Raw genomic sequence first — 111,554 nt, forward strand, 5'->3', positions numbered from 1 at the left:
AGGTCTGATGTGGCATCTCCCAGAAGTGAGCTTAGTCCACAGGGAAAAGGGGATTGTTTGGTGGGGAAGGGGTGGTTGACTTTGTTTCCTCATTCCTCACTTTTCTAACCAGCTTTTGGGACCTGGAGTGTCTAGAGATAGAGGGTGTGGTGTATGGAAAACTGTATTAAAACTGTAAGCTATCACTTGCTTACAGTGCTCAGGGGTTTCCTGGTCCTGGTCACAGGCTAGGGGGCTCTGTCGGGAAGCATGTGATCAGAGGCAGCTTGCAGCAAGCCAGTCCAGAGTAAGATAGCGTAAGTTGTGCCTCTCTGCTTTCAGGAGCAGCCTGCTTTGTCTTGCTCTGGTTTTGGTTGTTGCGTGTTAGGGTTCTGGATTCTAAAAAATAAAGCTGTTACTTTGCAACCTTCCAGCAAGAGGATTTCTGTTGTTATCTGTATGTGTACATGCTGTGAGTGTAACAGAAGGCTGCCCCTTGCCACTCCCTGAACAAACAACAGGGACATTTTACAGGGGGAAAAACATGACGTTTTATTTTTCATCCATGCATGTAAACAGCCTGGCAGGTGGGCACGCCCCAGGGAGGGACTCTGTTGGGAAGCAAACAGCCCCTTTCCCGCAAAACGCTTCCCACTGCGAATATGAGCCAACCGCACAGCGGAGCTGCGGAAATGACTTCCAGGCACAAACCGACCCTCCTGCCCAATTAATAAAATCATTTCCAATCACTAGGGAATTCATCGACGCAACGTTGATTCAAACTGGCCCATCAGCCCCAGGGGGCATAAGAAACAAGCCACATGACCCCACTCCTCGTCTTGGGGCTCTTTTTCCAGGGAATTCAAACACTGACAAATAAATAATTGTCTTCTGCTTTGGCTCTTGCATAATCAAAAAGTTTTGACCTGATTGGAAGGAAGAGTCCTATGCATTCGATTGCACTCCTGCCTCAGTGCCACATGAGGCTCGCACACACACCCCTGACACACACAGGCCCATATGTGCGCACACACACACACACACACCATGCACACACACACATCATGCACACACACATTAGGCCCATGTGGGCATACATGGCAAAGGAAAGGAGTGAGGTTCGGCATTACTTCAGTTCCATTTCCGAGCTGGATTTGTGAGCCCTCCTCCTTGAGGAGCAGAATTTGACTCCCAGGACGATAGTGGCAATGAGGAGGAGGAGTCCGAGGACAAGCAGGACCCACTGGCCCGCGGCAGCTTGCTTGCTATCCAGTGACATTCCCAGGAAACTGACTTTGGCACTGGCACTAGACTGCCCTTGACCTGATTGAGAAGCAAGAGGAAAAGGGGGGGTTGGAGCAATTTGCTGGGCAAGTGCACGGCAAATGGGTGGATCTGTGAAGGCCCCATTCCTCTGCGCAAGTGGAGCCACGTAGCCCCAGGGGATTGTCGGCAGACAAACACCTCGGACTCGCGGGTGGGTCCCTGCCCAGTGAGCATTTGAAAACAGGCCCCCAGCTCATGGGGAAGCGTCTGTTGCTACTGGTTTGCCAGGGCCGGGTGTACCGGCGAAGGAACCTAAGCACCAGGCTGTCTTGCCAGCGAGTGAGCTAAGCGCCTCGTGATGCGTTGCGTGAAGTGCTACTGTGACAGGAAGCTGCCTGCACTCCCCCAGTCCAGCCCTCCCACTTCCCAAACAGAGCAGCCTCATTTCAATCCCTTCCAACCCCACCCATGAATGGACCTGGTCCGCGGGGGTGAAGGTCATGCTGGCGACGACCGACAGCCCTGGAGGCTGAATCCCACAGAGCAGCAGTGCAAGCTCCTACCCCAACCCTTGCAGCCCCTCCTCGCTGCGTGCTGGAGGGAGGAGAGGGAGGAGTCCGGTGTCAGTGACCCCTTCACTCTGTGGTTTCTCCCCAGGGCCTGCCAGCAAGCGGGGCCGGCTGGGAACGACGGTGGCGGTGGGACTCAGCGCGCCAAGCCAGGCCTCCCACATAACGTGCCGCGTTTCCGGCAGGACAGAACTCTCACCCCCTCCGCTGGAGTTGGAAGAGCCTGCGTACGGCGTCCAGTTGTACTCGGGCCAGCCCAGGGTCTCCCCGTTCCTGGTGTTCTCCTGGATCAGCCAGTCTGTCAGCGGCTTGAAGTAGGTCATCAGGGCGTCGGCCGACATGTTGGGCTGCCCCGTGATGAGCTGCATGGCCTCCGGCCAGGGCTTGCTGTAGCCCAGCTTCATGGCATTCCTGCGGATAAGAGCGAGCTCCTCTAGGTGCTCCTGCAGCCGACGCAGGTACCCTAGTGAACAGCCCCGGCCCGCTTCGGTGGTCAGGCACAGGCCGCCTGGGGGGTGGGCACAAGTGGGGCAATTTGCCCCAGGCCCTGGGCCCCACAGGGGTCCCCACGAGAGTTTTTCAGGGCCCCTGGAGCAGGGTCCTTCACTCGCTCCGAGGGGCCTGGAAAACTCTTGCAGGGCCCGGGCCCCTGGAGTTTCTTCCGCTCTGGGCCTTTGGTGGCAATTCAGCGGCGGAGGGTCCTTCCGTTCCGGGACCACCCACCGAAGTGCCCCGAAGACCCATGGCGGGGGTCCTTCCACTCCAGGACCCGCCACCAAAGTACTGGGTCTTCAGCGGCAATTCGGCAGCAGGGGGTCCTTCCATTCCGGGACCCCACACCAAAGTGCCCCAAAAACCTGCAGCAGGGGTCCTTCCACCCCAGGACCCGCCACCAAAGTGCCAGGTCTTCGGCGGCAATTCGGCAGCAGGGGGTCCTTCCATTCCGGGACCCCACACCGAAGTGCCCCAAAAACCCGCAGCAGGGGTCCTTCCACCCCAGGACCCGCCACCGAAGTGCCGGGTCTTTGGCAGCAATTCAGCGGTGGGAAGACCCCAGGCCTCCTGAATCCTATGGGCGGCTCTGGTCAGATGGATGACTGCAGAGGCACAGCCCGGCTAGCTGGCATGGGTACCAAAAGCAGAGAAGCCGCGGTGTCATGCATGAGCCGCCCAAGTACATACTTCAGGGGCTCTGCTGTCCGTGTCCAAGCTAGCGAGAGCAAAGCTAGCGCAGGTGCGCTGGAGGGTGTGGAGAGGGAGGCCGTTTAACCGGCAGGACTGGGCCGTGCTGACACAGGGCACCGTAGCTCAGAGGAAGACCCACTGCTCCGGCGTAGAGCAGTCTCGCTGCAGATCCATGCAGCAGTGAAAGGGTTAAGTCTGGAATCGCTTTTCTTGGGGGGATCTTCCCTAAAACCAGCCTAAATCCTTGCAGAAACCAAGGCGCCACCTAGTGGTGGCTTATAATATTGCACCATATTTCCCTAGTGCCGTGGTCCCCAAACTTTTTCTGTCAGGCCCCCCTCTCACCAGTAATGGAAATCTATCCACCCCCCCGGGAGGCAGGCCAGGGCTGGGAGCAGGGGCTGCAGTTGGAAGCCAGGATGGGAGCCGGGGGCTGAGGTGCAGCCAGGGCCCAAGTCATGGCCAGGGCCAGAAACCGGGGGCCGAGCAGAACTGGGGGCAGAGTGGGGCTCCCTCCATGGGGGCTGGCCCAGGCTCTGCCACACACCCCCTGAACATTCCTCCACCACCCCCCAGCAGGGTGCGCCCCACAGTTTGGGGCCCTCTGCCCTAGCGAAAGACAAGTCCGTTCCCACAAACGCGGCCAACCCCTTTCAAACAGTGGCTGATACTGACTGGCTCAGACACATCCACTGAGATAACCTGGGGAATTCAGCTGCACCTCCCACCTCTACCACCTTGAGCCAGCCATGCCACCTGCAGGGTGGGGTAGAGGCAAATGCAGAGGTACTGGAGACGGGCACAAGAATCCCAAAGCACCTGACAAACAGTCACTACCGCAGCCCTCTGGGAAGCTGGTAGGGCAGCAGATGGGGAACAGGAGGCTTAAGTGACTTTCCTGTTGAGTCAGCTGGAGAGCTGGGAATAGAGTCCAGGAGTCCTGGCCCTCAGTCACTTGCCGTACCTGTTCACGCCCATCACAGAGGCTAATGTCCCCGGGGTTAAAGGAGGGATTTAAAACGGGGGCCCAGGAACCGGAAAAGGCCACCAGGAGAACTCTGAGGGGGCATTCTCACTCCCGACACACAGGCTCTGGAGAACTCCCGAGGTCTCTCCCCACTGCCATACTCACGCCAGCAGGGTTCCGGCTTCCTTGGACTGGTAGATGTCACACTTGTGCAGGGGCCCTGTGTCACCGGCGGCTTTGCAGAGGGCTTGGTGGAACTGGAACTGGATCACAAAACTGACAAAGTACCTGGATTGGGGAATTGGAGCGAGCGTGAGCAGCAGCTCTGGGGCCTCGGCAGGCCACGTCAAGTATTTCCAGGCCAGGTGGAATCTGGACACACATGTGCTTTGTCTGAGAGTCCGTGGAGCAGCAGGCCTCAGAGCCAGCCCTGCGCTATACAGCATGGAGCCAGGGTGACCAACTTTTCCAAATGCAAAACACGGGACACGTGCAGGAGCCCTGCCTCACTCCCTGACCCCGCCCATGCTCCACCTCTTCTCCCAGAGGCTCCATCCCCTGGCCAGGCTGGAGCCTGGGCTGCTGTGGGTAGGGTGATCAGCAAGTGTGAAAAATCAGGACGGGAGTGGGGGGTAATAGGCGCCTGTATAAGAAAAAGCCCCAAATACCAGGACTGTCCCTATAACATTGGGACATCTGGTCACCCTAGCTTGTGGGGAACCCCGGAGCCTTCACAAGCCCTGGGTGTGGGGCAGAAGTACCCGAGGTGGGGGGGTGGGAAGAGGAGGAGCAGGGGGGACCCCATGGCAAGGTGGGACCAAGGCCCACCTCAGCTCCCCCGTCCCACCAGGAAGAGACTGGCACACCTGAGCCTCGGGCAGGCACAGAGCGGTGCCGCAGGGAATCCGGGACAAATGCTGTCCTGGAGTCATTCAGCCTAGAACCGGGGCTTGAAATGTACATTTAGGGACTGTCCTGCCCAGGCAGAGACGGGTGGTCACCCTACACGGGGCCATATTCAAGTGCTTGTTTGGATGTACCGATGTCAATAGTCAGAGGTGCTGCTATATTCCCAACCGACTGAAGGGGGAGCTTAGGACCCAGGACTGTAATGGCTCCAGCTGGGATTGGCCTGGAACATCAGGGTTAGCACCCTTCAGTCTGACAAAAAACACCAAGGGCCCTTTAATCATTCAAAGAGCTCAGGACGGCAGCTTAGCTCCACCATGAATGACAGCACTGTTTGCATCACCCTTGCTTCCCACAGCCCCCACAGCCTTTCCAGGCTCCGACCCAGGCAGTGACCATGTCCGGCCCTGCTCCCAAGGACACCCTTGCACAGCTGCACCCACTCCCTGTACACGTGGCTGACAGACAGATAACCCCCAGGTTGTAGTTCTTGTCATTTCTGGACAGGTCTAGTATCTACTGACCGGACCACCCACGCCCATCCATCGCCCACCCCGTCAGTTCTTCCTCTCATTGCAGCCCTTCCGCCCAGGTCAGATGAGTGGCTACGGGCTGGGCTGGGCTTGTTGCCAAGCAAAGGCGAAAGGAGTCGGTAGGCGAGGGCCGGGGCACAGGTGTGTAACCCCGGCCCAGTCTGCGTACCTGACATAGGGAACGTTGGCCGGGATGTGAAACTTCGCACCAGGATCAAAGTCATCCTCCGACCTGGGCACAGGTGGGCACAACCCCTGGTACTTCAATCTGCAGGGGGCATGAGGAGAAAGCAGTGGTTAGGGACCTCCAGCCAGCACAGCTCCACAGGATGGGAGGGGGATGCCCTGTGAACAGGGGAAGGGGCACACAACCAGAGAGGGACTCGTGAGAGCAGCGATGACCAGAGACCTCGTCAAGATTGGCGAGGGGGGAGACAGTGGGAAGCTGTGGAACTCGACGGGACCTGCAAGAGGTGCATCCTCCATTGAAAAGAGAGGGGTAGCTTCCCCAGATCGGACCTCACGTGGCAGAGAACTGCTCTGAGCCCTGTGCTGCCCGGGGTGGATCCAACGTGTCCCCAGTGTAAGGCAGGAGCCTCCGACTGACCTGAGGTTCCACCACTGCTGGTTATATTCGTCCTCCTGAATGCGCCCATCAAACACCTTCCAGCGCCACTGGTCCATCAGGTACCCGAAGGGCAGGAAGGCGATCTTATCCAGAGCAATGCTCATCAGATAGTTAATGTCACTCTCTGCAAAGGAGGGGGAGCAGACGGGAGGTCAGTGATCTAACTACCCAGCAGATCCATCGCCACCCCCACTGGCCAGCAGCCCATTGACATCATCAGGCTCTAATGGGCCTTGGAAAGTTCTAAGCTGACAGCTGGATGAGCAGCCAATAGCACTCAGCACCAACAGCTGACAACCGGCCCCCAGCCCCCTCCCAGGTGCGCTAACTCCCAGGGAGCCCTGGTGAGCGGCCCTCGGGCCCCAGCCAGCTCACCGTTGTTATCCTCCACTTGATCCAGCAGACTGATGCTGTGCAGGTGCTTGGGCGTGGAGACCGACAGGGCCATGACATCGCCGATGGCCTCGTGGAAGCCGGGGTTGGCCCCGTCACGGAAGGAGATGGGCTGGTCCTTGTACTGCAGGAAGTACTGGACATGCCCCATCTCATGGTGGACGGTGATCAGGTCATCCATGTTCACCACGGTGCACTGCTTAATCCTGAAACACAGGGGAGAAGAGACAAAGAGCACACACAGGTTACTGGGGGTGGGGCAGTGAGAGAGAATGGGAGAAAGCAAGCAAGCAAGTATTATGATGGCACCTATAGAAATACCTGATGTACTCAGACAGACAGACAGACCCAGTCACGCACCCAGACAGACAGACAAACCCAGACACGCACCTAGACAGCGAGCGAGTCTCAGAGCCCTGGTCAGCTGATGCAGGCTCACACTGCCAAGCTGAAAATAGCAGTGTAGACGTTGGGGCTTGGGCTGGAGCCTGGGCTTTGAAACCTGACAAGGCAGGAGGGTCTTGGAGCCTCAACTGCTATTTTCAGCCTCGCAGCGCAAGTCCCTGGATCTGGGCTCCGAGGCTCCCTGCCATGGGCTGTTCTACCTGGACAGATGTACCCACCCACATGCAGTTCCCGGGGCTGGAGCAGGCTCCCTGCAGGGATGCAGGCCTCAGGTGGTGCTGGACTGACCCCCTGGTGCAGAGTGTGGCTCCATGTTGTTATACCCAGCCACTGACAGAGTCCATCTGCCTGCTGCCCTGGGCCAGGGCTCAAAATCCTGCTCCAGCTAGGGGCAGGAACAGCCTGCCCTGCCACTGGGTTTGGCAAACAGACAAGACATCAAAGCTGTGGGCAGGATGTCCCGGGGGCCAAGGAGCAGCCTGGGGCCTGTCGGGCCTGGTGTCTCGGAGGCCAGGGAGCATCCTGGGGCCCATCAGGCAGGGCGTCCCGGGGGCTAGGGAGCAGCCAGGACTGGCTATCGCTCTGCTAAGACCCCTCTGCTCTGTCCCAGTGCCAGCCTGGGCCACTGCCCAGCCCTGTCCCTGGAGGCACCTGAAGTCCTTGCGATTGTAGAAGTCCCAGGCAGAGGCGTGGCACACCACCTCCCGGCCGTCTGGCTTCTCAATCATGGACTTGGTCCAGAACTCCGGCGGCATGGGGATCAGACCCAGGGAGGTAAAGAACTTATCCGACTCTTGAAACATCCTCTCCGGGGTCCAGCCCTGTGCAGCCAGCAGAGAGAGCACATGGGAGCCGGAGGCAGGATCGCTCCAGGACAGATGGGCAGGAAGCCGGGGACGGTAACACAGCAGCACTTCTCACCTCTGAAACTCAGGGCATGAGCCTGCTCCCATTAGGGTCAGGGGCCAAATTCTCTTTGGTTGCAGTGGGAGCAGGAGCAGGGCCTTGGAGTATTTAGCAGAGGAGGGGAAGGAGGATTCCTGCAGAGCCTGGGCCGGCTCTGACACTGTCCCTGACAGAGCGACGACAGACACACACAGACCATGGGGAAGGAGGGACTCAGGGTGGGTCCATACTGGGAACCAGCAGAGCTATGTCGCTCAGATGGGTGAAAATTCACCCACACCCCTCTCCAAGCGATTTAGTTTAGCTGACCGAACCCCAGTGTAGATAGTACTAGGCCGAAGATTCAGGGATTATCTCCTGGGGCGGGGGACTGCAGTGTGGGAAGCGCTCAGTAACAGGAGGCTCTGGGACAGCTCTAAGGAGCGGCTCCAGTTGCACCTAACACAGCACTAAAACAACAAGGAGTCCAGTGGCACCTTAAAGACTAACAGATTTATTTGAGCATAAGCTTTTGTGGTTAAAAAGCCCAGATGATACTTAACACTGAGCCCCTGGCCCATACAGCCCCCCCCACCCCGCCATAAGCAACACAAAATATAAACCTCAGTCTGTTTATTCCTGAGCTTGGCTGGTCCCCGCAGGACCCCTCTGTGCTTGTGCCCTGATTTTGTTGCGCTGCACCTTCTATAGTTATTTTACACCCGTGCAAGGGTGGCGGGTGCTGACATTCTGAGCTGGGAGTGATTTTCACCCACTTAGCACAGCTGGGAATGATGGAACAAGGTGCAAGACAAAGGAGATTCAGCCCCTTTTCAACCCGGGGTGGAGCTAATAGGACCCACCTGGTCTGGTTACCAGGTGGAGCCAGCAGCAGAACTCTGATTTTCTCTGCAAGGTGCTATCTTGATTCTCTCTCGTTTTACAGCAGAATATCCCACTGGTTTCTGAGCTGTGTAAGTGGGAGGAGAATCAGGCCCAGTGGCTGCTGGTTATTCTGAGACCTGGACCATTTCCCGGGGGCAGGGAAGTCAGCATCACCTAGAGAGGAAAAGGAGTTCCCAAGAGCAGTCTCAAAGGGTTTGAGTGCACTGACCTGTGTTTGCATGGCCGGGGTGGCATCCACTTTAGTGGCAGTAGGGTAGGGCATCACCAGGTCAAAAATGTTGGACCACGACTGGGCCCACATATTCCCTAGAGACCCACAAGTGGGTTTGGGCGCAGGAAGGGGAGGAGAAAGGGAGAAAAGAACAAAGGCAAAGTTACTCCCAGCCCCGGAGCCAGAAGGTATGGCACTACCTTAGGCTATTTTCAAAGATGCCAAAGGGCTTTGGAGCTTGGAAAGGGAATCCCAGGGATGGCTCTGAAAGCCTCAGCCCTGGTTTCCAAAGAGGGGAAGGGAGCCAGTCATGCCACTCAGCCTCCCTGCCCCTTCTGTCCTCCTCCCAGACAGAAATCCTCCTCCTATCCTCAAGTTCACCCCTGTTCTCGGGGTAGCACACGACTCCAAGAGTCCCTGTATGGAAAGGTCCTCGCTAAGACCTGGCGAAAGCCAGTGTAATGCCACTGCCATCAGTGAGAGGCAGGAGAGTCCCATGGTTAGAGCACAAGACTAGGATTTAGCAGACCTGGGTTCAATTCTCTGTTTTGCCACAGATCTCCCGGGTGACCTTGGGCAAGTCTTTTAGGCTCAGGTCCTCACAGGTACTCAGGCTCCTACCTTCTCTTGAGTTCTGTGGAAGTTAGGAATTTTCATACCTTTGAGGATCTGAGCCTTAGCCACTCTGGGCCTCAGTTTCCTATCTGTACAATGGGGATAATGCCCTGCCCTTCCCTCACATATAAGCTTGTGAGGTGCTCAGGGAGTGCAGTGACGGGGCCAGGGAGACAGAAATGAAGCTGCCCTGGCTTGGACATCCAGCTTCAGCTTGGGGCCAAGAGCCCAGAGAGGGGGGAAAACATTACCCATTATGCAGAGCAGCGGACTGCAAAGCAGAACTCCTGCCTTGGCAGCCGGCTCGCTGGGACTCAGGGTAGATCAGACAGTTCACACGGTTGGATGCCCAGAGTTTGGTAACCGGGGCCAGACTTTGCAAAGAGCTCTGGGCGATTTCGACATGTGCAGCACCCAATGTGCTGGGCTTTTTGCAAAGCCAGGCATCACCAGAGCTGGGCCTGCAGGGAAGTCCGGTCCCTAACAAGGGGCCCTGCTTTTCAAAGGATGGGGGCCTTTGCGTTCACTTACCCACTACCTTACCCACTAACACCATCACCCCTGATTCGCAGCCCCACGGAAAACTGGTCACTGAAGCCAGGTGGGAGGATGGGGTGTTAGGTCTCCGGGGTGGGGGGCAAAGGAGAAGGTGGCTCATCTCAGCCGTCAATGGCCCCAGGCCATTCCAGCACCCAGACAATAAAGTCCCAAGAGAAATGCAATGGCCCCGGCCGTGCCTGGGGGGCCTTACCGAGAAGGTGAGCTGGGATGGGGCCCTTCAGGTTGATGCGCTCCCCCCCGTATTTCTTGTAGAGGGCGCGGCGAACGTAGGCATGGAGGTTGAGGTACAGGGACTGCAGTTGCTGGTAGAGCTGCTCCAGGTCGGCTTCGAAGGTGGGCGTTTCGTAGAGGGATCTCCAGAAGGCCCCATTGTCCGTGTGACCTGCCCAGATGGAGGAGGAGAGCGGGGATTGTGAACCCTGCCGCTGACCTCCACGGGCTGCACCAGCCCTGGTCTGGGGACGGCCCTGCACCCTCACTCCGGGGCTGGAAGCGTGGGGCGAGGGCGGCTGACTGAGCCATTGCGGTTGGCTTCAGGTGACCTTCCCCTTCTCCCTCATCTAGCTCCCATCACGCTGGGCTCTCAGAGACCCCTCACCCCTTTCCAGGCCACAGCCAGGACCTTGCTCGGGGCTGCTGCTTTTCACTCAACTTCCCTTCAGCCAAGCCCGTGAAACCCTGCGAGGCGTTCGCCTGGGGCTGTAGTGAGATTGTCACAGGAGCCTAAAGAACGTAGAGGCTCGGTGAGAACTGGGCACTGAGGAAAAGGAGGATTGTGCCTGAGTGAGGAGCTCAGGGTTGGGCGCAGGGAGCTGGAGGCCTACGATAAATCTTCTGCAGTGGGGTAGGGATGGGAGCGGAGTGGGGCAAGGATGGGGGTGCATTGGGGACAGGGATAGGAGTGTGGTGGGATGGGAGCACAGTGGGGCAGGGATGGGAGTGGAGTAGGGTAGCGGTGGGAGCACAGTGGGGCAGGGACAGGAGCACAGTGGGGCGGGATAGGGGAGGGGACGGGAGCACAGTGGGGCGGGGATAGGGGAGGGGACGGGAGCACAGTGGAACTGGGACAGAGCACAGTGGAGCGGGGATAGGGGAGGGGACAGAAGCACAGTGGGGCGGGGATGGGAGCACAGTGGGGCGAGTACGGGGGAGGGGACAGGAGCACAGCTGGCAGAAGGTCTCCCAGCAGGCAGGCTGTGTCTTTAGGGAGCAGTGATAGGGGAAGGGACAGGAGCACAGCTGGGAAGGGATAGGGGAGGGGACAGGAGCACAGTGGGGCAGGGACAGGGGGAGGGGACAGGGGCACAACGGGGCAGGGATGGGGGAGGGGACAGGGCACAGCTGGCAGATGGTCTCCCAGCGGGCAGGCTGTGTCTTTAGGGAGCAGGGATAGGGGACAGGACAGGAGCACAGCTGGGCGGGGACAGGGGAGGGGACAGGGGCACAGCTGGGCAGGGACAGGGGGAGGGGACAGGGGCACAGCTGGCAGAGGGTCTCCGGGCGGGCAGGCTGTGTCTTTAGGGAGCGGTGATAGGGGAGGGGACAGGAGCATAGCTGGGGAGGGACAGGAGCACAGCTGGCAGACAGTGGCAGGCTGTGTCTTTAGGGAGCAGGGATAGGGGAGGGGACAGGAGCACAGCTGGGCAGGGACAGGGGAGGGGACAGGAGCACAGCTGGCAGAGGGATAGGGGAGAGGACGGGGCACAGCTGGCAGAGGGTCTGCCAGCAGGCAGGCTGTGTCTTTAGGGAGCGGTGATAGGGGAGGGGACAGGGGCACAGCTGGGCAGGGACGGGGGAGGGACAGGAGCACAGCTGGCAGACAGTCTCCTCATGGGCAGGCTGTGTCTTTAGGGAGTGGGGATAGGGGAGGGGACAGAAGCACAGCTGGCAGAGGGATAGGGGAGGGGACAGGGGCACAGCTGGCAGAAGGTCTGCCAGCAGGCAGACTGTGTCTTTAGGGAGCGGTGATAGGGGAGGGGACAGGGGTACAGCTGGGCAGGGACGGGGGAGGGGACGGGGCACATTGGCAGAGGGTCTCCCGGCGGGTAGGCTGTGTCTTTAGGGAGCGGTGATAGGGGAGGGGACAGGAGCACAGCTGGCAGAGGGATAGGGGAGGGGACAGGAGCACAGCTGGGTGGGGACGGGGGAGGGGACAGGGGCACATTGGCAGAGGGTCTCCCGGCAGGCAGGCCGTGTCTTTAGGGAGCGGTGATAGGGGAGGGGACAGGGGCACAGCTGGGCAGAGACGGGGAGGGGACAGGGGCACAGCTAGCAGAGGGTCTCCCAGCGGGGAGGCTGTGTCTTTAGGGAGCGGTGAGCCCTCTCCCTTTTGGGAAGGCAGCTCCATAGCTCACCATTGAGCCTGGCTGCCTTGTTGCTCAGCTCCACGTATCTCTTGAATTTGCTTTTGATTTCCTTCCCGGAGGCGTCCCGCCAGCCCTTCCAGGAGAAGAGGAGCTCGTCGTAATCCCGCGACTTGGCTAGGATGTCGGTGAGGTCTACGAAGGGAGGAAACAACCATGGACTCCCTGCTGTGCCGTGTAACGTGCCGGGACCTGGGCACCCCTGGAGTTCCCTGCTGAACCCACGTCACGAGCTGCAGCCTCTTCTACCATAGATCAGCCACCCCAGAACGGTTCCCCATCGCCTGGTCCTTCTCCACCTGCCCAGGCTCTCCTCCTAGGGCTCTACTGCAAACATCCCCGTGAGCTCACCTGGTGGGACCGTCTCCCACTCCCTGCTAGCTCACCCCATGGGACCGCTGATCCCTGCCATCGTTCTGACTCTGCTTTTCCCTCTAAGTCACCCTCTCCCAAGCCCTCCTTGTAGGTCAGAGTTTTCTCTATTATCCATGTGAATGTAACCCATCCTCTATATTTCACATGCTCTGTGGTGGAACCTCATTCTGCTGGGGAGATTTGAGCTGCTCCAGAGCAATCAAGTAGGGTTGGCTAACACACTGATACTAGACCAGATTTGATATTAGGCTCTGTTGGGTTCCAGCCCTCATGCTGAGATCAAACAAGATTGGAATTACCCAGGCATTTGGGAACTATCAAACTCTTTCTTCCTAGTTTGCTGCACACACATATGGAGATCCCAGCCTTAATTTCTGGAGCATCTTCAGAGAACTTCAGGTGCTGGGTGGTGGAGGTGGGCACCTACCATTCCCTGGAGACCTTGCTACATCTTACCAGGATCCAATGGATAGCACTTGTCCTGTCCCTTGCAGACCTTGGCTACGCTGTATGTGGTCTCCATGTCCGAGAGGATGTTGTTGTACTGAAAAAGAAATGGTATCCACTTAAATGCCTGCTTATTGCTCTGCGCTTGGAGACAATCATAGAATATCAGGCTTGGAAGGGACCTCAGGAGATCATCTAGTCTAACCCCCTGCTCAAAGCAGGACCACTCCCCAATCCAATAGCATAGCCTGTCTCCAGCCACCCTTCTCTGGCCCTTCCATCCAGAGATCTCAAAGCACTTCACAGACATGAATGAATTCAGCCTCACCATTGCCGGGAAGGTAGGGAACAAACATCTCCATTTCACAGGGTGTGTGTGTATAATGGGGGAAGTGGAGGCACAGAGAGACAAGACGTGTCCAAGCTCAATTTGTGAGCCAGTGGCAGCCCCAGGGGCCCGAATCTCCAACCCACAGGATGCAAATCTCCCTCATTTACTCCGGGGGAGTTCTGTCTATCCTGTAAGGGAGGCTGGAGCCTGGGAATCCTGAGTCCTGCTACGGTGCTCTGGGCACTATCCGATGCTCCTCCCTGCCCTCCCACACACACACACACACCCTCTGTCTCTTTCAACAAGAGAGAGCGAACATGGCAAACCAAGTGGTTTAATGGTGGCAGCCCACGCCTGGCATAACTGTACTAATGGAGCCGTTGAAAAATGAGCCATACATCAGTTGCCTCATGCCCCAGTTCTCCAGACAGGCAGAGTTACAGTGTCAGACTACATCTCCCATGATGCACCAGAATCTCCCTTTTGGGGGATGGCAGGCAGTGCATCATGGGACATTGAGTCCAATTGGGGAACCTAAACAATACACGAGAACGTGGGCGTGTGGAAATCCAATTCCAACGGCACCATGCCTGCATGTCCACATTGACATATGTTGACTTTCAGGCATTCAGGTTTTGGAGAAAAGAAATCAGACGCCACCATGTGGAACTAAAGGAGAATCTCCAGGAGGTGTTAGGAGGAGCAGGGCCTATGACAAGCACTTCTGGGTTTATTGGGGGGGGCGCTATTTTTAGCAATTTTTGAGTTTTATGCAGATGTCCAAAAATCAGGGGAGTTCCAGGCCTTTCTCTTGGTATGTACTGGGATGAATTACGATCTACATGACTCATTCCAGCATCTCTCTTTGTAATGTTCCCTCATGTGCTCTAACATCGTGTTTTTTCAAACAGCACAGTGTGAAAGGGCACTAAAGAACCTTCGGGGCACCCTAGCAGGGTCTACATCAGGGTCTCCAATTTTTTTACACCCAAGATCACTTTTTGAATTTAACAACCACCTAGGATCTACCCCGCCTCTTCCCCGAGGCCCCGCCCCACTCACTCGCCACCCCCTCCACTTGCTCTCCCCCACCCTAACTCACTTTTACCGGGCTGGGGCAGGGGGTTGTGATTCGGGAGGGGCTGCGGGCTCTGGGCTGGGGCCGAGGGGTTCACAGTGTGGGAGGGGGCTCCAGGATGAGCCTGGTGCAGGGGGTTGGGGTGTAGGAGGTGGTACGGGGTGTTGGCTCTTGGAGCGGGGTCAAGGCTGGGGCAGAGGTGCAGGAGGGGGTAGAGGGTGCTGGCTCTGAGAAGGGGGTCAGGGCTGGGGCAAGGGGTTGGGGTGCAGGAGGGTTCTTGGGTGCTGGCTCTGGGAGGGGGCTCAGGACTGGGACTTGGGGTGCAGAAGGGGGTTTGGAGTGCAGGAGGGCGGTTGGGGTGCTGGCTGTGGGAGGGGGGTCAGGGCTTGGGTGCAGGAGGGGGTATGGGGTGCTGGGTCTGAGAGGGGAGTCAGGGCTGGGGTGGGGGAGTTGAGGTGCTGGCTCTGGGAGGGGGCTCAGGCCTGTGACAGGGGCTTGGGGTTCAGGAGAAGGTTTGGGGTGCAGGAGGGGGCTTGGGGTTCTGGCTCTGGGAGGTAGCTCAGGGCTGGGGCTTGGGATACAGGAGGAGGCTCGGGGTGCGGCTTCCCATCAGGGGGCACTTACCGCAGGAGGCTCCTGGGTTGGCAGCACAGCAAAGCTAAGGCAGGTTTCCTGCCTGCCCTGGCCCTTCGCCGCTCCTGGAAGGCTTCGCACGCTGCCCCTCTCTGCTGGCACTGCCCCCTCAGCTCCCATTGGCCACAGTTCCCTGTTCCCGGCCAATGGGAGCTGTGGGGGCAGTGCTTGTAGGCAGGAGCAGCATGCGGAGACCCCTGCTCCGCACCACGGGGGACCACTTCTGGAAGCGGCGTGGGGCCGGGACAGGCAGGGAACTTGCCTTGCAGCAGCCCCGCTATGCCACCGGAGACAGTGATCGACTGGGAGAGTCGCCAGGTTTGACCAGTGGATCGCGATTGACCGGTTGGTGACCATGGGTCTACATGGCCCAATCAACGTACAACACGTTAGTGCACTTTAGAACTCACCCCCGCCTCCCATGGTGTGCATTACCGCTCCGTGTAGACAAGCCCCTCGATACAAGTAACCATTTCCAGTGTTTATGGGAGAAACACCGATTTCATTTGTCGGGTATCGGGAAGGGGTTTAATCAGTGTCCTACCTAGGACACACACACACACTCACACACCTCTTGGTCTGTCCCAATAGCACAGAACACAAAGGGCCTCTTTTAAAATGGGCCTGTCACACTGGAGTATCTGGGAGTCGAGAGAAGCATTTCTCTAGAGGCGAAATGACATGCTCAGTAAAGTCTCTTTATTGTGACTGGGAATAATCGGTGTTTTAATGGGGACGTTGTGCCTCCTGCCCAAGCCTGCTGGGAACCCACCATCCTATCCCAATGTGATGTTGTGGGTATGGCCAGGGCTGCGCTCGGACTGTGCTGCTGGAGGAGGCGGATGGGCAGGGAAGGAGGGCGCATGCAGACACACTTTGGTGTAATCTGGCTGGATCATGAAAAACACAGGAGTTCAGCTCCCATTTTGGGTAGAATTACAGACCTGTTACTTTTATCTAACTGGATCTCCCAGACCTGCTTGTAATTCACCCACCAGCAACCTGCAATTAACCCTCTACTGCATCTCGTCCTTCTCCATTTTCAGGTAGGGTGACTGGACAGCAAGTGTGAAAAATCGGGACACGGGGTGGAGGGTAATAGGCGCCTATAGAACAAAAAGCCCCAAATATCGGGACTGTCCCTATCTGGTCACCCTATTTCCAGGATCAGTGCTAGCCCAGGTACAGCCCTCCAGCCAACGGTAACACAGAGAGTTATGCAAAGCAGCCCACAGCTGCCCACCCCTTTCATAGAAGATTACAGGCCCCAGCATGCAACGCTCCAGCTGCATTTCAAGAGCCAAGCCACACTACATGCTGAGACACAGGCTTTGGTTGGTGAACCCCGTGAGGCAGGGATTGTGCCTCCTCTGCTTGGGAAGCTCCCAGCGTGCTGTCTCAGCCCCGCATGGAAGACATGGGAGGCCACAATCCGCTCCATGTTAAGCAGGGCCTTCTGGGTGCTGTCACAGAACACCCTGCGTCCCCCTCATCTCACCTCCTTCAGCTCCAGCTCAGGCAGGGCGGCTCTCTCAATGTCGCTCAGTTTCTTCAGGATGCGCTTGACGTCCTGGTCCTGGAAGTCAGAATAGTCGAACTGCCGGGCCTGCATGCCGTGCTTCAGGGTGTGGGCTGACATCTCCAGGTTTTTCTCTAGCTGCAGGGCCAAGGGGGGGACAGGAAAGGAATCACTCAGTTGGGGTGATCAGACACAGCCCCAGCTAAGAATACTGGTGCGTGGGATCGGCAGCTAGGGCATGCTCTCCCTGCGGGCTGGCCAGAGACCTAGGTCTAGCAAACGAGGCCCAACTCATTTAGGGATGCTGGGAGAAAGGCACCTCCTAGCATATGAATGCTACTCTCTGGCTACCAATATGTGGATGCCCACCTCCTGGGAGCAGCAGGAGCCACCCTGGTTTTCTGTACTTGTCTGCAGTGGGCTTTGGGTACAACCTGCCTGACTTGGTTGCGTCTGACCAAGTGGGTATTCACCCATGAAAGCTCATGCTCCAATACATCTGTTAGTCTATAAGCTGCCACGGGACTCTTTGTCACTTTTTGCCTGACTTTGCTGTCAGCATCACACTGTGTGGCCCGCAGCCTCGTCTCGTACCATGATCTGCTTGTTGTAGTCCGTGATGTTGGTGTTGTACGCCCAGGACGCCTCGCTGTAGGCGTTCCACACCACTTCAGCCGTGCTGTTGTACTCCGCCAAGAAGGCTTGGGCTTGGGCTTCATCCGCTATTTTATCTAGAAGGGGGAAAAACCCACTGGATAAAGCTGCCAAATGAGCTCTTCTCTTCTGTGAGCAGAACCTCCTTGGAGAATCCATGACTGAGCTCTCGCCAGTGCCACAGGCTCTCCACGCACCTGAGTGGGCTCCAATTCCTGCCCTGGGGCCCCCTTAGAGGGACATGACAGGAGAAGCCAACAGATGAGTGGCAGGTTGACGCTAGTGGAGCATCTGCCTTTGTCCATCTGGACAGGAGTAGCCCAGCTGAGCCCGGCATTCTAGACTGTACCAGTCAGCCAACCAGAATGCAACACAGAATGCTACCTCATGGATTATCTGTTATATCAGGAGAGCAGGAATTACTATAACAAAGGAGACCATTGGTCCATCAAGTTGTGGATCAGGTGTCCAGCCAATGGCACATATTTCAAAGGAAGGTGCAGTGCCCCACGAAGCACATGATTGTGATGCTCTCCAGAGCCCAGCTGGAGAACGGTGCTATTTCTGCTAGCCCATCTCACTGTGCTCTAGCAGAGACATCGCCCACCTTCCATGTCTATTCTGAGCAATGCCATGCTGTGTCCATCTGGGGACACCTCCCAACACCCCTGGACCTTCGGGAACGGATAGCTCAGTGGTTTGAGCATTAGCCTACTAAACCCGGGGTTGTGAGCTCAATCCTTGAGGGGGCCATTTAAGGAACGAGGGTAAAAATCTGGGGATTGGTCCTGCTTTGAGCAGGGGGTTGGACTAGATTAGCAAAGCCCACAGGTAAGTGGGGAACATGAAGACCTGAAAGATGGGTCAGAAACAAGAGGGATCGTGGGCTATAATGGCAGAGAGAAAGGAGGGTCAAGGCAAAACTAGGAGGCAAGATCAAACCGTATCTTAGATGCCTATATACAAATGCGAGAAGTATGGGTAATAAGCAGGAAGAACTGGAAGTGCTAATAAATAAATACAACTATGACATTGTTGGCATCACTGAAACTTGGTGAGATATACGCATGATTGGAATGTTGGGTGTGGATGGGTATAAGTTTGTCAGAGGAGAAAAAGGGAGGAGGGTTATGCTTATAATTTAAAAAGTGTACACTTGGACTGAGGTGGAGAATGGCATCGAGAGACGGAAGTGTTGACAGTCCTGGGTTAGGATAAAGGGGTAAAAACAAGGGTGAGGTGTGCAGGGATCTACTAACAGCCACCTAACCAGTGATGAGGCTTTTTAAAACAACTAACAAAATCTCAAAGCCCAAGATGATTGGTGGGATGGGGACTTCAATTATCCAGACTATATGTTGGGAAAATAAACCGGGGGCACAGCTATCCAATAAGTTCTGGACATGCATTGCAGACAAACTTTTATTTCAAGAAGGTTGAAAAAAGCTGACACGAGGGGGAAGTGTTCGGACTTGATTTAACAAAAGGAGGGAGCTCAGTTGAGAATGTGTGAAGAGTAAGATAGGGAAGCTGGGGTGAAAGTGATATGAAATCAAGAGGTTGCATACTCAAGGAAGGTGTAGAAGGGAGTAAGCAAATAGACACAATGGATTTCAGAAGGCAGAATTTGGATAGCTCAGAGAGCGGATAGTAAGGTCCGTGGGAATCAAGACTGAGGGGAAAAATAAACTGTAGGAGAGTTGGCATTCTGTCAAAAGGACACTATTAAGGCCAAGCAAGCTATTCTGATTGGGGTAGGAAAGATAGAAATTGGCAAGCGACCACCCGCGTTAACCACAGATCTTGCCATGACCTGCAAATTAAAAGGAGTCATTAAGAAAGGATGGAAACTAGGGTCAGAATTACAAGGATGAATTAGGCAAATAACACGGGAATGGCGGAAGGGTCAAGTTAGAAAGGCAAACGGACCAATGACATCGAACTGCTATGGAGGAATAAACGAACAAGAAGATTTTGATTCAATACATTGAGAACAGAGGAAGACCGGGAAGGGTAGGTCGCACTGGCCGGCAGGAGGAGGTGAAAATAACCAAAACTTGGAAATGGCAAGAGATTGCTTAATGGATCGTTCCGTGTTTCATTCATTGGAACGTCTGAGGAATGTACTAACCATACGTGAAGGATATGGGAGGGGGTAGAGTTTAGAAGATAAATAAAAAGGCAAGTTAAAAATCACTTAGAAATGTTAGATCCTGCAAGTCACAGGGCTGATGAAAGAATCCTAGATATACAAGGATAAGAAGAGGGATCTGAGCCTCTGCTATTATCTTTGGGTACGAATGGGGAGGACGGGAGAGTTCGCGATAGACGGAAGAAGGGCAATTAGTGCCATGTCTTTTAAAAGGAAATAAAACGAACGAGGAAACACGACCAGTTAGTTTAACTATCTGTGCAGGAAGATAATGGAGCAAGTATTAAAGAATCATCTGCAACCTTGGGAGTGGTAGGTGAACGGGAATCCAGCATGATTTGTAAGAACAAAGTGTGTTCAAACCGAATCTGATCAGCTGTTCTTTGATAGGATACGAGCGCTGGTGGATAGGAGAGAAGCGTGTGGGATGTGGTATACCTAGACTTTGACGTAAGGCATCTGATCCGGTCTTGCATGATATCCTTATCGCATAAAATAGGCAAAGTCGAATTTAGACTGGGGTACATCGGATGGGCAAATGGTGGAGTAACCGTACTAGAGAGTAGTTATGTGGCGCTCCATCTGCTGGAGTGAATAGAACAAGTGGGGTTCCGCGGGGTGCTGTTGTTGGGACCGTTTCTGTTCAATATCTTTCATCAACGACTTAGATGTTGGCATGAAAGTCGCTCATTAAGTTTGCGGACGATACTGATTGACAAATTGGAGAAAGGTCGGGTAAACCGGATGAAGCAATAACAGACAAAGCAAAGTGCCCTGCCATTGAGGAAGGAACAATCAGTTTCACAACATCACTGGGAAGAATGTCTGAGAAGGAGCTTGAGAGATAAGAGATTAGGGGGTCAGTAGTGGAAGCACAGCAATATGAGTCAACAGGTCGTTGATCTGTTGCAAAAAGCAACGTGGATTCTGGGATCATTAAAGGTGGTGTAAACAAGACACAGAGAAGTATTCTTCCGCTCATCTGCACCTGTAGGCCTCAACTGGAAGTATGGTGTCCAGGTCGGCACCGCATTCCAAGAAAGATGGTGGAGAAATTGGAGAGGGTCCGACAAGAGCACAAGAATGTTAAAGGCCATTGAGAACAGACCTAATGAAGCGAAGGTGAGAGATGAATGGGTTTATTTAGTTGGAAAGAGGAAAGACTGAGGGGGCAGGACAGCAGTTTCAGGGATCTAAAGCCGGGTCATAGGAGGATGGGAAGAAAACTGTTCACCTGAGCCTCAATGAATGAGAAAGAAGCGATGGGCTTAACTGCAGCAGAGGGAGATTCTAGGTTGGCATAGGAAAAAGTCTCCTAACTGTCGGTAGGTTAAACACTGGAATAAATTGCCTAGGGAGGATGTGGAAGTCTCCATCTTGGAGATGTTTAGAGTAGGTTAGATAAATGTCTATCAGGGATGGTCTAGACAGTATTTGGTCCTGCCATGAGGGCAGGGGACTGGACTCGATGACCTCTCGAGGTCCCTTCCAGTCCTAGAGTCTATGAATCTATGAATCTATGAAAAACCTCCTGAGGTCCCTTCCAACCCTATGATTCCATGACCCAGCTCTGGGGCAAAGGGACAGTGCTGAGGCTTTACCAATGCCATCAGGGTAGCCATCAGGGACAGGCGGGCGCCACTCGAAGTCTGGCCAGCCCAGTGTTTCATTCTTTTCGGTGTTCTGTTTCTGAAGCCACTCTGTCACAGGGCTGAAGTACTCCAGTAAGGCCCCAGCGTCCATCTTCTCCGTGCCAGTCAGATTGAAGAGGATCTCTTGCCACGGCTTGGAAGAGCCAGCTTTCAACACCTCACTGTGGAGAACCGGGAAAGCAAATGCCAGCAAGAGACATTGAAATGGACAGCCCCAAGCACAGCATGTGTGGTTTTGCACATCAAGATACGGGTGTGATGCTGGCAGAGCAGGTGCCAGCTCATGCCAAAGTCCCCATGGCTCCACTGAACACTGACACACACATCTGGAATCAGTCTAGCTCACCTGTGTGTTAGTATTATTTAAACAGGTATTAGAATGATAAAAATGTGTCTAAACTTTACTGAATGCTTGTGAGTCGCTGCCTGCATTGCTCTCACTGATAGCATCTGTACCCCATAGTGTAATATTTGAGCCGTTGTATTGTGATCCTCTGTGACTCTCCAGACAGGAGAGAGACATTAATTACTACTAAGTGCTAATCATCAACAGAATGTGTTATGTCCTCCCCAACAGGAAAGGTCCATGGACACCACACAGACTACTGTGGGATGTTAAAGAGCAGGGCCGTCCTTACCCATAGGCAAACTACGCAGGGCACCAAATTGCTCCAAATTTCCTGGTGCCCTATGCAGCTGCGTGCTGCTTCAGTGGTCAGCCCAACCCCCTGGCCAGAAAGCTGTCCCTGCCACTGCTCCACTCCTGCCCCACCTCTTCCCACTCCTGCTCCACCCCAGCCCCACCCCCATTCCACCCCTTCCCCAAAACCCTTGCCCCTGCCCCACCCTGCCTCTTCGCACCCCTGCTCCACCCCAGCCCCACCCCCATTCCACCCCTTCCCCAAAACCCTTGCCCCTGCCCCACCCTGCCTCTTCGCACCCCTGCTCCACCCCAGCCCCACCCCCATTCCACCCCTTCCCCAAAACCCTTGCCCCTGCCCCACCCTGCCTCTTCGCACCCCTGCTCCACCCCAGCCCCACCCCCATTCCACCCCTTCCCCAAAACCCTTGCCCCTGCCCCACCCTGCCTCTTCGCACCCCTGCTCCACCCCAGCCCCACCCCCATTCCACCCCTTCCCCAAAACCCTTGCCCCTGCCCCACCCTGCCTCTTCGCACCCCTGCTCCACCCCAGCCCCACCCCCATTCCACCCCTTCCCCAAAACCCTTGCCCCTGCCCCACCCTGCCTCTTCGCACCCCTGCTCCACCCCAGCCCCACCCCCATTCCACCCCTTCCCCAAAACCCTTGCCCCTGCCCCACCCTGCCTCTTCGCACCCCTGCTCCACCCCAGCCCCACCCCCATTCCACCCCTTCCCCAAAACCCTTGCCCCTGCCCCACCCTGCCTCTTCGCACCCCTGCTCCACCCCAGCCCCACCCCCATTCCACCCCTTCCCCAAAACCCTTGCCCCTGCCCCACCCTGCCTCTTCGCACCCCTGCTCCACCCCAGCCCCACCCCCATTCCACCCCTTCCCCAAAACCCTTGCCCCTGCCCCACCCTGCCTCTTCGCACCCCTGCTCCACCCCAGCCCCACCCCCATTCCACCCCTTCCCCAAAACCCTTGCCCCTGCCCCACCCTGCCTCTTCGCACCCCTGCTCCACCCCAGCCCCACCCCCATTCCACCCCTTCCCCAAAACCCTTGCCCCTGCCCCACCCTGCCTCTTCGCACCCCTGCTCCACCCCAGCCCCACCCCCATTCCACCCCTTCCCCAAAACCCTTGCCCCTGCCCCACCCTGCCTCTTCGCACCCCTGCTCCACCCCAGCCCCACCCCCATTCCACCCCTTCCCCAAAACCCTTGCCCCTGCCCCACCCTGCCTCTTCGCACCCCTGCTCCACCCCAGCCCCACCCCCATTCCACCCCTTCCCCAAAACCCTTGCCCCTGCCCCACCCTGCCTCTTCGCACCCCTGCTCCACCCCAGCCCCACCCCCATTCCACCCCTTCCCCAAAACCCTTGCCCCTGCCCCACCCTGCCTCTTCGCACCCCTGCTCCACCCCAGCCCCACCCCCATTCCACCCCTTCCCCAAAACCCTTGCCCCTGCCCCACCCTGCCTCTTCGCACCCCTGCTCCACCCCAGCCCCACCCCCATTCCACCCCTTCCCCAAAACCCTTGCCCCTGCCCCACCCTGCCTCTTCGCACCCCTGCTCCACCCCAGCCCCACCCCCATTCCACCCCTTCCCCAAAACCCTTGCCCCTGCCCCACCCTGCCTCTTCGCACCCCTGCTCCACCCCAGCCCCACCCCCATTCCACCCCTTCCCCAAAACCCTTGCCCCTGCCCCACCCTGCCTCTTCGCACCCCTGCTCCACCCCAGCCCCACCCCCATTCCACCCCTTCCCCAAAACCCTTGCCCCTGCCCCACCCTGCCTCTTCGCACCCCTGCTCCACCCCAGCCCCACCCCCATTCCACCCCTTCCCCAAAACCCTTGCCCCTGCCCCACCCTGCCTCTTCGCACCCCTGCTCCACCCCAGCCCCACCCCCATTCCACCCCTTCCCCAAAACCCTTGCCCCTGCCCCACCCTGCCTCTTCGCACCCCTGCTCCACCCCAGCCCCACCCCCATTCCACCCCTTCCCCAAAACCCTTGCCCCTGCCCCACCCTGCCTCTTCGCACCCCTGCTCCACCCCAGCCCCACCCCCATTCCACCCCTTCCCCAAAACCCTTGCCCCTGCCCCACCCTGCCTCTTCGCACCCCTGCTCCACCCCAGCCCCACCCCCATTCCACCCCTTCCCCAAAACCCTTGCCCCTGCCCCACCCTGCCTCTTCGCACCCCTGCTCCACCCCAGCCCCACCCCCATTCCACCCCTTCCCCAAAACCCTTGCCCCTGCCCCACCCTGCCTCTTCGCACCCCTGCTCCACCCCAGCCCCACCCCCATTCCACCCCTTCCCCAAAACCCTTGCCCCTGCCCCACCCTGCCTCTTCGCACCCCTGCTCCACCCCAGCCCCACCCCCATTCCACCCCTTCCCCAAAACCCTTGCCCCTGCCCCACCCTGCCTCTTCGCACCCCTGCTCCACCCCAGCCCCACCCCCATTCCACCCCTTCCCCAAAACCCTTGCCCCTGCCCCACCCTGCCTCTTCGCACCCCTGCTCCACCCCAGCCCCACCCCCATTCCACCCCTTCCCCAAAACCCTTGCCCCTGCCCCACCCTGCCTCTTCGCACCCCTGCTCCACCCCAGCCCCACCCCCATTCCACCCCTTCCCCAAAACCCTTGCCCCTGCCCCACCCTGCCTCTTCGCACCCCTGCTCCACCCCAGCCCCACCCCCATTCCACCCCTTCCCCAAAACCCTTGCCCCTGCCCCACCCTGCCTCTTCGCACCCCTGCTCCACCCCAGCCCCACCCCCATTCCACCCCTTCCCCAAAACCCTTGCCCCTGCCCCACCCTGCCTCTTCGCACCCCTGCTCCACCCCAGCCCCACCCCCATTCCACCCCTTCCCCAAAACCCTTGCCCCTGCCCCACCCTGCCTCTTCGCACCCCTGCTCCACCCCAGCCCCACCCCCATTCCACCCCTTCCCCAAAACCCTTGCCCCTGCCCCACCCTGCCTCTTCGCACCCCTGCTCCACCCCAGCCCCACCCCCATTCCACCCCTTCCCCAAAACCCTTGCCCCTGCCCCACCCTGCCTCTTCGCACCCCTGCTCCACCCCAGCCCCACCCCCATTCCACCCCTTCCCCAAAACCCTTGCCCCTGCCCCACCCTGCCTCTTCGCACCCCTGCTCCACCCCAGCCCCACCCCCATTCCACCCCTTCCCCAAAACCCTTGCCCCTGCCCCACCCTGCCTCTTCGCACCCCTGCTCCACCCCAGCCCCACCCCCATTCCACCCCTTCCCCAAAACCCTTGCCCCTGCCCCACCCTGCCTCTTCGCACCCCTGCTCCACCCCAGCCCCACCCCCATTCCACCCCTTCCCCAAAACCCTTGCCCCTGCCCCACCCTGCCTCTTCGCACCCCTGCTCCACCCCAGCCCCACCCCCATTCCACCCCTTCCCCAAAACCCTTGCCCCTGCCCCACCCTGCCTCTTCGCACCCCTGCTCCACCCCAGCCCCACCCCCATTCCACCCCTTCCCCAAAACCCTTGCCCCTGCCCCACCCTGCCTCTTCGCACCCCTGCTCCACCCCAGCCCCACCCCCATTCCACCCCTTCCCCAAAACCCTTGCCCCTGCCCCACCCTGCCTCTTCGCACCCCTGCTCCACCCCAGCCCCACCCCCATTCCACCCCTTCCCCAAAACCCTTGCCCCTGCCCCACCCTGCCTCTTCGCACCCCTGCTCCACCCCAGCCCCACCCCCATTCCACCCCTTCCCCAAAACCCTTGCCCCTGCCCCACCCTGCCTCTTCGCACCCCTGCTCCACCCCAGCCCCACCCCCATTCCACCCCTTCCCCAAAACCCTTGCCCCTGCCCCACCCTGCCTCTTCGCACCCCTGCTCCACCCCAGCCCCAGCCCTTCCCCTGAACTACGTCCTGGGGGACTGCAGCAGGGGTCAGGAGCGTCCCACATTCACTGGCGGCGGGAGGTGGAGCAACCCAGCCCCAGCCCGCTCCGCTCTCCCGGCTCCCAGCTCCGCCACCGGTGAGTGTTGTGGGGAGGTTCCCCCTGTCCCCCAAGTCCCAAGGCTGAGAGCCAGGGGAGCAGAGTGGAGCAGGCTGGGACCGGGGCACTCCACTTCCTGCCGCCCTGTGAGTGCGGGATCAGGCGCACCCTGCAATCACAGGTCAGCAGGAAGTGGAGCGACCCGGCCCCAACCTGCTCCACCGGCTTGTGCTGGGGGGTGGCTCCCCCCCCATCCCCCAAATCTGCTCTTGCCGCACACAGATCTTGGGTGCAGCCCCCCTTCCCTCCCGGAGGCCTGGGAACCTCCCCCCTCCCTCCGCAGGAAAAGCCCTGTTAAAGAGGATAAAAGACTTTGTTCTGCCCTTACATGAAGATGAATCATGTAAGTGGATTCCTCTGATCAGCTGAGTTTGCAGCTCAGAGAACATGGCAGGAAGGGAATAAAAATCCCAAGCAAAAGGAACCTGGTATCTCTATGCTGCTTGGATGCTGAGGGCCCAGGGTGTTCTAGATATAAGGAAGAGATCCCCCGCTGCTTACCCTGGGCTAGCTCTAAAGGACACATACAGCTTGCAGATTACAGAACTTCTATTACCTTTTGAAACTTGATTGTAATTGGTTTGTGTAGCTATATTGATCTGCTTTAACCCTGGAAATAACTCTCTAATTTCCTTTGCCAACGTAATCAATCTTTATATAGTTTATGATAACACTGGCCACAAGTGTTTGCTTTGGTGTGAGAGCTTTGGGGTGACCTGGGGTCAGTGACTGGTCCTTTGAGACTGGGACTAACCTGAATATTGCTGTGATTCTTGTCACAAAAGTACCTTCACCTGGGTGGTGGGGTAGATGGGGGTATCCAAGGGGTCTCCATGCATAGGCTGTTATAGGACCTGAGGAGTTCACACTCCCTAATTGGTTGATGAGCTTTAAGTGTGGAATTCACAGTCAGTTTGGGGTTTGTGACCTGCTTCCTAACAGTCTGCCCCGAGTCACTGCAGCCGGCGTTATGGGCAATCGATTCCCAGGCTTCAGGGGATCAGCTGGCCACCCCGGGCTCAGGGGAGCAGCTCTTCTCACCATGTGCTTAGGTCACTTGGGAAAATGACACCCAGACCCCTAAATCACTTAGGTGTCTTAAAAAGTTTGACAACTGGACTGTTTTTGGGCTTCACTCTGGCCTGGAGTTGCACCAGCTTATACTAGTGCTGGGGGGAGGGATAGCTTGGTGGTTTGAGCATTGGCCTGCTAAACTTGGGGTTATGAGTTCAATCCTTGAGGGGGCCATTTAGGGAACTGGGGCAAAAATATGTCAGGGGATTGGTCCTGCTTTGAGCAAGGGGTTGGACTAGATGATCTCCAGAAGTCTCTTCCAACCCTGATGTTCTATGGATTTGCAGGAAGTATAGCCTTTACACACATCACCCCACCCGTCCCTGTATGGGGAACCTGTCCTTAGCTGGGACTTGAACAGGGATTCAGGCATTTAAAACAGCCACGCCACCACTTGAGCTAAAGGGTAAACTTCAGCTAGCCCTAGTGCAGAGACTGACAGCCTCCTAGACCTCTGGCCTGCAGGGAGCAGGCATCACATATCCCCCTCGTGAACCAATGCACTGATCCCATACAAACGGTCGTACTGGCTGAGACCAACAGTCCTTCTAGCCCAATCTCAGGTCTTCTGACAGTGGCCAATGCCTGATGCTTCAGAGGAAACCAATGAGAGAGAGAGGCTAGTTGGGGAATAAAGACCTCCACCCCCCTGCATTTGTGACCCCTTGTGGTCCTTTCTAACCGCCCGGCTAGGGCTAGGGCTCCAGGCTGAGCAGCTCATCCCCTTCTTTCCCAAATCCCGCCTTGGCTCTCACCCGAGTTTTGCTCCTGCCTCTTTGGACATGTAGATGTCACAGGTGTGCAGAGGGCCAGTGTGATTGGCAGCTTGGCACAGGGCCTTGTGAAACTGGAACTGCAGGATAAAGCTCACAAAGTACCTGTGAAGAAAGATTGTGCCATGAGAACGGCCATGTTGGGTCAGACCAAAGGTCCATCTAGCCCAGTATCCTGTCCTCTGACAGCGGCCAGTGCCAGGTGCCCCAGAGGGAATGAAAAGAACAGGTCATCACCAAGTGATCCATCTCCTGTTGCTCTGGCAAACAGAGACTAGGGACACTGTCCCTGCCCAACCTGGCTAATAGCCATTGATAGACCTACCCTCCATGAATTTATCTAGTTCTTTTTTGAACCCTGTTATAGTCATGCCCTTCTCAACATCCTCTGGCGAGGAGTTCCACAGGTGGACTGTGCTGTGTGAAGAAATACTTCCTTTTGTTTGTTTTAAACCTGCTGCCCATTAATTTCATTTGGTGCCACAGCAGAGTCCTCAGGGCTGAGCAATGGGAACAGGGGCAAGACCAGCTGATCTCTGCTGCAGGGAGGAGGTCCCCCACTCTGGTACCCATCCATCTATACACCCACCCACCGTCCTGCCATTTACATTCTTCACATCTTTGGAATCATTCTACGCCCTGAGCAAGGAAGTACCCAGATGGTGACTGGTGCGATTAGGCTGTTTCAGAGTCCGACCAGGGGTTTTTGTGCTGACAAAGGGGAGGAGATGAGAGAGAGCTGGGGTCAGACAGAAGCACTGGGTACATTTCACTCCCTCTGCCCTGTACTCTGGTCTCCTGATGCTGCAGAGCTGGGCTCCCCGCACTGTGCTGTACCCCAATCCTGACCCACAGCACCCCATCATTGCACAGCTGGGCTCCCCACACTGCATTGTACCCCAATCCTGACCCACAGCACCCCATCATTGCACAGCTGGGCTCCCCACACTGCATTGTACCCCAATCCTGACCCACAGCACCTCCTGTCATTGCAGACCTGGGCTCCCCATGCTGTGCTGTGCTGTACCCCAATCCTGACCCACAGCACCCCCTGTCATTGCAGAGCTGGGCTCCCCACACTGTGCTGTACCCCAATCCTGACCCTCAACATCCCCTGTCATTGCAGAGCTGGGCTCCCCACACTGTGCTGTACCCCAATCCTGACCCACAGCTCCCCATCATTGCAGACCTGGGCTCCCCACACAGCTCTGCCGATGGTGATTCTGTGTTGTGCCATGACAAACGTGAGTATTGGGGCGATAGCATCCCTTTAGGTTACCCAGGCCCTATAGGAGAGTCTTGCTGAGCTGTCACTAATTTTAAGGCTCACTGGGGCTCAGGCACATTATACCAACTTAGCTAGTACACGGCATAGTTCACCCCTCATTACTCCAGTGCAGGGCCCCACACAGCTTTGCCTCCTGGCCTGCAGAACTCCCCGCCGGAGAGACAGATTGGTATAGCCGTGAGCTCTGCGGGTGCCCCTCGCTGCGGATCTGCCTGATCTGGACAGCAAGCTGCAGCCACTTCCTGTGGCTCTTGCGATACAGATAAACGTGTCCCAAAGGACTAGACTGGAGGCTCATCAGATTCAGGATAGTGGATTGGCCCAGCGCCCCCCCACCACGCGAGTGGTCCGAGAAGCAAGTCACATGCAGCTCCAGTACCTGATGTAGGGGGTATTGCCAGGGATGTGATACTTTGCACCAGGGTCGAAGTTGGTTTCATTCCTTGCAATGGGAGGACAGATGCCCTGATATTTAGTTCTGTAAAACAAAGGGGTGAGGGGGACAAAATGAACAGCATTGGCAGGGGCCTGAAAGAATCGGACAGATGAGCCGCCCCTCGGGATATGAGGAGTAAACAGGAAACAAGCAGGAGGAAGAAGGGAAGCTAGTGATGAACAACCTGCATGTGTCTGGGGCTTAATTTCAGATATTTCTATCCATCCACCCACCAAACATACCCATCCATCCTATCCCCCCCTTTTTATATCCCCACCCCCACCCACAATAATCCCTCCGCCGTCCCACCCACCACATACCCATCCATCCATACATTCACATATACAACCGACCACCCACATATCCACCCATCCATCCACATATCCACCCACCCATCTATCCACATATACACCGACACACCCACCCACCCATTTACCCACCCATCCATCTATCCACATATACACCCACACATCCATCCACCCACATACTCATCCATCCATCTTTGTACAAACATACCCATCCATCTATCCACATATACACCCCCCACTCATCCATTCACCCACCCATATACCCACATACCCACCCATCCATCTATCCACATATACATCGACCCACTCACCCATCACTCACCCACATATCCACCCATCCATCCACATACACCCCCCCCAACCCATCCACCCACCCACATACCCACCCATCCATCTATCCACAAACACCCACGCATTCATCCACCCACATACTCATCCATCCATCTTTGTACAAACATACTCATCCATCTATCCACATATACCCACCCATCCACCCACATATCCATGCTTCTATCTTTGCACAAACATACCCATTCCTCTATCCACATATACACCCACTCATCCATCCATTCACCCACCCACCCATCCATCCATTCATCTATCAGAGCACTGGCCTGTTCCCAAAGCTAAGGACATGCTCTCTTGATAGATTTCTGGTATTCCCCATTCCCAGAAATATTACAGGCGTGGCCTTAGTCACAAGGTTCCTCCCCTTCTGATCCCAACCAGGATACACGAGCGCAGAGGTGGCCACAATGGCTGCCCACAGGTATCTGACCTGCCCACTTCAATGAAAGGTTCGGGTCTGACGTTTGGGTCAGTTTCTTCTTTTCTCCAGCCACATTTGTCCCAGCCCATTCTTCAGGGTCAAATGCCAACTACACTGTTTCTATTCATTTCAGCCCACTCTGGGGCTGAGGGTGAAGTAATCCGGGCACCTCACAAGCAATCACCATCTGTTTGCCTGGTGCATCTTTCAAGCCAGAAATAGCACAAAACTATTCATGCTTCACACACGCATGTTCACATACACACATGTGCACACACCCATGGGCACACAGGAGCACACCCACCCACACCTGTGCAGGAAGAAACACACGTGCACACGCATGCTCATCGACCACACACATAGATGCATTCACACCAACATGCCCTTTACCTCAGATACCACCAGTCGTAGTTGTAGCGGCTAGGGGGGGTGCGGCCACTGAAGACATTCCAGCGCCACTGGTCAATGAGGTAACCAAAGGGGAGAAAGGCAATCTTCTCCAAGGCCATTTTCAGAAGGTAGTTGATGTCACTCTCTGCAAGAAACAGAGCCGGAGTGAAGCAGGGAAACGACCTGGGGGGATGCAGACGTTGGCCCAGGCTTCCTGGAAAGAGCCCCCAGATCCCTGCAGGTGGGAGCTGTGCAAAGGCAGCTTTCTTAGATGACCAGAGGAGCAAGAAGGTTAGCAGAGGGGAGCTGACACGGCATCATGACACAGGTGCAGGGCTCAACGTGTCCCTTTCTTTCAGCGATGGCATCGCTAGACGCTCCTCCCTGGCTCTCCTGACTAGAATGGGGGGACATTTTTTTGACAAAACTTTTATTTTTTCCCCACCAAAAAAACCACCCCTGCACCTTCGGCTCCCCCAGAGCATCGTGGCGATTCACGCCAAATTCGCCAAATTGTTTCAGCCGGAAAAAGAGAAAATCGAAAAAAGGTGCTTTTGAAACCAAAAGATGACTTTTGGTTTCAAATTTTACGTCCATTTGATTGGATTCTTTTCCAAAACTCCTTCAAAAGCAAGGTTGTTCAACCCGAAACCATTTGTGTCCCGATGTTTCAGGTCGGCCACTGAGCCATAAAATCGGTTCTCCCACAGCTGGACGCCGGAGCTGGTTCTCAGAGAGCCGCTGTGGCAGCGGAAAGGCAGCTGGTGTTCGTCTCCATGGGGAAGGATTTCCAAGGGCTCAGCATCCACACTCAGGGCCAGGTTTTGGGCTGGATGGGACCACAAGGGGCTCTTTTGTCTCTAACCTGCGCTCAGGATGAGAATCACCTTTTCACTAACAAGGACGAGAAAAGTCCCAGGCCCAGCTCTCCATTGCTCTGCACCTTGGGCCCACCTCTCACTCCCACTAAGGCCCCGCTCTGGCAGTGTAAATGGGCCCAGAGGCGAGCGTATCTGTAATTTGACTCCCCCGTTGTCTGGGTGGCGTAATGGGGAGCAGGCCCCTGGTGCTGTGGCCAGTGCGAAGTGAGTGTGAATTGGTGCGTTCTGACGTGGGAGCATTTCACACCCGCTGAGTACAGCGGGAACCGACTGCGCACGGTGCAGGGCCAAGGGGAACCAGATCCCATGCGCCTATTGCAGGTCTCTTGTGTGTTTCCACAGTGGTTGGTGCTGCTCCCAGTGAAGTCACTGGCATGACTCCCACGGGTTCAATGGGAACAAACTAGAGAGGAAACCACCTGGAAGTCAGCACAGGTCACTGCTGTACAAGCCCCCGGGAGAGATCACTTTTCCCCTCTGGGTGGTGAGTAGGCAGCTTTCCAACCCCACTCTGGTGGCACCAGGACCAGGTGGTACCTCCCCTCCACCCTTCCTATCGCTCTAGTAAATCCAGCCCCTCGAGAGGCAGTAGCGTGGTGGACAGAAGAATCCTTCTGTCAGCCTAGCGGTGTCTACACCAGGGCACAGGTCGGCTTCGCTCTGGCACTCAGGGGCATGAAGTTGGCACGTCCCTGAGCAGGGTAGCTAGACCAACCTGAGTTTCTGGTGTACGCCAGGCCAGAGTCTTGGACTGGTTGGTGCAGAAGCAGCCAAAGCAGAGAGCTGGGGACTTCTGGAGAACTTTCTACTGTTTTGATTGGACTCTCTCAGCCCTGCGATTGGCTGATTGCTCCAACCCTCCCCCTCATCCTCCCTCGGTCTTTTCACTCCACCCCTAGCCTCTGATCCCTGCCCTATCTCCCTCCCCAACTCCTTTCCCTTCCAGTTAGCTGATCCCTTCCTACCTAAACCCGCCCAATAAGTACAGAAATCATGCCAGTTGCTGCCATCCCACAGTCCCCTCTGCTGGTATGTCCTACCCCTTCCCCTCCGGGTCTGCCTGGCCCATTTGGGTTGTTAGCGCTTCCAAGCAGTGGCTCTCTGCTACTCTCTGTTCAGCACCTAGCCTGATAGGACCCCATTCTTGGCTGCTCTCAAGGCACTCTCCAGCTGTGCAGGCCAGGACGGAGGTGCACTGGCAGACCTCCAGGCCGGAATCATAATCATCAGCATGAATATAATCCCAAGAACGTTCCTTCCCCTGCAAAGCCACCGCTAGCTTGCAGCAGCAGTTTGCAAAATGCATTTGGCTCGACTTGGTGCTATCTGGCTCAACATGTGGCCTGGTTAAAGCCCAGCTTCAGGACAGATCCTTTCCAGCCTCGCCTTTCTCCAGCAGGAACTAGTCATTTTCACTCAGACAGCTGGCCCGGGCCTAAGATGGATGTCTTTTCAGAATTCACCGATCATGAAAGCCAGCCCAGAGAGCTGACTTCTCCTTGGAAATAGGCTTGCTTGGCTGCAAGGAGCTTTCCATCCAGATTTCCAGAAACCAGGAACACCTCTGCCAGGAGAGTTCTGTTCTGTTGGCAGGGAGAAAGGTTTGCTTCAAAGCAAACGAGGCACAAAGCCCCGGTTCCCAAGCCAGCCTCCAATTTAGCACCCAGAGGTGTTACTGTGGGAGTCCTTCAGGGGTGCAGACAATGGCATCTTGGTGTCCGGGCACCAGCCCACTCCTGCAATCACACTCCAAAGCTGGAGGCCCCTTTCAAAACCTGGGACCTGACTCTGCACTTGTGCCGGTTGGAGACTCCCAAGGCTCTTCCGGCCGCGGGATGAGTCTTGCTTTGCATCTGGATAAGCGAGACCAGACTCGACCCGTGGTCATTCAAACCTTAAGGACAAATAATCCACAAGTCCTTGTGCTGTTTTTGCTCAGGTAAAATGTCCATTGACATTCATGGGTCTGAACCAGAGAGGTGCTGAGCAACCCAGGGAGCCGGCAGGCTCAGGTCCAGGGACAGTTTTCCCTGAGGAAGAGCTGCCTGGGTCCCAGACTTTGCTCCCCGTGCTGACCCAGCGCACGTAGGGTGGCTGCTAACCTCGCTGTCTCGGCGATCGGCAATTGGATCAGGTACAGCAGACACCAGTAAAGCCCTAGCTGCCCTCCCCCTGAGCGGCAAATCACCCACTCTCATCAGAAGCAGCGAATTGCCAGTGACCTTTACTGAGCCTTCCCGTCATCACACTTGCTCGCGTGCTCCTCCTCCTCCTCGCAAAGACGCTCGCTTCACGGAAAAGCCTGGACCTGCCGGGTTAGCCTTTGGCTGGGTTATTTAAATGAGCTGTTTCTCCTTCCTGCCCCTCACCGAGCAGTACCCAGGGCAGCAGGGTGAGCAAGTGCCCGTGGCTTCAGAACCAGGCGAGCCCCGAATCTCCGCCCAAACAGGTCTTTGGCTGGAGCAGGATTGAGGGAGGGGGGAAGGTTCATTCCTTGGAAGGGGAACTGAATAACTGTCCTGCTGTTGGTCAGGAGGATGCTAGCTGGATTCCTTAGACTCATGCTGCCCTCTCTGCTGCCCACATCTCTGGACATCCGGGCCCAGATCCTCATCTGGTGTAAGCTGGTGTAGCTCCATTGAAGTCAGTGGAGTTAGGCCAATTTACACCAGCTGAGGATCTAGGCCATTACTTTTAGGTGCTGCTGCGGGAGGCAGCATGGGCTAATTGTGCCTTACAAGTCCCTCATGCTAATAACTGCCAGGGTCTTGTCCAAGCTCTGCCATGGACATGCCATATAACCCTGGTCATGTCCCTTAACCTCTCTGTTCCTTAGTTTCTCCCTTTGTCAAACAGCGATAACGATACTCACGCACTTTGGGAAGTGCTCTGAGATCTCTCAATTTAAGAATGCCACACAAGTGCTAGGTGTGAGTGAAAATAAATGCACCAGCCTGGGACGTATGAGCTGCACCAGCGTGGAGAGCAGTCCCCAGGCAAGGCGTGGCGACAGCTAGAAGCACTCAGAAAATCCCCTCAGACCTCACTCTGGAATCAGATGGACTCACTCTCCCGGACCAGCCAAAGTGCAACACAAGAGCTGGAGGGACAGGGCAGCTGGGGGCATGATGACAGCTGGGAGCCCAAACCCCTCCAGCCTAAAGACATGCTTGGGCATGAACGGCAGAGTTAGCAACTTGCATGTCAGAGGCAGAGGAGAGCGTGTGGAAGGTGCCCCGGCTCAGAGCAGCCATAGCCATGGCCCTGCCTCTATAGGGCATTTTTCCTCCCCACAGATCTCAGCTCGTGCTGCAGCCCCCTACCCACCCTGCCCTCTCCCTGCCTCCCGTTCAGAGGAGGTATCTGGTTCCGGTGGCTCGGGGGCACATCCCTGCTGGTACCTGCATCCTGGGTGACTTGGCTGAGGAGCCCGATCTTCTTGAGATGGCCGGGGGTGGAGACCGACAGGCTCATGACATCGCCGATGGCCTCGTGGAAGCCAGGGTTGGCCCCGCTGCGGAAGGTGACTGGCTGGTCCTTGTACTGCAGGTAATATTCGACGTGGCCCATCTCGTGGTGCACCGTGAACAGCTGTTCCATGGTGACGGTCGTGCACTGCTTGATCCTGCAGGGCGAGAGGCAGAGTCCTGGCCACACGCGCCCTTTGAGTCACCTGCTCCCCCCTGCTGGGATACACTCAGCCCCGGGAGGGAGCCTGCTAGCCTCTGGCAGGTGGGAAGCAACATACCAGTTCCCCCTCAGTAACGGATGCTCACAGCAGCACAGAAGGGACCCTAGGGTCCAGGGGAGGGTCAGTGGAAAGCGGGACTCCAGCAGGTGGTGTCGGTGGAGAGGGGAGAACACGGGCTGCTAAGCTGGATGGGAACGTCACCTTCATTCCCAGCTGCAGCTAAGGCAATGGCTACACTACAGCCCCCGAGCATGGACACAGCATACGCCGATGGGAGAGGGAGTTCTGCTGGGATGGGAACACGTTAGCTATGCAGGCAGAAGCCCCCCATAGTTGCATCTCTGCTGGAAGGGGGGGGGTTGCTGGCATGGTTACATGGCTAGAAGATGCGGGAGTGGGGGTGTCACCCTCAGAGGTTTGCTGGCATGGTTATGTGGCTAGGAGGTGAGGGGGGTCACCCTGAGGGTTTGTTGGCATGGTTATGTGGCTAGGAGACGGGGGGGTCACCCTCGGGTTGCCAGAATGGTTATGTGGCTAGGAGATGGGGGGGAGGATCACCCTTGGGTTGCCGGCATGGTTATGTGGCTAGGAGATGGGGGGTGCAGATCCTCCCTTGGGTTGCTGGCATGGTTATGTGGCTAGAAGGTGCGGGAGGGGTCATACTGGGGGTTGCTGGCATGGTTATGTGGCTAGGAGATGGGGGGTGCAGATCCACCCTTGGGTTGCTGGCATGGTTATGTGGCTAGGAGGTGCGGGAGGGGTCATACTGGGGGTTTCTGGCATGGTTATGTGGCTAGGAGATGAGGAGGGTCACCCTTGAGTTGCTGGCATGGTTATGTGGCTAGGAGATGGGGGGGGGGTCACCTTTGGGTTGCTGCCATGGTTATGTGGCTAGGAGATGTGGGGTGGGGGGGATCACCCTCGGGTTGCCGACATCCTTATGTGGCTAGAAGGTCCGGGAGGGCTGTCACTCTCCTGACCGACATAGCTATGGCAGTACGTGTTGACCAGGCCTAACTCCTATCTCAGGAGCTGCTAGGAAGAAAGCAGAAGTGGGGCTGGGCTACTGAGGCAACTGGATGTGTCCCCTGGCAGCTGCCACACTCAGCTCCCTCCCACCCACCAGATTCCTTGTCCCCTTCCCCAGCCCACCCTCCCCAGGCTGTGTGTGGAGTCAAGCAGCTCCCCAGCCTCTCTCTCCAGTCAGGCCTGGCCTCCTGCCCCCACACACCTGAAGTCCCTGCGGTTGTAAAAGTCCCAGGCAGAAGCGTGACACACCACCTCCCGCCCGTCCTCCGGCTTCTCCAGCATGGACTTCTCCCAGAACTCTGGCGGCATCCCCAGCAGGCCCAGCGAGGTGAAGAACTCCTCGGCGACCCGGAACATGTGCGTCGCGTTCCAGTTCTGGGCAAGCAGAGCCGGGGCAAGCCATCATTACACGAGCCAGGAGGCTGCCTGGGGCTGGGACGCCTCAGCAGTGGGAGGGTCACGTCTTTTCCCAAGGGGGCTGGGTTCACAGCCCTGGAGAACAGGGCTCTCTGCTGATCCCCAGGACAGATACAGTGGGGCAGCTCCCCCACTTCAAGAGATGGCTCCTATGGGAAGCGCGGTACCTGCATAAGGCTGCTGAGATACACCAAGGCAGGGCAGCCCGAGAGATGCTGGTAGCTAAGAGGATGCCAGCAGCAGGACACTAAACAAGTCAAGCTCCTCTCCTGCAGCCCGGAGCCTCGCGCAGCCATTTGCATTAGCGCAAACCAGACTGATGGTTCCTCCCACACACCCACTGGTGCAGATGATGACACGATGTGCAGGGCCCTGATAAATCAGGCCCGCTGGGTTGGATCGTTAACCCTCTACCCCCTCCCCGCACCACCATGCTCAGAGGGCACGGCTCAGGCTCTGTCACCACTCAATCAGCTGGCGGGTCCTCCCTTGCTTGTCTCCTGCCCAGCCCACGGAGGGCCTCTTCCCAGCCCTGCTCCCAAGCCAGAGAGTCGGAGATGCAAGCTGTGCCAAGGAATTGCCCATTAACTGTGCTGAGAGCATGTGAGTGGCCCACGGTGATGCAAGCTGGGGACCCTGGAGCTTTCCTTTGGCTGCAGGAGCACCAGCAAGGCTCACTGGGTCCAGCTGCCTGGAGTCTCTCTGTCTGCCCAAGAAGAAATCTCTCACTCACACCCTGCTGCTTATCTTCCCCCCTCTTCCCTTCCTTCTCCATTTCCTCTCAGCCCTTCTCTCGCTTTTTTCTCTTTCTTGGGCCAAATTCTGCCCTGCGTCCAGTCCCCTTGCCTGCAACACAGCTCCTGCACCCAGGAGGAATTGGCCCCATTCTATTCCCGCGCTGCGCACACCAAGTAACATTTCTTCGCCTGGATCTTGCCTCAGAGAATCTGGGAGGGCGGCCAAAGCAGATTTGTCCAAGTTGGCAGCCTTTTTATCAGCCCTTCACCAGAAAATTAGATTCGCCCTGGGGCTCAGACCTGGAGGCTGTTGCCACTGAAAACGGCTCATTGTGGTGAGTTTCCCCTGGGGGCAGTGACCAGAAAAGGGAAGCCCCCCTCTCTTTCTCCCTCTGCTGTTGGCCTTGGGCTGGTGGTGCTACGATCACCCCCATGAGCCCTGCACTGTGGCACTGCATTCTCCATCACTGGGAATTTGAATATCCAAACCTGATGTTTTACTAAAAGATCTGCTCTCGTTCAACCAGGAATCAATGCAGGGAAGTCCTCTGGCCTGTGCTATGCAGGGGGCAAACCTCCTGGGCATCCTCATCTCTTGCAGGGTGATTTACCTGCCTCTACCCACAATCCCCACACTCAAGCCCCATGTCGGACTTCGGGGCAAGAGGCTAAAAAAGGAGAGCGAATGGCCGCCAGGTTCTTACTTGCTGCACCATGGTGCTGGTGACGTCCAGGTTGGGTTTACCCGGGAAGGGGACCATCATATCATAGATGTTGTTCCACTGCTGGGCCCACATGTTGCCTGGAGAGAGAACAGCACAGCTCAGGGGTTTGCTGCAGCAGGCAGCTGTTCCTATGAACCAACGCTGGCTGCCTCCAGACGGGGCAGAGAGCTCCAGGCCCATTGGCACCCTTTCCTCCAGGGAAAGAGCTTGGCCTGGCTGCAGGCAGCTGAACAGAACAGATAGCCGCCTACTGGAGCATCCCTGGAGAAAGGGGGCTTTGGAAAGCAGCAGGGGCTCGTCTGGGAGAAGGCATGTGACAGCTCCTTCACTTTCCTCCCTTGTTTCAGCACCTTTTGGAGCTGCAGAAGGAGAGGTTTCCTTTCCTTGTCTCTAGCTACAATAAGAGGAAGCACGGTCCAATGGTCAGAGCATGGCACAGGGCCTCCCAGGCTCTGTTGCCTGCCCTGCCATTGACTCATTGGCTGATTCCCAGGCAAATTGCTGCCTGGCTCCGTGACTCTGTTTCACACCTTCGGACAACAGGGAGGATGCTGGGAAAAGTGCGGGAAACTCTTCAGATAACAGGCAGTACGGAAAAGCGGGTTGCTGACACCAGCAGGTGAGAGAGGAGATGGGGCAATGACGGCGGGGCAGGATCATATGCCCTCTGCCAGGATCTCTGCAATTGTCTGATGTCCTAATCCTGCCCCAGCCCTTGGGAAGGCGCTGGGGTGCCCTGCCATAACTACTGCATGCAGGGTGGTTCCCGACAGTCTATGCAACCTCATGCACAGAGCTTGGCTCCAAGCACTTCCCATTCCCTCGTGCTCCCCCCCACCCCCACCGCCCAATTGCCTGGCATAAATTCAACTGCAAAGCCGCATAATTAGCGTGCACGGGTGGGTGGAGGAATCTGTTCCAGTGCTAAATATCTGGGAATTCCTGGTCAGACCTGGCGCTGGGGTGTGTTTGGGTTCTTCCCTCTGCTGTTTTCCTCTCTTTGGGGAGATCTGGAACTGCCTTGAGCAGCTGTTCTGGGCTGATAAACTGAGAACAGCTCCAATATGCTCCCAGCTCGAGCAGCTGTGCCGCTCACATGGCCTGATTGTCGGAGGCCACCAGCATGCGTGAGCATCACGCAGTGATGGGCTGATCTGAGACTATGTTACAGCTCTGCAAACTCTGGGTAGGCAGCACTGTTGAAACGCAGCCACCGCTGGAGTTAGGGGGGTCGCCCCAGAGCATGCAGAAGTGGCAGGTGCTGGGAAATCTTTCTGAGAGAAAGTGCCCTGGAGATCTTTAATGCCAAGGCAGAACCTCAGTGTGCAGGATCTCCCACAGCCACCCTGTGTGATGGGGGCCCATCAATGCCACAGGATCCCTTGGGCCTCATTCAGCGTTGTTGTGGAAGCTGAGTGCAGAGCAGCCCCTGCTATGCCCAGTGGCCCCCGAGCTGTGCTGGTGCAGGGAAGAAGCAGAGGAACATGCGCAGGGCGGGTATGGAACCCACTCAGCAGGGTGCTCTGTCCTGCTCTGGGGGTGGCTGGGATACAGGCAGCGCTGGATCTTTTAGCTCAGGCAGGGGAGGCTCTTGCCTTTAGATCCAGAGGCCTTGGGCTCGATCCTGGCTGCCAACAACTCCCCACAGGGTACGATGTACATGTAATATCCAGAGCTGGGCACGTAGGGCTGCAGTTGCTTTCCCCGAATCCCACCTCCCACTGCTACCCAAACACTCCCCAGTTCCCCATCCCTGTTGCTGACCTCATGTCCACCCTCCTCCCAATTCCCTTACCACAACGTCAGCCTGCACTGCCTCCAGCCCAGCCCAGCCCAGCCCAGCCCAGATCTGCATGGGCACACCCCCATCCTCCTCAGGCAGCTACTGCCTTCACACTCTAGTGTGGGAGAGGCGAGCGTCCCTCCCCAGCAGGCTCAGCACCTGCCTTGTGCCCACTTACCCAGTAAATGAGCAGGGATGGGGCCCTGGAGGTTGATGTACGTGGGGCCGTAGCGTTCGTACAGCTTCCTCCTGACAAAGGCGTGGAGGTTCAGGTAAAGGGGCTCCAGCTGGTGGTAGAGTTCCTCCAGATCGTCCTCAAACGTGGATGAGTCATACCAGGAGCGCCAGTAAGCACCAGTATCCTTGAAACCTGGCAACGGAGAGCATGGGGCCAACAGCAATGAACTTCAGCATCCTGCCAAGGGACGGCATTTTGGGGACCGCCCCTCCTTGCCTTTCTGCACAAAATCATCCCTGGGGGAGCAAGGATGCCTGCTGGAGGGATGCATGAAAGGCAGAGGAGGCCCTGTGCCCAGTGGGTAGGGACGCCTGCCCCTCCAGATGAGCTGCCAGTGGGGGTTAGGGGGGAATCCCCAGCTGGTACATCCCTGCTCATTCTCCAGGCTTTACTCATCAGGGGCGTGGCCAGAGGAAAAGGGGTGTGGTCAGATAAAGGGGGCGTGGCCAGAGGAAAAGGGGTGTGGTCAGATGAAGGGGGCATGGCCAGAACTCTGCTAGGCCCAGGCTAGAGCAACCCTGAGGTTCTCTTTGCTGCAGAGCAGAGCTTGGCCAGACCCAGAGATCTCACGCAGTGGGCCAGAGTCTGATCTCACTTACATTTCACTGGGGAAACCCTACTGATGTGTAGCAGAGCAAGAATGCACCAGCAATGAGGAAACTGAGCCCCGGCTACTGCCCCAGTGCACAGGAGCTGCCATGCTGAAATGGGCCCCCGGCCATTGAGGCCGGCATCCTGCATTGCCCAGTGTCAGATGTGGCATGAGATGATGCAGAACGTCCTGGGCTTGACTCTCCCCTCACTTCTACCAGCGGGGTTCCCTGGTTTACAGGCTAGACGCGACTTTGATGCATCGAATGCACTCCTCATGCAATGCCATGCTGTGGACATGGGGCGACGCAGGGAGGAGAGGTGCCTCCTGACCCTAGGAGGAGCGATTGTCCTCCACCAGGTGTTTCTGAATTTGGGGGCTGGTTTGTGAGGCTCCCCCACCCTCTGCTTGGTGACAGAGATGCCTGCAACAGCAGATGTCCTAGGTCCCTCTCACCGTCCATACTGTAGGCCTCGTTGCTCAACGTCACAAACTCCTCATACTTGGACCTCAGGGGATTTCCAGCTGAGCTGTGCCAGCCCTCCCAGGCATAGAGCAGCTTCTTGTAGCTGCGGGAGTTGGCCATGATGTCAGTTATCTCTGAAGCACAAGAGAGACAAAGACGACAGAGAGTCATGCCAGCTTTCGTGGCGCAGGGGGAGTTTCTTTCCACTCACAATAGGTCTCCCCAACTTCCCAGGACTGCGCAGATCCCCAGCTGCATGGACACAGGCTGGGGCAGAGGGAGGGGTGTGAACCCTCGTCAGGTTCTCTACGGCATGTGGATCAAGCAGAGACGGGCCTGAGCTGGGACCCAAACAGTCACAAACATCAGGGTGCCAGACAGTCCTCTGGAAATGGTGGGGTATCTGGAGACCAAACCCCAATGGCCCCTGTGCCTGTAATATGCTGAACAAACACCCCAGATCCAAGCTGCCCCACCTCCCCACCTAGGGCGCTGGACATCTGAAACTGGAGCAGGATCCTGCGGCTGTGGAGGGAGCAGAGGTTGTAAAAGCAGCAAAGAATCCTGTGGCACCTTATAGACTAACAGACGTTTTGGAACATGAGCTTTCGTGAGTGAATACCCACTTCATCAGATGCATCTGATGAAGTGAGTATTCACCCACGAAAGCTCATGCTCCAAAATGTCTGTTAGTCTATAAGGTGCCACAGGATTCTTTGCTGCTTTTACAGATCCAGACTAACACGACTACCTTCTGATACGGAGCAGAGGTTGTGATGCAGGAAGGCTTGTCGGCTCTAACGTCCACCAGGAGCAGCCCAACACCCCCTTTCTCCTCCCCTCGCCCCATCTCCAGTCCAATGGCAGCCTTCCAGTCCCCTCTGAGCAGGAACTGGCACTCCTGGGTTTGGGGCAGGGAGGATTGTCTAGCGTAGGAGCTCCCATGCCATTGGACCCTGTCACCTGCCTGTGGTGAGCGGCCAGTGCCTGAGACTTCAGAGAAAGTGTCTAAGGGCCCATCGCGTACCCAGCTGAACTGGGGAGTCTGATTTCCTTCCCTTCAACTACCAACCTTGGCTTCGAGCTTCCAAATTCCACTGAAGTCAGTGACCAAACTCCCACAGACCAGGAGGATCGGGGCCACTGAGCAAGCAGGAGGCTTTGCGCTGCTTTCTTGCCTCCTTGAGAAGGGACCCAAATCTGGAAGGTGCTGATCGCACTCAGCTCCCATTGGCTCCGGCAGAGGCTGAGGGTGCTCAGCACCTTGCAGGCTCAGGCCCACCCCCTGAGCAAGGAGCTTTGACGTTCAGAAAGCGACGGAATATGGGTCATTGGGCCGAGGGCTCCTACCCAGCTGAGATGGGAAGGCACCATACCTGGCTCCAGAGCCCAGCAGCTGGAGGTCTGGTTTGGAGGACACACCTTGGCCGTGGAATAGATATTGTCCATCTCGCTCAGGATGGTGTTGTACTGGGGGAGGAGGGAAAAGCAGGTGTTAGGGGTCGAAGGACATGGAATCAGGGCTTCCTTCAACACATGGATAATACAGTCAGAGTTCAGGCACAGGGATACCCCGCCTATGTATTGACAACGCCTCTGAGGCACCTTTCACTTTGGTACGTGGTTCTCTGTGCATGTCGTTTTTCCAGGGAGGTTGTGAATCCATGTAGTTTGGTGCATGTGTAGACGGGAGGGCTGCACACCTGCATGCAGAAGTATGTTGTGGTGCAAAAAAATTGTACGTGCATGTAGTTTTGTGGGGGTACTTTTGTGTGTGAGTTTGTGAGGGTGAATGGGAATGCAGGTAGGGGGTGGCTGTGTGTGCAGTTTGCCTGGTGTCGTTTAATGTGTGTGGAAGGAGGAGGATGGGCATGCGTGTGGTTGGGGAGGTGTATGCAAGGACTGATTTGGCAGAAGGGGGGCTGTGCATGCATGAAGGTGGAGTGTGCTTTTCTGTGGGTGTGCGTTGTTAGTGCTTGTTAAAATGGGGAGCCGATCCGACTGGTTAGGAGGAGCCAGGCCATGCATCTCCCAACCTGCCCCAGGCCGAGACAGCTCAGCAGCCCACAATGAGGAGTGGTGATGGGGTGTAACGAACAGTGTCAGTGACCCTGAGTTCCTGAGTCAGCCCTCCTGCCTCCAGCCTTAGTGAGACCATGTCAGGCTTATGTGGGATCCATTGAAAACGAGGGATGCCCATCCCGAGGGCCAGATGAATACTGTAGTGGATAGAGGGTGGACAGATGCTGTGCAAAGGATCCCTTCCCTGCCCCACAATCTACCAACACAACTCAATCCTGACCTAGAGTGACCCTGCTATTCACCACTCTGCCAGTACACCCCCAGCTCAACCTGCAGCCCCAACCGCTATTCCAGTCCTGCTCCACCGCCCCCCACCCACAGCTCTTCGCTAAGGCACCCGAGTCCTCTGCAACAACCTCTCCTCTGCTAGTTTTCACACCCACTCCCCATCTTTACCAGCCTGATCTGCACCACCCTGCCAATCCACCCCTGCCCTCCCCCTGCTCTGCCAAGGCACCTACATCCCAGCGTGGCCACCTCCCCTTATGCCAGGAAAAGCTGCCTCATCAATGGTCTATGACCCTTTCTGATCAGGGAACCATTCTGTAGGTGGGGAGCTTCCTAATATAGCCCAGGTTAGCCAGCTGCCAGTGAACACTGGGCTGTGGACCCACCTACCCCATAGGACTGACTTTGGCAGCACTCAGGTCTGCAGGGAATACAGTTCCTTGGATTGACCAGGAAGCCAGCAAAGTGCTGCTGGAATTGTATTCAGCAAGCAGGGGGGCCGGGTGGATAGGATGCTGAGTTAGGAGAGTTGGTCTCTATTCCTGGTTCTGCCACTGGCTGCCTGAGGTTGTTTCTCTTCCTGTCTATTTAGGTGGTTGGGTCTTAGCAGCAGGGCCTGTCTCTCACTCTGCGGGTGAGCAGCCCCCAGCACAAGGATGGGACCCTGATCCCGGTGGAGGCCTCTAGGCTCTGCTGGTGCTCTTCTCGTGAAGCTATGGGGGCATTCTCGATGCTGCTGGAAGTGTGGCTTGGATGATGAGATGGAGGCCTGAGGCCCTGACCACTCGTGACCACTAAAGATCCCACGGTGGTTTTCAGATAAGTAGAATGGTTAGCCCCATTGTTCCGGCCGAATTCCAGTTTGGGAAATCACATCCTGCTCCTTAAACTTCCCCTTAAGCTTTCAATGGAACGATCATTAGCGCGTCTTGTCCTAAATTGCTGTGTGGCGTCATGTTTTGAACAGCTGCCACATTACCCCCCAGAGGAGGCTGCATTGCAGTGGTGGGTAAAATGATTCTCACTGATACAGCCGTGAAGCCCTTTGGGAGGAAAGGCCTGCTCTGGGAGAATACCCTAACTGAAAGTCCTTTTAAAAGAAGCAGTAGCTCTTCAGATGCCCAGGAGCGCAGCTATTTATAATGTCCTTTCCATCTACGGCTACATTTTGCAGGTGTGAAATACTCTCACCAGTGCAAATGATTTCACTATGCACAGAGCAAGTGTGTAACACTCTCACCAGTCCCAGTGGGTGCAGACTTCGGCTTTGGTAGCACTTTGCACCTGATTAAATGACAACACAAGCTGTTGGGCAGAGGGCGGCCTGGACCTTCGCAATTCCTACCTGACAAGCCCCCTACGCCTTCCCTGTCTGCCTCCTATTCAGCTGCATGGAGCTTTGCTGGCGCCAGTGCAGGGCCAGGCTATGCGCCACGGTGAGGTTTGCTTTGCTGGGAGGAAGGGGTGCTGGTGGCACAGGCTGGCACAGGCAGAATGAGTCTTGTTAAACTTGCACAGGGTTAGGAGGAGGGTTGGCTTAGCAGAGTTCAGGGTCTCTGGAGTCACCCCTTACTTTTAAACCAGACTCCACTTGCCCGCCAGGGAGCCAGGCAAAAGGGTTTCTGCGGAGAGCAGTAACTTGCCCAGTCTCCAGCATTCCCTGGAGCAACCCGCTGCCCACATTCCCAGCACCGCTAACCCCGTAGGCTCTTCAGATCTGTGCAGGGTCTGCACATGGATGGGAGGCAGCCACGGAGCGCCCAGGAGCTGCGGCCAGTCAGTCACGAGGTGGTGCTTTTCCCGCTGACTCATGCCTGACTAATTGCTCCCCCTTCCCCTCAGCATGCTGACTTCTGGAGCGGGTAACAACCATGACCATCCCATGGGGCTTCCCCTGACCACAGGAATGGCCTGGAAAAATTCTAGCCTGGACAGTGATTTCCTGCCAAAGCTGCTGCTGTTTTCATTTCTGCTCTCTCCCCTTTCCTGCCTGTATTTTCTTTAGCACCCTGTCCCGCTCCATTGTTCATTTTATTGACAGTGTGTAAACTGGCCTGGCTGCAACTCCTGCCCTCCCTGTTCCCTTCATCTCTCAATGATGTTTCCTCCCCAGATCAAAATAAAAACGTGCAGTCTTTGCTTCTCTGACCCGTTCATTTGAGGCCACTACCCCAGTGCTTGTCCCCAGCTGCCCTTGAGTGCCCCTTGGCATGGTGTAGCAGATGTGATAGCAGTCTGTGCCTCCAGGACGTCTGCCCTTTGTACCCTCACTGCTCCATCCTGAGGGCCTGATTCCCCATTGCCTCACGGAGTTGTTTACACCAATGCAAAGTGCAATCAGATCAGCATTGCAGCCTTTTACCGCCACGGGCTGAGCGTTCGTGCAAACGCATTGCCCAAGCTGCAGGGCAAATCGGCTCAGGCTGGCGTTTTTGCCAGGCAAGAGCAGTAGCCACTGATGAAACAAAGCGGTGGTTGCAGCCGTTCTGGCGGGGGCTCCCACACGTTGCTGGCTGCACACCTGGCCAGCAAGGTACAGAAAAAGTAATTTCGATTGAAGCCCTGAGGCTTGGAAACATTGATGCCCTGGGAATCAGAAAAGGCGAAAGCCGTGGTAGGCAGCAGGGGCGTCATTTCAGAAAAAATCTTGGGGGTTGAGGGGAGTTGTAGCAGCATCTAGACTAGACCATTAGGTGTGAACGTCTGATACCCTGCAAAGTTAGGGGCAAGGGCCAAAAGGGGTGCGCATGAAAAGTCTGGGAGGGTGGAATTGTCCTCCTTGCCCCATAGCAAATTACAGCCTGTCCGGCGTCCTGACACAGCGACTTTGTAAGAAAGGCAGGATGGTCCTGACAGCCCCTACTCTGCCACAGCCCTGGGTGACCTCAGGCAAGTCACTTAACCTCTCTGGGCCTCAGTTCCCTACCCATACAATGAGAGAAGAGCCCTGCCCTGCCTCCCAGGCGTGTTGGGAGTCTGCACTCACTAACCATTGTGAGTGGCTCAGATGCTGTGGGGATGGGGGGCAGAGAAGTACCTACGTTGACAGCGGGGGCCCCAGCCTTCCTTTGCAGGAGGGCTTGGGAGCGGTTCGCAGGATGGAGTGGCATCTCCATGCCTCTCTGCACCATCGGCTCTCTGGCTCAACAGGCCACCTTGGGCAGGTGCCATGAATGAGGCTGCTGGCTGAGCTGATTTTAGAGCAGGGCCCACACTGACCTCTGTGACAGCCAAGGGTGAGAAGGTGACCGAAAGCCGCCTTTGCCCTCCAGCGCTGTGGACCGGGAGGTAGGGCCTGCACCTCCTGGAGGCGCAGAATTTCAGACTCTAAATCAAGTTGCTAGGAACCATTCCCTGTTCTCCTCCTCAATCCAGAGCCTGGGGCAGGGCCCCTCCACCACTGGGGCTATATGTACCAAAGTGACGAGTGATTTTTTTTGGGGGGTGCCCTATTTGGGAGGCCCTTAAGGGGCCTGACTCTGCCAAGCATCTGCCCTCTGCAAACCAGGCCCCCTTCAGACTGATCTCGGCTTGGGCCCCCGGAATCACTAGGGGCTTTGAGAAACGTAGACCCTGGCATCCAGCCTCTCTCTGGTCTCCCTACAGCATCTCACGCCTCCGCGGGACTGGGGCCCGTCGGTTTATTTCTGGCTCCCTGGTTCTTCTCCTTCCCACGGGAAGCACCTCGGCACCCGCTGGGTTTCAATTCATTCACAGTGTTTACTTCTTCCAAGAGAAACCAAGAGAATCCACTTCCCAGTCACACACTCTCCCCTGTGGTTCCTTAGGCACTCGACACGCTGCCCAACACAGCATCATCTCCTTGCGCTCTCTGCCTTCGCTGGCCCACTTGCGCCTCTCCTGGCCTGAGAGTTGGAGGGTCAGTTCCCATCTGTTTCAACGTCAGCCTCCCTTGGGCCGCTGTGAACACGCTGCCTGCTCCCTCATGCTCCTATGTGATGACCCTGATGGCTTTCCGCTCTTCCCTCCACATCTGCATTGGCCTTATTCTAATTGCATGGGGGTTCCTCGTGGCGTCACACAGTACATGAGCATGCACCAGGGCCATCCAGAGGATTCAGGGGGCCTGGGGTCTTCGGTGGCAGGGGGGTCCTTCCACTTCCGGACCCACTGCCGAAGTGCCCTGAAGACCCGTGGTGGGGGCCCCCCACCGCCGAATTACCACTGAAGTGGGACCTGCCACTGAAGTGCCGGGTCTTCGGTGGTAATTCAGCGGTGAAGGGTCCTTCCACTCCAGAGCAGAAAGACCCCATGCCGGTGAAGACCCGGAGCGGAAGAAGCTCCAGGGGCTCCAGCCCCGTGAGAGTTTTCCGGGGCCCCCAGAGTGAGTGAAGGACCCCATTCTAGGGGCCCCGAAAAACTCTCATGGGGGCCCCTGCCGGGCCAGAGGTCTGGGGAAAATTGCCCTACTTGCCCCCCCCCCACTCCTCCAGGGCAGCACTGGCATGCACTGACTTACCTTTAAGGACAACCATGGTGACTAACTAACAGGGAGTCTGCTCTTATAAGGTCAGGGGCCTGACCGGGCCAGCCAGTCCTATTGATTATCACACCCAGCTGGAACGGGAGCTGCAAGAGGGAAGTTGGCGGACTCCTGGGCCTGGTCCTGGAGCAGAGAGAAAGACCTCTGACCCTGGCAGCCTTTGGTGGCCAGGGGACCAGCTCTGTTCTGGGTCACTTTGCTAGTTCGTTCTTGGAATGAACAAATCATATACTGGGGAAAGGGCCTGCCAGTGACCTGGGCATAGTATTTAATCCTTCCTGGGCTGGGGAAACAGCCCTACTGCTGGTTATAAATCGTGACTCTATATTTACTAAATCCACGTAGGGTCACGGGGTTCTCAGACTTTTGTACTGGGGACGCCTTTCACACAGCAAGCCTCTGAGTGCGACCCTTCCTTATACATTAAAAACACTTTTTTATATATTTAACACCATTATCAATGCTGGAGGCAAAGCGGGGTTTGGGGTGGAGCCTGACAGCTTGCGACTCCCCATGTAATAACCTCACAACCCCCTCAGGGGTCCCGACCCCCAGTTTGAGAACCCCTGACGTAGGCCATGCGCTGAAGCTTATAGCTGGATAAGAGACTAGTCAGAGCGCACAAACTGCCGTGGTATGAACAGTCAGGCACGGAATCGGAGACCTGGCTCTCCTATCTGCCACTGCCCGGCTGATCTGTGCCTATGGGGCCATGCGGGGATGCAGAATCACTGGAGCACAAGTCCAGCATAGCCATGCCTCCTTCCACCACAGCTTTGCCCTGGAACATGCCCGGCACCGGGAGCGCTTGTGCAGGCAGCACAGATCTGGCAGACCTGGATCTGCGCACGGCAGGGCCCCTGCAGCACGGAGTTATTATCGGGGGGGGGAGAGGGGGAGACAGTGGGAAGCAGGCCCAGGATGTCTGGGTTAGTGTTTCCTACCTTTCGCCTGCAGTCGCTGGACTCTGCTACTGCCGCTCCTTCGCACTTTGCCAGGTTTCACCCTGCCTGTTCATGCTGGAGTGAATGGAGATTCGCACCTCCTGAAGGCAGGCAGCCCATCATCCAAGCGGGTGGAGCTGCACCCGCTCACGGCAGGCCTGCAGTGGGGCCAATGGCCTTTGGAGGCAGAAAAGCAGCTGGGAAAGTCCTAGCTGCAGAGCTCCATATTTTAGCTGGAGCTGGTAACTCCCCATCAACGTGGCTCCATTCACAAACCAAAAGATGGATTATCTGATGACCTCTTACGTCTCAAGCGCCTACCCGAGACCCCTGCAAAACCTACCCGAGACCCACTCAAGTGCCTTCCCGAGACCCAGCTGAGCCCTGAAGACTCCACCCCCTCCATGCGTGTGTGCATGCACACACTCACACATCGCCCCGATCATTCTCTTGCTCTCTTCTCCAACCCCTCAGTGACTTGGGGGTACGTCTACATGCAGTTAGACACCCATGGCTGACCCGTACCACTTGACTTGAGCTCGCGGGGCTCAGGCTGCGGGGCTGTTAAACTGCAGTGTAGATTTCAAGCTCTGGGACCCTCTCACCTCACAAGGCCCTAGAGCCCAGGCTCCAGCTCAACCATCTACACTGCAATTAAAAAAAAAACCCATTGCTCAAGCCCAAGTCAGCTGGCACGGGCCAGACACAGCTGTCTAACTGCAGTGTAGACGTGCCCTTAACTTCACTGGGTGTTGCTTTCCCACCCGTTCTCCAAGACCCGAGCACGACGCCTACCTGCTGACGCTTGTCCAGGGGCAGGTTGGAAGGCCCCAGGGTCTGGAGGGAGCCAATGATACTCTTCAGCTGAGTGTCTGTGAAATTCTTCCAGATGGACCCATAGAGTTCCTTCGTCTTCTTCCCCCAGGCTTCTGTGAAGTTCTGCTCCTCCAGGGAGGCCAAGATCTGGAAGGCAGGAGGAAAGACTCTTCTGTGACAGATATTCCCCTTTCCTGGGAGAACCATTTAGCCATCGATCCCGGGGACTGTCTGCCCTGCAGTGCGTGTGACCCGCTCGGTGGGGGGCTTTAGGGAGCGGGAACTAGCCCCAGCGTGGGCCACAGACTGGCAGACCTACGCAACTCCAACCAGCAGGGACAACAAGCCCAGCAAAGAGGGAGGCACAACATGGCTCCCTGCCTCGCTGCCACACGTGCACAACGGAGACAATGAGAACCACCTTTGTAACAGAGGCACGAGCAATGGTACAGCAGCATGGTCTGGTGGATAGGGCACTGGGCTGGGACTCAGGAGATACAGGTTCTGTTCCTGCTACCCACCTGCTGTGTGACCGCCGGTGTGCTACTTCACCTGCCACTGTCTGTTTCCTCTACTGAGTTTTGTCTAGAGAGACAGTCAGCTCTTTGGGGCAGGGACCGGCACTCACAAGGGGTGTGTCTATACTGTAGCTGGGAGGGTGCTTTCCAGCAGGGGTAGACAGATGATCTAGCTCATAGGCACCAGCTCCGTGGGTGCTCCAGGGCTGGAGCACTCACAGGGAAAAATTAGCAGGTGCTCCACACCCACTGGCAGCCAAGCTCCCCCCTCCTCACCTATTTCTCCCTTCCCTGAGCGTGCCACATCCCTGCTCCTTTCCCAGTGCTTCCTGCACCCTCCCTGCCACTTAACAGCTGTTTGGTGGTGCTTAGGACTTTCCAGGAGGGAGGAGGAAGAGTGGGAAAGGGGGTAAAATAGGGGCAGGGCAGGGCTGGGGTGAGAAAAGGCAGGATGGGGCAGGGCCTTTGGGGAAGGGGTGGAATGAGGGCAGAGGCGGGGGGTCGAGCACCCACTGGGCAGAGGGGAAGTCAGCACCTATGCTCTAGCTTGTTAAAAATAGCAGTGTGGCCACAGCAGCTCAGGCTAGCTGCAGGAGTACAGGCATGGCCAACCCCCTGGGTTTGTACAACTAATGCATAAGAACAGCTATGCTGGGTCAGACCAAAGGTCCATCCAGCCCAGTATCCTGTCTAACAACAGTGGCCAATACCAGATGTCCCAGAGCAAGTGAACCTAACAGGTAATGATCCAGTGATCTCTCTCCTGCCATCCATCCCCACCCTCTGACAAACAGAGGCTAGGGACACCATTCCTTACCCATCCTGGCTAATAGCCATTAATGGACTTAACCTCCATGAATTTATCTAGTTCTCTTTTAAACCCTGGTATAGTCCCAGCCTTCACAACCTCCTCCGGCAAGGAGTTCCACAGGTTGACCGTGCGCTGTGTGAAGAAGAACTTGCTTCTATTTGTTTTAAACCTGCTGCCCATTAATTTCATTTGGTGGCCCCTAGTTCTTATATTATAGGAACAAGTAAATAACTTTCCCCTGGTATTAAGATCCAGGGTTTGTTCAGACGATGGGTGTAACCGTTCACGCCCAGCAAGGCCATCGGCCCATCGGGTGGCAGGACTCCTTTCAATCATGATTGCTTTGATCCCCCTCAGCAGCAATTCCCCCAGCTGTTGAAACGACCTCCCTTGTTATCCTGGGTTCCTGCAGCTTGCCCCATTCATTCACCTGCTGCCCTCCACTCGCTTCTGGCAACTGACACCAATGGCTCATTGCCCAGATATGCTGGGCAACCCTAGCTCTGCAGCTGTGCAGATGAAAACCTCGCCAGCCCTGTGGCTCAGCGGCTCACAAGGAAGTCGCTGTGTAAGGACTGCACTTTACAGGCGATCTGGCTAGGAAGGGGGAAATAATCAGAGGTGAGGCACAGGATTGCACTGATCTCTGACATTTCTAAGAGGAGACGCCGGTTTCCAGCTAACGTGGAAATCGCTCCAAGTTCCACTCCCTGCCTGGAGCTTCTCCAGCTGGCTCACAAGCTCCAGAAAGGGTGTCATGTGAGGTCCCACTTTTGAACTGAACAGGAGCAGCAGGTGGACTATAAGTGGCTTGCGGATAAATGTGCATCTTTTGCAGCCCTGCTGGCATCTGCAACAGGCAAGGTTGAATAAACCGCACTGTTTGCAGGGGAAAAACTTGCTCCACTTATAAGTGGGCCATAAATGATTAACAGGAAACTGAGATATTTTCATACACAGTTAGAGAGTCCAACAAGTCAATCATTTGCTGATAACTATCTCTGGCAGCTTCTACGCATGTGCTTAAAATCATCAGGACACGTACAGCTCACGTCTGCAATGTGCTTAAACCTTTTATACATGGAACCTTAGGAGACAGTGGAATCAACCTATTCCTTACATAATCTGTTTGTCCTGCTCTGCTAACCACAAGGACATGCCATGCACCTTCCAGGAGGGATCTTCCAAAGCGCTGAGTCTCAGCCCTATTTCCCTCGACCCTGACAGGAGCCAAGGCTGAGCACTTTGGAAAAATCCCATCTTTGGTTCAAAGATAGCTCAGCATTGCTCACTCTCATGATCCAATCACAAATCTTGCAATATTTGGAATTTTTCTTAAAGAACCAACTCCTGGAGTCACGTGATGATAGAATCTTGGTTTCCATTTAATTTTTTTTTAAAAAAAAAAAAGCAAGTTTCTAGCTCTCGTGGTTGCAGAGAAAAGCTTGAAGACACAAGACAAGTGAACCTGAAAAGCTAAAGACAATACAAGACAAAGAAAAGAAAAAAGAACCCTACATTTTTTAAAACTCTTGCTTTTTAACCCAATCTCATGATTTTTGGAGCCTGACTTTGGAATGGCTGAAATTGCCAATATGGAGACTTTTACTTTAAACTAAGGAAACAAACCAACCAACAAAAAAACAGTCTCCAGTGGAGAGAGTGCAGGGTGTGCATTTCACTTGGGAACAGGCTGCAGCAAATGTCTCTACACACATGGGCAGAATTCTGGGAAGTTTAAAGGCACAGTGCACTGAAAACAAAAAGGAGCAGCATTTCATAGTTACATACCCATCACTCTATCCATTTGTCTATCCAAAGTATTTCTAACATGCCCCTCACTCTTGAGTCTAGGCACCAGCAGCATCTAGATGTATCAGACAAAAATCTATTGCATATAAAGAGATACACTGAATTCAGCTCTACATTCAGCTTAGTGTGTGTGTGTTGTGAGCACACATTCCAGCCAGCCAACTCCTATTTGCATTCAGGAGCCAGCATGGTCTTGTGACTAGCACATGGGCCTGGGAGACCTAGGTTCTAGTCCTGTCTCTACCGCTGACCTGCTAGACGACCTTGGGCAAGTCTCTTTGCCATCTTGTGCCTCAGTTCGCCCACCTGTAAAATGGGAACAATGACACTCACCTCCTCAGTAAGGGCTAACTAAGAGCTAAGTATTAATTATAACATTACTAACAAGCTGCTAAGACGAGCTGATTGGGGAAGTGGCTGCAGCTGGGCCATACCCCATCAAGCCCCAGCTGGCCTGTATAAAAAGGCTGAGAGCCAGGAACCTAGGACTGTCTCTCCAGGTTGGGAGAGAGCAGGGCCTGGCTGTCTACCTGCAGAAAGGGGACTGGGAGTGAAGCAGGGTTGGAGAAGGGCCAGTTGAGCAGGGGTGCTCCAGGCTGGCAACTCCCCAGGCTACAGGGCCTGGTCCCAGGCCCACAGAGGTACTGGGAGGCAGGCAAAGGCAGCAGGTCTGAACCCCCTTGCCTATGATGAGTGGCTTTTACACTGCAGTCTGCCCCAGGGAATGGGGGCTTAGTGATGACTGGCAGTAGCCCAGACTAAGGCAAGGTGGGGATTAGAGGGTTGGGTTTTCCCAGAGGGGGGAGACCCATAGAGACTGGTGGGATATTGCCAGGGGCAGCCCCAGGGTAAAGGGGCACTGGGGTCTGGGAGGGACACAGTCAGCTATAAGCAGGACACCAGCCTGCAGAGGGTGCCTAGGCTGGAAAAGAGCTAATTCCCTGAGATGACCAGCAGGAGGTACTGCAGGGGTGAGTCCTGGTGCATTACACCCCACCTCCTGGCCCCACATGCACACCCAGGTGATCCTGGTCACTAGGAATTTCCAAGAGTCTCTTGCATGGCATCCAAGCAGGTAACACTAATACACGTCTTGCACGGATGAGCAATGACAAGATCTCAATGCAGCTCCAGAGATTTCCTAATAGTTGTTTTTCCAGGGGGAATGAGGGGCAAAAGCAGTATCTGAGAAAACACCGGAGAAGAGATGTCAGTCAGGCAGAGTTCACAGACATGCCATTTAGATATAGATATGTTTAACACTGCTTTATTATAGAAAGAACAGGAGTCCTTGTGGCACCTTAGAGACTAACAAATTTATGTGAGCATAAGCTTTCCTTACACCTCTTGTCAACTGTGTAAGTGACCATCTTGAGAATCACTACAAAAGTCTTTTTTTTCCTGCTGATTACAGGTCATCTTAATTAATTACCCTCTTAGAGCTGGCATGACATTTTCTCTGTATGTGTATATATGCTCTTCTTATATGTTCCATTCTATGCATCCAAAGAAGTGGGCTGTAGCCCACAAAAGCTTATGTTCAAATAAAGGTTAGTCTCTAAGGTGCCACAAGTACTCCTGTTCTTTTTGCAGATACAGACTAACAGGGCTGCTACTCTGAAACTTGTTGTAATAGAGTTGCTAATCCATGCAGAACTACTGACTGACATTCTTGTAAAAAATTGTTGTATGATTTATTTTCTTTATATATACATACACACACACTGTGACAAAGCTCCTCTTCTACCTTGGTGGGTCCTGCACTTATTGGCAGATTTGCTCACCTCAGTGATCTTCCCCACAGTCTGGATCAACTCCTCCTGTGTCTGATCAGGAGTTGGGAGGTTTGGGGGGAACCCAGGCCCACTCTCGGACTCCGGTTCCAGCCCAGGGCCCTGTGGATTGTAACTGTTCTATAGTGCCTCCTGTAACAGCTGCATGACAGCTACAATCTCCCTGGGATTCTTCCCATGGCTCCTCCGTCAAACACCTTCCTCTGGTGTCTGATAACACTTGTACTCCTTAGTCCTCCAGCAGCACAGCCTCTCATCTCAGGCTCCTGTGGCTCTTACTCCTAGCTCCTCACACACACTTCCTCTCCTTAACTGACTGGAACTAAGTTGGAGTCTTTTTAACAGGATGCCGCTGATTAGCCTGCCTTGATTGGCTGCAGGTGTTCTAATCAGCCTGTCTGCCTTAACTGGTTCTAGCAGGTTCCTGATTACTCTAGTGCAGCCCCTGCTCTGGTCACTCAGGGAACAGAAAACTACTCAGCCAGTGACCAGTATATTTGCCCTCCACCAGACTCCTGTACCTCACTGCTCTGGGTCTGTCACAATATATATATATATACACACACACACACACACACACAGGGAGAGAGAGATTTGGTGTCCTGGATCTTGCAAATATACTATATGAAATAAAATGTTTGTCAGGCTAAATCTTATCAGCCTTCTCACTGTCTTCCCTTTAAAGAGCTGATTGTTTAGGTAAATGTCACTGATTTGCTAATTACCAAGAAGAAAGATAGGAGAACATTCTAAAGCTCTCTCTGCCCCAGGCCCAGACAACTATCGGCAATGCCAATGCAACACAAGGTTGCCAATGGACTCAGATTCTCCACTGCCCTGTTGTCATTTACACCTTTGCAAGGTGGGTGTCAAGTGCTTACAAAGGACGGCAGCGTTCCACACTGACCAGACTCTCACCTCGTACTGGTGCAAACGATGACTCCGGGTGCAGAACAACAGGGAATCAGGCCCATGATTCATATATCAAAGCAGAAGGCACCATTGTCTCCCCAGGGTTTTATTTCCATCCTGCCCCATATGGTGAAACACTTCTCTATCAGAAAGTTACTGATGGGGTTTCTCTGGTGTATTAGCTCTCTGCAGTGGGAGAGCCAGGCCCCTGGGTCTAAGCATGGCTTTGTGAGGGGAAGGACATGAAAAATCCAAGCAATATATATCTGTGAAGGTCTCTCAGCTCTAGATTTTCTGTATTTTCCACTGCATGCATCCGATGAAGTGGGCTGTAGCCCACGAAAGCTTATGCTCAAATAAATTTGTTAGTCTCTAAGGTGCGACAAGGACTCCTGTTCTTTTTGCAGATACAGACTAACACGGCTGCTACAGGTTTTAGGCACCCTCACCTGGGATGACTGGCACAACTCACTCCTGGATTTGGACTAGAGGATAGGGCACTAGACTGACACTCCAGAAACTTTGCTTCCATTTCCAGCTCTGCCACTGCCTGCTGGGTGACCTCGGGCAAAGCACTTACCTCCCAGCCTTTGTCTCAGTTAGACTGTAAGCTCTTTGGGGCAGCGGCTGCCTCTTGCTTCTAGCACAGCGCCATGGGGTCCCGGCCTCAGCCAGAGCCTGTAGGTGATACTGTAATAGCAGGGACGAATTGCCCCCATGGCTAATGGGGTCATCTCACACTCAGGCCAGTAGCTTTCACGCCACAGCAGTCTCTCTCAGTCTCATCCTTCCCCACCGCAGATTCTGCCTCCTCCTCCGTGGCCCCGTCACACTCCTCTGCGGTGCACACCTCCCCCATGCACTGCAGGAGGAGGCAGACCTAGGCTCAGATTCATTCACACAGACCTGAGCCAGATTTCCGCCCCACATCCTGCAGTGCTGCCAATGGGTGGGAGCAGCTTTAAACCTCAAGTCACAGCAGCCCACATTTTAGGCTATATTAGGTGTGTCTCCTCCCCCCGACATCCCAGGTCCCTTCCAGTCTCAGGGGCTCCCCGCTCGCAGGGGTAGACCTGAGGACAAAATCAGTCTCCTCTGGACCTTTGAGCATCGGCCGCTGGGGATAGGAAGGGGTTTGCCCAGGACACTCCATGGGCCCTACGTTTCTCTGCTGAAGCTTCGACAAGCTAAAGTTTACCAGACCTGATCCCCGGTTGGTATAAATCAACAGCTCCACTGAAGTTAACGGAGCTCCAGCAATTTATACCGCAAAGGACCCGGCCTGTTCTCTTTATTCCTGTTGAGCTGTAGGCATGTGCCGGTCATGAGGAAACCCGACCGGCTGGTGCAAATGCCGCTTGCTGCGGGCTGGGATAATGGAAGAGACGTGTCATTCTGGTGCTTTCCCACCAGCTAGGCAATTCAGACCCCCTGGAAGGGACACTCAGAGCGCCTCCAGCTCGGGCAGGCTGGAGAGAGCCCCACTCGATTCACCCCTCCCTTCTGCCTGGCTTGGCTGATAAGAAAAGTCACTCGAGGAGGCCTGCCAGACTCAGCCTTGCTTCGCGGCTCTGCTCCCAAAACATGAGCTTTGAGGAGGAGCCCCAGCTATGCTATGAGAAAGCTGTCACCCTTCCCCACCGTGCCGACTGCCAATCCCCCATGCTAACCACTAGCTCACACTCCCTTCCTAAGCCGACTGTGACATTGGTAGCACAGTTCCTGTTTGTTGTCCCTGTTCCTGTTTCCCTTTTAAAATGTCAGAGCCTCCAAAGTCATGTGGTGCCTGTTGTTAAACGTCTATTACAAAACACAAAGTCTCAGCTCGCACTCTGGTGTGGATCGGCAGAGCCCAGACTGCTGAAGCTCTGACCCACGGTGCATGAGATCACACTGAAATCTTGGGCCAGCGTCTCAGCTTTGAGTCTTGTCCCCTTGTGCCATAGACTCCAAAAGGGCCTTGCATTCTAGGGCGCTTGAGCCACCAAGACAGTGCTAGGGACCGTTGCAACTGGAATAGGTTAGAGCAGCCCTGAGGCTGTTCTAATATACGTTGGGGGGGGCATAACAAGTGCTCAGCTTCCCCCAGGAGTGGGGGAGAGATAAAGATAACATAGGGCCACCTTTGACCTCCCAGCTGGTCCAGGCTGGGCATGATTTGGCTGGACCCAAGGTTTCTGATCTCTTTCCTTTTTGTCAGCTTGATTTCACCGCTAACATTGGTGAGCATGACATTTTGCCTGCAGAAGCGGTGATGCCCAGCGGCTAGAGCAGGGGCCTGGAGTTCCCTACTGCTTGCTTTTGCGTAAGTTTCACTTTCCCTTTTCCTGTGCCATTAAAAGGGGTACAAGACTCTCGCTGGGCAGAGGGAGACTTAATCCAGGGGGCGGAGTTGTTTGTGAGCGTGCCATTACAGGTGCCATAGCTGCTCTGGGGATCTTATTGCAAGCACTGAAGTGAGATCATTTCATAGCTGCTGCTCTTCAGCCATCAAGCAGCAGGATGTTGCTGTTGTAATGTCCCCAGCCCTGCCAGACTAGGAGAATGCAAACAGAGTGCAGATGCCTCTGAGTGAAGCACTCTCTGTGATTTCTTGATTGCCCTGGCAGGGCTGTGAATGGCCACGAAACCCCTCCTTCAGGGGCTGTTCTGTTGAATGAGCTGAATCTGGACAATCCCTTCTGAAAAAGAGACATCTGGCCCTCCAGACATGCGTGAGGGGCCATTGTGGAGACTCCTCCATGCTCAGGGAGGAGACATTAACCACACATTGGAGACGGACACTTAGCGCACACATGCACACACATATATTAAATGCACAAATCACACACACATTCTTATAAATGCAGACACTTATGAATACGCATGTCATAGTAGGCATCCTTCAGTCTTGAGAGACCCTGGGTATGCACACTCTTGAGGGGTAAAGAATTTACTCTGTTGGTTTTATGGCAGCCGCGAACCTGGCTGAAGAGACCCATTTGAGAGAGACATTTGCTGCCGCATCTGTCACATTTAAAGGTGATGTTTTGACCCTTTGGGCTCTGCCATCTGCGAGATCCTTTCTCCTCTGCAAAGCTGGGCAGCTTCCTCTCAGAACTCCAGAGACCTTTGTTAAGCTTTTTCCAAAGGCTGCCGTCTTGAGTGTGACCTTCCCGGTTGTCCATGTCCATTTCTTTGAGGTCTTGCTTGCACACATCCTTGAAACGCAATGTTGGGCATCCTTTGGGTCTTTTTCCAGATGCTAGTTCACCACAGAGGATGAACTTTGGGATCCACCCATCATTCCTTTGGCACACATGCTCAAGCCAGCAGAGGCATGTTTGCATGCTGGGTATGCTTCCCCGTTTGAGCACCTCAGTGATGGTGACTCCATCCCTCCAGGAGGGTCCAAAGATTTGACAAAGGCAACGCATATGAAAGCTGTGGAGCCTCTTTTCCTGATGAGAATACAAGGTCCATGTCTTGTGTAACGCCAACAGACCCCGGTCATCAGCAGGCAGGATCAAACCTGGGACCTTTGTGCATGAGCCTCTACCACATGAGCTAAAAGGCAACTGCTTGTTAGCTAAGACTGTGTAGAGCAAACTCATTAATCTCTCTCTAAGTGGTCTCAGTGCCACTAGATGGGGCAGAACACCCCACCTAGCAGGTGGGTGGGTTACACTCACTCCCATGCTAAGGTGTGCTGAGAATACATGCATGATGCACACAGATGTGTGCGCGTTCTGTCTGTTTGTTGTTTTGCCAGACCCTTGTGTTCAGTCTAGAAAGTTTTGTGGCAGCTTTTCCAATGCGGATGTTGAGTTCCATTCCAAGTGAAAGGTTGACTGCGACCCCAGGTATATGAACTTGTTCACCACTTAAATAAAAATAAAATAAATATATGGAGACATACCTATCTCAGAGAGCTGGAAGGGATCCCAGAAGGTCATGGAGTCTAGCCCGCTGCCTTCCCAAGTACTGATTTTGCCCCCTCAAGAACTGAGGTCACAACCCTGGGTTTAGCAGGCCACTGCACAAACCACTGAGCTATCCCTGCTCTTCATGGTCATTGAGCTTGATAGATGATGCTTCCTCAACTCCTTGGCTCATTATGTTTGCCTTTTCTAGGCTTATAGTAAGCCTGAAGTCTTGGCAGACTTTGGAAAAAGTGTCCATTAGGTTTTGAAGATAAGCTTCTGTGTGGGTTGTCACTGCTGTGTCATCAGCAAAGGGGGAGTGTTGGATAAGGGCCTCCTGGGTCTTGGTTTTAGATCTGAATCTTGCATGTGCATATACACACACACTCTCCCCCACCTCCCCCAGTCATAGAATCATAGGACTGGAAGGGACCTCAAGAGGTATCTAGTTCAGTCCCCTGCACTCACGGCAGGACTAAGTATTATCTAGACCAATGTTCCCTCTAATTTTTTACGTCCATGTGCGGAATGAATTTTGTTATGTGCACCAATATGGACATGATGTGTGGCATGGATGGGGCCGAGGGGTTCGGCGTGTGGGAGGGAGCTCAGGGCTGGGGCAGAAGGTTGGGGTGTATGGGGTAAGGGCTCTGGTTGGGGGTGCAGGCTCTGGGGTGGGACTGAGGATGAGGGGTTTGGGGTGCATGCTGCCCTGGGGCTGCAGCTGGGAGAGAGGATTCCCCCAGATGCCTCTCCCTGGTTGTGGCAGCTCCGGGGCTGGGGCTGGGGAAGAGGCACCTCTCTCCTCTCCAGTCCAGGCCCCCCGTGGCTGTGCATCTGCTTGGCCCTTGACAGCCTGCTGCATAGCCACACAGCTTAGAGGGAACTTAAGCCTAACCATCCCTAACAGGTGTTTGTCCAACCTGCTCTTAAAAATCTCCAATGTTGGAGATTCCCATAACCTCCCTAGGCAATTCATTCCAGTGCTTAACCACCCTGACAGTCAGGAAGTTTCTCCTAATGTCCAACCTAAGTTGCAGCAAGGATGGTTTAACCCCATTGCTACTTGTCCTATCCTCAGAGGTTAAATAATTTTTCTCCCTCCACCTTGTAACAACCTTTTATGTATTGAAAACTGTTATCACGTCCCCACTCAGTCTTCTCTTCTCCAGACTAAACAGACCCAGTTTTTTCAATCTTCCTTCATAGATCATGTTTTCTAGACCTATAATCATTTTTGTTGCTCTTCTCTGGACTTTCTCCAATTTGTCCACATCTTTCCTGAAATGTAGCACCCAGAACTGGACTCAAAACTCCAGCTGAGGGCTAATCAGCGCGGAGTAGAGCGGAAGAATGACCTCTTGTGTCTTGGTTACAACACATCTGATAATACAGCCCAGAATGACGTTTGCTTTTTTTGCAACAGTGTTACATTGCTGACTCATATTAAGCTTGTGATCCACTATGAACCCCAGATTCCTTTCTGCACTACTCCTTCCTAGGCAGTGATTTGCCATTTTGTATGTGTGGAGCTGATTATTCCTTCCTAAGTGGGGTACTTTGCATTTGTCCTCATTGAATTTCATCCTATTTACTTCAGACCATTTCTCCAGTTTGTCCAGAGCATTTTGAATTTTATTCCTATCCGCCAAAGCACTTCCAGCCCTCCCAGCTTGGTATCATCCACAAACTTTATAAGTGTACTCTCTATGCCAGTGGGTCTCAAATTTTTTTACTGGTGACCCCTTTCATATTGCAAGCCTGTCTGAGTGCGACCCTCCTAATAAATTAAACACACTTTAAAATATATTTAACACTATTATAAATGCTGGAGGCAAGCAGGGTTTGGGGTGGAGGTTGACAGCTCATGACCCCCTGTGTAATGACCTCACGATCTCCTGAGGGGTCCCGACCCCCAGTTTGAGAACCCCTGCTCTATGCCATTATCTAAACCATTGATGACAATAATGAACAGAACCGGATCCAGAACATCCCTGCAGAACCACAGTCGTTATGCCCTTCCAGCATGACTGTGAACCACTGATAACTACTGTCTAGGAACAGTTTTCCAACCAGTTATGCACCCACCTTATAGAAGCTCTGTCTAGGTTCCATTTCCCTAGTTTGCTTATGAGACAGTCTTGTGAGATATTATCAAAAGTCAAGAGATACCATGTTTACTGCTTCCCCCCCTCCACAAGGCTTGTTACTCTGTCCAAGAATATACAAAGATATGGATAAGTACACGTGTGTATATTCTTGGACAGAGTAACAGAGTAATGTATATATACAGGTCGAACCACTCCCCTGTGGCCAGATCTATACACTATACACACACTTCCACATATACATGCATATTTGCACACACATTTGTATATAGACATTTATGACACACACACACACACTTACAAACACATCTAGTGTTAGCTGCTTCACTGACATGCCTGGTACATCCCAACAGGAGCCAGTGGGGTGATCGAAGGGTTGGCCTCATTGACCTAGACCGAAGTTGGACACATGCAGATATGTCCTGACACACAAACACATTCAGCCAGGTCCTCGGTACGCATGTAGGCACGTGCACACTACACAAAATCACTTATGGGCCAGATCTTCAGCTGCCCAACACAGTCCTGCCCCGATCCTGGCAGCTCTGCGCAAGGGGCTGCCCTCTGGTACAGCGAGGGTCTTGGCACACAGGGGGCACTGGCACAGGAATGAAACTTTAGTTCAGGGCCTGGGTCCGAAGGCAGGTGCCAGGGGCTATATCCGTTCAATCTGTTGTCCCCAGCTCAGGCTAGAGCAGCCTGTGGCTACTGTACCCCATAGCTCCCAGAGTAGTTATGGCAGCCGGGAATCCCCAGGCCAGGGGACCCCATCCACCCTCCCTCCTCTCCCTAGCATGGGCAGGCAGGGGGAGCCGGGATCTCACTGCAGGAAGGAGACGCCCGGAGCTAGGACAGGTCTCCAGAGCGGAGCCACGCGTCCGCCCCAGCATCCCCAGCTGGCAGCCAGGGCACCGACTCGCGGCATCCCAGCGCTGCGGGGACACGGGCAGGGAGCTCCGGGCACCAGCCTCGCCGCCGCCCCCGGAGAAAGGGCTGCACTGGAGCCGCTCTCCAGCATCCCCGCCCATCCCCGCGGCTTCCCGGCCAGCCGCTCGCCCCGTCTAGTTTGCAGGGTCCCGGGCGATGACCGCGTCCGCTCCCCGCAGCTCCCAGCCGGTCCGAGTCAGCTGCTCAACCCTCGCCGTGCCAGCCCCCAGGCAGGAGCGGCACAGAGTCATCCAGAGCCGGGCGGGGGGGGGCTGGTTCTGCTTTTCCCAGTGCCCGATCCCCCTAGGCAGGGCGGGGGGGGGGCGGCACCGACCCTGAGCGGCACCTGCTCCCCCGGGAGGGGCTGGGCCGCCCAGGGGGGCTGCTCTGGGCTGCACCCCGCCTCCCCCGCCAGCCCGCGGCGTGGCCCCAAAGACACCCCCCCGGGGACCCCGCCCGGGGCTCCTACCTGGCGCTGGGAGTTGGGCTCGGTGAGGTTGGTGTTGTAGTCCCAGCTGGCGGACACGCTCCGGAACAGGACCACCTCGGCGGAGCTGTTGTAGCCCTGCGCGAAGAGGGCAGCCCCGGGCTCGCTGGCGTCGGTGTCAGGGGGCAGGAGCCCGGCTTCCAGGGCAGCCGCCCCGCCGAGCCAGAGCAGCAGCAGCAGCAGAGCTGGGGGCATCCTGGCACCCGCGTCTGCTCGGACCCGGAGCGCCTGGCCAGGGAGCCTCCCGCGGCGGCCGGCGGCTTATAAGCTCTGCCCAGACCCTGCCCACCGAGCCGGCCTCTCCCAGCAGATAAGCGGGAACATTTTACTCTCCTTTCGGCGGCTCGGAGCGGGAGCCCGATGAACGAGCCACTCGCGGTGCCAAAGTCCTTCCATGCAGCACAGGGAGGGGAGGGAATTGGGGAGGGGGTCGAGGGGGGGAATGGGGAGGAAGAGAAGGAAGGGGGAAGGGGAGAGAGAGGGAGAAGGGGGAAGGAAGATAGAGGAGGAGGAGAAAGAGAGGAGGAAGGAGGAGAGAGGGGAAAGAAAGCTAGAGAAGGAGGAGGGAGAGAAAAGAGAAGTGGAGACAGGAGAGGAGAGAGGGGGAAGGAAGATAGAGAAGGAGGAGAGAGAGAGAAAAGGGGGGCAGACGGGGACAGGGGAAGGGGGAAGCTGGAGAGAGGAAGGACCAGGTGGGAAGGAAAAGAGCAGAAGGAGGGAGACGGAAAGACGAGGGGGCTCTGGGATCTGGCTGAGTACGGCTCCATGAAAGCAGGATCCCTGCTCCCCTGGGCACTGGGCCCCTTGCTCTCCAACTCCATCGCCAGGGGAATGCCAGGCCCTCCCCCTCTCGGAAGCCAGCTGCCTCCCCATGCAGCCCCCTCTGCCCACCCGGACTCCAGCTTCTCCCCTGCACCATCCGCCAGCTGAGGGTGCACCAAGACCTGGGCTGGGCTGGGCTGTGCTGAGCTGGAGGGACGCGGTTGAACGGCGGGGAGCCATGCCAGCCTGGGCTGAGCTGGCCTAGGTTCATCCTCACTTTGAGGTTTCTTTCCTGTCCCAGCCACTCTCGCTTCCCCTCCCCCAGTCTCCCAGCTGAGCTCAGCAGACCCTCAGGGTGGCTTTCGGGAGTCCCCGGCTGCAGGCTGAGCTCAGAGCCCCTTGGCACTTGGACAGATGCAAACCAGGGTCTGTGGAATTCCACTTCTGGGAGCAACAGGCCCCAGGAAGAGCCTTCACTGAACCCTTGATCCCACCAGGCCAGGGCTGGGCGGACTTGTTCTGTGGATAGGATCCTTGAGGGGGTCACTGACCCCCTTTCCCTTCTCCTAGCGCTGGCTGGATCCCACCGAGATGTGAGGAGAATCCGGGGGAATATGGAGAAGGGTGAGAAGCACTAGTCTATTCTGTATCCGATCAGGCGGCGATCAGGGCTTGCGTGAGTTTCACAAGCCAGGCAAGGCGGGGGTGGTGCTGACAGGGTGGGGCTCACAGGCAGAAGGAGAGGGGCAGTTTCTATCAGTGGCTGGGCCAGTTCCTTTTCCCTGCAGCGCTCGCTTCAGCGTAGACAGATCGCCACGCCGTTCCACTCTGGCAGCTCCTTTGTTCCTGAGCTCCATGAGTTGGCAGCTGGCCGAGGTCACCTTGGCCATGGCTCGCGCTGGGCTATTGACCACCAGTCACATCACATGTCCCGAAGTCGTCACTTTCCGTCCTCCATGGAACCGTGGCTGTAAAGCTTGGGACAACGCGCACATACCTACCCACCCAGGAGCAGGCACATAGCCAGCTCACCCCATCCTGCTGCAGTGGCACGGGACACGGCCAGCACCCATCTACACAGCCACCTCCTTCCGTCCTGAAATGGGAGGTACCTGCACAGGGTGGCTGGCCCCTTTAATAGGAGATAGCCCAGCTTCCTCCCCAACCCCCAGCACAGTTAGCTCACCTCTCAGAGGGGGAAGATGAAGAGGGTCATCATGGCATTCAGGAGGTCAGATGTTAGCCTGATGACTAGCTGGGCCAGAACTCAGTTAGGGAGGACTTCCAGGAAGCAGGTTAGGCAAACTTATGCGAGGCCCCAAAGTAGGGTCTGCAGGGAGATCCCTAGAAGAGGCATGAGTGCTGAGCTGAAAGAGTCCCAGAGCGGACCAGGAGAAGGATTCTCGGGAAAGCAGCCTGGGTAGTACCAGGTTTATAGTGGCGCCAGTAGCACCAGCCCACACTTGGAAGGGGCCCATGACGACTACATGGGGGCCCACGAAAGATCAGTCCGACCCGGAGCCTGGGGGTCAGCACCTCCTAACAGATCTGGAAAGGACTTAAAGGTAGCCTGGAAGCAGCTGAGATCTGAGCTGGGAGGTGGGCGGAAGAGTAGCCCAGGAGGGCAGAAGCAGCTTGGTTGTCTTGGACTTTTGTTGTTGTGCAAGGGGTTGAATTTGTTTAGTGATGAGTCCAAGTGGTCACTCTGCATCAGCAACGCTGTCCCCTGTGGAGAAGCTCGAGGGGGGGGAGGAAACTGAGGCAGAGATGCTTCAGGGTCACCCCATTCCCAGAGGGGGCGCTCAGTGCCTCTGTACAGTGCTGTTCTCGCCCACCTCCCATGGGGTCTCATCACTTTCTATTCATTTTGTTTGTTGGGGTTTCCCCGCCCAGCAGCCCTGGCACTGACGGCAGCTGTTCCTGCCTCCCAGGGAATGCCTCCCTGCGGGGCCTGGGAGGACTCTCCCAGGACAAGAAAGCCAAATAAAACCACATCTGTATCCTTGGCTGCCTGTGAAAGGAGGAAGAATTCAGGCAGCAAGGGGCTTCCTGCTGAGCTGACGTAAAGAAGAGAGGCCACCCCTGTGAGGGCTGGTCAGCAGCACATAGCAGAGGATCTGCTGTGTAAAGAGCCAGTCGGAGCACAGGGCTGGGAGCCAGGAGACATGGGCTTTATTCCTGGCTCTGCCACTTTTTCGCTGAGTGACCCTGGGCAGCCCACTTCCCTGTTCCCTGCCTCAGTTTCTCCATTTGACAAATGGAGGTCATAATGCTGCCCTGCCTTTGTAAAGATCTAGAGAAGAAAAGCTTAAGGACTAAGAATTACTGTTAAGGGCTCCTGCATAGAAAACCTTCTGGACAGAAGGATCTTTGTAAAGAGAATCCTATGTCCCTGGGTCCCCCTGTGAAATAAACCATCGAGTTAGGGAGGACTCCATAACAGAGCATCTAGTTAAAAGACACCTCTCCCCCGCACCCGTAAGAAACATCATCTGATTGGAAGATGTCCTGTGAAAACAACAATCCTTGGACATTTAGATTGTCAGCTCCTTGGGGTGGAGACTCTCTGTGCTGTTTGTACAGGGCCTTGCACAAGGGGGTCCTGCTCCAGGACAGGGGCTGCTAGACACTTCTGCAATACAAGTAAAAGTCAGACTAACTGTGGGTTAAACCTGGCTAATTCTCATCCGCTTTAAGTGCAGGGGATCTGCGCTCTCAGCCGCCTTGCTGAGAGCAGCAAAGCCCCACAACTGCAGGCTGCCTGCCTTCAAAGGGCTGTGTCCGGATGTTCTTGCTGAAATTCTATGTGGCTCTTGTGCAGGCAGTAGCCTGCAGGCTGCAGAGATCCCAAAACCCAACCCATGGGGCCTGATCTGCAAACAGCCAAGCACCTGCAGCTCCCACTAATTTTCATTGGAAGTTCAACTTGTGCTCGCCATAGGGGGTGTAGCCATGGGGAGGGGGTGGGGTGGAGCCCCGCTGCTCCAATAGGCGCTCAAGCAGCACACTCCCCAGGGTGCAGGAGGAGAAGAGACAAGATGCACCATGAGGCAGCTTGCTCTCCTCCCTCACTGGGATGCTGACCCAGTCTTGGGGTGCCCCTGAGCACAGCAGTTGTGCCCTCCTAGCACCCCAAGGAGCTCAAACCAGCTCAGAGGAGCCAGGGCCTTGGCCATCAGCACTGACTAGACATGTAAGGGCAGCAGGAGGTGCCCTCCTTAGGGATGGCACAGCAGACTTGCCTGGGTTCTCAAGGAGGGGCGTGTGCCTCCTGAAGTCCAATCCCTTCTGCCACCTGTAACATGGGCTTGCGCCCACCAGGCACAACTGAGCCCTGAGCAGGCAAGCTGTGAAAAACCCCACCCTTTAGCAACATGAGGATGGTCTAAATCTTGTAACCAAATTAGACAGGAGACCCCGGCCCCGAACACAACCCCGAGTCCTTCCCCTGGAGGACAGCTGTCATAAATCCATTCTCTTCCCTTCGATGTACTGGTATAGTGCCTGGTGTTCCTGCACCACTGAGCACCCTCAGTGCCCACTGGCATCGGCTGGAGATGTGGGGTGATTGACTCCTTGGAAGATGAGCCCCACAGCCCCTTTGATCCAAAGGGAAATGTTTCCCAGCCCCAGGCTGAGATTCAGGGCTGCACCTCCAGGAAGCCCAGGACAGAACATACAGTCTGGCTGGAAGGAGGAGTAGGGCAAAGGTGGCTGAGGGAGGGGCTCAAAGATGAAGCCTCCGAATTCAGATCTGCTATAGGGGCAGAATAGCACCTGCTGTAAATTAGAGCAGCCCCAAGGGTGCTCTAATTTACTGCAGCCTCCCAAGTGCCGCCTCTGGGTTTCTCTGCATTCCAGAATATTTGAAGCCGCATACACTAAGGAGACAACCGTTCCCACTCTGACACAAGCCCACTTGACCCTGACATCCCCCCAAATGGCCCTTGGCCCACCCTTGCTATGTAGGGGCACAACTGGTGGCTGTGTGTTGTGCTTACTGAATGATTTTTTCCTAGCCCCCTGCCACACAGCTCCAGCTCCTGTTCCCTGCCAAGCAGCATACAGGGGCCAGGGCTGGAGACAGAATCAGTCCATAACACAATAGGGGCCCCCTCCTGCCTCCCAGCAACACTTGTCCAGTCCTACAGACTGCAGTAAGGGGCTGCATGGAGAACAGGAGGTAGTTGCAAATGAGTGAATTTTGACCATTAGCAAGTTAGCAACAACTCATCACAGGATCCTTTGCTTCCTGCGGAGAACTGGCTCCGCGCTGGGATCCCTGTCATTCCTGGCAGACTAGTAAATGCACGGACACTGGGACACGTCAGACATGTGGAATCTGACTCCGTTCCTTAGGTCTGAGATCTCTGCTAATGAGGTGGGAGAGAGGGTCAGTTCTGGGGGCAGATTAGCAGATTATTGCCCTGTGCAGAGAATTCACAATGATAAAGGAAAAACCACACTGAGTCAACTGTTTGAACGTGCGGCAGTGCAGCTCTAGCGATCTTAGAGGGCTCCTATTGGCAGGATATCCAAGTGCCTCACAAACTTGAAAACATTTATCCCCTGTAAAGAAGGGCAGCGCAGTTATTCCCGTTTGACAGAGGAAGACTGATGTAGAGAGAGATTAAATGACCTGCCTGAGGTCACACAAGCAATTAGCAATAGCAGGAACGGATCCCAGGTCTCCCAAGCTCTGTGCTCAGGCCCTAACTTTTAGCTGATCATCTGTCAACTGGGCTAACAGAATGATCAGTTCTAGCTTGCTCTCCCAAGATGGCTATTAAAGGGTTAACCTGACCTGGACTTGCTATTTCCTCTTGATTAAATCGCTTTGCCTGAGGAGGGCTCCCAGTTCCTCCTGTGGCTCACACTCAGGCAGGCTGTGCCTAGTGTTATGTGGGAATCCACAGAGCTCTTAAAAGACCTTCAATGGCAGACTGAGCTCTCGGTGTGGGTAAGTAACGCTAGGAAGGAATGATGGGAGCCGCCCCCAGGATAGTGGCTTTCCGTGGCTGATGGGGCACTAAGCAGAGGGGAGGGCTGGGGTTTGCAGAGGGAGTTAGGTGCCCACCGCCTGCAGATTTTCACTGCAAGTTGGAAGCCTTAATCAATCAAATCTGACCAGTTGCCTCAATCTCGGGTAGTCTAGTGGGCAGCTTCCAGAGCCGCCAAGACCTCCTCTGTGATGCAGCATGCCAGCTGTGACAAGCCTCCTGCTGCTTGCTCCCACATGACAGAAGTCACCTCCTGCATAGCATAGGCCAGAGAACATCACCCACTGCTTCCTGCACCAAGCCCGTAACTTCTCGTTAAGCTCTTGGACCTAAAGACTACAAGTGATGGAGAATCCGCCATGCCCCTTTGTAGCATCACACCCCTAGAGTTAGGCCTTCAGCTTGCACAGGGACTTGTGCTTACTTTGTCAATCAGCAGGGGGTTATTGTTTATCTGTGGGGCTGCCCATCTTGGCAAAAACCGAGGACTTGGCTTGGGAAAGCGTGTGCCGATGTAGTTAGAATCGGAGAGAGGGACCTTGGCTAAGACTGGACACTGAACCACGCTGGGCCTCTGTGAAATGGGGACTGTCTTTCCCCTGCCTCATGGGGATTATTGTGAATGACACAGGGTAACATTTGTAAAGTGCCTTGAACTCCTCGAATAACCGGTGCTAAGGACATTTAGTGCAGCTCCCGCAGCAGTTTCTGGATGGCATTAGTACTTAGTTATGCTCGACATTGCTGTTGCTCCTGGGGAAGGAACCAGGCAGATCCCTGGGGCAGCTCTGAAGTCCTGCTCTGCATCACACAGCTGGTCCATTCAGTTAAATTGGGGCCAGGGGGGATCTTCCCTGCAAGGCTGTCACATCTGATCAGCTTCTCCTCACTGCCTGTGGCTCCCTTCAGACCTGTGGGTGATGCTCATAGGCTGGCTGGCAGAGATGACATAGTCATGCAAAGTGCTCCCATATTTTGGAGGGGCTGAAGGTGTTGTCTCAGCCCCAGGATGGTGCTAGAGGAGATGGCAGCAGAAAGCAGAGCCAGCAATTCAGTAGGGGGTGCTCTTCCTTCAGAGTCAGTAGAAAACCCGTGTCGATGCTGTGTTTCCAGAGATGCCACCTTTGGCATGAGACTCACAACTGAAGTCTAGACCATTTGTGGGCAATAAAGTTCCTGTGAAGCTGTTCCTGAGAATGGAGTTGTTAACTGTGGTGTCCTAGCCAAATTCTATCCCAGGCAGTTATACTCTGCCTCCCTGAACTCCCCCTGCAGTTTCACGTGGGGGGGTGGGGGGAATATTCTATGCTGCCATTCCTAAATTGTTGTGAAGGGTTGCTGTGCGCTGTTAAAAAGTGGCCAGGTTCTATCCCAGAGGCAGCTGCATTGCAGCAGTGGTTGCAGCCATATATTTGGAGAACAAGAGGCCTGAAATATGCTCAAGAAATGTATGATTTTCATTAGGATCTTAAGGAAGGATGTGAAACCCTTTCCTCCGGAGCCACAGGTGTGACTGTGGTGCCAGTGGAGGCAGAAGGCAGAAAGGGAAGGGAGCTTCATGAGTCACTTCTGGGTTTAGGGAGTTTGTAGATTTGCTATTAGGAATCAAGCTTTGAGACCCTGCCATGCCCAGCAGATTGCAACACTGAGAGCAGGCTCCGAAATCCCAGCTGGGATACTGTAAACAGTTGGGAAAGCGGAAGCTCTCAGAGAATTCTCTTCCCAAGCGGGTTCAATGGTGGGAGACGCAGGAGACGCCTTTGGAAGCTGTAATTAATGAGGTAGGATTTGGGAGAGCTTTGGAGTGTTACGGAAGAAGAATTCACTTAGGAAACCTTGGGGCCTTGAAAGCCGGCTTGAGAAGGGCCAGCTGATTGATGAGCTTCACAAATCATTGTTTCCATCCATGTCATGCTGTGAAAAGATGGAAGGACAGACCTGAATTCAGCTTCTGTTCCCAGCTATACTGGGATAAACACGGAGTAATTCCCTGGACCCCAGTGATGATATTCCAGATGAGCGCGGTCTGAATGCATCCATGGAGGGTTAAATTTCTTGTGAGCTGAGAGCCCAGTATAGCCCCTGGCAAAATCGATGGGAGTTAGACACCTACACCCATGTGAGGATCTGGGCCCAAAGCCCTCTCTCATTCAATACAACAATAGCTTTCCCACAATGCATTGCCAATGAATTGACAGAGCCACTTCCAGGGGTGAAAAGACAATCTGAGCGACAGTGGTCTCTCTTCTAGCAAGGGGTCAGTCAGCATGGAGATTTCGGGGGTGGGGACCACTTTCCTTTCCACAGCTCCAGCTGGGATCAGAAAGAGACACACCAAAACGCCATGAAAAAATGTTGGGTTCCCACCCTAGTCAGAAAAAAGGAACAGGTGAAATCTCTGGAGGAAGCTAGTTCTCATGAGGGTTCCAGCACAATTAAAAGAGGAGGATAGGTCCATCAGTGACTATTAGCCAGGATGGGCAGGGATGCAAAACCATGCTCTGAAGCTTTCCTAGCCCCCTGTTTGCCAGAAGCTGGGAATGGGCTACAGGGGATGGATCACATGATGATTCCCTGTTCTGTTCATTCCCTCTGGGGCACCTGGCATTGGCCACTGTTGGAAGATAGGATACTGGTCTAGATGGACCTTTGGTCTGACCCAGTCTGACCATTCTTGTGTTCTTAATACAGCAGAGATACGTTTGGAGAAACTTACAAGGATGCAGATATTTATCCAACCCCCTGAACAGTCTGAGATTTGCCTGTCGCTGGTCTTACTGCTCAGACTGATACTGAAGGTCTCTGGGCTTATTTTTATTAATTATTGCTCTCTTGAAATGTCGATTTCTGCAGCATGGAAAAGCAAAGCCAGGTAGGGAGTGTGACACATGTCAAATTATAATGAATCCACATGGGGCAGACAACAGACTAGATACAAATCATTTACACAGCTGGGATACTAGGGCTTGAAGTGCTGTCTGTAGAGTTCTAAGCAGCAGGAGCACGGGAGCTGAAGGGAGCTGCACCTTAGCAGCACTGGTAATGGATCTTCTGTGCTCTGTTGCCAGCTGGGAAATCAGGAATTACTTATTCATTCATGCAAAGCCAGGAGATAATAATAGGTTGGCTGGTTATTATGCCCATGCTGAATGGATCCCAAGGAGAGAAGAAGAGTGAGGCTCTGTTCTGGAATGCCACTGCTCCCAAGCTGACCTGGTTGCCAGTTTAGTTTGGATGTATTCCTGGAGATTTCATCACATGACATAATCTTTAATTAAGTATTAATCTTTAATTCCTGGAGACTCCAGGACAATCCTGGAGAGTTGGCAACCCAGCTGCCTCTCCCCTTCCATCTGAGGGCTGGTCTTCACTAGGGGAGGGGATTGATCTAAGATACGCAACTTCAGCTATGTGAATAACATAGCTGAAGTCAAAGTATCTTAGATTGATTTACCTACCGTCCTCACAGCGCGGGATCAATGTTCGCGGCTCCCCGTCGATTCCGCTATCGCCGTTTGCCTTGGTGGAGTTCCGGAGTCGACAGGAGCGCGTTTGGGGATCAATATATCGTGTCTAGATGAGATGCGATATATCAATCCCCGAGAAATCGATTGCTACCCGCCGATACGGCCAGTAGTGAAGACGTAGCCTGAGATTCTCAAAGTGCTTTGCAGACACTAATGACTTACTCCTCAACAGAAGACGAACCTGGCTTGTGACTGGCCGAAAACAGTCACATGACTGGGTGGGATGTATCTGATGTTCAGCAATTCCAAGACCCGGGAAAATGTCATGCAAGACAGCATGTGTGAAGGGCTGGATTCTGACTGGTGTTGTCTGAGCTCTACCTGACAGCAAAGGATGGTCCAGTGGTTAGGACATGAGGCAGGGGCTTAGGAGAGCCTAGTTCAGTTCCTTCTTCTGTTATAAGCTTCCTGTAGTGAGTCCCTTAAGGTGCATCTACACTGCACTGTAAGTCCAGGCCTGTGGACCCGGTGCTTGTGGGCTCAGTGTTTCTAAGCCTGTGCTTAAGCTTCCACACTGCATTGTAAACCTGGGTTGACAACTGCCGGACCCGAGTTCCACAGCTGCGCGAACGCGCCTGTAACTGCACCATGCAGACCTTCTGACTCAAGTCTGCAGATGGATCTGCATCCACACTGCAAAATGACCTGGGGTGGACACAAGCCACGGCCAGACTCAAACTCTGACCCACCCCACTAGCAGGGTCCTAGGAGCTGGGCACTTGCTAACCTGAGTCAGACTGATTTGTGCATGGCTGAAAGGGGGCCTTGGGATCACCCCTGAGTCAGAGCCTGAGCTTCTTGTACCAGTGTAGACAGATGCTCCGGGCATAGCTACACAGCAGCTGGAAGATTAAGCCCCAGTGTGAGTAGACATATCGACGCTAGCTCACCTTGCTCTGATACCTAAAAACAGCCATGTGGCCACGCCAGCTCTAGTTGGCTGTCTGAGTACAGATCCGGAGGTCAAGGTGGGATTGTACAGGGGTGGCTCTAGCTTTTTTGCCCCAAGCACGGCAGTCAGGCAGCCTTGGGTGGCTTGCCTGCACGAGGTCCCCGGTTCAGCAGATTTGTTGGCTTGCCTGCAGGAGGTCCGCTGGTCCCGTGGCTTCGGCGTACCCACCACCGAATTGCCACCAAATCCACAGGACTGGCAGAAGCCGAAGGCTGCCTGACTGCCGCCCTCGCAGGGATCGGCAGGGTGCCCCCCGTGGCTTGCCACTGCAGGTACACGCTTGGAGCACTGGTGCCTGGAGCCTCCGCTGGCAGCTAGCCTGAGCCCCAGCCGTACTGCTATTTCTAGGTGTCGTGCATGTGTGTTTGCCCGCCCTGAGAATTACACCTCCCCTCTGTGCAGACAAACCCTTAGCATCTGTGCTTCAGTTCTCCATCCACAAAACGGAGACAGCCGGACTTCACTCACCTGTATCGTGAAGATAAATGCATTAAAGACTGTCAGATGCTGTGATAATAGGGGCCTTATCAGTGCTTTTGATCTCTGCTTCCCACTAAGCTGTCCAAGATAAATTGCAGCATTCTCTGGACTTCTCATTTCATGACCTAAAAAAACCCTGTTCCACTAAAGAAATGTCAGGCTCTAATGAAAGAGAATTCCCAGGATGACTGCTAGGCATGTTCGGATGTAATGGTGATTGATTTAGGATGCTGGGGTGAGAGATGGTCCAGATCTGTTGGATCACTGAATTAATCCCTTCCCTGTAAGAGAGGCATTGAACTGCTGCTGCAAAAGGACACAAAGAAGCTGCTTCATATTGCAGGGAACGTCAGGTCAAGATCTACTGAGATAAATGCACAGGTGATGTCAGTGAAGGGCCAGATTTTTAAGGGTATTTATACCCTCAGTGTCCCCTATTATGCTAAATGAGAAGGTGAACACAGTCAGGGGAAGGGAGTTGCCCCGGGTCACGCGGTGAGTCGGTTGCAGAGGAAGAAATAGAATCCAGGAGTCCTGACCCCTAGTGCCACACTCTAATCACTAGACACTACTCCCTTCAACATCAGATTAAAGAACATACATGGGCTCCCCCTAATGGCAGGCTCAGTAGCTGCACAGACAGTTCCTTGCAAGGACCTGTTCAGAGCAGTTTATCCAGAAGGGGGCTATTGAAACTGTATTTTCCTCTCCTTTTGCTCTTTGCTGCTACCGGAAACCCCAGCCAGGAAGCCTCACTCCAGCTGCCTGGCCCCTGGGCCACCAGAGGGGGCTGTGGGTGGGGCAAGCAGCCATTCTCCTCTGAGATAAGCGTGTCATCTCCCACACCAGCCGGAGCTGCAGGCCCGAGGCGGCCTGTGTTCTGCTTAATTGGGACTCCAGACAAAACAGATAAGAGTGGCTGGAGGTATTAAAGGATGTGAAAAATGTGTTGCCACGGAGACGGATGCTAAGCCACCCCTTGGAGAGTGTGAGAGAGCCAGTGAGCAAGACAGAGCGAGGGAGCTCCAAGGTCGGTCTGTGCACCCGCACACAGGCGTGCTTACACTCCACACATGCAGTCACATGGTACACGCAGAGCTTTGCACATGTGCAAACAGATCCGCATGCAGACACACACAGAGGTTTACACAGATGTGCAAGTACACGCCCACAGACCGGTTCACCTGTGTGCGTATAGACACACGTCTGCATGCACAGGTGTGCGACACACGCAACTTCACACTCCAACCCCTCCACTGACGCATGACCACGCAGCTCTAAACTCAGCTCACACACACAGATTTCACACGCACTCAGCGCAGTTTGCGGCACATTTGCTGGCTACTGTAGCCATTGACGGGGTCAAGCAGCATTTCGCAGCTTGCTGCCGTGCTGTGGCGGAGCAGGAATACGTGATTTCACTCCATTATTATTATTATTTTGCTTTTGATTAATATAAAAATGCATCCCTGGTGCAGCCAATTTAGCCTGGCCCCCTGGGGAGAGGGATAAGATCTCTCACTCCCAAACATAATGGGAAACATCAAGGAATAACACACACATCCTCACACACACATATACCCTCCCTCTCTCTCACACACACACACACAAACACACACACTCATTCCGAGACCTTCTCTTGAAACACACAAACAGCCTAGGCCCAGATCATGCCTGGCCTCTGAGCTGTTCATCATCATCATCTAGGGTGCCCAAGTGCCTGGTTTTCAACCGGAAAGTCTAGTCAAAAAGGGGACTGGACAGATCTACTGACCGGACACCCAATGTCCAGTTACTGTGGGCAGGGGAGGCCTGGAGGTGCAGGGTCACTAACCCTACCAGCCTCCTACCTGTATTGGAAGGCTGAAGATCCCAGCTCCAGCTCTGTGTCCCTCCTGACCCAGGTGGGAATAGGGAGTGGGAGGGGAAAAGCAGTGAGTGATGAGGGGAGGGGGGAAGAGGAGTGGATGGGGGCAGGGCCTTGGGGGAAGAGGCAGGGCAGGGGCAGGCCTTTGGGGGAATAGCAGGGGTGGGGCCTCAGGGAAACAGGCGGGGCAGGGGAAGTTCTGGCACTCCTGCTGGAGTGTCCAGTTTTTAAATATTACCCAGTTGGTCATATCATGTTTATTACGGTAGCATCTAAAAGCCAGTTAAGCACAGAGTGACTGCATGTGACAGGCGCAATATAAACATATAAACAGATGGTATCTGCCCCGAAGGAGCGTGGGCTGACACATCCACTGCCTCTGTGGGAAGGGAGGGGGCGAGTCCTGGGGCAGGACCATGGAGTTTGTGTCCCGGTGTGCCTAGGGCACACTCCCTCCCTGCTCATAGCCACGATCCTGAATCCACGGGACATCAGGCGTGGACACAAACCACAGGTGGCTGTTGCCATGTTTGAGATGCGCCAAAGCTGGAGTGTGGAGAAGGCTCACGTGCCAGGGTGTCCGTCAAGGAGACTTGGTAGCTCCTAGCCCCAGATCATGGGAACTTGGGTGTTGTTTACATTAACCTGGGTTTAGATCACAACACGCCTCAGTCAAACACTGGGCCCTGGAAAAAAGGGGTGTGTGTGAGTGTGTGTGTGTTCTGCCAGGGAATTACTACAGCAACCTCGGGAAACGTGATGCTCTGCACACCCTGAGGCCCATTGTTTTCCAGAGGGGACGGTTTGTGCGGGACTGGGGAGGAGGCTGCCAGCTCTTTTTCAATGGAAGAACATTTCACGCTGTCTCCAACTTGAAAACCTTGGGCCCAGCAAAGTGACGGGGTGTTAGGCCATTAACACCAATAAAGCCAGGATTTCATTCCCCCTCCACCCCCGTTCCCATAACCTGAAGCAATAGTCACTGAGACTGGAAAATCCATTATTGCTTTTTGTGTCTGTGAAGAATCTGGTGACCAGGAAGGGGACTGGAAAACAACCAGACCTGGCGTGGAACATGCATCACAGGGCTGAACGTGTGCCAGGTCACCGAGCTGGGGAATACAACTTCCAAACCGCCAGCTGAGTCATTGACGTGGCACGTTTTTAATACCACCAGGGGGACAGCCCTCTCTGATTGGCTACTTTCCCCACTGTCTTGCCCAGCCCCTAGGGAACAGCTGCCAATCACAGCTGCTGCCAGAAGCCAGCAGGGCTCTCTCCCCTCCCGTCAGGAGCTGGCATGATTTTTGCGGGAGGGGAGAGGAGGGGGGAGAAGAAAGGGCCCTGCTGCTCAGTGGGGCTCTGCTCCACCCTCCCCTGTGATGTGAACACTGGGGTGGCTTCTTTTTGCTCCCCCTTTTCCTTCCCTCCATGTGACACCTGGCCTGGGAAGAAGGGGAGGGAACCATGCTGCAGCCCCACCTCCCAAGCCTGGGAAGCACCCACAGAATCAGTGCCTATGCACTCTGGGGCACCAAGAGGCATTTGGTTGGTTTCTTTATGATTTCTTTATGATGAAGTTTTTGGTTAGATGCAAATAATTTGCAAATATGCAAATCAGTCCATTAACTAACTGTCATAAAATATCACACACAGCTACACAACCTTCACCAGCTATGAACAACAAAGAAAGAACAAATATCAAGTCCATGGGGGAGAGTGGTGTGCGTGCAAGAGAGAATGTCCTGTTCTGGAACATTCTGCACCCCAGTGGAAACACAAATGCAGTGGAATATCCCCTGCATTTAAAGGAACACAACACCAAAAACAAACAAACAAAAAGAACAGAATGATGCCCTTCCCCCCATCTCTTTTCGGTTACCTATGTCACAATTACCAGTCTAAATGTAAGTTCTGAAGCCCCAGGGAGCTCACTATTGACACCTGTTGGTGATTAGGAAGAAGACCAGCCCAGAGCTGCTGGAGAACTCCAGATGGACAGGAGCTGCATAGGGGAGGGAGCTCTCTGCTGGCATCTGTTGGTGAACATGGGGAAGTGACTGAATGGGCCAGGCCTCATTTACATTTCAGGTATGTGACAGTTTTAGTCATTTTGGTTAAAATACAGTTAGGTTTTGAGTTGGGGAACAGTAAAATTCTGTTATCCCTGGTGGGAAATGAAAGGACAAGGGAACTGCACCAAATGTGCCTGGGGCAGGGGGGTCATCCTGACAAAGCTCACAGTTAAACACAGTTGTGTAAGGGAGCCTGGAGCACGCTAAAGGAAAGAGGAAAGCGCTTCTGTTTTATTGCTGTTAGTTCCTTTCTGGCAGTAAGGATTCTGAGGCAGGTCGCTATCACGGATCCCTTTCTGAAGATGCAGCACCGAGGCAGCTTCAAGACAGTAGGTGGCTTTGAGGTGTCAGACAGCGCTGTGACAGGTCTGAGATAGTCGATGGTGCTAAGGTTGGAATTGCATGGGGTGCAGTGAGATGCATTGGTAGAGCTGATGAGAAAAAAGGCAGGCTTGGAACAGAAAGCAAGCTATAGTTGAGGAGAGAGGTGCATTGGCACAGCAGAAGTTTGCCATATGCATTCTGGGCTCCAGTCAGCCTTTTGTTCCTCTGTGACCAGGGTCCTAGTGGGGAGCCAACTGTGGTCACTCAGTTAGGGTGAACTGCAAAGAATGGGGCAGAAGTCCAAACAACACAGTTCCTGTGAAGTGATCCAGCCTCAGGCCTCCATCCAGGTACCCACGTCAAATACGATGAGAATTTCTGCAAATCTTATTTCACCATATAAAAGAAAAGGTTCTACCGCTCCCAAAGGATCGGACACATCACCTCCCAGGTTAATGAATGTTTCCGATCTTACCCAAATACACATTACAGCCAATTCTTATTAACTAAACTAAAATATATTAAAAAACAAAAGAGAGAGACTATGGTTAAAAGATGAATGTACCTACAGACATAGAGTTCAATTCATAGCAGAGATGGTGAACTTTGTAGCTGCAAAGAGGTTCTTTCATAGGTTATAGTCCAATGACCAAATCTCATATTCAGGGCATATCAACATAACTGGGACCTCAGTCTTGCGACTCAAACTTCCCCTGATGAAGCCTAAGCAGATCTGAGATGACGGAATCAGGACCTAAGGATCTTTTATACAATTTCATGTCTTCTGGCAGGGAACAAAGGGTAATTAGGATGACTTAGAAGGAGGTACGTAGCTATACGAATTAATGTAAGGCCATTTGCTTGTTCCTCCACCATTCACAGTACATTTCAAAGAGAAACGAATACTATATCCCGTGTTTACAATTCATTTAAATGCTAGGATGTTCTTTTGACCTCTGAATTATCAGAATACAACATTGACAGAGACTGTTGATTACATCGGTTGACTCTATTCATACATATGTAAATACACAAAACCACAAACATGATCTCCCCACATGCCTTATGGGGGTTATGTATTTTGCAGGATGTTTAACCTTTCCTAGCCATGCGTCACATACTCTCACTTCCCTCTTGCACTTTGTATTCATTGTTTTGCAAAGAACTCCCTGGGCTGGATTTTCCACTGCCCTGTGCCACACCTTTGTGTTCCCTCAGGCAAAGTGAGCGTAAAACATGAGCAGGCTGACTTTGCACCGGTGTAAGTGAAGATACCAGCTGCAGGAGAATGCGCCAGTATCTGCTGCTCCCTGACATGACCTTAATTGGGTTCAGCGACCAGAAAACAGAGGACAAATAAGAGCTACTCCACGAAAGGCCAGGAAGCTACCTAGTCTCCTTCCATCACCCGACAGACAGGGCTAAGCAGAGCAGGCGGCCACGCTGCCGGTGGGTCCATCCCCCTCACCAGGGAGAGCCCCTGCAAAAGGAGGATTAGACGAAAGGGCCCGGGAGCAGGCGGGAGAGAGCATGTCGGAAGGAATTGAATTGATGCCTCTTATCGACTCGCCCCTAGCGAGGCAAGAGCACCGGGGGAGGAGGGAGAGCTTGGGGCTGGCTGAGCACTAGGCAGGGAGGTGACTCAAGTGGCAGGCTGTGCCACCACGTGCAGTCTCTGACCTGCACCTCCGGTAGCCTGGCTTGGAATGTTACAGCCATGGCAACTGCAAGAGGTCCAAGGCGATGCCCGATCACAAAGACCCCCACTGCCCCCCACTCCTTGGCACACTCAGTGCAGTGGCTGAAGACCAGGTGGGCCACGCAGACTGAACTCCCCTCATCCTCCTGAGGGCAAGCCAGGCCGGGGGCAGGCTGGGCAAAGCCATCCTTGCCACTATCCCGTTGCATACTTGTGCTGTGGATAAAGAGCATTCACGGTCCAGGGTTCTGCTCTGGGACCCTCCAGCAGCTCCAGGGCCACTGAGTGATTAGCCAAGGAGAAGAAAACCTGTTTCTGGAGGGGAATTGTCCCCACAGTAGCGAATGGCTGCATGGGCGTGGAGGGGTGTGTCTGCAGAAGGGTAGCCTGGGGGTTGGATTGCTAGTGAGGGATTGAGGAGACCCGTGTTCAGTTCTTTGCTCTGCCACAGGATGCATCTGTGACCTTGGGCATGTCACTTCATGGCAGACCTTTCACAGTATTTAAGTGCCTAGTAGTATTTTCAAAAGTGCCTAAGCCAGACATCTGCCTAACCCCCACAATGGGAGTTAGGTGCCCAAGCACCTTTGAAAATCCCACTAGGTGCCTATCTAGATCTCTTGGTGCCTAAATACCTTTAACAATCTGCCCCTTAGGCTCTCTGACCCCTATCCTCAAACGTCACAAGGTTCCTACCTTCCACTAGTTTTAATGGACATTGAAATCAATGGAACTGAGAGGTCTAGGCCTCAGTAAATGGGGCTAATGGCACTTCCCTCCTTCACGGGGGTGTTGGGAGAGATGGTGTTCAGCTCCTGTGGGGACAGGGACCCACATTAGCACCTGTGATAGAACAGGCTTCGTGTAAACCAAAGTGCCCAGGCGCACAAGTGCCTGGAACAGCACATTGACGCTGAGCCCGGGGCTGAGTCACATCCCCCTCGGCGCCTCTGTTTTCCCCCCCGTGAAGTGGGGAGATGATCCAGACCTCCTTTGAAGAGACTTTTGAGTGGGACAGGTGGGAAAACACTAGATCAACCCTGGGGGCTGCTGTTATCTCATTGAAATGCCCAATTCCCAGTCATTTTAATAGGAAGAAGATGTTCAAATCCCCAGCGAGCTGTACACAGCCCAGCCTACACACTTCACTGTTTTAACAACTAATCTGCTAGTCGTGACCCAGGTAAGAGATTTTATTATACCTGGACTTGTTCCCACTGACTCAGATCCTTTTCAGGGACACAAGCTCCATTGTGTGAATCCTCCTGACTGCAGGGGTTTCACTATCCTGTGGTCACAATGCCCCCCTCAGGAACTGGTAAAACCACTGCAGCCAGGAGAATTTTCCTCTCTCCAGACCCCGGTTTTAAATGATCCTGGTTTATTTACTTATGAATGCAATCAATTATCATGCCGCCTAATGCGCTAAGCTGCTTTCCTAGATGCTGGGATGTTGTTGGGAGGGGGAAAAAATGTCTCTATTCCTAATTTTTCATAAAAACAGCTCGGTCATGATCCTTTTTTTAAAAAAAACAACCCTTTTTTGCTGTTAATTTTAGACCTGGGATTACTAAAATAATTATGGAACATTAGGCTGAAGAACTGTGTCCAAAGCAAGCAACACCAATAAATTAAACTAAATTAATTTGAGCATTATGGCCAAAGCTTAGAATGAAAAAACAACCATAAAATCCAGCCACTGCTGTGCTATCTTTCAAGGGCCACGTGAGTGCAACGTTCAAAGCTCTTCCTTCCTCTGCCTCTCTGCTTTTACAGCTCCAACATGACTACTTGAGAGGCATGAGTGTGACAATGACCACAGGAAACTCTAAGCACGTCTACATGGGCATAAGAGGCCCCTGGCCTGGCCACAGCTGGGCTGGGTCAGCTCACTCAAGTTCATGGGGCTTGGGCTGTGGGGCTAAAAACTGCTGTGTAGACATTCAGGCTCAGGCTGGAGCCCGAGTCTGGGACTTTCCACCCTCGTAGTGTCCCAGCGCTTGTGCTTCAGCCTGAGCCCGGACATTTACACAGCAATCCCTGGAGCTCAAGTCCCGCAAGCCCAAATCAGCTGACCCAGGCCAGCTGTGGGTTTTTTGTATCCCCATGTGGATGAACCCTAAGAGGCCAAAAGTCACCTGGGCTAGAAATAGAGCTGGTGCAGCAAAGCTTTGTAAGTGCCCAGACTCATTTTCCAGGTATTGGGGATGAAGCACATGGGAAAACATTGCATGGCAACCTACTAGACCCCATGGTACAGGCCACAGCCACTCAGCATAGCAACAGATAGAAGAGATCTCTAATCCCACTGGTCCAAAGGCACTGGCCTCAGCGCATGAGCTAGAAGAGAATCTCCCTTAACTTTCAGCAGTATAGGGCTTGTGGTGCATAGGTGAACAATTCTGATTCCAGCCAGGAGAGGGCAGTAACATATATAGACACACACATTCCCTACATCATACTTGCACAAGAACCTTTCCTCTTTGGGTGCTACCATAATACAAATAATAACAGTGTTGCCCCTCTGCCCATAGGTAGCAGATGCTGGGACCATGTGGGCTGGATTCCCATTGGAGGAAAAATCTGTGACACAGAGCTGGGTATATTCTTAGTCCTTCCTGTCTGGCATGTGGTCCCAGTATCCTACACAGTACACAGGAAATATTTGGGCTCAGCAGGTGTCATCAGCTCTCACTGAGTGCCAGGCACCGATGTTGGCTGGCATGAGGCCAGTACCATGTATAGCTCGTCGGCCGTTCTTCTGGGGCTGATCCTTATCCTGTAGCTCTGAGCCACGTAGGGCTGGCCTCAAGCTTTCACTGGCTTCTGGCCAGCTCTGCTCTGTGTCCATTCCCAGCACCAACTGGCAACGGGTCAGAGCGGCCTCGCAGGAGAACATCCGCACCACAGCCAGCTTGGGCGTGTGAGACCGGCACGGAAACAACCCTGCACCCCAAGCAATGGGAAGGGGAAGTCGCCACCCAGCCCTTCATGACTTTCACTGAGCATCTACCAGTAACAAGGATCCCCACAGGGAAGGCACCAACCCCCTAGAGCCTCTTGGCTGAAGCTTGTGCTATTACGTGGCCCAGGGGCAGGACACTTGTAACAGATCTATGGCCAGCTAGCCCCTTCGGCTGTGTTGCTCCAGCTGGAAAGCCAGGAATCTAGTTCCAGGGGCTTCCTGGTTCTTATCCCCCTACCTGCTCTGGTCACCATCTCTTGATCTGTCATTGGGTTTTCAATAGTCCCTGCCAATGTGCTGGCAGGAGTGCCGCACAGCAGGGTCGACACATCCTAACTTGAAACAGCAAACCCGTTCCACACACCAGGATCTCAGGAAGGCCCAGGGATAGTTAAACTGGCTTTATGCGGCTTTCCAAAAATAGCCGTGAAGGTAATTTGGTGCCAGCTTCTCTCCACCAGGGGAGAAATAAAATCTCATTCAAATAGAGATTGAATTCCTTCTCTAAAAGCTACAGACCAAACCAGACAGCTGCTTCCTGGGTGCTGTCTGTAGCTCAATGGGACATGGTGGGCTCCAGCTGGGCTGTTAGTGGGCGTAGGAGCAGACCTATTTCACTGGTGGCGTGAACTCCGGTCTAAAGAGGTCTCCTCTTAGACAGGCTGGAGGGATTTGGGCCTTGTGTGAGGAAGGGCTCTCGGCCTCAGTGCCCCAGAACTGACACAGGGATTGTCTTGATTCTGTTCTGTTCCACTCAAGTTCTCTGCTGCATCTGTCACGTGGGCACCCCGCCCCAGTCTCCACCCAGGCAAACCTTCTGCCACGGGGAAGAGGAACATGAGCTGGACACAGATGGGGCTGCATGTCCTTAGCACTGGGTGTTAATTCTGCAGCTGTTCAGGAGCGAGCAGATGCATGCACAGAGTTCTGTTTGGTAACCAGCTGGTGGATTAAAAATAAAAATAAATAAATAGAGACCTACCTATCTCATAGAACTGGATGGGACCCTGAAGGGTCATTGACCCCAACCCTCTGCCTTCACTAGCAGGACCAAAGACTGATTTTGTCCCCAATCCCTAAGTGGCCCCTCAAAGAGTGAACTCACAACCCTGGGGTTAGTAGGCCAGCACTCAAGCAAGGGAAGGTGCATTGAGCCATACTGCCCCTTGAGTCCCCCTTGCTCCAGTCCCACTGAGAACCTCTGCCAGCTTTCCAGGGGCTGGAGAGGCCTCAGCACCCCTGGGTGTGTTGCGGTCTCAGAGCTCTGCAGGGGAGCCCTTCACAGTAGAGATGTATAAAGTAAATAGGGCACGTGAGGGTGTCCCATTAGAGAGGACAAGGGAAAACCACAACTCTGCTTCTGACCCAAACAGAGTCAAATCAGCTGTGCTCTTCCCACCTGAGCTGAGCTGTGTCTATGATCACTCCCCTCCTGCTTCAGACCAGTCATTGGCCCTTCCTTTAACCCCTCACCTTCCATAATCTATTCACCCAGCTGCAGCCTTGCAATTGCTGCTGCCGTTGCCTTGTGCCTGAGTTTGGGTCAGCTGGGACTTTGGGTGCTGGCGTGGTCTTACTTGTGACCATGAGAGGCCGCAGTCCATGGCAGGGCTGTGCATACAGCTGGAGTGTGTGTGTGCATGATGGCTTTGCACAGAGGGAGGAAGGTGAGTCATTCTACCGTCCCTCCTATGGCTTTGGGCAGATATCCCTGTAGCCCCCTGGGGTCCGGGTGTGTTTTGGGTCTCCCTCTGGGCTCGATCTGTGGAGGCTGTGAGACTGGCTTGTAGCTCATTACTCTGGCTCTGGGGTCCCTGGTTCAGTCCCGCTCTAAAGGCTGCCAAAGCACCATTCCAGAAAGCTAGTGACAAAGCCACGTGCAGAGCAGGGTCCTTGCCTTTCAGGTATCCTCAAGCCAGAGGCTGCCATGAGTCGGAGTCATAGGCAGAGCAGCAAATGCTGGTGCATGCGCATCTGATTGTGCCCTAGCTGGGGAGGAAGGTCCTGGACTTGGATGGCCTGCATGGCATCTTGTGTTATTTACACCTGTGCAAAATACTGCCATTCCAACGTGCTCAGCAGTGGGGTATCCGGCCCTCAAATCAGAGAGCCTGAGTCTGCCTCGGAGACCCTGAAATGCTGATGGATCCAGTCCCATTTGGCCTTATTCTACACTCCTGGCTGTTTCTGGAGCCTGTGTGCAGTGAGGGAGGTGTTGGTAACTGGCTGAGGGGAGGAGTGGGTGTGCGTGGGAAGGGAGGGGTGATTTGGGACAGCAAGCATTGTCAGGCAGGCACAGGGGATAACATGCTGCATGGAGGTTAGTCTGCCCTATGCAAGCTGTGTATTACCCTTTGCTTTTCCATATATCATCGTCCATAATGTGGTAAATCAATGCTATCCCCCAAGTCCCCCGGGGCCAGTGCCAGAGCTAGCAATAGAACCCAGGCGTCCTGACACCCAGTCCCCTGCACTAACCAACCTCCTGCCTGCCAGTCAAGGCAGTCTTAATACAGTGCTCACTGGTGTACACACCCACCTCTGCATGTGTGTGTATTATAGTCTCTGGGGAGCCCCAAGATCTGGCTGACTGCTGGGTGATCTGCAGGCCCCCAGATCTTAGGGTACTTCTACACTGCAATTAACGCCGCCCACCCGTCCATGCCAGGTATCTCAGACTCTCAGACTGCAGGGACTGTTTAACTGCTCTGTAGACCTTCGGCTTGGGACTGCAGCCCAAGCTCTGGGACCCACCCACCTTGCAGGGTCCAAGATGCAATTGAGCAGCCCGAGCCCAGGGAGCCCAAGTCAGCTGGCACAGGGCAGCCGTGGGTTCTGAATTGCAGCGAGAGGCCACGGTAACAGAATGTCCAGCTTGACAAAGCCCTGGCTGGGATGATTTAGTTGGGGATTGGCCCTGCTTTGAGCAGAGGGTTGGACTCGATGACCTCCTGAGGTCCCTTCTAACCCTGATATTCTATGAATGTCTCTGTCTCTTTCCTCTAAAGCCCATGTGCCTTCCCAGCGCAGGGAGTTGGAGAGGCGGACGTGCTGCCAAGCAGCGAACTGGCAGAAGGAACCTCTTGCTGGGGGAGGAGTGGAGAGAGAGGCCTTTCTGCTGAGTCTGTGATTACCAATGTTCTGCTTATTGCTGCCCCTGGCTACTCCCCTCCCAAGGGGAGACCTTGCAGTAATGAGCTGCAGCCACCTTCAGCGGGGGACGTGATTAAACTTCCCCACCTCTGCCCATGCCACTGCTGAGGCTCTGTCTGCGAGGATGCTTCCTCCTCCAGTCTCTTCTGGCCCAGCCAGCTTAGATCAGTTTGGAGAAGAGAGATTCTGCATTCTGCATTTGCTCTGGTGTTCAGCCTCTGCCACAGGGGCTCTGGAGGTATTAGAAGCAGGGAGTTGAGACTGTCTCTTCCCATTAGCGGGGCTCTCTCGGCACCCATGATTTCAAACAGGAATGTTAGGCCACCCCCATCTGCAGACTCCAGTCTCCCAGGATCTTCCAGCGAAACGGGCAGTTTAAGGGTTAAGACTGCAGGGTGAGTGGAAGCTGCCACCTGGGGGTGAGGGGGGTTCTGCTGTGAGTTGTCCCCTGGCCTCTTGTGTTACTTCCAGCCCCTGTACCTGAGGTATGTGAGCCCAAGAGCAAGGTCTGAGCCCAAGTCTGGAAGGTGGGAATGTGTTTTCCCAGCTCAGCCTTGGTAGCTCCTCTGCTGACGATGGGTGCAGCTGAGCCTGGCTCTGCAGCAGGGAGGGGCAAGGCTGAGCCGTGATCCAAGCCACTTCAGAACCTGTGACTCCTACTTGGCTGTGATGAGGGCAGGGCCAGCTCTAGGCACCAGCGTGCTTGGGGCGGCACTTTCCAAGGGGCGGCACGCCAGCTTCTTTTTTTATTTTTATTTTTTGCTTGGGGCGCAAAAAGCCAGGAGCCGGCCCTGAGCGGAGGTGAGCTGCGGCAGTGATGGACGCGAGGAGGGCCACAGGAAGTAACCCAGGGTGGGGCAGAGGAAACTCTTCTCCCCAGCTCACCTCCGCTCCACTGCTGCTTGCTCCCTTGAGCACGCCGCCGCTCCGCTTCTCCCACCTCCCTCCCAGGCTTGCCGCACAACGGCAAGCCTGGGTGTGGGGGGAGAAGCGGAGCGGCAGCGGCGTGCTCAGGGGAGCAGGCAGAGCGGAGTTGAGCTGCAGCGGTGGGGGGCGTGAGGAGGGCCACAGGAAGTAAGCCGGGGGGGGAGAGGAACCGCTCCCCCGCAGCTCACCTCTGCCTCCTCCCCCGAGTGTGCCACTGGTCCGCTTCTCCCCCCTCAGGAGGGGAAATGCAGTGCACCCAGGGTAGGAGGCAGGGCCGGAGATTTGGGGAAAGGGTTGGAATGGAGTGGGGAAGGGGCAGAGTTGGGGCAGGGCCAGGGGGGGCACAGGAAATTTTTTTTGCTTCAAGGGGCAAAAAACATGGAGCTAGCCCTGGACGAGGGGCCTAGAGAAGAGCTGAGAATCATAACATTATGAAATGAAGCCATTCAAATCTGGGGGCCTAGGCCAGTTCTGAGGCTCTGTGCCTGCCCCAGGGCAAGTATTTGCACTAGACCGCCCACCTCCAGCCAGCTGAGCATCTACTGCCCCTTCTGCCTTAGCTGTTTGTTAGTCTGGATACAACATGCCATGTGTAGGCCACCTGCCCCACGCTCATGCCCTTCCCTACACAGAGAGCAACTGCACAGTCCCAGACGGAGAAACCGTTGTATTTGATGATGAGAACAGTCACTCAATGTGCCTCCTCTGCCACATGCTTTGGAATGCCATGTAGCAGCTGAGAGGCAGATGCCTCCTTTTAAAGGTACAGTACTCCGAGCCCAAGTCCTAACAGATGCAGGCTGCATTCGCCACTGGGCCTAGGGGAACTGCTCCATCGCATTCAGGAGCGATAGTCCAGCTCTCTAAGAAGATTCTAGGAGTCTCGCTCTGTGTGTCACTCTGAAGCATAAAATGTCTGTCAGTGTAACGAGAGGGAAGTAGCTGTAAGCATGGTTGGGAATCCTTTCAGGTTAGAATACCACCAGGCTGAACCATCACGGGCTCTTGCGGTTTGTTACCAGCCAGTGTGTAAATTCGCAGCCATTCTGACTTTATGAATTACACCCATGTGGTGCACAACTGCAGTAAGGCATGGGTCTAGGCCATGCCCGGAGTCCCGGGCTATTGCGTTATCAGAGGAAATTCAACGGATTGCCACCCTTAATGTGCTGCTAATTTGCATGCAACAAACTCATTGGTTGTATGGGTTACTCAGCCCAGCTGCCACCCACATAAACCAACACAACTCTCCTAGCATAACACCTTCTCGACACAAATCTACATAACACCCAGCGCACACCTTAAACCCAAACCCACAGTGCTCCTCATGGCAGCACGCACCCCTCATTCACCACCTCCATGAATCAACACCAATCTCCCTGGACAAAAGACCCCCTGCGCAAATCAACATGACCACTCTTCCAGCCCTACACACACGTTCACCCACCTTTGCTCATACTCAGCATAAAACCCCTGCCCTGGGTCATCGCCAGGCTCTGTCGTTGTTGGGATTTTGCAATCTGCTACTGTCCATTTTCAGCATTTTTTACATGACTTTACAAATGTTACCCATGCTCCAGTAGTTGGTTATAACATGAATGGTGGCAAGAAACCCCACCCTGTCCCCCAAATGACCTTATCTTCCGGGGGGGGGCATATAGTGAAGTGGTCATCAAGGGATTAACTGGGTTACTCTGAGTATTAGGCTTTGGATCCACGCTCCACGCCTTCCATACTTTTCTGGTTTTGTCAATGGGTGTTCCTCCCCCTCCCCCTGCTGCGACGCACTTCGAGAAAGCCACGAGTTCCCAGCCTGCAGTTCTGTGAGTAAATTAATTTTTCCTTGCACTGAGTGGTCCCTTTACACAAGGGAGATTTCCCTGTGACAGGGAAACTCTGAACAATCCCCTGCGTTCTCTGATCCCCCTGGGAATCCCAGGGCTCAATAGGTGGTGGGAGCAGCCGGGGAGGTAGAAGTGGCAGTCTGGCGTGGCTGCCAAACAGTGGCTCGGCACCAGGCGGGTTTTCCTGCGCCTGCTGCTCATTTGGCTGGCTCTGTGAGTGGATGAGCAGTAGGCGGGGGCGGCACTGTGTGTTTTGGCATCTCGTTGTTGTGTTGCAGCAAACTTGCAGATGGCTTTTGCTCTGTCTGTTGGCAACAGAAGGCCCCATTTTTAACAGCGAGGAAGCCGGGGTGGCTTTCTAGGGTTTTGCAGAGATGGTCGATACAGAGAGTCGTGCATGAAACCATGGCCTTAAAAAACACTCATGCACCCCAAGGACATACTGAGACTAACTGACTCTTTCCTTCTGGGAGCCGACTCTGGCCCCTACATGTCACTTTGGTGATGTACATGGGCAGCCCAGCCAGCCAGGGTAAAATCCCCCCAGAGCAGACACAGCATAGGATTGACATCCATGGCCCGGCCCTGCCCTGCCCTGCCCCCTCATGGCTCTCATGTAGACCAGACAGCAAGTGTGAAAAATCGGGACGGGGTGGGGGGTTATAGGAGCCTATATACGAAAAAGACCCCAAAATCGGGACTGTCTCTATAAAATCAGGACATCTGGTCACCCTAGTAGCAGGTGTCCTGGGGACATGTGGGGATGAGAGGGGAGTTCCCATAGTGCTGCGCAGAAAAGTTTCTGAGCTGTAGCTAGGGTGAGAGTTGGTTGATCCAGCAACGAGAGCACTAGCCATCAGATTCATGATAGACACTCAGTCTGTGCTTTTCCAGTGCAGGCCGGTTTTATGCACGCAGGGATTACAAAAGTTCATGGTACATCATAAACAGTGGCTGGTGAGTTCTGCGGTCAGGGTCGTGCCTGCGAGAAACAAGCAGCAGATCTGATCTGTGAATTGTCTCATCATGCGAAAAGGCCCCCAATTAATAACAGTAATTGCTGACTTATCATCTGAACTGCACACTCAGCTGTTGCTGTGGGCTGAACACAGCAGAAATGCTCCTTATCTTAGTTATTTTTTCCTCTCCTGGCAGCTCTTTTGTATAAGCACCTGTCAGAAGGCAGCTGTTTTCCTAACTCTCATTGGAGAGTCCATTGTCCAGGGGAAGCAGAGGGTGAGTCCAGATCCTGATAGCGAGATTGCAGTGCTCTGAAAGGTGCGCCTTGCCCTCGCATTCATGTCCTGTATTGCACTCTGTCGTGAGAATGCCATGCTTCATACGAAATGTCTTTCTTCGGTCTTTTTTGCCAGCTTTGATGGGCCATGCTGGGTGCCAGAAATACCCCTTTGCATTTCTCCAGCACCTCAGAGCGAACACGCCTCCCACGCAGGGGTGAGAGAATTAACTCCATTTGGGTTTAATGTGGAAATGGAGACCCAGGAGCCTGATTTCACCTTGCGTCTTCATTTATACCCTGCGTAAAACACTATCAAGGCAGAATCCTCCACTCAGTTCTGTTGAGGGTAGCATTTTACACCCTGCCTTTTGCACAAGTGTAAGTGGTGACACAAGGTGTCAGCAGGGCCGGCGCTACCATTTAGGCGACCTAGGCAATGGCCTAGGGCGCCAGAATTTTTGGGGGGTGCTTTTTTACCGGGGCGGGGCAGCACGCGGGTCTGGGAGACCTACCGCAGTCATTTCGGCGGGCGGTCCGCTGCTGGAAAGGCTCCGGTGGACCTACCGCAGTCATTTCGGCGGACGGCCTGCTGCTGGAAAGGCTCCGGTGGACCTACCGCAGTCATTTCGGCGGACGGCCCGCTGCTGGAAAGGCTCCGGTGGAGCTACCGCAGTCATTTCGGCAGACAGTGCGCTGGTCTAAAGGCTCCGGCGGACCTACCGCAGTCATGCCTGCGGTACATCCACCAGAACCTTTAGACCAGCGGACCGCCCGCCGGCACGACTGTGGCAGCTCCACCGGAGCCTTTCCAGCAGCGGACTGCCCGCCGAAATGACTGCGGTAGGTCCACCGGACCCACGGGGGGCGGTGAAATGGCCGTCCGCCTAGGGCGTCAGATACCCTGGCGCCGCTCCTGGGTGTCAGGCAGGAGAGAATCAGCCCAGAGCATTTAAGTAACCTTGTAGATACACAGTGTAGGAACCGCACCCAGATCTCCTATCCTGTCGTGTACCAGAGCGTCTTTTTGTGAATCTGTGGCTGTCTTCTGAAAACGGCAGTGGGTGATGCTGTGTTCTTCATAAATCCATACCTCCTCTCCAAGGCTGCATGCATTGATGGCCGAGCGTGGATACGTATAAATAGATCCAGATGCCACACCATTAAGGAAACAGGGTTTGAGGCCTCAAAAACCCTCCAGATCCATTTTTTTATAGGTGCTGGCCAAGCGTAAGCCGCACACAAAAAGCTGAATGTCAGACACCTGAATCCAAGCCCAAAGGCAGAGGCTGGGTGCAATGGTTGCTGGGTTTGCCCATGGAGTCTCTGAGCTGTCAGTATTTAACTTGGTCTCTCTCTCTTTTTGTTTTTTTCCTGCTGCCCATCACTGTGGTACCTGAGCACCTGCTATGGACAAACCACTGGGAACAGTGAAGTCCCTTTTGGGTGTGTCTACACTGCAGTGAAATGCCCATGGCTGGCCCATGTCAGCTGACTTGAGCTACGGGGCTATTTAATTGTGATGTAGATGCTCAGGCTGGAGCCAGGTCTCTAGAACCCTCCCAGGGTCCCAGAACTGAGTCAGCTGACCTGGGCCAGCTGTGAGTGTTTAACTACAGTGTGGATAGACCTGTTGTTGCTTTGCTTCAAGATGCTGGGGTCTGGGAGATTTCCTGTGAACCCCATTCTGTTAGGTACGGTTGAATTAGACAAGGAATATGATGCCAGTGCCCTCCGAGGCTTGGGGAAGGCACTCAGCCCAAGCCACGGGCAGCTTCCTACCCCAGCTTGTGAGTTGCTGATCATGAAGGGACTCGAGTTGCAACATTCAGGGCCCAGTCTGGTCCGGTCCCCTCTTGTGTCTCAGTGCGCCGCTGACCCGCCTGTGAGCAGGTGCTGTGCATTCCAAGCAGAGAGATCGAGTCCTTTGATCCAGGGCAAGCCAAATATAAAGACTGTCTCTATAAAATCGGGACATCTGGTCACCCTAATTTTAGCTGAATTTAATGGCGGGAGAAGGATTCCAGGGACTCGCTGCCCAGGATTTTATTTCTGGCTGTGGAAAGCAGGCTGCGGCCTTGTCTCTGCTGGCAAACATGGCAGCCGTGACTCACCCCGGGCATAGTGCTGGGATGGGAGCTGTAATGTTGACAGGATGGAGGTGCCTTAGGGTTTGTTCACACTGGAACTGGAGGGGTAAGTCCCAGCTTGAGTCGCTCTAGGGGAGCTCGCATACTACAAAGAGCAGCAAGTACTTAACAAGGGTTGCACTGTGATTTTAGCACGCTACCACGATCGCAGCTAATGCCGGTACGGCTGCTTCAGTCAGGAACGACACCTGCCAGCTCCAGTGTAGACGCACCCTGTGATGACACAGTGGTAAAAACCCCTGCACTTTCCATCCTCTGCTGCTCCCATCACCACTAGCGCTGCTGGAGCTGCATCGGGGGGGGCGAGGGGGCGGCGCAAGTTTTGCTCCTCGTTATTCCGGGCCGATAGTGGTGTATCCAAGATCTGCACTCGGCCCTCTGCATATCTCCAGTCTCAGCAGACCCCTTCTGCTCCCTCTAACCATTGATGGTTTTGTATTTAGCGGAGACTCCGGCTGGAATTCGCCAACCCCACGTGCAGACCCCCTACGCACTAAACCATCACCCCACTCAAACGGACCCGTGTCAACGAACACTCAGCCGAACTCCCAGCACAGTGCAAAATCCCCATGCTGGCTACTCGACTCCCATACCATTGCTTTAGCCCTTGAGTTTAATTAACCAGTGGGGGAGCAGGCCCGGGGGAGCGAGCAGAAAAATTGTAAATCTACAGGGCATGTTTCAGGTCAGAAGGCCAGTGCAATCCGGCTGCCCGCTTGGCCAGCTGCACATGGCTGGGATTCCGGGTAGCAGCAAAACAGACCCAGCTGCACAACACGTTCTGATTGAGTTTGTTTCCATTGCACAGCTCCCACCTTTACTTGTCTTGAAACCTGACTCTTTTGGAGCTCTGCTGATGCTGCACTCATCTGGCCGGCCTGGTGCCACACCACCCTGTATTAAGCAGCAGCTGGGGATACATCTTTGCTTACGCCCTGGCATGGGCCTTCTCAAGGGGAACTCTGCCCTCGCCAGATGACTTAGATCACCTCGGCCAGGGTTACGTGGGTGACCCCCCCTTATTCAAAGTCAAAAATATTCACAACCGCCTCACATAAAAGACACGAGTAAAATGTCAATGCCAACGCCAAGCCAATATTAGCGGATCTCTGCATGTGTGTTTCACGAGGTTGACCAAGAAGACTTGACCTCCAAGCGTCAGGTTGTGCGGGGAGCGAGAGAGTGGGGTTTTCTTTGCTTTCGATTGTAATTAAATGGGCAGCACTGAAGGCCACCCCGCCACCAAATTGCCCCACTTCCCTCCCCCCCCCCCGGGCGGCCCTGCCTCCAACTGCTAAGGCCCAGACGCTCAAAGATATTTAGGCACCTAACTCTCTAAATAGAGAACAGGTGAGAAAGGAAACAGAGTTCTCGAGAGGCGAAGTGATTAACCAATGACTGGTAACCGCAATAGGGCTCTGGAACTCCTGCATCCTAATCCAGTGTTCTACCCGCTGCCTCTCTGAACCTTGCAGTGCCGGCAAACTTCTCTCATGACTAAAGAAAGCTTAGCCAGTGAAAAAGTTCAGGGAAAGTTGAGTGGGGGTGGGGGTAGTCTGTGGAGCTTTCCCCAAAGCTATCAGCTTTATGAGCCTATAAAATGTAACAAAGTTTGTTATGATGTATTTTATTTTTTAAAAACATAACCACCCCTGATGCTAATAGGCATGACTGATGCCAAAGCAATAACCATCTGCATGAAACCCCGTGCATGCCAGTGCGGTTGTTTATCTGGGTGGCAGTTAAAACCTCCACGAATGGTACTTCGGTCCTGTTTTGAGAGAGATGAAATATGTGCAATAGCTACATGTCTCTTATCTCTGAACCTGCCCAGAGAGTTTGTGTTCCCGGCTAAGACAAATGCTGAACTCCATAATTGCCAACAATATTAAAAAAAAAACACAACACTTTCTAGTCATTTAAACGCAGCTTCCTGGACAAAGCGGAGAATTTCGTTGGTTTCCCCAGTTCCCTTCACGTATACGTGAGATTAGGCCATGGCTATGCAGTAGTATTGGCAGGGCAGCTGTGTTCTGAATGGGGCAAGCTGCATTCCCCTGCCAGGTTAGAGTTGACAGGTCCCGGTGGAAGGGAGGTTAATTCAGCATGTCCCCAAGGGTACCCAGATGACATCTATTGAGGGCCAATTTAACCATGAGAGGGAGCACACGCTAGGGATGAAGTCCCAGCTTTAGGACTCAGGACTTCTGGTTCCTATTAATGGCTCCGCCACCTACTCCCTGCATGACCTTGGTGGCATCACTTCTCCTTTCTGTGAAATAGGGAGGAAATACCTGCTGGGAGATTTGAGAGGCTTCATTGTTGTCTATAAAGCATTGGTGGATCCTAGGCTGCAGCCTCTGGGGTGTTCTACTAGCCAGAAATGGGCAAGGCTTTTTCTACTGTCAGAAGACAAGATACTGGGCTAGATGGACCTTTAGTCTGGCCCACTACGGCCATTCTTATGCTAAGTGGCTCCTAATCACTGCACCTGTTTTATATTTACCTGATTGCACAGAAACAGCAACACGTCATTCCTTCTTCGGTCTCAAAGCACTCTGGTATCAGTATCCCTATTTGACAGACAGAGACACAGAGAGGTCCAGGATCACCGCAGCAGCAGAGCCGGGACTAGAATCCAAGTCTCCTGAGCCCCAGCCCTGTATCCTATAACCTAGGCCACATCCCTTCCTTCCACCAGAATAGGGGAGGCACAGATCGTTAACCAGACTGGGCCATGTCCAGCCACCTCTGCGGGGCCTGTTTGCATCGTGCCACCTCTGTACAGTCATGGGTTTCTAGAAAAATACAGACTTTCGAATCTGCTCTGCCTGAGAGCATGTGGGGGAAACCTCAGTCCCACCGCTGGGCCCACAACCATTGACCGTCCCTCCTGCCCATCCATAGAAGAATATAACCAGTAGGGCCAGCCCACCAGAGGCAAGACTAGTCAGTGCTGGGTGTCTTATGGGGGGACGTGGGTTCCTGTGTTCAGGCTGGATTTCTGACACCGGACTCTGACTTCTGTGGCAAACACTGAATCTCCCTGCCCTGTCGTGTGAAATCAGGGGCACATGCTGCTTCTGCACCGTGGCAGGCGTTGCAGACAGGGGCCAGTTCCGCACAGGGGTGGATTCGGATGTAGTCCCCATGGCTGGTGGGGATATGTGGAGCCAAGACCCCGCGTCCTACAGGCTCTCATTGCCACGTGGTTTGAGTTAGGACTCAGACTTCGAGGCCAAGTTGCTCAAAGGTATTTCGTTTCCTAACTTCCTCAAGCCATTTGAGGATCTGGGCCCGTGTGTTTAATGGCATCAGTCCTGTCTTGGCATGTGCCGCTCCATAGCCATCCAAAGAGCCGACGGGCATCGCGTCGGTTCTGCCGCACCTCCGCCACTCTCGATGCCTGCTGCCGGGGCTGGCTGATCTTCAGCTCTCAGGCTGGCTGGCACACCTGTCTCTTGCAGACATGGGTGCTGATGCTTTCACCCTCAATTCCAAGTGAGCAGAGGGGCTACACGGATGGTTTATAACCTGGCAATAAACGTGGGGTTTGATGAGGGATTTTTTCATGATAGAAAGCCCATTCCAGGCGCCACATCTGTTGATTTCAGAGGCAGCTCAGCACCACACAGTGCAGGGCCAGAAGCAAGGGTAGCCCACATCCCCAGGCAGTAGGAAGGCAGGTAAGCTGCCCCCTGGACTACAGAACCAGACTGCTATAGAGCACAGTTTTCCAAAGCTCCCTGTTAGACACCAAAATAAGTAGCCTGGTTTTCACCACATGTTGTGGGTAGAACCCTGGAGAAAATCTAGCCAACTCAATAGGGGCTAAGCAGGAGCTGAGCCGTGACTCTGGGGGCTGAACTCAATGGGAAATTTGGCCTTAAGGGACCATGTGCTGCTGTGAGTCTAAGACGGTGCGATACACAGACTGAGGGGATGGGTGAGTGCGTAAGCTGAAAGCCGTGCAGGCCGGCCCTGGCTCGGAATATCCCGAAGCACTTGGTGAGCCGCTCAGGAGGAGAGCTATGCAGTTGGCCACTGAGGTTTCCCGCTCGAGGAGGGACAGCCACAGGTTCGTAGCAGGAGCTGCAGAGAATCTAACATGCTTGGAGAGGCTGTTCTGGGGGTCCAGAGCTGTGTGGCCGTCTGAAAGTCTGGCTGTGGCCAGCTGCCCCCAGGGAGCTCTCACAGCACCTTAGCCAGGCTCCAGGTCTGGAGCGGTCCAGAGAGAAGCAGCTGCCCTGAGTAAAAGAGAAGTCAGTCCGGGTCTGAGCCGGCTGTGGCACCTTTCACCTGTCCTCATCAGCCGCTTTCTTCCCACCACTGGCCTCACTCCTGTCCGTATGCTCTGCAGACGAGTCTGGCTGGGATATACCCACCTTCGGCCAGTCCCATGGTTAGTGAACGTGCAACATTGTTAGCACGATTCCAGCACTTCTTGCTGCTGAGTTTGAAGCTACTTTGGGCTGCTGTGCCCAACTGCACCACAAGGCAGCCTGGAGCCAGGCCAACGGTTCTTCCCCCGCCCGGGTCGGATAGCCAAGTGGGATGGAGAACCTCTGATGTCACTCCCTGCTTTTCAGGGCCCAATCCCAAGAGTACTTCCGTGTGCAGGATTATTCCTGTCCTACGTGCCTGTTAATCTTCTGCAGAGTGATTAATGGGTCACTGCTGAGTAGTTACATGTAATTATAGAGCTTTGCACGAGGCGACTACTGCAGTTTCACCCCCTGCCCCACTCTCCAGCAACTCCTCCCCTGCCACTTCAGGATTACTTGAAATCTGCTTCTCCCTTCCCTTTCTAACCCCTTCTGATGGGTTGTCTAGCTCAGTGTTGCTCCACTGCCTCCTTACTGTGACCCCATGTTGTGACAGAAAAATATGACAGACTCCCCGTCCCATAAGCTTTAACAGTCCCCTCCCATCTAGCTATAAAGCAAAGGCATTTGGTGAATAGCTCAAAACATTGATTGTACCCCAGCCTTCTCTCCTGCCCTTACACAACTTGCCCATTTTTTGGCGTGAGAGCCTTCTTCTCTGCGGCTCCTGCCATCTGCATCAGCCTGTATCTCTTTGCCCCATCCCTTTTGAAACCTCATTTGAAAACCCATGTTTTGGGAAGACTCTAAGAAATCTGAGATACGGACGCTTGGACTCAGGTCTGCATTGCAGGGTGAATGCTGGAGCCATGGTGTGGAGCCTAGGGTCAATGTGCAGTGTGGACGCTCAACCACTGGGATTTCAAACCCAGGGTCTGTGGATTCAAGTCCCACTGACCCTGGGCTTACATTGTAGTGTAGACATAGCTGTAGTCTGTCCACTAGGTATCAAGTCTTTCCTGCAAAATAGATCCTCTGATCCCCAGCGAAGGTTACAACCATAGATGGCATTCCCAGAACAAAATGGAATTTGTGATTTGACCCAGACTATCCCCCAAACTGCCACGATTACCCCTATTTCACAAATGGAGCAACAGAGCAATCAAGTGACTTGTCCAAGGTCAATCACTGAGTCAGTGCTAGAGCCAGGAGTAGAACCTAGGGGTATGTCTACACTGCAATAAAAGACCCATGGCACAGCCACGTCAGTTGACTCAGGCTCAGGCTGTGGCAGGGGCAACTCTATGTATTTTGCCGCCCCAAGCACAGCAGTCAGGCGGTATTTGGCAGCATGCCTGCAGGAGGTCTGCCAGTCCCGTGCCTTCGGCATACCCCACCGCCACACTGCCGCCGAAGCCACGGGACTAGCGGACCTCCTGCAGGCACGCCGCCGAAGGCTGCCTGACTGCCGCCCTCATGGTGACTGACAGCTTCCCCCCACGGCTTGCTGCCCCAGACACATGCTTGGTGCACTGGTGCCTGGAGCCGCCGCCGCGCTGCGTGGCTATAAAATTGCAGTGTAGACGATCAAGCCCAGGCTGGAACCTGGAGTCAGCTGAGACTTGGTGCCATGGTTTTTTTTATTGCAGTGTAGATGTACCCTAGTCTCCTAAGTCCCACGCCAGAGCTCAGTCTCCTGAACTGCACTGCCTCAGTAAGGTCCTCCTCCAGTATACTGGATCTCCTCTGACCTTGCTCCTGCTTTTCCCTTCTGAAGGCCCCTGATCGGCTGATGTTCTTGATGATGGTTTGCCTGGGACAGCGTTGCATTGAATTGGACTCCCAGCTGTGCTTGAGTTTTCATGAACTTTCTGCTACCATTTACTGGGCCCCATTCAAGATGAGGGGTTTTCCCCTTCTTCCTCTACCCAGTTTAAACTTCTCAGATGGGATCAGCCCAGCTACAGCAGTAGAACAACCTAAAGCATCTCCTTCCCCAGCATGAGGGTGCCCTCTCAATGCGAGAGGTTCGGTTTGGAATGCTCAGCAGCCAGGGTCCTGACCTTGTTTCACCCCCCACTGCTTTCTGATTTATCCTCCCGCCCAGCTGCACCCAGCATGAGCTTCAGATCAGGTGATCTTGACAATTTTTGAAGACTGACTAGTGGGAAGCGAGATCTCACTCTGAATTGACTCATCACCAGTCGGAGGACGTGCAGGGAGAATTTCATTATTGCCTGGTGACGATTCATCAAAAGCCAAGGCAGATTTAATAAAATCATTATGCCAACGGCAGCCGCTTAGTGAAAGAGCTATTTGCAACCACTCTTTATTCCTCGTTATGAAGAGATTGCTAGACAAGACGAAACGGGCTGGAGGATCTGTTACTAACGAGTAACAATTCTGAGTTAGATTGAGCCATCAAGGTATAGGTAAGCTATGTATCGTTTTAGGGCTCCAGTCCTGCAAACACTGGTACTGCCAAATTCTGCCCTCAGATACAAACACGACTCCAAGGACTGGCCCTAAAAACACATTGTCGAGAGCATGTAACTTTTTTTTTAATTGTTCCATTTTATTATTATAATTATTATTTGTCTTAAAGTAATGGCCAGAGTCCCCAGTGGAAAGTAGGACCACACTGTGTTAGATACTTTGCTTACATGTGAAGCCAGATTTTTTAAAGGCTGTTCCCATTTAGGTTCCCAAATACAAGCCAGATTTTGAAAAGTGCTCAGTACCCAATGTGCGCACGTCTTTGGAAAGTCCATCGACTTATTTTCATGCCTAAATGGGAACTGCTCTGCTTTGAAAAATCTGCAGTGAGAGTCAGCCCCTGGGCCAAACAGCTTCTCAGCTGAATACACCAGGAGGTATTAATTTTGCCATTTTGCAGATTGGAAAAACTGGGGCATGGAAGAATGAAGCGACTTGTCCTGAAACACACAAGGAGTGCATGGCAGAGCCAGGAACTCAATTTAGATCTCCAGGTCGAGTGTCTACACCAGCCTTTCTCTTCTCCTACTTAACCTGGCTGCTCAAAGGTGACTTTGTGTTTCTTTCCTATTGTTTTGAAATGTTGCAGAAAATCATAAGGGTCGTGTTGGAGTTCTTGGCACATGGACAAAATACGTCAAGCTTTGAAATAAAGTCTCTCCTGCTGGTGCTTTTCTATGTGGCTAATTCCACTGGCTTTGTGTTCAACCTTCCACCTGCCATGAAACAGACCAGTGAGTGAGGAAGTGCTCTTGGTTTCTCAGTCAAGATTTTGTGCCTTGCATAGTTGGAAGAAGATACGATGAAACAGACACCATCAAATGCTTTCAAATGGCAACGGATGCCATACAGCGAATTCATTTCTCTCAATGAAATATGGATGCAGCCTGTGTTGTCTGCCAAATCCAGGCAGATGCCAGGAAACACATCCTGCACATGCTGAGATAAATTAACTTGTGTCGGTTTCAGTAATTTATATTCCCATGCCTGCATCAAGGCGCATTCTCTCTTTGATTATCGAGCCGCACGGCTGTTCTCTTGCTGCTTTGTGTGTAATTTAGGGTTGGGATTTGGGAAAGGTGGTTATTATTTATATTGCGGTATTGTGTTGAAGGTCCAAACAAGATCAGGGCCCCTTTGTCCTGGATGCTGAACTAACATGTGGTAAGAGCTGGTCCCTACCCCAAAGCTCTTATAATCGAAATTGACAAGACAGATAAATGGTCGACGGGGAAAGAGGCAAAGTGACTTTCCCTAGTTTCAGCAATTGCACAGCCAGGAATAGAAGGCAGGTCTCCAGAGAACCAGTCCAGCCCCTGCCCACTAGACTGCCCTGCCTCTCCAAAGACACTGGATTGACATCCCTTCACACTGAAGTCCAACCAGCAGGTACACTAGCAATCGGAGCAGCAGCAGTGAAAAGGCCTCAGCCCTGCCCCGGACCCTCCTTTTGCTTGGACTGACACCAGCGGATCGGGGTTTGTCATAACAATAACACGTCTTCTGGACGGGACGAAAACCAGCAGCTCATTCAGCCCAGAACAACCAAGCAATGACTCTAGCTTTCTAAGAACCTGAATTTGAGCCGAGCACCCCAAGGAGGAGGCTTTGGACACAGAGACAGAATTATTGTTGTGCAATTCTGGCCCATCTCTTATTTGAACCAGCCACTCCACCTATCCTGGACATAATCACACACAAGCAGGTCATTTCCTTAGATACTAACGTCTAACGGCGATGGTCCACATTAAACACCACCCATATACACGGAACCCACTGACCGCTATTACTTACCTACATGCTCCAACTTCCATCCAGGACACACCACACGATCGTGTCTACAGCCAAGCTCTAAGATACACACCGTATTTGCTCCATCCCTCAGACAGAGATAAACACCTACAAATCTCTATCCAAAAAAGCACAATATGTTAAAAAACACGAATACCCACCTATTGAAGTGAAAAAACAAAATTACTGACAGAGCCAGAAGAGTACCATAGCCACCTACTACAGGACAGGCCCAAAAAGAAATAACAGAACGCCATATGCTGTACCTTCAGCCCCCAACCGACCTCTTCCAGCACCATCATCAAAGATCTACAAGCTATCCTTAAAGATGATCTCACTCTCACAGATCTTGGGAGACAGACTCCTCGCTTACAGAGAGCCTCCAACCTGAAGCAAATTACTCACCAGCAACACACACCATACACATAAAACTAACCCAGGAACCTATCCTTGCAACAAAGCCCGATGCCAAGCACTGTCATATATCTATTCTAAGTGACAACCATCATAGGACCTAAATCACATCAGCCACGCCACTCAGGGGCTCGTCACCTGCCATCATAACCAAGTGATATATGCCGTTGTGTGCCAGCAATGCCCTCTGCCATGTACATTGGCCAACCGGACAGTCTCTGTTGCAAAGAATAATGACACAAATCTGGCATCTCATAACATTCAAACCAGCAGAGAGAACACTTCAACCTCTCTAACCACTCAGTGACAGACTTGAAGGTGGCAATATGCAACAAAAAACTCAGACTCCAAGAGAGACTGCTGAACTCGAATTATATGCAAATTAGATACAATTAACATTAGGTTTAAACAGAGACTGGGAATGGTTGGGTCATTATACTAATTGAATCTATTTCCTATTTAGTTCTCCTCACACCTCTATGGTATTCCATTTCTCTGCGATGATGCTCATCTCAATGATTATCTTGTCGTTCGTTGGCAACTTCCACTTTCATGTTCTTCTGTATATATCTCCTGTCTGTTTGTTCCATTCTATGCATCTGAGAAGTGGGCTGTAGCCCATCTCTCTCTTTTTCGCCAACTACCCTCCTCATCCCATTACCCAAGCCAAAACTCACCCTTTACAAAGCTGGATCTTCCACAGGTTGCGTCGCACTTGAGTTAACTAGTCGCTTTCCAGTGAGTGTGAGCTGCTCTAGAATCATAGACTACCAGTTTGGAAGGGACCTCAGAAGTCATCATAGTCCACCCCCTGCTCAAGCAGGCCAACCCCAACTTATCATCCCAGCCAGGGCTTTGTCATGTTCTGGTGATCTATCAGCACGACAGATGGCAATGCTGGAGGCAGAAGCAGTGTCTGATCGGGACGAGAGCTAACACCCCTACTCTACTTGCGCTACATTGATGACATCTTCATCACTGGACCAATGGAAAAGAAGCCCTCGAGGAATTCCACTGTGATTTTAACAATTTCTATCCACCATCCAACCTCAGCCTAGACTAATCCACACAGACGGTCCATTTCCTTGATACTACTGTGCTAATAAGCGATGGTCACATAAACACCACCTATACCGGAAACCCATGCGCTATACTTACCTACATGCTCCAACTTCCATCCAGGAACACCACACGATCTTTGTCTACAGCCAAGCTCTAAGATACAAACCGTATTTGCTCCAATCCCTCAGACAGAGAGACACCACAAATCTCTATCAAGCATTGTTAAAACTACAATACCACCTGTTGAAGTAAAAAAGATTGACTGACAGAGCCAGAAGAGTACCATAAAGCCACCTACTACAGGACAGGCCCAACAAGAATAACAGAACGCCACTATGTTACCTTCAGCCCCCAACTAAAACCTCTCCAGCACATCATCAAAGATCTACAAGCTATCCTTAAAGATGATCCTCACTCTCACAGATCTTGGGAGACAGACCAATCCTCGCTTACAGAGAGCTCCCAACCTGAAGCAAATACTCACCAGCAACCACAACATACACATAAAACTAACCCAGGAACCTATCCTTGCAACAAAGCCCGATGCCAGCACTGTCCATAATCTATTCAAGTGACACCATCATAGGCCCTAATCACATCAGCCACGCCATCAGGGCTCGTTCACCTGCAATCTACCACGTGATATATGCCGTTGTGTGCCAGCAATGCCCTCTGCCATGTACATTGGCCAAACCGGACAGTCTCTGTTGGCAAAGAATAAATGAACAAATCTGGCATCAGGAATCATAACATTCAAAACCAGCAGGGAGAACACTTCAACCTCTCAACCACTCAGTGACAGACTTGAGGTGCAATTTTGCAACAAAAAACTTCATACAGACTCCAAAGAGAGACTGCTGAACTCGAATTAATATGCAAATTAGATACAATTAACTTAGGTTTAAACAGAGACGGGAATGGTTGGGTCTATTATACTAATTGAATCTATTTCCCTATGTTAGTTCTCCTCACACCTTCTTGGGTCATCTCAATTATCACTTCAAAAGTTTTTTTCCTGCTGATGATAGCTCATCTCAATTGATAGACTCTCCTGTTGGTATGGCAACTTCCACTTTCATGTTCTCTGTATGTATAAATATCTCCTGTCTGTTGTTCCATTCTATGCATCTGAAGAAGTGGGCTGTAGCCACGAAAGCTCATGCTGAAATAATTTGTTAGTTTCTAAGGTGCCACAATACTCCTGTTCTTTTTGTGGATACAGACTAACACGCTGCTACTCTGAAATCTGTCTACATAGTGCTCCTTAGGCTGGTATCTTGTGACCAAACATTGCTGGCATAACAAGGTCAGAGTTTTCTGCTGGTCAGTCGTCTTGCATTATACAATCTGATCTCTAGCAGTGCCATCAAAATGCAGTGATTGACCCCCTCCACCACCAGGTGAATGCAGTGCCCAGAGTGCAGGAGACCATTCTTTCCTGGTATATGCAGGGCCTGCGCTCCATTTACGGCCTAGGCAATCGCCTAGGGTGCAGAATTATTGGTGGCGGCATTTTGACGGAGGGGCGGCAGGTGCCTTCGGTGGAGCTGCCGCAGTCGTGCCTGCAGAGGGTCCGCAGGTCCGTGGCTCCGGTGGAGGCTGGCCGCAGTCTTGCCTGTGGCAGGGGAGGGTCGGCTGCTCCCACGGCTCCGGTGGACCTCCCGCAGGCACAACTGCGGCAGCTCCACCAGAGCGGGGGGACCAGGGCGCGGGACGGTGAAATTGCCATGCACCTAGGGTGCTAAAACCCCTAGTGCAGGTCCTGGGTATATGTGTACTGATCTTCCAGTGTGTAAATACCAAGAAGAGAGAAGAATTTACTATGGGTAAGGGGGTAAAAGTAGGGGCAAGGGAGTGAAACTCAAAGGGAAATGTAGGGTCAGTATTAGCAAAAGCTTCCAGTCTGTGAGATCTCTTGGGCTGTGGAATAGGGGAAGGAGCTGGAAGACTAGACTTAAGCAAAGTACCGGGGGATAGCACCGTAGGGGACAGGCCTACATTGACCCACGTGGGGACGCATCTACTAGCTATTTTCTGTTTCTTTGATCATTTTTATTTCATTGTAGATGATCAATGCAGCAAACAGGTACAGAGCCATCTCTCCAAACATGTTCAGCTGGCCCCATCTAATTCCAGACACCACAGACTAGGCAGGCTGAGCTGCGTCAGAGCGGGGCTGATGGTGCAGGAACTCAGGGGAGATTGGACCCTATTGACTGTAAAGTCCTGCACTCAAGGAGAGGAGATAAATCAGCAGAGACACAAAATGGAGTGATAACTGAGTAGCTATGGGCTCAGGCTGGGGAGGAAAAGTGACCCTCTCTCTTCTGTAGATCACAATGTTCCAGGTCTCAGAGCTGGTTCATTACCCTGGGATACAGCTCAGCCTCCTGAAAAACCTTCCTCCCGCCAGACCCCAGTCCATTAAACCATCTCTACCCTTCGAACCTGGATAGATGTTTGGTCAGCAACATGCAGTTGCTTTCTGCCCCAATCACTTGTTCACAGTTTATGGTGGCTTTTATCTTGCTGATTAGTACTAATAAAATGATTCCCAATAACCTATTAACAAATCCCCATCATGAGATGCGGGCTGATGGCAGGTTATACTTTGGACCTTAACTGCAATCATGCTACAGGTGTTTTTAATGAGAATCTAGGGGAAAGAGGGGATTAGCATGATTTACTGGTTGTCAGACTCCTTAGGGCACTGAAATTTATGATAACGGAATAAACTCTGGCTCCTGCCTACTGATAAAGTGCAGTTGGTGGCAATTTTCAACCAGGGTTTGTCTGCTTATAAGGTTGGTCCCGCTACAGCGAGATTGGTTTAGCAACAGATATAGTTAAAGTGATGCAACCCTCTAGTGTGGATGTATTTATATCTGAATAAAGGTGCTTATAGCGGTACAGCTTATCACAATGAATGTAACACTAGGGTAAAACCCTGCAAATCTGCACGTATCTGCTTTATAGCTGTGGACCATGTTTGCAGATTGGATGCGGATACAAATTTTGTATCAGTGCAGGGCTCTGCACTCGGGGTCTGTATTGCTTAAACTATATAGTTATAAAGATACAAAACCTGTATAGAGCAGACCCCCTCCCCTCCAAAAAACATGCCACCCATTTGCTTAGGGAAAAAGGAATTTAGTGCTCTGTTTTGTCACACCACTGGTTAAAGTATCACCAAGTGAATTTTGCTATTATTTGGATCAGCAATTATGTAAAAAAACCACCACAGTAATCTTGGGCAGATTATTGTCCTGCACCTTGCCCATCAGTCATGTGCATAGGGCAGAGTTGCCGTAAAACACTGCTCACTGCATCTTACATCCATGTAGCACTTAGTTTTCACTAGTATAAATGTCCATACATGGTTCATGGCAGTGGAGAATGGGGTCCTGAACTGGTTTCTGTCTCTGTAGTGCTGGCTGACTCACTGGGAGCTGTCTTGGAAAACTTTGTAACAAGACTTGAAAAGAGTAAAAACCAAGAGTTGTCATTTTGAATGTGATTCCAGATTGTTTAAAGCAGTGGTTCTCAAAGCCGGTCTGCCGCTTGTTCAGGGAAAACCCCTGGTGGGCTGGGCTGGTTTATTTACCTGCCACATCCACAGGTTCGGCCGATCGCGGCTCTCACTGGCCGCGGTTCACCACTCTAGGCCAATGGGGGCTGCAGGAAGCGATGCAGGCCGAGGGATATGCTGGCTGCCCTTCCTGCCTTTTCGAAAGTTTATAAAAAGTGATGCTGCAGGGGGAGGGCAGGGGAAGGGGGAGGGGGAAAAAAGGGTTTGTTCCTTTTGCCCGGTGCTAATCTTAATGTCTGTTGTGCAGCAGGGAGAGGGGAGGATCCTGTTTTGGAAAGTGGGCATTTCACAACAGTTTAGGACAGGAAGTGAAGATCACCCCTGCATCAGATTGAAGTGCGTGGGGATGCAGGTTTTTGGACCCTGATCCTGCTCAGTGATCCATGCGCGTGGGTGGCTGCCTGCCCCTGTGTGAAGTCCCACTGAACTCACTGGGGCTCCATGGGGGTCAGCCTGCATAGATCACCACAGATGGGAGTGGGAGACCCTGTTTTAGGAGGGGATGACAGAATACTCAAAAGAGCTCCCTACCCCACCTAAACTACTTAGGGGAGCTAGTCCTATGGTGTACATTTAGATGCAAAGCACTGGCATTCTCTCTTGGAGCCCATCCCCTGTGTAGCACATCCCGGTGTGTTAACGGGGATTTAAATGCCTGTCACATGCACACGAAATTGGCTGGTAGGTTGAGCAGGACACTGGACATCAAGGCACCTGGGGGGTATTCCTGAGCTTAACAGGACTGTAAACGAAGGGTAGTCATGCTGCACCCTTCCAACAGCCCCTTTAAAGCACTTTACAGATACTCACTGATCAAGCCCCACAGCTTGCTGTGAGTTACGATTCCCATGTTAGAGATGGAGACGCTAATGCACAGAACAGGCCGCAGCGAGGAAGAATAGAGGCTAAAAGGCAGGTCTCCTTGCCCCATCGACCGTACCTCTGTTACACATTACAGACCCTGACAGTGCTTCCTACAGTGTTAAGTGCTGTGGTCACCTTGAATGGCAGGGAATCTAGAAAGGCAAAGTTTCTGCACCTCCCCTGTGACAGTAAAGGTGAATCTAGCTCTTGCTTTTCATCCCCTTCTCTTATGGATCCTGGAGTGAATACAGCCTGCTGGTTCAACACAGGATTTCTGGGTTGTTTCTGCCACCTCGTGGCCTGCAGCCCTAAAGACACCTGAATGTGGTATTTTTCAGAGAGGAAATTGATAGTAGGCACCAAAGTGAGTGGCTGGATTTTGCACAACAGCCCAGCACTTTGCATGCATTTCGGGGGCTGAACTCCTGTGAAAATCTGGCCCCAATGGATGTTAGGGGCAGATTTCTAAGAGTTCAACAACCCCTAGCCCAATTCTATACTGCTCTTGTGCTGCAGGGGACGCTATCTCGGGCCACTGTGATACCTCTGCCATTCTGGTGCACCAAAGCAGAGGTTTAAAGGAGCTGGGGAAGGGGGAGTCTCTCCCACTGTACCTTCACAGAGAGGTGAAATTTGGAGTTTGCTCAGCGTCCAGGTGTTTTGTACCTTGGCATTCAGGGAAAGCCCCTTTGCCGTGTGTTGTTGCAGAAAGATTTGGAGCTCTGCATGCCTGACCTTCCAGGTTATCTCCGGATACCTGGAAACTTTGGTAAATGTCGCACAGTGATTCCATTCTAGTTTTCTTGAAGGATAGTGTAGTGGACTGGAATTCAGACCTGGATTTGTTCCTGCCACTGCCTTGCTACGTGAGCACCCAAAACCACTAACCCGGGCTGACTGATGTCCTAGTTTATCTTCCATGCCTCCAATTTCCTACTATCTCCCCTCTTTTCCCTGGCTCTTTGTTGCTGTAATCCCAAATACACACCCACTCTCACAATCCCTCTTCCCTGTGGTACCGGCAGCCAGAGATACTACTGAAAATAACAATCATTTCAGCCATAAAGCTGCACAGATCCATTTCAAACTACTATACTCCTAGTACAGCCTGAATTGTTGTGACCCTATCTACGAACCAGGCCCACTTTTTGGACGTGTGTTTTGGGATTTCAGTACAAAATCTCCCAGCTCTGCTATGGGCCCAAGGGATGGCTTCTTCAAAGGCAATCTTTAGATTCCAGGCAGCAGCGAGGTCTTCACAACGGGATGGAATGTTTTGGCTTTCATTAATTATACTCTGAGGACAGTAGAGTGTCAGAATTGATAGATGCAGTTGTCCATTTTGGTCACGAGGGGGCACACGGTTCTTCAGAACCTCCTCGGTGGTGAAATAGCAGCTGGTCCTGCCCTTAGGTCATAAGCCTCAACTTCTAGTGAAAACAGAAACCACCAAGTGAACTTATGTATCAAAAGGTGAGGCTCGTGATTAGCCAGTCCCAGCCCTGGTGTAAATGGGTGCAGCTTCACTGATCCCACCAGGGCTGGACAGGGCCCAGTGACTCTTTCAGCCGAGCTATTCATTGCATTACGGTCGTTCGTAGGAAGTCCCAACAGAGATCAGGGCACAGAGACGGTCCTTTCCTCAAAGTGCTTAGAGTCTAAATGGGCAAAGGGTGGGAGGGGAAGAGAGGTGAAGGGATTTGAGCAAGGTCACACAGCATGTCAGTAGCAAATCAGGAACCCAAGTCTTCTGAGTCATAGTCCAGTGCCCTGTCTGTGGGCGCACACAGCAGTTGACTTATTCCTCTAATACTGGACTCAGGAGCGTGGTTGCCAAGACGAGTAGGGTTCTGACTAAGGAAATCAATCTAAAAACACTTTCCTGTCTCTTCTCTCCATTTCTTTGGGGCAGACGCACCGGCCATCACTCACAGTGAGATTTGAAGTTGATTTGGTTGTAGTGAGGTTTTTCTAATTCTCCCTGTGTGAAGTTCTCCTAGTGAACTCACTGGGGCTCCATGGGGGTCAGCCTGCATAGATCACCACAGATGGGAGTTGGGGGACACTTTTTAGGAGCGGATGACAGAACACTCAAAAGAGCTCCCACCCCACTCACCCTACTGCGAAGGAAGCAGGTGCTTGGGGCGGCCAATGGAAAGGGGGCGGCACGTCTGGGTCTTCAGCGGCAATTCAGCGTTGGGTCTCTCAGTCCCTCTCTTCCTCTTTGAGCTGCTGAAGTGCCGCTGAAGAGGAAGAGAGGGAGAGAAGGACTCGCTGCCGAATTTGCTGCCGAAGAATGGAGTAGCACAATTGAGTTACCGCTGAAGTGCCGCTAATTGGCTTTATCTTTTTTTTTTTTTGGCTTTACCACTTGGGGTGGCAAAAAAGCTGGAGCTGGCCCTGGAGACTGCACAGTCTCAACAACTCACGAGCAACTCTCAAATCTCTGGGAATTCACACGCTAGCATCGCAGAGAAAGCCCTTCAAACCCCAGCCCCTCTCACACTTCTATCCAGGACTATAATCGAGAGAGGGGCAGAAATAACAGGAGGTGTCCTCCACAGTCCTCCTCCGGCCAGGGCTCCTCCAAGCAGCCCCCTGGATTGAAGCTGAACTTTTGAAAGTGCGCCCGAGGATGGAGCATCAGCCCAAGTCTTGGATCCTTTCCCTCCCTTTGTGAATCGTACCGTCCCTGGGCTGAGATTACTTCAGATCAGTGGGTCCTGAGCATGGTATGGGTGGGATATTCTATCTAATTCAGTACCCTCCCGCCCTCCCACCCACTTTCCCCATCCCTCTTCAGGGACCCTTCTCGCGAGCAACTCCTTCTACAGGAGGTGCAATCACTCCTCGCTCTAGGGGCAATAGAGGAGGTTCCTCAGGAGTTCAGGGGCAAGGGATTCTATTCCCAATATTTCCTCATTCCAAAGGCCAAAGGTGGGCTCAGGCCTATCCCGTATCTGTGAAACCTCAACACGTTTATAAGAAAGCTGAAGTTTCGTATGGTCTCTCTGGCCACCATCCTTCCTTCCCTGGATCCAGGGGACTGGTATGCTGCCCTTGACCTGAAGGATAAGTACTTTCATATATCAATTATTCTGGTGCACAGCTGATTCCTGAGATTCATGGTGAGCAGCTGACACTACCAGTTCACTGTACTGTTTCAACTCCTAGCGTGTTCATAAAGTGCATGGCAGTTGTGGCAGCCTTCCTCCGCAAATGCCAGGTACAGGTCTTCCCGTACCTGGATGGCTGGCTCATCAAGGCCGATTCTCGAGTGCAAGTGCAAGAGGACGTGGCATTGGCACGTGCCACTTTCAGCAGGCTGGGGCTCATTCTGAATGTGCCCAAGTCTACCCTAGTCCCGACCCAAAAAACAGAATTTATTGGTGCTCTCCTGGACTCCACTCAAGCCTGGGCTTCCCTGCCCAAGTTCCAGTTCCAAAGCACCAGTAGCATCACCGAGAGCCTTCACCGGTTCCCAACCACCATGGCCAGAAACTGCATGAAGCTTCTGGGGCATATGGCGGCCTGCACATATGTAGTACAACACGTCAGATTGCGCCATTACCTACTCCAGCCTTGGTTGGCAAAGGTATACAGACCCAGCCGGGACTCTCTGGATAGACTGGTTACCCTCCCACTCCCAATTCTCAAGTCCCTCAGCTGGTGGCTACAACCTCAGGTGATCTGTGCGGGAGTGCCCTTCGCCAAGCCTCAGCCCTCACTGTCCCTGGTCACCAATGCATCGGAGATGGGCCGGGGAGCATATCTGGGTAGTATGAAAACTGAAGGCCTGTGGTCACAACCAGAACTATTGCTGCCTATCAATGTCAGGGAGCTGAGAGCAGTTTGTCTGGCTTGCCAGACGTTCCAGGCCCATCTTCAGGGAAAGTGTGTCTCAGATATGATGGACTTACGCACCTAAAACAAGGATTTAGCACCTAAGTATTGTCATGGCTCCCACCTTCAGCGTTCCTGGCCTGGCTGAAAGCCAGCAGTGCTTTAAAAGTTCCTCCTGAGAGCAGCCTAATAGCTGTGAGGAAGGATGCTCAGCCCTTGGGGGAACCAGGAGAGGAACGTGAAGGTGGCTTCATTCCTTCCTCCCTCCAAGTGTGCTGCCTCTCCGAAGCCTGCTCCATGATGGAAGGAGGGTGTCCCAGGCCAACACCTTGACCACTAGACCATGCTTTCTCTCTGGGCCTGCAATGGCTCCTCCCAGCTTCTGGGGGCCGTGGGCAGCCCCTCTGCCTACCTTCCGCCAATCCTCCTCCTGGATAGGAACAGGGAAAGAACAGCTGGAAGTAGTGGTGGCAGCAGCTGGGGCAAGGTGTGGAGGGAGGAGTAGCGTCCCCAGTCACTCCTCTCTAGCACCATCTACACCCCCAGGCATGCCACCCACACCCACTCCGTTTTCCACATAGACATCTCCATCAAACAGCCTCTGGCTTCTCACCCAGCCATTCCAATCTAGCACCTGTTGGCCAGTGCTTGGAGCAGGGTGTGCTGACCAGGCACTAGAGTTTGTGGTTATTTATAAGTATGCATATTAGCTCAACATAACTTGCATGACATCACCCATGGAGCTGCACAAACCTGGCCATAGCGGGGTCTGGATGGAGGGCTGGGAGCACAGGAAGTTGAGCCGGGGTGGAGGGAGGGCGAGGAGGGCAGAGGGAACTGAGTGAGGGCTGGGGGGTGCAGTGGGGGAAGACAAAAGGCAGGGG

At 53.8% G+C, this 111,554-nt stretch overlaps 1 protein-coding gene across 1 annotated transcript; it reads right to left on the bottom strand.

Annotated features, from left to right (window-relative positions):
- Positions 1 to 505: 505 nt before the first annotated feature.
- Positions 506 to 63,577, bottom strand: ACE (angiotensin I converting enzyme). The gene is made up of 25 exons (XM_032805461.2): positions 63,307 to 63,577; positions 50,034 to 50,201; positions 42,857 to 42,950; positions 41,471 to 41,614; positions 40,363 to 40,554; positions 38,381 to 38,478; positions 36,725 to 36,897; positions 35,204 to 35,427; positions 30,922 to 31,066; positions 29,398 to 29,496; positions 27,713 to 27,835; positions 21,166 to 21,377; positions 17,353 to 17,489; positions 16,738 to 16,896; positions 13,207 to 13,294; positions 12,367 to 12,510; positions 10,203 to 10,394; positions 8,834 to 8,931; positions 7,486 to 7,655; positions 6,412 to 6,635; positions 6,016 to 6,160; positions 5,578 to 5,676; positions 4,132 to 4,254; positions 2,014 to 2,225; positions 506 to 1,302 (listed from the first exon to the last, which is right to left on the bottom strand). The coding sequence occupies exons 1-25, from the start codon at positions 63,517 to 63,519 to the stop codon at positions 1,106 to 1,108; spliced, it is 3,873 nt and encodes a 1,290-aa protein (XP_032661352.1). The 5' UTR covers positions 63,520 to 63,577; the 3' UTR covers positions 506 to 1,105.
- Positions 63,578 to 111,554: the final 47,977 nt, after the last annotated feature.

This window comes from Chelonoidis abingdonii, chromosome 21 (assembly GCF_003597395.2).
Source record: "Chelonoidis abingdonii isolate Lonesome George chromosome 21, CheloAbing_2.0, whole genome shotgun sequence".
NCBI lineage: Eukaryota > Metazoa > Chordata > Testudines > Testudinidae > Chelonoidis > Chelonoidis abingdonii.

What these genes read in the sequence shown, in the direction of transcription:
- ACE (XM_032805461.2), bottom strand. Translation starts at nt 63,519, where the DNA reads ATGCCCCCAGCTCTGCTGCTGCTGCTGCTCTGGCTCGGCGGGGCGGCT. An exon ending in CCAGCACCATGGTGCAGCAA is followed by an intron (nt 36,898 to 38,380) that starts GTAAGAACCTGG and finishes CTGCTTGCCCAG; the next exon opens with AACTGGAACGCGACGCACAT. An exon ending in GAAGCCGGAACCCTGCTGGC is followed by an intron (nt 2,226 to 4,131) that starts GTGAGTATGGCA and finishes TCTTATCCGCAG; the next exon opens with GAATGCCATGAAGCTGGGCT.